The sequence below is a fragment of the Chelmon rostratus genome, chromosome 18, assembly GCF_017976325.1.
Source record: "Chelmon rostratus isolate fCheRos1 chromosome 18, fCheRos1.pri, whole genome shotgun sequence".
NCBI classification, from domain to species: Eukaryota; Metazoa; Chordata; class Actinopteri; order Chaetodontiformes; family Chaetodontidae; genus Chelmon; species Chelmon rostratus.
The window spans coordinates 9881372-10025550 of NC_055675.1; the positions used below are offsets into that span (position 1 = coordinate 9881372).

General features: G+C 42.9%; 4 protein-coding genes across 10 annotated transcripts in view; 1 reads left to right on the forward strand and 3 right to left on the reverse strand.

Annotated features, from left to right (window-relative positions):
- Positions 1-2610: 2610 nt before the first annotated feature.
- Positions 2611-70087, reverse strand: LOC121621825 (steroid hormone receptor ERR2-like). Of its 4 annotated transcripts, none has more exons than XM_041958483.1 (7): positions 69999-70087; positions 26102-26517; positions 21809-21925; positions 12234-12344; positions 11688-11849; positions 5647-5916; positions 2611-2855 (listed from the first exon to the last, which is right to left on the reverse strand). In XM_041958483.1, coding segments are annotated over exons 1-7 (1323 nt in total). In that variant the 5' UTR covers positions 70001-70087. The 4 variants fall into 4 exon arrangements, with proteins under 4 accessions (XP_041814417.1, XP_041814414.1, XP_041814418.1 ...); XM_041958480.1 differs by lacking the exon at positions 69999-70087 and adding an exon at positions 36095-36144; XM_041958484.1 differs by lacking the exon at positions 69999-70087 and having other exon boundaries at positions 12213-12344; positions 26102-26513.
- A 4703-nt stretch (positions 70088-74790) lies between these two features.
- Positions 74791-86200, forward strand: LOC121621866 (transforming growth factor beta-3 proprotein-like). 3 transcript variants are annotated; one of them, XM_041958554.1, is made up of 8 exons: positions 74791-75564; positions 80895-81058; positions 82963-83092; positions 83180-83287; positions 83674-83839; positions 84136-84289; positions 85243-85442; positions 86025-86200. In XM_041958554.1, exons 1-7 carry the CDS (start codon positions 75219-75221, stop codon positions 85399-85401), a joined length of 1227 nt encoding a protein of 408 aa, XP_041814488.1. In that variant the 5' UTR covers positions 74791-75218; the 3' UTR covers positions 85402-85442; positions 86025-86200. The 3 variants fall into 3 exon arrangements, with proteins under 3 accessions (XP_041814488.1, XP_041814489.1, XP_041814487.1); XM_041958555.1 differs by having other exon boundaries at positions 85243-85419; XM_041958553.1 differs by having other exon boundaries at positions 85243-86200.
- Positions 86201-122216: 36016 nt separating this feature from the next.
- On the reverse strand, positions 122217-140037 carry flvcr2b (FLVCR heme transporter 2b). Of its 2 annotated transcripts, none has more exons than XM_041958422.1 (11): positions 139039-140037; positions 135649-135790; positions 132212-132352; positions 131221-131288; positions 130788-130891; positions 129700-129810; positions 127884-127989; positions 127040-127151; positions 125586-125638; positions 124069-124222; positions 122217-122820 (listed from the first exon to the last, which is right to left on the reverse strand). In XM_041958422.1, the coding sequence occupies exons 1-10, from the start codon at positions 139624-139626 to the stop codon at positions 124142-124144; spliced, it is 1506 nt and encodes a 501-aa protein (XP_041814356.1). In that variant the 5' UTR covers positions 139627-140037; the 3' UTR covers positions 122217-122820; positions 124069-124141. The 2 variants fall into 2 exon arrangements, with proteins under 2 accessions (XP_041814356.1, XP_041814355.1); XM_041958421.1 differs by lacking the exon at positions 139039-140037 and adding an exon at positions 136177-136821.
- Positions 140038-140601: 564 nt separating this feature from the next.
- batf (basic leucine zipper transcription factor, ATF-like) overlaps positions 140602-144179 on the reverse strand; it is a 5305-nt gene continuing 1727 nt past the window's right edge. Inside the window, exon 3 of the mRNA XM_041958865.1 lies at positions 140602-141512. Within this exon, the coding sequence (XP_041814799.1) occupies positions 141306-141512 (207 nt within the window). The 3' untranslated portion in view covers positions 140602-141305. The remainder of the gene's footprint in view (positions 141513-144179) is intronic.

Here is a 144179-nt window from a genome sequence, read left to right on the forward strand (position 1 = left end):
GGGTGGTTTCGTCTGTTAGTCAGGCTCCAGAGTGAGACTTCACACGCTGTCTCATATGGGCAAAGAGGCTAGTGTTTAATCAATGCTGGTATTGACCGAACAAAAAAAGATAAAAGCTTGTCATCTCGCTCAGCTGTTATCGCCGCCATCGTGGGTTTAGAGGATTGCCCAAAATGAATAGCAGGAAGAAGGCGTAATGGTCAATGACAAACTGTGACTTCACGTGGAATCAGCAGCACGGTCAGAATGCAGCTCGATCACTTGTGTTTCATTTGAAAGTATCTGAGGGCTCTACGGTTCGCTTTTCTACTGCACAGAACTGATACATCCCTTGCCTCAGTTGGGGGTGGACTAGCTGGTTACACATTTAGGGAAGTGCATCATGGGAGTTGTATTCTCTACTGTATTGGGTTATAAGTATCTATGCATTACATTACAGTGAATCGATAGCGTGTTTTCCCGTTGGGGATCTGTTCAAGTGTAGGAACAGGCCTCCGTCCGTAGCTCGCGGTTGCCCCGGCTTCATGTTTTCTCCTCGTTCGGGCAGAAGCTAATGACACTCGACACTTCAAAGACACGACCGCTTTAAAGTGTTCATAAGGGACAACACGTGTCTCGCTTAAGTCCTAAGAGCAGCTGATTAACCTACTGCATTACTGTGATCTTATGATAACATGTTGATAACTGCATCACATTATTCTGATTGTTTTTCTCTGAATAATTTGGCAACTGGTTTACAATTGATAGATATCACTCTATGAAAGTCTACTATCACTTCTGGAATATACAGATTTATTAACGTAGAGTCTGTAGAAATGTACACACAGTGCCAGTGTGAATGAGCAGCACCTTCGAGAAAGAAAAATGGTCAAAGATACAAAAGGTCATTATTATGGTTGAGTTTCAGTTCAGAGGGTAACTCAAGTTCTTCTCACAAACACAAGTGTCAGTATATTGTTGCACATCTCCAGTGATCAGATGGTTTCAAAGAGCTGCCGTCTTTAACTTGGAACGGCTGAGGAGGCGACGTTAAAGACGTTCCACCCGGGACAAAACAGGTTATCTGTCAGGCCTCAGTATGTACGCTCAGTGGCCACTTTATTAGGTACAGCAGAGATCTGGACTTGCTGATGTAGTTTGGAAAAGTTGTTTCCAAAGTGACAGTCGCAATAAAAGTTCATTGCCATTGAGGCAGACATATTTTCTCACTTGTTGAGTTCTTTGGGAACAGAATGCTAACTGCTAATAATGCCCAGTGACAGAAGCATTTACCACGTAGTCCACACAGAGAACAAGACGCACGATCGTGTGTTTAACGTCGGAAGTTTAGACGCGTGAGGCCTGCGTTCAGACTTTGGTATCACGTATGAGCAAAAACCCTCCAATATAGTGACACTTGTTCGAGAACACAACCTAAACAAAATGGGATTAAACACAAGGAAAAGCAAAACCTATACAACGTAATGCAATCTAATACAGCACCAAACAAACGGCAGACTCAAACGTTACCAGAGAGCTGAATCGGCACATCCTGAACATCACAACCGTCACAAAGGTAGTAGTTATTCCGGCGCTATCGGGTTGCATTAAAGAGCAGATTTGATTGCATTAAATTGCATAGATGCTGCTGTTATTGTGTCCTTTACCTGTATTTAAATCAAACACACCCTTTCTTTTTTTAAACAGGCCATACGGTTCAGGTTAAGATTTCTCAGCACTCGCTGTAGCTTATCATGTGTATTTTTCACAGTATGCTTAGTTGCCAATATTTGTGTCTGACACTGAACACAGAGCGCTGTAAGACTGAGACTCAGACGCTACCAGACAGAGCTCGCTAGCACAATACCCATTATTGCCGCGTTATTCATAGATGCTTAGTGCAAACTCTTAGTGAACTGTGATCACTGGCCAGCCATTGTCCTTCTGTGAGCACCGAGTCGACTAAAACCGCTGAGTCGATGAAGCTACTAGGAGGTAAATATATTATGAGGAAATCGAGAATCTTACATACCCGTGGCGGGGTTAGCGCTTCCTTTGATGACGAATATAAGAATATGTCTAACAGTTCTCCCCGCCCCCCACCCCCCGCCCAGTGCAATTTCACACAATATACAGTACACGTATTATATGTAGACCAGTTAGAGACTATTGCTTTAACAACTGAGATAAGAAAATATGAAAGGAAGAACAAAAACACATAATGTGGCTGCGCGGCCGTACAGTTCTTCAGGACATTTATATTAACACACCTCCATTTTCGGATGAAAATAAGATAAGAAACAAATTCACAGAAGCTTCAGGTGATATACAGCGACGGGTCTCTGGTTATGACAAGACCTCGGTCGCCTGATTTCTGTACACAGCATCTTTATATACATCATCATGATCCCATGTCAATCAGGTTGATATTCACCCTTTTCAAAACCATCTCGAGTCCCTTTTTCTTTTACGTTTGTTACCATTTAAAAGTGTTAAAATGACTCGGCTGTCCAAGCTTCCTCCTTTCACTGTCCGTTGGCACACCACCTTGTTTTTTTTTTTTTTTTTAACGGGCTGTCCCTCGCCTCCCATTGGGTGATGCAGCTGTCTGTCAAACGTCTGGCCCCGGTGTCAAGCCTTGGCCTCCAACATCTCGAGGAATAGTTTGTGCATAGGGACTTTGCCCTGCATTTTGATGCTGTAGAAGTGCTGAACAGCCTTGGTGGCGGTCTGACGGAGCAGCGGCAGGGTCATTAGCAGCTTGCCCGCCCGCCGAGGGTCCTCTGGATGCTGGGAGCCCTCAAAGTCCTGCAGGGCCTCGTGGAGAGAATCCTGGAGCCTTTGGACGGCCTCGATATTCTCTATGTGCATGGAGTCTGGAGCGAGAGGGGTGGTGGGGGCGGATTGAAGAAAGACACATTATTCACATTTAACAGCATTAAATGGAATGCAAACGTTTCCTATTGATCTGCAGTGTGAAAAATCTGCAGCTGCAACAACAACTTGGTGTTTTGCAGCTTTGAGCTCTGCAGCCAGTCTTTGCAGACACGCAGTTTTGGAGCGAGTTTTTCTCTTGTTAGTGGTTAATGACGTTCCTTAAATAAATGCCTACGCGTGGCCAGGGCTCCAGAGAGGGAGAGATGTACTGTAGGTCTATATAAATATATGGAGGGACAGGAAAAAGATTCATTTCTTTTGGTATCATGCGACCACATACATCCCCCCTGCTAATGAATTCAGATGGCTGCATTACTAGGATATCGTTCAGCTGAATGATGGCGGCAGATGGCCTTCATTTCCATAAGAAAGAGCAGTTGGCCCCCTTATGTATAGGCTCTAAAATAAAACCAGTTGAGACTTATTAAAAACTGCTCTCTATGTGTAAGTCTACAAGTCAGAAAGAAAAAAAAAAACCACAAAGGCTTGTCCTCCGAAGGACACGCTGACAGAGAGCGTTTTAATGGACAAGCAGCTTTCAGCCAATTTCACTGCACAGACTTACAGTGTCAGGTCTCATCTGCGGATGCATCGCATCCACAATTCATTAACATGGGCAAAACTGTGCACAACGAAATGTGGATTCAATTCAGCATTCTAATTGAATGGAAGCCATTCATCTGACGGACGGCGGCGGGCTCGCCTCGTCCTAAACACGCTGTATTACTACAGCTAAAGCAAACTGGCTGCTGATTGAAGCGTGTGAGTGAATTAGATCGGCTCCGCTATGTGTCGCGAAAGTTGTGGAGTGAAGTAAGACCGTGTACAAACATGTAAATGAGGCAGAAAAAAGGAAAGTACAAGGCTAATTATGTTCCTAACTGACTGATTAAGTCTCTTTTACCAGTCGCCTTCTGTGTAAATTGCGTTTCTATCTTGGGAAATTAACTAGGCTATGTGGACCGCACATGTGTTCCAGCACTCTTCATTTGAAACCTTCATGTTAATACTGATCTGATCCTCGTTTGGCTGTGTGTGTGTGTGTGTGTGTGTGTGTGTGTGTGTGCGTGCGTGCATGCGTGTGCATGAAGCGGAGAGAGGAGGGGAGAGGGAAAGAAGGAATGTTTTCAAATGTGTGTCACTGTGTGTAAACGCACAGTGAGCGTTTTCATACGTGTGTGTGTGTGTGTGTGTGTTGAAGGAGGTTAGGGGCGGAATGCAAAACTAACTTTGAAGAAACAATTTCCATGTAATCCGTCAGCAGCCTGGCGTCAATCCCGTCGATACTCCGCTAATTACAAAATCAATGGCCATGAATTTCCACAGCTGTCACACCCACAGGACCCCTGGAGCCCGAAGCTCTCCGAGACTGTGTTCAAACGAGCCGAAGCTGCCCTCTCGCCCTCCCTGAGCCTCCCTCCCGACCCCTGTCTTCCTCTCTCACACTTCTCCCTTACCTTATACATCCCTGTCTTTCCACCACCCCTCCCCGTTCATCCTCCCGCCTCTCCCTCCACTCTCCCGTGGAGAGTTTGTCATCAGAAGACTAAAGCTCTGGGCTCAGCATTTTTCATTTTTCGGGCAGGCAGGAGAAAAGACTCCTAACAGACATTGATTAGTGGGGGACAGGCCCGGCCTCATGAAAAGCAAACTGTCGATATGGGCGCAGCATCTTCACATTGGAACAAACGAGGCCCGTCGCTCCCCAACGCTCATTCCACTCCACTTAACACATTTTATTGACAGCCCCTGTTTTCCTAATGAAATGCTAAATATATCTCCCTCGGCTGTGGCGCGCTGGCAGCTACTGTTATGGAGATGGAGAGAATGAGAGCGCAATGTGACAGTCTCTCTCACACACACACACATGCACACGTGCACACAAATTAAAATATAGAAGCGCACACACACTCACACCTAGGGAGTGTTTAAATTAAACAACCATGCCTCTGACCTTTTTGTCCCCTCTTATCAGTTATCCTTCATTGTGGAAGTGATCGGCTCAGCAGATATAGACAATCACTTGACATTTTTTTGTTTGCTTTAATTAAATGCCAACTCTCGATCTATTTAAGATTTAACATATAGATGTAGCTTCCTGTCAAGCTCGTGGTACCTTCGCGTTTGTGGTGCAAAACAAAGAATGTTTGGCCAAATCACTGCAATTTACCATAAAAATACAAGTTCTTGATGATATATTTAAACACATCATTTTGTTAAGTCAAGTGCTTGAACCAAAAGTAACCTATTATTGCATAAACTCGTACTGAAGGTTTAAAGTCGAGACACATTGTGCGCCTACTTAACAATACTGCATATGCAATAAATACACAAATTTAAAAAATAAACAAAAAATGTACATTTAAAGCAAATTTTAAAAATGCATTTGTATATCAAAATCCAATCATATTTTCTCCCTGTGAAGCAAAATATGACATGTGTTTATGTAAGCTTGCACCAGCCGGATCCAACCAATAATATCATGACATCCACCCATCGATCAATGCTCAACTTTTAGCAGCACAGAGCTAAGATTCATTAGTTAGCTTCCTAGCCTAGCAACAGCAACAACACAGTACGTCGGTGTGTCTGCGGGTGTTCGCCACCTCAAACCTTGCTCCTTGTTTGTATCTGTGACAGCTCCAGATTATGCACAAGGCATTTCACTGTCTCTCGTTTTCACTGGCTGCACTGCATGGCGTCATGCTAACAGTGGGATTGAGGAGGTACCTGAGTTGGCGAGGGCGATGGCTTTGAGCGTGACGAACTCCTCCTTCTCCATGCGCAGCTTCTTGTAGCGTCGCACCAGCGGCAGGATGGCGACGTGCAGGTCCAGCAGGCCCGAGATCCTTGCCTGCTCCTCGTCCACCACGTAGTCTTCCGCGTACACGATCTCGTCCTCACAGGGCAGCGAGCGAAACACGATGCTCAGCACCAGGATCTCCATCCAGGCGCTCTGCAGTAGACTCATCTGGTCTGCCAGCGAGAGAGTGGAAAAACCTGCAGAATTACAAAGGAAATGTGTTATCTTTGCATCCACATGACAAAACAAGAGACCAACCCATTAACCTCACTGCGCTGTAATTGGCCATCTCAAGTCTTCCATATGTTTTATGGGCTGTGTACTCTCATATAACGCTGCATAATCCCCGTAGAAGTCGGACATGAAACAGAGGTCGATTACTGTACGTGGTGGCTTAAGGGACGAACATAAATCAGTCAAGTGTAGAGGCCTTTGAAACGTGAGCCAGGGCTGCTTCAACCGCCAACCGTCGACACTCAGTCCTTCTGCAGCCCCGTATATAAGCACGCGAGACACCGATTAGTGAGGACAAATCCACCCGTAAAACCTAACCATCTCTTGTTCTTGTCATGGCGAAGAAGAGAGAATGCACAGAATTTCAAAGCTGACCGAATGAACTGAAGTAGCCTCGGTCACTTGCTCATTACTTCTGATTTGTGTCACCATCTGTCATGGTATGAAGTTATCCATCAAACTTGGATAACTCTTCTCCAATACAGCCGAACTCACTCCTCAAACCGCCTCCATTCATTCAAGAGGCATTTTGGGTTAATAATTACGCACTTTTGGCCTGAAAGCGGGATATTTCATGGCGATGGTGATACTTCACATCATTGTGTGTGCGATCTAAATATTAGACCTGGCAATAACATGAAGTTACGTCATAAACAAATACATAATGGTAATATGATAGGAAAGATGTTCAATCCAAGACAAAACACAAACACATTCCAGCTGATAGACACCCCCCTGATCCTTTTGTCTCTTGTGTTCAACCTTCTGAACTCGGGTTAACAATTCATCCAAGATCTGGAGGTCGACCCATCAACACTCCTCTCTAACATTCGCACGCACACCACATCAAACAGATGGACGTCTAAAAGGACCTCAAGCACCACAATACCTTTCACCACTCTATAGTGAATAGGAAGGTGATTGGGGGTATTGACCAGGGCCTTGAACCCACCACTCTGCCTACTTAAATCTGAGGTTGTATGGACGGGGAACGGGGCAGGTAGACTTAAAAGAGGTCCACCCGACGGTTCTTATCAAGCAAATAGAGAAACGACGGGAGAGAGAGAGAGAGAGAATGAGGGAGGGAGGGAGGGAGAAAAGAGTGCTGGGGGTGTCATTGATTAGTAGATTGTAATCAGTGCACCAAATGCGAAAGGGGGATCGATCCAAGCCTCAGATCTGACAAACAGACAGCTGATGGAGGACATCCGGTACACATTCAGTGGGGGGGTGGAGGGGCCGGGGAATCACTGGATGTAGATACTGTAGGCTGCATTAGGAACTCACAAAGTTGCTCTCCATCTCCAAAAGACTCTTTTGTAAGAAAGTGAACGTCTTTAATTTTGTATTTTGAATAACAAAGGAGGATTGATGACTATATAAAATGTTACATGTCTGGGAAAAGTGAGTGAGTTAGAAAAAGCCTAATAAAGATGCTTATTACAAGTCCTCAAACCTCTCGCACTGTTGATAAATTGGTTTCATACCACCTTTTTCGCTTGGGGCACCATTTCTTTTGTTATGTGCTCAGCTTTAATTTTTTTTACAGTACTCCTTTTCTCCACACAGTTTGCAGAACAGTCACCCTCTTCAGCTGCCTCCTCCTTTTCTTCATCATCCTTTTCTTTTCCCTCGCCTCTGTTTTTTTTTTCTTCCTCTTTCCACTCAATTTACTGAAGCGCTGGAGTGACTTCCTGGCTCCCCAGGGGTCACCCCGCAGCTTCAGGTGCGTCGCCCTGAGGTGGCTGAGTTAAGTGTCGCTGCGGAGGGTGATTCCCCCTGATGAAATATCAATATGTCACCCTACTGATTTACTGCCGTTTGACCAAACATGACACAATATCGAGCAAACGGGGGAACGTCTACGCCTTTGTCTGCAGTTTTCTCCCCTGGTGACGACAGAAAGCATGAAGAGAGACGAGGGATACCGCAGGTTTCCACTGCGCCATAAGAAAACTGATAATTGTCTATTCTGGTCTGCAAAGGCACAAAGCAGGAAAGGAGAAATTAAGGAAAAAGAGTTTAAAGTTTACAGAGAGAAAGGCTTCAATGCCTTTCATTTTACACCCTTTAAGACTGGTTATAAAGTAATAACTGTAGACTGTTTAGGATAGCAAAAAGATGCAGATACAGCAATCTGTCTCTTTAGTGAAGAAGGGGACAGGGATCCTTCTTTCTGCTAAACTTGTCATTTTGAGCTGGTTTTAACTATATTTTACAGTCTATATTTCACAATATCTATAATGAAATCTAAATAAAAATCAATCAGTAGTTTCATACATTGAAATAAGAGATTTACAGGCAACCTTAATGCCAAATTGTGTGATTTCACCAGAGTTAGAAGCTAACATGGCAGTTACAGACTGCTAAGCTAAGCTAGGCTAGGCCATTTTCAATTAAAAAGAAAGTGGCGTAAAAGAAAATACATGCATCTTTAGCTACAGCTAGCTGTTGCTGACCCATATAGTTAGCATGTGTTAGCTGTCACATTGACTGTCACTGTGTCAGAGCGCACTGAGTCAGCTCAGTTTAGCTCAGTTTGGCTCAGTTTTGTAGCTGCTGTATCATTTACATGCTGTTTGTATGGAAATGATGCGTTTCAATGGGCTTCAATCGTTTCTCTTAGAAATCACATTCACATACAACTAATTTGTATCAGAAAATAGTTTTAGAAAGAATGAAGCCTGGATTACATTTTCCATCAATCTTAGCAAGCGCTGTTGTTTCACATATTTCCCACGCTGTAAAAAGTTGATTTTGAAGGTGTCAGCAGATTATTCACTGAGTATCGACTTGCAGCAACTAAAGCAGGGTCAAAACCTGTTTAAAGAACTTGTAGTTAATTATTATCATTATTTTGAGGCACTTATAGCACTTGGGTACGGCAAAGGAAAGCAAATGGTCTTGGTTAATTGCTGAAAGTCAAAATTGACACGAAGCATAAGGCATGCTTTATCAACATTTATGTGACAACATGAGGGTTGAGGGGTGGTGAATTTGAAGTTAAATTCTACTTACTCGGACCATAAATCCTTATAAACAACTGATGATGCTACCAGTCATACTACATAACAACATTGTACCACGTGTCTATTTCTATAAGGTACTTAATCCTCCACATAGCATGGGCTGTTAGTGATTGTTTGCAGAGAAGGACAGCCATCTGGCCGTGCAACAGTACAGTACAGGTACAGATCAGATAAGTAATTGAAACCCTGTTCAGTACAATGAAGAGACTGAGTGGCTGGCAGTGAAGCTTGAAGCTGTCATTGAGAGCTAGGTCTAAAACAGACAGCAGTTCACTCTCTATTCATTTAGTATCATTACAGGCCTCCTAAGAGCCCTAATGGGCCTAATAAAAAGACAGAGGTAATAATGAGACTAGAGGGCCCTATATGAGCAGGAGGCGTAGGAGGGGGGAGAGCCAGGGGAACAAGAGAACAAGGAAGCCAGGGAGAGTGTGTGAAAGATATGATGTAGAGAGAGTCTGTGTGAGGGAAAAAGAGAGGAAAGAGGAAGAAAGCGCTGAACTGAGTGAACATTAAACACCAGAGGCTGCTGAATGCTGCTGCCTGGAATATAAACCCACACATGTTGTGAGCACTTACATGTCTGAAAGGGTGCGTGTGTGTTAACAGCTGCGCAAATGAGTGGCCACCTCTGACCCCCTGACAACCGCGCTACACTTCTGTTTCCATTTTCACGACAACGTGCGCAACATCCAATCAACTGCCGCGGCGCGATGAGTTGCGGTTACACGTTCGACTTCTGCTGCAAACGTCTCCGTGAAGGCAAAACGTTTTATTTATTTTTAAATCCTTAAAAAGTTAAAGTTGTCCTGAGTGCAGCTATTCACCATAAATGTTTGAGCCTATTCAGCGTCGCATGTTTCCTCCCAGGTCTCCACATCTGGATGTTGAAGGACTTTTACATTAATGGAGCGATCTGCAGTAATGACTCTTATTACCTCATCGTTAAGGCCATTTGCTCAGTGGGCTATGAGTGTAATGGTGGGAGTGGACTGTTAAACTGTAGGGACCCCTTTTGTCTTAATCGTTACTTGGTGACACCCTGACCCGGTGGCCCCGGGTAAAGTGTCCCCAGAGTGTCACATGCCCCTTTAATAACTCTGTCAGGCCTGGATTTAGATCTTCGCAGTATAAAGATCAATAGTTTTACATAGAAAATGGAGCAGAGATTCAGGTCCAAAAATATGACGATATGTACATTTCTTGAATTCATTTCTGCAGCTCTGTAGCTATGAGTAAACGGAAGAATTTGATTGCAGGTACCCTATTTTGCCTCTTTTTCACTGGCCAGCGATGCTCCTTTTGTTGCTGTTAAAGCATCTTCCAATTGCAGCAGCCTCGCCTCGTACTCCAGCGTCCCTGCAAGCCGAATCTCCGAATCACACAGCTCCCCTGTGTCTTCTTAAAGTCAATCCTCTGAGGTTCCCAGGGCAGGTCTGGGATCAGACCACCTCCAACCATCCCAAACTGCATTAATTAAGGTGTCAAACGTAAATCTGATGATGAATCAGTGATAAGAGTCAACCCCTGACAGAGCAGAGAGCTAACGAGAGAATAAATCCACAGGTAGGACAGAAACCTCCATTTGCTTTGTTTGGTTGTCTAGTTGTGATGGAGAAACGACGTCACTGCATGACACTGCATTGTAGCTGACTGTATTATTTTGATAACTGATTCATCGTTTCAGTAGTTTCTTTTAAATGAAAACATGGAGCGCACATTCTGAGATGTGAGGTTTCGATGCTTTCCTTTTTTATATCACTGTAAATGAATAATCTTTGGGTTTGCACTGCTAGTGGGGCAAAACGAGGCAATTTAAAGACATACCATTGTGCTCTGAGAAACTGCAATGGGCAATTGATTGATTAACTGAGAAAATAACTGGCAGTTAATTGATTTTTGCAGCACTATTTTGCATTCAAAAATGTTCAACTGAGCTGAACTGCACATCATGTGAATCTCCTGTGAGTCCAACCTGTGCATCCTTTACACATGCAGTCTGTTTCAACTGATAGAGACGAAAAGAAAAGAAGATCTCAGAGCATTTGCATAACAAGTCTTATTTAGGAATTCGTCAACAAGGACCAAGGAAATCCATCAGTATTTCCTTAAATAAATCAATTTTACAATAGGCCCTGCATAGTCTCCTTAAGTAAGTAAGAGGATTGCTTTCTTTAAGTCTGGGATTGAAATGGAATACATTGACATAGGGGCGGATCCCTCCCCCCCTCCCCCTGACTCTCCCACCCTACCCAGTCAAATCAAAGGTTTCAGCTGCTCTTTATTGATTAGATTTTAGAATATGGGACTAGCTTCTCCCTTAGGTGCAGATGAGTAGCAGATGTTAATTACCCTGTGTGTGTGCATGAGTGTGTGTGTCTGTGTGTGTGTCTGTGGGGGGTGTTTATGTGTGTGCAACAGTCAGTGAGCTACTTCAGTAATCTCACTCTGTATTCGTTTCAGCAAATGAAAGCAAATGTGTGTTTACTTCCCTGTTTTACCAACCGCATTAAGATCTGTGAATCTTCCTGAATCCAGTTATTGAAACTCAGGCCAGATAAACCCTCTGTTTCTTACGTCATGCAGTCATTTGTAAATTGAAAATTATTAAGAAATTGCTGAAATGGCAAATTACAAAGCGAACAGGTTCCGAAAACCCCACCCCCAGACAGCACAGTCATTAACTAGCAGCCCCGTCTCTCTACCTGGGATATGTTTTGCCCAGCCGATGATGACCACCAGTTCGCGGTCGGCCAAGTCGCACAGCGTGGTCAGGGCCTTGATGTCTCCGTCGGGCATGGTGGGGTCGGGCATGGCATAGATCTTCTCTGGCTCCACCACCAACAGATGGGAGACGGTCTTCGTCACTGAAAGGAGAGAAGGGCGGGCGCAGGGACGGAGGGAGAAATGTGTTGTGAGACAATTTCAGGTGACGGCATGAAGACATTTTTATGAAAGGAAATAAGCAGAACGTAGGCTGGATAATACTGGGACACAAAAAATACAACAAATACAATAATAAATAATATAGCTGAAAAGTGTTAATTGAAGACAGGACTTAATAAATGCTGCAAAGTCTACAAAAGCTGGCAGGTTGTCCCGACGATGAATCTGATTATAGCTGAACATAGATTTTAGAAAACAGAAAATCCATCTATGTATCTACAAAGTGCAAAGTGCACATATTCCTCAGTGAGATACTAAAAATGAAAAGGCTTCTAATTGCAAACAAACCAAAGTGTGTGACTCACATGGCTTTTTGGCTGGAGGGGGGATGGTGAGGCCGAGGTAGGCGCTGTTCTCCGAGTCCAGCCTCCGTTTGTACTTCTGTCTGCCCCCTCTCACCCGGTCCAGACGTACACCTGCAAAAAGTATCCCGCATGCTTCAATGGCAGCAAAGCAAAGGCACTTTGAAGTCTGTTTAGCAGAATAGAATAAAATCGAACTGATCTGAGCAAATAACTGCATGTTTTGTTTTCAGGCTCTTTTTATGGTTTTATGGTATTATATCTAATACTGTGGCTACAACTTCCTTGAATGCTAATAGCCTCTTTGCATGTATTTTGCTGAGTCATAAACCTCTCTCAGGGATTTCATTGTTTTATTATTTTTAATTCAGACCCCATAAAACCAAAACTGAGGATTTTTTCCTCAGTATCATATAAAGCTTTGCCTAAAAAACTTTTTCCTGGAAACATTTTATTACTAACTAGCAAATTAAAGTCTTTGGAATAATGTCGTAATTTATTCCTGTATAACTAACTGGACATGCTTATATCATAGCTGGGACTCCTGATTTCTTTCCTTTATTTTTGACTGTTTAATAAAATTGGGACTGTTCAGCACAGCCGTGTTACAGATGGACGAGTGTAAGTATCTAGTTAGTATACAAACGGACATATCTGGGATTATCTTGAAAGCCGTCTCAGAGGACACAGGCTGCATCTGATGCACCTTATGTGCTGGATTTCCACTCCTGTATTAAAAGTTGTTTGAGCACTGAGGGAGAGCAAACAGATTTTACATGGTCAAGTGGAATTGAGTCGTGTGAGATTTCCCAGTGACTCATATAAATTCCTTTGATTCCCCTGGAAACAAAAGAATCCGATTAGGATGGTCTTTCAATTTCCTGACACCGACTATCCACTAACCTAATTACCCACCGTGCCCAGAGGGAGCTCATTCTTCCCAGCAAACACAGTGAGATCATTTTATGCCTGGCAGATTGAAGCTAAATCGAGAGCCCCTCTCCGAACACAGCTTTCCATTTGTACGCCTTAAAGTAATCAATAAGGCTTGCAAATAGACTTCTTGTTCTTTGAACACATGTGGATGCAGTTTTAATTAGTCAGTTAGTCAGCTAGGAGCTGGGTTTGCGATAGATAGAGCTATCGCAGTTGTTCTTACCATTACTCTCGGTTAAGGGAGGTTTCAAATTATAAATTGTGCTTCGGGAAACTGTGTGCATATACGCCACGTATTAAATCAACTCAGCAGCTTCTCTATCTAATGACACACACAGGCCTAATGAAGGGATATGCAGGTAGTAAAGGCTTTCACAACAATGAGCTTGTGCAATGCAAAAACGTATTAAGCAGGTGTTTACACTAAATTCATAGACTTGTCAGACTAAGTGGCAGTGAAATGTTGCTGCTTTTGTCCCTGACATCTGCCACCATCCTCACATGCACACACACACACACACACACACACACACACACACACACACAGAGTTTTCCCTGCTGCAGGCTGCAGGGTCATGTGGCTGCAACAAGCGACAAGTGACCAAACAGCCGGAGTCAGAATTCCAAGATCCGCGGGGGCTGTTTGAACTGGAACATCCAACTGGCCCATAATTAATAGACGCTGACAAGAATTAAGAGCTCAGCGCTAACCAGTTTCAGTTTACAGCTTAGCGGCGCTGCAAACGGCATTGACCAGAAGCAGGAGGGCAGAGAGAAAGACAGAGGGGGCGAAAAAGAAAGGGCTGGATGACGTTGAAGAATGAGAGGGAATATGACAACAATAAATGTTTCAGCTTTCTGCAAGATCTGTTTTTCTGCCTCTCTCCTCTCCTCCTCTCTTTTTCTCACCCTTTCAGCATCGGGTGTACATCTCCTCCCTGACAGCCCTGCCTGTCCCAGCCAGCGCCTGATCCGACCAGCGCGGGATTATCTCCTCCCCATGTGAAACGGCACAGTACTGAGAATCTGACCACAACAAGACAGCTGGATGAGGCCCCTTGTAGAGGGCCGGGGATGGATGGGAAGGGGGGGGGGGGGGGGGGGGGGGGGGGGGTGGGTGGTTTGTGTCATCGTCAGCACCGCATTCCACACCTCAGGCCCAAAACCACAGCAGCCTCGGCGCGTCAAGACAATCGGGGTTCAACTTCAGCTCTGCGTCGAGAGAGGCTGCGACATGGGGGCCGGGCGGGCGAGCAGATCATCTTAAAAGCATCCAGATCCATTTTTTACAGTTGCTGGCCCTTCATAAAGTGTGGCAGCCAAAATATGGACGCAGGGGGTGAGGGGAATGGGAGGTGGGAGAAATGTGTGTGCTGAATGTTATGAGCTCGGTAAGATCATACAGTACAGGACAGTATGTTCATAACTGAGTGCGGACTATGAGAGAGGCGGCCTGAGACACAAAGATACCGGCTGACAGTTCATCCTTGCTCAGCCTGTGTGAGTGTGTGTGTGTGCGTGCATGTGTGTGGAAAGACGATGAGGCATGTTTGCATAGGAGCAATCTTTACGGCCACCTGACCCCGGCTTCCCTTTCACATTCAATATCTTTATTGACTTGTGCAACCTTAAAGCACATTCCTGATTGAAGCGGCGGTGGTTTCCTTTATGTGGCGGCTGCATGTGTGTGTGTGTTTGTGTGTGTGTGTGTGTGTCGCGTGGATTTATTTCATTCTTTCATGCGTTTATTATTTATTCTACATTTGGATCCCGATTCACTTCAACTAAGTAGTTGCCAATCCTCCTTTTATGTCCGCATAAAAATCATCATAATTTAAAAATCATACAGTCGGGTTCACAGCCGGGAATTTCCGTATAATGAAGTCCAACTAACACAAACACCAGTGTTGTAATTACTCGCATTTGTCAGATTTTATTTATTCTGTTAACTGTAATTACATTTTCAGTTTATGATTTAAACATAATCTAAATATGTCTTCTGCATGCTGCCAGGAACAGAACGCTGCTGGGGAAAGAATGAATCCTTTATTTATTTTCCTTTTGGTCGGCCTGAGAGGGGTAAACATAATAAATACGGATTCTGAAGATACTGGAATCATCCTATGAAATACCCATATCGTGTTAGTTTTTGTTTAAACTGTAGAGTTAAGTCCTCACTGTTGTTAAAACCTTCAAACTCAAAGTGCAGATGTTATAAATGAAATGAAGAAAACGCAGGACACGTCAAACAGTAATAGAGAGGAAAAAAGGGTATTCGCTAAAAAATGCACCAAAAGCAAAAACTGTCCAGAATAAATTGAAGCTAAGGATGAAATAGGGCTGAGAGATTCATGGAATCTCATTTTCAATTACAGCTTTGGCTTCCGTCGATTATGAAAACAGGATAATCAAGGTGAAATGATTTTTGTGCCACACTCAAAAAAGCAAAAAAAGCCCAAACTCACTCTTGGCCAGACTGTGTCGAGCGAGCCGTCGTCTGCGAAAACTCAGAAGCCAACTGCTGCTTGGGTTTGATGTGTGTCTATCTGTGCTGCTACAGTACCGGTGCTGGTGCTGGCCAAAAAGGACGAGAGTCGCTTTTCAGCAATCCTTTTTCAGATTTTTACACGAAATAAAAACTCATATTAAAATAAACATCAGAAATTCCATACGCTTTTATATATTATATCATGTTTTTAATACATATTATTAGTATTGTAAGACTTTTTTTCAGTTGAAACACAGAAAAAATTATCCACTGTTAAAAAAAATTTTTTTTTTTAAAGTTCAGGAAATGCAGGATGTTTCCAGTCAATGAGTAATTGTTTTAAATAATTGGGATTTCAATATTGACCAAAATAACCGTGATCAGGATTTTTGCCGCAATCGAGTCGCCCTAGAATAAAATAATAAAAGAAAAAACGATCACAAAGCACATACTGTGGGATTTATTCAGTCTGTGCAGAAGACTCTCTGTCGGGAACAGATTTCATCACATAAACGTGTGTGTGGTTCATAAAGTGTGTCAAGCTTGTGTGTCACTATATGAACATGTGCATGTGTGTGCATGTATCTCAGGCAACTATTTTCAGCCCCTCACCTGTCAGAGGCGCTTCTTTCTCGAGAATGTGTCAGAATTGGCTGGCTGGCTAACGCTGCCAAAGGGAGATTAGGAGCTCCCTATTTTAGCTGGGAAAAATCAGAGGGATGCAGCGCGAGCCCCCTCCGACACGGTCGCCCACCCTTTACAAGGCGCAGGGACCTTGCCCTTCCAGAGCTACTTCTGAGGGCCGAGTCTGCAAGCCTGCGAAGAGCTAAAGGCACCGGACAGCTTTTGTTTGATTGTGCAGAGTCTGGGTGGGCTGCGGGGAGAGAGGGAGGGCAGAGGAAAATGGGTACGGGACAGCGAGAGGAGGGGGGTTGCATCAGGATGGCGTCCCACCTGCTCTAACCCCCGATGGGCTGACAAGACAAAACTGGACTTGTTCTCCCATAACACTGGCATCGCTCTCTTTATCATGTTTTACACTTTTCATAAATCTGAGCTGGCGTGTCCGCGAGGGGTATTACTGTGAATTACTGAGCCACGCTGACCACAAATGTGCCTGTAATCGAAAACATCTGCACGGCTGGAGACGGCCGGGTCGATTCAGGATCCCCGGTGCATTGGCGCAGCAGCCGTTCGGTTTGTGGTGTTCGCACAAGCTGCTGCGGTGAAAGAGACGGTGACATAGAGACGGGTGCCAGCAGGGGACGCGTACCTCAAGGTCCGATTCCACGCCACTTTTTAGGGGCGATGCACATTTGGCATGCACGTACATGAATGTGTGCGTCCTGAGTCAAGTGTGCATGTCAGAGGGTTGTAAAGAGGTCAGCCCTTCGCTAAATCCCCTTCTTCAGAGGAACACGTGTTAGCCTCCGTGTCTGATGTATCACCTGCCAGACAGTGAGGACAGGCCAGCGCAGAGCCTCTGGGTGGGCGCTGACTCTCAGCTGCAGTCTGCCAGCTATATCTGACACCCTAAAAGCAAACAAGGCCCCATACATGTGCTGGTGCATAGACAAGCTTTCGCTACAAGTGGAAATCAAGACGCAAGGAGTCAGAGGGCAGCCAGTCTTACAGTCTATGCACAGCTGTAGAGCAATACAAGCAAACTGAATCTGGCTTCGTATGCTGTTCAAATGCATCGGCTAAGACTTTAACAGCACATATACAGTATAGACTTTTGCTATATCTTTATTTTGATGATGCAATCTTAGTGTATAGATTAGTTTCTGATCTAAGCCTGAGTGGAAAGGGACCTGACAGTCTGTGATATTGGATATGGCTTTACTAATCTTTTGTGTATGTGGCCGGAGGAAAATAAGGCTGTAACGTTACCCCGGTAGCCACGTTCGCTCAGGAAAGACTGCTGATCCCTATCTGTGGTCGGGCGAGGGCGAGACAGCGGTGTAGGTTGCCAAAATAGTCTGGCAGCTTGTATTCATCCACCACATTACAGCAGTGTCAGAAAATCCCCACAAGCAAAGAACACACCACAAGAAACGCCGAGCTAACGCTAAAACCAGCCAGCGTCGGGCCGGAGCGTCTTTCGTTGAAATGGTTAAAAATGGCAGAAATTCAGCATGCCAGAAGAGGCCGCACGCCGCGGTTTCAACAGGAAACACTTTTCAAACACGCTAATTTGCTAACATGACGACGTGATTACTTGATCAAAGATCTATGCAGGTTTTCTCATGGCACTAAAACCACAAAAAGCTCAAAACAAAGGTTTCATCTTGAGCAGGAAATGACAAGAGTGACTCGAAATCACAAAGTCGAAACATGCCGCTTCAGTCCAGAAAAATTCTTGCATCATTTAACACCGTACAGTAATGCTATGGGGACATTAGCGCCGCTATTAGCCGCGGGCACCGACTCCTGGCAGTAGCGACTGACACCATACCTTCCGCGAGTTGTAATTACGTGAGAGTTTTTCCATTGGACCTGTGACCTTTTATAAGCCTCAGCCGGACATTTAAGGGGTCACTGAGCGAGGCTGGTTTGCTCAAACGGCCGCCTGCCGCTACCTTCCACCCAGCTCACCCAGCCGTGGCACAGCAGCAAAGCCCAATCTGGAAAGAAGCCCGTCATCAACAACAGTTTTTTTTGTGTGCTGAGCTGCTACTTCAGAACACTTGAGTTATTTGGACCTCCGCCGGAGCCCAAACACACCTGAAGCCACCAAGCCGGGCTTGAGAAGTGAAGTCAGCTGATTAGCGGCAGGTGTTGCGGGGAGGAGGGGTTTCCCCTGCCCGCCAATGGTGCCGGTCTGTAACTGTAGCAGCTGGCACTTTATAATTCAGGATGGCATGCTTAGAGCGGAGCTTAGAGGGCCCTCGTGGAAATATTAAGACAATTTTAGAACAACTGATCGCAGAAGATCTCTCGACATCTTCCGCATTGCGAGGCATTCCTTATGATACTGCCGCACTGTAACAGGTGAAAACATCATTTTGGGATGTTGAGCGAGCGTAAAAGGAATTCATGAGGAAATAACTATAAAATGTTAATTTTTGGAGCTGTGGAATAGAAGGCATCTGCATTCATATTACACTATGTGATGATTCCTTTTCCATGACCAGCCCTTGGCCACTTGTTATGCGGTGATCTCATTATGTGAAGTAGGGCAAGCCGCCGTCCCCCACTGATTCCATGATCAAAGCCCCCCCAAGTCTGTAAGAGGCCACGCCATGGCACTATGCCACGATTAAATGTCCTTTTTCCTTTTAATTGAATGCCATTACTTTCAGAGAATCACCTACTGTGCCACATGTCGCGGCGGCTGTGATGCTGCATCTCAGGAGCGGCAGGCGGTGCAGGCTCCGGCGTCAAATTCCCCCTCACACACACACGCCGACGGTCCACATCAACAGCTTAGCTCGGCCCGCCACAGTCAATACCCCGCCATTTCTCCTCTAAGCATGCGCTAATAGTTTCAGCTTTATTTCTGAGGCATAGTTGTTTTTTTCTGGCTCAGAGTCAAAGCCTCGGCGTGAGATATTTGGGCCGGGATGAAGACATCAAGAGTGGGCGCATGTATAAATAGTGTTGCAATGGCAATACAATGGATGACCCCGCTTTCTGAGATGAACAAACACAGCTACGTCAGTACATAGTGGCGCTGTATCAGTGGAAGCGAACCAAAAGCCTGACACACAATCTTGTGTTACCAGCGCAGTTAACTGCTGCTGGCTTCCAACATGAGACGTGTTTGGTTCTGGCAGAACGCAACAAAACTGTACGACCATGTTTTTATTTTGGGAAATTTATGACTGTTGGGTCTTTAAGTGGAGCCTATAAACAAATTCTTTAAACGCTCCTTTTTATGTGAGGATATATATCATGCAATCAGTGACGATGGCAGTGGGCTGAACTCCAGAACTTAACCTGCTGTAACTCATCTCCAAACTGGGATACAACGTTGTGTTTAGCGGACTCTCATGCTTGTCCTGACTTTGTTAATGCCATCAGAGCTCAAGCAATGCCCGGCTGAATACGCACTAAAATGTAGGCACTACTACTATGAGGCCACTATTTGTGAACTAAACTCTAGTTCCAGTGTTGGCATGGTGGATCTGCCTCTGTGGGCCCCCCTCAGACAAGACTGAGACAACCGTCCCCAGTAAAAAGTTGTTTTATAAGCAGATTTATGGACATTTGCAACGAACTCTAGAATTTCTCAGTGTTCAGATTTGACTGAGTTATGACTCCAAGAAGGAGGACAGATTTTTGATGGTAACTGTGGCGCTAAAGCTTTAAAAGCACCTTAAATGCCTCCGTGAGCCACCGTACGTGCCACAGCTACCGCTGCAGCTCCAACCGCTGACAAGTGGAGGCAAATGAACTTCCAAACTCCACTAACCACCCTCCTGTTGTTCTCTGAATGCCGAGCTTCCACCTGTCCCTCTCACCTCAGGCAGTATCTTCACCTCACGTGCTGCATCTCCCTCCGCGGCTCATAATTCAAAAACCCCTGATCTAAAACTCATGGAAAAAAAACGTGAGCCAGTGAAATACACAGCATTAAATTTGACAAATAAATGACACATGATACTTTGCACTCAGCACCACCACCACCAGCGTTTCAGCGTTATACTGCCTCAATAATAAAGTGTGCATCATTTATGCGGAAAAACTACTTTTTGTACATAAAATATGAGCGCAGACTTCTACATATTAATGTTGCCTCATTGTGTTACTATACTCGCCACCTTTAATCAAATTATCCTCACCTGCAGAACGACTGCAGTTTCAGTCAGTTTCTTAGTTTGTTTTGTTTAAAATGTTTTAAAAAATTGGTGATACTTTCATTAAGCATTTTCATGTCTGGTTCCATTAAAGTCCATCCAAAAAGGGAGCCCAGTGTCTAGCATACAGTGAAGTCCCAGTTCAGCAGTAGGTATTATAATGCTCTCTACAGAAGCATAGCTCACAGCTAGACTCTCTGCAGATCTTCTAGCTAAACACACAAATGCAAAATAACAAACAAAAAAACCCCCTCTTTCCTTGGCACAAAAGAGAAAGAAAAATCTATCGGCTATATTTTCCCTCTGTACTCCCAAAGGTCTCGCTGCAGGAGAAACAACACATGCAGGAAGTGAGGTGGGATGTTCGGAAAGCATTTAGCGGATCAATACGGCAGGAAAGAGAGGGGAAGGGAGACAGACAGACAGAAAGAGAGGGTGAGGGAGAGACACCCAGAGCCCAGGGGAGAGGGGAGTCTTAGGGGAACATCCTGTGCTTTTCAAGAGTACTGTTTCACATCTCAGTCACTCCGGGTAGGAACATCCAGCTCAGCAGCTTTTTCTACCCTGAGTCTGAGTTAAACGCTGAGCGGCGCGGCGGCGTGAGGAGAGGTACGTAAGGCTTGTGGATGATGTCACGGGTGTCTCCCCGAGACCACAGCTGGTTTTAATATCTGATTACTGACCGGTCTTAGAGCCCCGAGTAAGAGTGTTCACTGGCACGAGACGACCGTCTGAGTTCAAAGTTTTGATATTTACTCCTGAACTCAAGACAGAGATAAATCCTTTTTTTTTTCTTCATTCTAATATACAGTGTAACCCTATAAATAAAAGGCTTTTATTTGGTATCTTTTAGGTTACAACTTGTATTAATCAACGCTTCATTAGCTGGAAAACACACAAATTTATTTTAATTCTTTTCAATTATAATACAAATCTGAAAAATGGGCACAGGATTTTCTCTTGGCAACAGCATTTTTTTTTTTTTTGGGCCTTTCAAAGTTATTAATTCATTATTTTCTCAAAGTGTTGAGACCAATAAGCGCTGTTTAAAATCTCACCAGGGCTGCAGCCAACAGTTTATCGCTAAAAATATCACTAAAATTATCGCTAGAAGGCTACAAAACAGTGAAAAGTGCCTCCCAGTTTTCCAGGGTGCTCGAGGTGAAGATCATTTTGGCATTTCACTTTGATATTTGATCTAAACAATATGCACTTTGCCCAAATATTTGCCACATCACATTTCTGTTGATCAATAAATCAGTTATTTGACTAACTTCTGCACTAAGTCTGTTGAAGGATATCTGCAGCTGGAATAAGTAATGAGAAAAACAGACACAAAAATCAGTTCTCACCTTCTTTCAACATGCCAACTTTAAGACATTTCATGAAGCGGCAGGCCTGGCACGACTTGCGTCTCCTCTTGGTGATCTCACACTCGTTGGTGGCCGGACAGCTGTACTCAATATTCCCTACAGGTCAGAAAAAACATGTTGTCATTAATTCTGTGAGCACAAAAGGTGAACATCAGCAATTAGGAGGAATCAGTTTTGGAATTATCGCCCAGAGAAGGAGAACAAACGGTAAACAATAGGCGCAGAACGGAAAGACGCAGCACATGTGTGTGCGTACACACACGCACACACACACCTGTCCCAAGGTGACCCCGTGTGACACTCCTGAAGGAGAGGACGCTTTAGTGGCATTTTGATGGGACATGTAAAAAGCACCTCCCCGCCCAGGAGTCCCACTCTCATTTTGATTCACAGATAAATTAGCTTCATTAATGCAGAGCGTCCTCTCTGCAAATGCTCACCACGACCCCTTCCAGCCCATCCTTCTTCACCTAGAGGATGATGGGAAACCTGCCCTCCCTCAACAACACAAGGGCTAAGAGATGGATGCACGGCCGAGCGCTCTGCATAATGTTCTCCAGCAGAGACCAAGAGCTGCTGTTAGACTCGCCGATCTAAGGCTCCCGTATCATGTAGCAAAGCTCGATGTATTATTCAAGTCCGTCTCGATGGTTGTTGGCTCACTATGGAAATATTTCCTATGGAATTTAATCACTCGGGTCCAAAAAAAGCCAGAAACGCAGACATATTGAATCTGCTGCCGTGCAACCGCTGCCCGGTTTTCTGACCAGTTTCCTGGTTAACAGTTTTTTTTTTGTGGATCATTACGCGGCCACTTCAAAAGTTGACGTGACCCCAAGAATCCAATGACAAATCCTCTTTCCCAAGTATCCAAATCCCTTGATTGAATGTTTAAACAATGTGCTGTAAGTCCAGAGATGTATTAATGGTACCTAAAAACAGCAAACCAGGTGTTGTCTGTTGCAGATCTGCCAGAGCTACCCCCACCCCCCAAACACACACACACACACATACACAATCCCCTGTTGGTCAAGGAGAAGGTGCCAACATTTGTCAGGATCCTTGGCATCGACGGTGCCAGCAGGGTCACATGCACAGTGAGGGGCCCGGGGCACCATGCCAGGATGTTGGCAGAGGCTGCTGCTGGTTTCAGGGGGGGTAGAGTCGTTTAAACTGAGAGCCGTTAGCGGGAAAATACAGAGCAGTGCAGTGCAGGGCCCATGTGTGGAAACACATGCTGCGTACCAGTTCTGTACTACACACCAGCTGTATACAGCATGGTAATATGGTCATACTATGCTGTTTGTTCAGTTCAAATACAGCCATTCAATCACTTTGTCACAATTTCATCCTGAATCTAAACAGGTGCTGAATCTGTACTGTGGAGTCAAAAGTGTTCATACTAAAATTATGTGTTTTTTTCAGGCTATCGTTGAAGTATGCACAATGCAATGCACAACAAAAATTCACACATGAGCAGCGGAAAACAAAATGTGTATTAATTCTCTTTCATTTTCTTTCTTTTTGTAAAGTGCACTGCATCACATCCTGTCTTATATATTGCAAGACATTAATGCTCTTTGTCACAGTATACTTCAAAAAAGGACTGTAACAATTGTATACAATACTGTATTGTATATAATGTCTAGAATTTTTTGGTGTCATCTGCTGTTTGCAGCTGTGAGCACATTGTAGGGACATCAGCGTTAAGGCTGAGTCCTAAACCACTCCCTGTTTACTATATAGTGCACTTCACTGAATTCTGAGCGTGAAGTTTATCCACTGTCCATGGCACGTACACTACATTGTCGCAAACAATCCCACAATGCAATGCAGTGCATTTTAGTGTTGAGCAACGCTCCTGCACAGCTGTCAGCGATGACGCAAAATGATGATGATCAATAAGTGGCCGAAACCTCAATTTGCTGCTCACTACAGAGAAAAGCGCGGGTGTCTGAGGAAATGGTGTTTTTCAGTGTGCACGCTGACACTTTTACACAAACATATTTTTTTCTTGCTTTCCTTTTCTTGATCATATCTCTGTGATTGTGAGAAAATTAAAAAAATAGAGTACAGGGGATTTTCATCAGTTTAGAAAAGGTCACATTCATCCAGTGGTTTTGTGATTATTAGACGTAACATTGTATACCTTGATGGATCACAAATAACCTGTGTGTGTGTGTATGTGTTCATGATTATGTGTGTATGTGGGGGAGGGGGTTGCATTAGGGGTCCACAATAGTCTTAAATTGCCTACCTCTAAAAGCTCACTGTCGGCATACCCTCTTAGTTAATCAGGTCTTGTGTCCACCTTTATTTCTTAAAGGACATTTCAACCACTCTAATATCCTTCCTTAACCTCTCTTATTTTCCCTCTAAATTTTGATATATTGTTATGCCATGCTATTATCCACGCGCTCATCTCCACTCATGCTGGACCTCTCCTTGTCCTCCTCCTTTACCGAGGCCGGGACCCCCCTCCCTGATTACCATTCCATTAAAGTGGCTTCTCCTTTCAGAGAATGACCACGTCCGCTGTCCCTTGTCCCTCTGCCTTTTATTTGGAGGACTCCTCAGCGTCTGTCTCTCCCCTTCCTCTGTTATTGCCCCTGATAACACGTGCCTGAGCTTCTAATTGGCCCCCATCTCCTCCCCTTGGGTGGGGGCTGGAGGGGCCCGGGGGCAAAGAACAGATCCACGCCTCCCACCCTCCTTTCGACTTTCTCCCAATGAAATGCCTGGTTCTTAATTACAGTCACCCAACACTGATTGTTATTGACTGAAACTCCCGCAGCTCAGGACGAATGACGGACAGATTAGGTTCATTATGGGCCTGTCCTCCACGAAGGAGAGTGCGAGGAAGAGGAAGGAGAAGAAAAGGAAGGTGGAGGACAACGTAAAGCCACACATGAACACTATTTACAGTCCTCCATTGTGTCGCTGGTCAGATTGGGACACGTGCGACCTTTAAATCACCAATAATTAAACATGAACTGGTGTTCAGGTTGTAGCTAAAATGCCAAACAATTATTTGCTTTTCAGCATCACCTAAAAAATATTCTCACGTTAATATTTGTTGAAAATATGTTGAATGAATCCCTCAACACACTGACTTCAGCCAGTAATCAGCATCTTATATCAGCCAGACAGACAACACATTTAGAAACGTTCTCCGAGGAAGTTTTGCATCTAAACTTCACTTTCCAAAGCCAACAAACGACCTTTTCAAAAATCCTCTTCCAAGTGGATAAAGAAAGGAGACTTTTATAAAATGTTGACGTTTTATGCTGCCAACCTTTCGTAAGTGTCCACTTCTGAGCAATTTTTAATCGCTTATAAAAATGTACTCTATTTTTCTTTGCCGACTTTGAATGTCAATACAGCTGGTCACAATATTGGAGGTGTTATCACTGACATTTATTACCAACTACCCAGTTAATCAAGAGCATCTGTGCAGCAGTCCAGGAAATACTGAAAGACTTGGTTAACAGGAAGCATGATCGCTGTCACTTCACTACTTTCTATTTCTGACACGACAACGTCTAACAGCAGAAACAGGAAGATATAACATCTGTGAAGTGTGCTGGGCTACAATGAAGCACAAAAAGGGATTACAGAGAGCGCCAGAGAGCTTTAACCTGACAACCAAGTGAAGTTACTATGATTTTTGCAAATTCCCTATAAAATTAAAAAAGGACAGAAAACGTTTGCAAATTTACCTGCCTTAATGTGGCTAAGGCCTCACTAACCTGCTGTCTCGCTCCATGTCCCCAGACACAAATCCTGCAGATAAAAATCAGAATTCTGCATCTCGGCTTGCAGCATATTATCTCTGTCCAAGTGATCATTCTGGAGCAGCTCCCACACATGGCAGAGTCGATGCCAGACGTGCGATTCGCATGCAAACAGCATCCAAAAAAAAAAAAAAAAAAAAAAAAAAGCAGATTTACAGTCTGGGCCTAATGCCTGCTGTAGACTCTCGTAATCACTACCTCGTATTAGTCCCATAAGAGCAGAGGGTTGGACACCAGCGCTGAGGCACATGTGGGACACATGACAATGGATTCCTCATCAGGTCAATACGCTTTCCTGGCAAGGCTAACGGCAAAGCTAATAATAAATATTTGTAATATGACAAGTTACAGTACACCTGGATTAAAGGGGTTACACTTTCTTTGCAGAATATTCAACAGGTTTAACTGGGAGCGTGCAGACTGATTGGAGATCAGCTCAGGTGAGCCAGTGAAATTTGTAAGTGGATGCGGGAAATACCTTGTATCGTCCTTTTGAAAAAGGCTTTGCAGGCCTCACAGGAGGCCACCCCATAGTGGTACCCTGAGGCGATGTCGCCACACACCAGGCACAGCCTCTTGGGCATGGCGTTGAGCATGTACTCGCACTTGATTGGCGAGTCGTCCGCCACGCCGCCGGCGCACTCCTCGTAGCGGCGTAGGCAGGCGGCGCCGCCTCCGAGCATGCCCGGGTTGAACATTGGCGGGGAGTCGAGGGCGTGCGAGTGTCTGCTGCCGCCGTTAATGTAGCCGCCGCTGGCGTCCGAGTTGCCGCTGGGACTGTGGTGGCTGCCGGTGTCTACTAGCGAGGAGGAGGGACTGGAAGGCTCGGTTTTGACGTAAGAACCACAGCTCGAGGACAGGTGTCGGTCCTCAGAGGGCATTCTGGTTAGCAACCTGGATAAAGACACACAGGGCGAGAGCGGCGGTCAGTTCTGATGCTGAATCGAGCTGCAACTGAGACACTGAAAGATTTAAAAGTGACAAACATTGTGACAAAACCTGGTGATCAAACAGAAATCTGCCCAAGCAGTCAGGGTCATTCCCATATACATGAAAGCAAATAAACATCAGAAAACTGCACTATCGAGGAAATGATCACCACCAAAAACTCTCACAAGATGTACTGAGCGTTGATCATTCTGCGAGAGATTCATCAGCCATGATGGAGCGTGCCAGCTCATCTGAGTTTGATAGATTATGTTTCAGACGCGACCATTTATGTGCCGGAATGCCAGGTGATATACTACAGTCGCTTATTCCTCTCAGGCGAAATGGTAACTAACGACCATGTCAACAGATGCCCCATACATCTTGCAAACAATGCCCACAATTGGTCGGCTGCCAGAAGTAAATGAATGAATGAAACTTCAGAAGGCCGTTAATGGACAGAGAGAGGTGTTACACTCAGCATATGGAGGATCATGGGTAATACATGACCCAATCAATAGTCCCGGCTAGTTTGCCAAAGGACGGTGCCGGGTTACGGTGGACTTCAGTGAGAGGCTGAGGAAGAGGCGCTGACATGGGATTAAGTTCTGCTTTACCAAATTCCATTAGAAAATTTGGGAAAAGGTCTGTTTCATGTCCTGAAGAAGGATCCCTACTCTGTCTCTTCCCTTTTCACCCCATTAAAAAGGCTATTTAGGAGTTTTTCCTCATCCGAATCGATGGTCTAAGGGTAGACGGTGCCATATGTCGTACAGGCTGTAAAGGCCTTTGAGGCAAATAAATGATAAATAAAAGTGGCTCGACTGGAACTGACTTGACTTGTAGACAAAAAGCAACTGTTTGTGACCAGAACCAGAAGGTTTCTGGGGGGCTTTCTGGCACTGCTGCATGTGCGGCTGAGAAACTCGGGCTGCATTTTAGAAAGGGAATAAGGACGACTCCTGCAGCTATTGTTGGACAATAGTTTCTCGTCAAGGCAGTATAGCCTGTGTGTTGTTGCGCTTGCAGTGGTTTCAGTAACATCCTCTCAAACAAAGCATGAAATGAGGTCTGGGTCTGTGTTGGAACTGCTGCCTCTGTCTGTCAGAGCCGCTGCTGATCTTACAACTTCGGCCCTACATGCTTGTGAGCTTTAAATATGGGGTGAGAACAGTGGAAAACCATGTTAAGAATGTCTGAGACTAACAGGAAGTTAATGCCGACCAGATCCTCTGAACCTCTTGCCTTTTTTGCTGCCAGGGGCTGCCCCTGTTGTCAAATTTGGCGCTGTGGTTAGGAATGTATTTTCCCTCCGCTGCCGCTTCGCACAAGTGCTTATATAAAGCCATGAAGTCATCAGGCCCCGACAACATGAAACCTCCCTTTTAACTGCTAACAGGTAGCGGGCGGAGGGAAGAGGAGGAGATGGCCTCTACCCCTGGGCCCAGATCAGATCTATTGATCCTCTGCTTCCTTCCTGTTCCAGATGAGGCATGAAAAAATAAACCCTCCTCTTACGGGTCCCAGACATTCCTTATGCATTTTTAATCAGTCAGGACTGTTAACATAGTGCAAGATGGAGTGATACAACATTATGTTAGTCTTCATTCTGAGGCTATTGTGGTTTCTAAAAGATTCACAGGGCTCATGTTAAATCTTGTTAGCAATCAGCATGCACCTACAGTCAATTGGAAGGTATATTTTCTCCCATTTGAGGGAATTGGAGAGAGCGGCGTGCTAACAGTTAATACATCATTGCAGCCAGATAGGGGGATTCCCTATGGAATAGTACATTGTGGCATATGTAAAAAGTAGTTCATTCCACACTTAGCACACAGTAACGCAGGGGAGATGTTTTTTTGTTAGGTTTAATGGAAATTTCTAATGGGTCCCTTCAAATCTGTCGAAATGAAATAATGGCACGAGCCGCCAATTCGCGCAGACAGAAATAGCTTCATAGTTTCATAATTTGGTTTCCCCCTCTTATTATAAAGACACTGAGTTTTCTAAGCGCAGCCTGACTCTCCTCAAGCTGCCCCGTTTCCCTCGGCAACACACACACACACACACACACACACTCGAACACGCACAAACGCATTGCACCTAATATCTAATGGGGTAGTGTTTGCTCCACCGCGCAGAAAAATGGTACAAACTGAGCAGACAAGCAAGACTCATCAGACAGACGTGAAGGTCACCTGCCTTCTCTGCTCTGCTGCTGTTAGAGGCCCAGACGGTCCCACAGTGGACGCCCGGGAGCAGCAGACACACAGGTTTCACTCTGTCCGCCACGGCGAGGGAAAGACAGCGTCCGGACACGACTGTCCATGCTGTTTAATATGGCTGACCTGACCTGCTGGGCTCCTCCTGGCTGGCTCAGATCACTCACCACTGGTTTTTTTTTTTTTTTTTTTCTATTTCGGAGCCGAAGTGTGATGGGTGTGAAAACGTCCCACCAGAGCAGCTTAAAATCTCAAATGTTTGTGTGTGTACGTGTGTGTGTGTATGTGTGTGTGTGTATTTTGGCATGCCTCCTAATGCTGGCAGTGTTGCAGATCCCCTGCTTCCCTACATAAATCCTGAATCCGTCCACCTCTTCTCTAAACCATGAAATATGTTTTCCAGCCTCCAAAATTCTGCACAATAAATTTTTACCCCAGCAGTCATAAAAAAAAAAAAAAAAAAATCTAAAATGCATATTCAAAGCAGTTTTCCACAATGACCTCATGCTATCATCCATGAGTGGAGGGTTAAAAATCTGGTTCTCCATGTTTTACTATGTATTTTCCCACTGAGGGGAAATATTATTGTTAAGCTTGGGGTTAAGCTTGTAGCAGGCGACACAGCGTAAATCACGGTGCTGAACACACAGTCGAACATGGAAGCGCAGAAGGACAGAGGCAAGGAGCCATGCATGAAATTAGTTCATTAATCTTTCTATGATAGGCTGTCCTTGTTTGGGGCAAACTCTATCAGCTTTAAACTGAGTGCCCCTTCCTGCCTGACACATAGATTACACTGTTAGTCCGCCGCCGAGGTGTCTGGGAAATGAATGGTCACGCGAGCGGGAAAATGGGGTAGCGAGTGTCGTCCGAGTGTTAAGTAGTAACAACAACACGCGCGTGACACAGCGCTTGGCACAAATGAAGGTCATCAAAAAAATGCGCGCGTCCTAAAATTTAAATGCATGATTCATTCGCTGCCGTGAATAATGTGTGTGAATAATTCGAGAGAAGAGGCATCAGTCAAACTACATTTCGCAGCACGTTTTAAGGCGATTTGTTGATTTTACCGCAGAAACCAGTCATGTTTATTAAAATTTGCAAGCAGTGCTGCAGCTTCAGTTGAGTGCAAACACATCTACTACACCACAGTCCCTGAGCCATAAACCTGAATATTCAATACAAAATTCTACTTCCCACCTATCAAGTCTTATCCTTTCTCTATTGTTGTGTCCATTTTGCACCTTTACTTCTCTTAGTTCTGCGAATCAGAGTCCACTGGATGCATTTGCTGTCTTTGCCTCCAAACTGTGGAACAGCTTTTCTGCAATCGACCTTTAAAAAATAATAAAAATCTTAAACCTCTTTTTAACCGGCTACTTTTGCCAATATTGCTCTATTTAAAAATGCTATTCCTGGTCTAATTAAGATTTTGTTGTATTCTTTTGAGCATGTGTTAATGTATTTTATTAGGTATGAGTACGTGTACATACTGTACTTTACCTGGCTGTGCGACAAATCTTTGCACTGCTAGTAAAGGACGGCAACTGAAGAATATTTTCATTATCAGCTAATCTGCCAATTAATGCTGAATTGATTAATCAGTTGTTAAAAGAAACAGTGAAAAAGGTCCAGAGGAAGTTCCCAGAGACAAGCGCGTCTTCTTCTTTTTCTCAACAAAGCTCAAAGATGGGAAATTTTCTATCACAGACGAATAAGAAAACAACCGAATATTGAAAACTGAGGCGCTGGAACCATTTTTTTTTTTTTTTTTTTTTGCTTTAGAAAATTTGCAGACAAAAAGCAGTTGCCAGTTAATTTTGCCAGTTAATTTAACTGACAAATTGTTTCAGCTCTAATAGATTTAAAGCTCAAGTTTGTGTTTTGCACTTTAATTGTCATTTTACCGCAGTAATTATTCAAAACGCAGAATCCGCTCACTGAGCTACCTGATTCAAGGCTTCAGACGGCCTTGGAGCCAAGTGGACTTTGAAAGTTTAGCACAGATTTGTGTCCCCAACGCTCCTTTGTTTTAAAAACTGCGGTAAAAATACATTTTCCTTTCTTACAAAATCTTTAAAGTTACCACTCTTGACCAAGTAAGTCCCAGTGCTCTTTTAAATATACTTGTCTGTCTCTAGCACACACACACACACACACTACACACACCCTCGTACACAGAACTTCCAGCATATGGCCTCTTCAATGTCACTGCCACGAGGAGAGATTGCATAGATTTCCCACATGGATGATGTCTCCTTACCTGGAGTATCAACCCCCATCTACATACACGTCCGCCACCTCCAGGAAATTGCTCTCCCTGCAAAGTCAAACACACCCCTAACTGCCTTTTAAAAGGAGACAGAAGAAGGAGGTTATGGGGGAGAAAGAATAAACGAGCAGAGACTTAAGCCGTCATTGGGAATCAGAGGGGGACTCATGAGGGACAGTTACGATATTGATTTCATAAATAAACAGAGATGGCCATCGATCCTAATGTTATTTTGCATTTCAATTACTGCCCAGAAACATAACCTTCAAACGTCTGCTTCTCCACAGTAATAACATCCACTGATAATCACAAGCGAGTCTTGTCCGGCGCAAATTGGCTTTTCTCTCTCTCTCTCCCTCTCCCCTTCTTCTTCTTTTTTTTTCCCTCCAAATGTGTAAATGACACAACTTTGCATTTGCCTAATGGTATTAGGGCATGGGCTGAATTTCAAGTGAGACTCAGGCTGATACAGTAAGCGCTCCGGTCAATTGACACAATGCAAATTAACGTGGTGAAGAGGAATTAAGTTCACAATGTGAGACCTCGTGAAGCTACGATGGGGCCCATTAAATTAAACATGCCGGCTGACCCACGCTCCATGATTAGACGCACTGCTTCTCCTCTCCGCGTATGTGTGCGCGCGCGTTAATTTCATTTGATCAATAAAACTAACTCATTCTAAGAAGTCTGCCTGCATTCGGCCCGAGCACTCGAAAGCCACATTCATGTCCTGATTGAACAGCGGCTGCAGAGGAGCATCCATCTACATCCTGATGAATTCAGAGTCCTTGACTGGCTGCCTAAAGGATGCATCTGTATCAAGAGGGGGTCATGACATGTAATGAAGTTATTTCTCCTTTCATGCCGCCACGCTGCACCGGTCTACCGTCGAGCTGGGCTCTACCCTCTTATGCAGCAGCAGCCATCTTCGTTAATAAACACGTCAGTCTGAACGCTTAGAAAGCTGTCACGAGGACATACAGCAGCGTTTTGAATTGTTTTTATCTCTGATCATTTTTTCTGAACTTCTTTCTGAACACTCAAAGCTGCTGCTAAAAGGAAAGTTGGAGGGAAGCAGCTTTTTTTTATTTTTTCCCCCCACCAAGTGAGCACAACGAAGCCCCTGTCCCACCAGCTGCTCCCTCCATCCGTCAGTGGACTTGTAGGTTCGGTTGGCTTCCCGTCAACCAACTATCAAACCGAAAAAGATGGGCTACATCACACCCCGCTGCCACGTTTGAACAATTTCTATCCAAAACAAGCTGTTCCTTAAAGTGCAGCGGTAGCTGTTTCCATGCAGTGCAGAGGGCTCTGCTGGGAGAAGCCAACTTTGTCCACTCACTGGAGTGATGGAGCAGATTGTAAGACGCCGGCCTTCCAGCTAACAATACATTCCCACCAAATTCAATTCACTATTTCTGACATACATAAAAAGCTTGTTAAGAGCACCGAGCACCTGTCTGCAACATATCAAATATCATCTCATAAATCTCACGGTGGTGGACATTTACACCATCAGGACATTTCAGTGTGCTCTATTTTTTTAAAGAAACTTTTATATCATGACAGTTTCCAGCTAAAAAAAGCTCAACTTTACACTGCCTGTCTCCAGGAAACAGGTTTATAATCAGGGCTTAAATATTCTGCTGGAGTTGTTATCTCCTTATTTAGATAGAAGACTCTCGGATACATTAGAGACACAATGTGACCACGTGCACAACTAGTGTGATAAATGAAGATACAACGCATGATGTTTCTCCTAACAGACACAGTCAGGTGTTTCCATGATATGGCACCGCTAAAATTAGACCCCAGGTCAGTGTGTGATTCTTTGGTCTCATCCGTATGTGCGCCCACACGTGTGTGTGTGTGTGTCTATGACTGTGTCTGTTCAAGTGTATGTGTGTGTGTGTGGATACATTTGTGCGCTTGTGCTTACGCCCTCCTCACAGGGACACCTATGAGGACAGCAGGTAAAGGAAAACGGATCTGATTCATGAGAGTGAACCGAACATAAACATTTGAACTTAAAGTGTAAATGATGCAGCTGTCAGCGCTGCCAAGGCTGATCACACTGAAACCACAGAGACATGAGGGTTGACCGTTAATTACTTGTCAAACATTTAAAGCAGAGGAATTAAAATTATGTGTGATTTTCAAATGATGTCAACTGATGTGAGTTCCTGAGGAGGCTCGTTTTAACAGTAGATTACACAGTTTCATGGACTCTGGTTCAGTTTTTCTTCTTCAACCCTGCAGATGATTTGGATTTTGGTTACATGGCAAAACTAAAAAAAAAAAAAAAAAAAAACTCAAACTAAAACTAAAACTGTCCTTGTGGATTTTTTATAAAGGTTAAATCATAAATTCTTATGGTATTTACATGTATGTAGAGTAATTTTTAAAATTTATTTTGCACAGAGGAAACACTGTGGCACAAAACATCTCTGACCTACATATGTCCATACATATTAGCAATTATTTCCTGCAATAACGTGCAATGCCTGATCAGCTAATATCAGTTTGTGGGTAGAAGAACAGATTTGCCTCTTCAGCAGAGATGTGGCATTAGGGTTGGATACCACAGCCGTGGGATCTCTCACCTCAGGTCAATAGGTTGCTCGCCGGGCCAAAAGACCCGAAGGGCTTATTAATAGCATTCCCCGAAGATAAACCAAACTAAGCACAGCTTTATGTGACACTAAAACCACAGATTTACAGTATGCAAGTACCTGAGCAGCTGCAATTACTTCCAGGTGGGAAACTATGAGGAAGGGTCATCAGATATTGTAGCTTCTGTCATGATGCTCTTTTGTTAAAGAGTGCAAGTTTCCTGCACTGTAAAATGACCAATGACTGTTTTATTCAAAAGCTTTACCGTGATTTGCTCTATAATCAAACTCCCTCAGAAAATGCAGCATCAGTCCCAGGAAGACATCAGTTACAACCAGGACTAATATGTTGAGTGGTGGGTTTTTGAGTTTGAGGGGTTTTTAAGGGCCGTCAAATCAATGCAAATGCGACCCGAATGTCCTGCAGTTAGCAGAGGAGGCAATCTGAAAAAACGTTTACACATTCATGCAGTCTGCATGCATTCACATGTATACATGTATGTGTACCTGCATGCATGTTCAGCTCCTGAGTCGCCAAAATGCACATGGATGTTTCTGTGTGCACCCACATATGCGGAGTATACATGCAGATGTACACAAGCATCCAGTCCAACAAACACAGCAGCACACACACACACACACACACACACACACACACACAGTGTACACAGTAAGACCTGGCTCGGGGTCACATAGGTTAATAGCATCGTATTGTCGCCTTTGTCATTTTAATAAATTCAATTCGGCCTAAAATGTTTTTAATGTGTCATAAAAAATAATAACTTCAACCCGCAGTTTGAATTTAATGGACGTGGACTAAATGCAGTTTTACAGTTTCTGCAAATTTCTGCGAAAAAGAAGAGCTCAGGATTGTGTTTTTTTTTGTTTTTTTTTCAACAACACTGCAACCTGCACAGGAACTGCAATATGAAAAGACAATACATGAGACGGGTGTATTTAAACACATGAATAAGGAAGGAAAGAAACTTTTCTGTGCGATATCAGAACAGCTGAAAAATTCTCTAAACTCCAGAAACTATTTCTGTGAAGTCACTGAGAAATTAATGTGATTCATTTGTCTGCAGTAATTAAATTCAATTCATGTTCATCCTCACATTATGTGTACTTGACATTTCGCTGCACTATTGCAACAGTTTGAACTGTCAGTGTTGTCAGTCTTTACACTCCATTTATTGCTTGGGAGCAATTTCGTATGCCAGGAAAATCAAATGTAAAACACAGCATAAAAACGACTGTAAAAATCAACAAGATGTACAGTTTTAATGCAGCATGAGCTTTATAAAAACTATAAGTATAAAACTGCCTTTAAATAATTGCTACTAATCCCTTCTTATACAAGCAGCTACTTCTGAATGTAAAAATGTTTGAGCATTTGTCTTGCTAAACAAATACAGGCTGACGTGATTTCACTGTATCTGGAGGCTTGATGCAGTTACACACTGCACTAAATTACAACACGCTTGTTTAATGTTCCAGAGGATGTTTCTTTTTGCTTTGTAGAGAGCGCTGTTGGACTTTAAAATACCCGATCACAGTGTTGTCAAAGGGGCTAAGCAGGTTAAACCTTTCCAAGACCATCTACAGCTTAACATAAAGAGGATCCCAGGAAAGGGTTTCCCTGTCCAGTCATATTTGGAAGTAAGGTGTGAAGTAAAGAAATACTGAGGACTTGTGCTTCATTTGAGATTTTAGAGTTCCTTTAACTTCTCATTTCCTGAGGTAAAAAAAAAAAAAAATTGGTTGATCCCTTCTCTTAGATCTTCAACCACAGAATTAACTGTGTTTTCTTTACTTATAGAGCCACAATGCAGAGGATCTAATCCCTCCCTGTCAATATAATTTCAGCGTTTAATCATAAGTATTGTGTAAATACACAAACCAGAAAAAAAAAGCAATTAAAGCTTTAACTCTTTTTAATCTGCCACTCAAGAACACACTCTCTCACACAGACTGGGCAGCAGTACAGTCACAGTTTTCTTTCCCTGGGACACCGCCGGACACCGGCTGCTGCCAGAGGATAGTCGTCTGGATATCGTCCGCATTAATCTGCCTCTGGCTCTTCCCTGTGGCTGAGGTTAAACCCTGGATCCTGATGCAGAGCTAGACAGCTGTAAGGCAACCGTCCGACCTGGACTCCCCGCGGGCTACGCTACTGCAGCCTCACTGACACTACTGAGCTCCGCTGTCCCGTACATGGGGAGGTGGAGCCGAGGAACTCCACGGTCTTTTGAAACAGTTTATGCACGATTATTTTTTTCACGAATGATTTAAGGTTTTCCCTGTGATTTTTCTCTCTTTTTTTTATGAAAACACAGGAAAAGATGTACATTCACATTCTGTCACCTAAATGGGAACAACAGCAGAGATGAAAAATGAACAAAGAAGGGGAAAAGATGTGGGAAAAAAGATGCACCTACTGGTTGTGGTAGCAGAGAGGGTCAGGGATGCACAGTTCAGAAACATCCATCAGTCCACGTTAAGCATTCCAGGTGTTGCAATAAAAAAAAAAACAGATAAACAGCTGGGGAAAAGCTGGAGGAGGAGATCAGTTCCTAAGTCTCCACATATCTTGATGAAATGTTGGTCAGGTGTTCCTGGGTGTTGTCTCCCCTCCCTCTCCTTTTCAACACACACACACGCACACACACACACACACACACACACACACAAAATAAACCCTCTGCCTCGGCCCGACAAACTCCAGTCTGCACAGGTGCTGCACACTCAGGCTCAGGAGTACGTGTGGAGAGAGGAAGAGTAGTGGTGATACAGACAGAGGGGAGAGGAGGAAGAACCTGAGGTAGAGATGAAGAGAGCAAACAGGAAGTAAGTGTGGAGGGGAGGAGAAAGGATGAAGATCAGGAGAGTGATGGATGGAGAAAGAGAGAATAAAAGATAGAGACGGATGGATGGAGAGCAGCAGTGGTGAGAGCGCACTCAGGCTGAGTAAGTCAGTGAGGGGATTGAGTCTCCATTGAAGACATGGGGGCTCTTTAAGAGCAGGGGGGAGTGGTTTGGTGCATATGGGGCGGCTGCCATTGGTCAGTTTCAGGAGGGCTGTCCTGGGAGCAGCCAATGGGGATGAAAGCTTACTGACATGGGACAGGCTAATGGACAGCCAGCCGGTGTCCAGTCATTCACAAGGGAGCGCTGCAAAACACAGAGACACAGGCAGACCCCCCGGAAAGACAGACAGACAGACAATAGACAGACAGACAGACAGGCAGACAGACAGATAGATGGATGAGGAGGTTCTTTGGTGTCACAGTTGGTGTTTATAACTGCAGAAGAAAGCTGCAGTAATTGACAAGCAACAGAAGTAGCAGCACGTTCACTGAAGGCGATTTAAACAGGTCTGTTTACTGTGCTTTAAAGGGCTCAGTGCCAGATTATGGAGCTAAACTGCTCCCTTTACTCTTTCATCCTCTCCACCATGGATCTGACTTTCCACAGCATGCCCTCCGTTAAAGGACTGGCAGCTGCTTCCCACAATGTTTCGCCAATCACACTGCGAAGAGAGGGAATCTGCCAATCCCGAAAGAGGCAGGACGCAGGAAACTGAGGGCGATAATCACCTCGGCAGGAATGATAATAATGGCGACGACGACAGACGAGTTTGAGTGGATCTTTACCACGTCCGTGTAATGTGGCAGCCATCAGAGGAAACCCAAAGCCCCCCCACCCACCCCCACACGCCCCTCCAACCCACTTCATCAACCCACATTTTCCTGATCGATGCAAAACCCATCACACGCTCTTATTGATCACAGCGTTGCTGTGTCGCCAGAAGCCTCGGGACAGACTCTGTTTCCCAACAGTCTTTTAAATAAAAAGGAATTATAAATTTGAACGTTTTCTTTTCATGTCAGTCCATATCAAAGTCACAGGAGCAAAGGGCGATTGGCTTTAATAAAGGAGCTGAGCATTCTCAATTAAATTTTTGATCAATATTTTGGCATTTAATGCACTTTCCTGCGGAGGAAAACCAGGATATTCCCGCTGATCTGATTAAGACATCCAGACATAATCAATAGAGGAGATATGTTTGTTTTTAATGAGGTGGAGGGAGACGACAGAAGAAAGGCAGACTAATGTTCAGATGACAGGTATGACTTCACGTCAGGGCTGAATCCTGGAGAGGTTTTTTCAATTACAAAAAATAAAATACATGCAGAAATCTTTAAAGATATGCTAAATTTAAAATGCAAGTGAAAATCTGTCAGCTTTGGGATGTTTTAACACGTTTTAACCTGGAGAAACATCATCAGAGACACTGTCATCTATCTGGGTGCTTTTATGTCACTCGATCCACTTCAGCTCCACTCTTGCGTTTGTGTCGCCACTTTTCTGAGGTTGGCCATATTGTAAGTCCAAGGCTCATCTGCCTCCCTCCCTCTCAGCCAGCCAGCTTACGCAGCGAGGGGACACCTGGCTTCATGGCATCTGACAGGAAATCTATTGAGCGCACAGTCTGTAATCCCACGATCACGCTATTGCCAAACGAAGAAACAGTAATCCAATCATTTAGTCTGTATTTAAGCAAAACAGATTTTAAGCTCTACAACAGAGAGTGTGTCTCTTTAAGCAGATCACAGCCGGTCCGGGATCTGAACGCTGTGCATTCTGAGGCAGCAGTTTATGTTTTCATCATAGCTCTGCTCTCATTTGCTGTTTTTGTTTCTCACTGATGTATTCCCCCATCTCCATGTCTCTGAATGCTAGAATAAGGCCTTAATTTAACAGAGAACAGATGGAGAGAAAAGGGAAATGGGTTTGTTTTTGGAGAGGGCGCACAGCTGAGAGGTCTGCACCCATGAAACAAACGCAAAAAACCTGGAATTGTAATTGACTGAAACGTTTCTGAAAGCAGATCAGAAACTCAGATTTAACTGCCTGTGCAAATCAGCGGCTTGTTTCTGAAAAGTGAAAAAAAGAAGTAATCGTTATCTGTCAATAAATAGTAATTACATGTTGTGTTGAGGGCCTCAGTCTCCCTGTCGCACTGGCTGCATGCAATTAAACTCCTGATTCATGAGCAAACTGGTCTTTTATGTGCGACCTTCTGACCTCTCCAAACAGACACTGCACCACTCGCTGGCCGATGGCTCAGCAGGAAGCCCACTGAGTCCTGCTTCCTGACTGTGTGCAGCGCAGTGTGTGAGAAATGTTGCAGAGTAGAACAGTTGAAAAGGAACCGGATGTAAAGTTATTTAACTCATTTCACACCAACCAAACAACACTCAGATAGCTGCCACCTCAGAGACCTCACACAACTTTCATCAAACTACTGTTAGCTGAGGTAAAAATCTGTGAAATGGAAAAACACAGAAAGTATATTAGAGAACAAATGAAGCGAAAAGTCATTTACTTTAAAACATATTTGGCCAGGGATTGTTTCCTCCTAAAATTATGTTATGATATAAATTTGGGTTTTTATTTGAACAGTAAAAATTATGACTGATCTATATGAGCGAACTGGAAGTGCAACAATGCTTTTTCTTTGGGTTTTAGGACTCATATAACATATATGTGTGTGTGTGTATGTATATGTATATATTTGTTTTATATATGTGTGTGTATGTGTATGTATATATTTGTTTTATATAAATGTCTGTGTGTGTGTATACGTATATACATACATACATATATATGAGAGAGAGAGAGAGAGAGAGAGAAAGAAGAAGTTGGAGCAGTTTAAGGTGCACAACTCCAGCTCTATTGAAGATAATGACATATATTAGAACCATGGTTTAAATTAAGATATTAAAAGTCTGGTAATGTTTCTGTGCTCACCTTCACATTTGTTAAGTCATTTCAAATCGATATTATTTACTGTAAAAAACTGCATGAAGAAAAAAGGTGGAACTTTCAGTAGTCAAACTGACAGATTAGACATGACATTTTACTTGTGCTGTTAATCTGTTTTGCTAAATTTAGGAGTAAGTTTTTTTTATTTTTTTTGGTTTACTTTGCACTAATGTAGTTTTGCTTTTAAGACACTGTTGTTTACGTTACATGTTTTATGCCAGTCTTTTAACATCTTGGGAAACAAGTGTTGTCACTTTAACATTGATGTCGATCTGTAAATAAATGAAATGTAATATAATATTTAATCTATATTAATATAAATTGAATATATATATATATATATGCGTGTATATATATATGTTATATTTTCATCATCTTAAACTCACATGGAGTTAGAACCCTCACTGCAAAGCATCGCACACAGCTGCTGTACACCAGGCCAAAATACTGCAGACTTCTGAACTGCAAGTGTAAAAGCTTCAACTCCACCTCCACAGTCAACCAAATCAACAAAAATGTGTCTTTATCCAACAACTAACACGAAGCACTAAACAGAGCCCGAGTCCCACAGATCTGTCATGTGCACATTCCCCTCTCGCCGCCACACACTTGTTTGGCTCGTCTGCTGGAGGAGTGTGGAGAGGGATAATTACTATAGCCACAGGGCTGCATTAATCAGCTGGGTGCATTTGTTGGTTTTTATTATGTTCCACTCCCCTCTCTGGGCCTCGCTGGCTGAGCCACCGGGACTAAACAGGGCTGGTGGAGGACCGCGGTCGCCCCGCTGCCCGTTCACGCTGGGTTAATAAATGCTATTAGCCTCTATCTCGTGCCTCTTAATTTCTCATTTAACTGAGGACAGTTAAAACAAAACTACACGAGCGGCGGTGTTAATCAGGGACTCTTAGCAGGACTCGGATATCTTGATTGAGAGAGCTGGACTCATACAATGAGGGAAAGAACTGTATGCTGGGATCTCTAGCATGGACACTGCTTCATCATATGAAACATCCACGTGGGCAATTCACCCCTGATCTTTCATTAGTATGGTGGCAGTGGCAGTATGGTTTGATATCACTAATAGTAAGCAACAGGGCAGATCTCCAAAAATATTATGTGATATTGAATATTTTGATATATGAATATTTTGCATCATCTAATGTTCACTGTAGTCGTTTATATTGTGGGTTCATATATTATGATTATATGAAGATGAGGAGTTATATCAGAGACTGCATTTTTTTTATTTTAATCATCATTTTAAAGAAATTCTGTTAATAAACTTAAATTATTGTCTACTTGCTTTGGTGCCGTCATGTTTTGTGGTACCAACACTATCGCAGTTGTTGCACTGTTCATTATTAAAATGTGTTCAATCATGTTAAGACACTTCGGTTAAAAGCAATTGCCAAATTATCTTGAGGACATTATATTAACCTGCCTTGCATCTGTGCTCTGCTGAAAGCCACAATTGTGATTCCGGCGACAGCAAATGGTCTCCACTGTGTCTAATCACGTCAAATATGAACAGAATCAATGGAAAACCGCTCCTTGACACCAGTCGACTCCTCGGCCACTCGTCTACATCACCTGCATAACGCAGGAGGGTCTGGACGGAGTCACCTCTAAAGCGAAGCCGGGTTGTGTCATTGCCGTCCAGAAAGAGGATCAATACATTCCTCTCAAGTTCATTCCAATAAGGCAGCTGGCAAAAACGGCCCTCGTGGTGTCAGCTTTTTGCTGCTTTATGACGCTCGTGCGTACGTAGCGAGCCTGCTGTGTTCAGGCCCTGCAGATGAAACAGCTAGCGCCAAGAGAGGAGGGTAGCTTTACACGTCTGCTGGACGAACAGACTGATTAAACAAAAGGCTTCTCATCTAAAACAATAATGCATTTCCATTTTTTTTAAATATTAAAGCTTGTTTTTGACACAGAAAAAAAACACAAAATGCATGCAGACAATGCACTGAGGGATATGCACGCAGCTTTATATGTGTCGGTGCACTGATCTGTATGATAAACAAACAGTAAGTGTTCCCAAATATGTCTGAGAGACGGAAAAAAATGGTGTGTTCATTGAATTCATGTCACGAAGCCATCAGTTGGGCTCATACCGACTTCAACGTCTCAGAACACCCACAGGGCACTAGTAACTCTTCAATTACCAGCTTCACTCTGAGGAACGCTTAACTTAGTACAAAACTTTCTGTTTCAAATGACTTAAAGTGTGTTTGATAAGGAAATTATCCTCTTTGCTCGTCCCAATCCCACGATAAAAGAGGCTGGCTCCGTATAAATTACCTCCACGGACGAGAGGATCGTCGAAATACCTCGAGAGTCGGCGCAGCTCGTCTGAGCATGACCGCCGCTGCCGAGAAACCATCTGATTATTTCAGCGCGCGGCTTAAACGGCCGTTGACCGCACGCGCTGCAAAAGCGTCGGGCGTGTGTGAAAAGCGAGGGAGGATTGTACACTGCAGGGGCTGCTGCCTGTTTACACACCGCCGATGAATATAATACTGGAAACAAACATTTATGTAAAGCAGCGTCCGTTGGCTGTAAATCTCATTTTGAAGAGAGGTTTGGTATTCCAGACCTGGCTCCCCTAAGATCCAGGGATGACTTTCATTTAGTCTCACCTCTCCATCCAACTGGGGTCACCCCTGTTGGTATAGCAAGCACAGCAGTCACATTGCTCCGCCATGCGCGCAGATTGCTTACTAGAACCGCCTGGAACCTTTCATATTTCCCAGTCAGCATTTTTACAGGATAATTTTGGCAGCCTTTAAGGATATCGCTGCCTTAATAGAGGATAAAAATAAACGGGTGGTGGAAGGGCTATATCAGGCCGGTATAATCTTGTATTCTATACTGTGGAGCTAAACGTCTGGCTTTGGCTCCATTCAATGAGATTAAACTCCTCCCCAGTTGATTCCAAAAGACCATTTGTCCTATTTTTAAAACTAGAAAGAGCATTTTGAGCCAAGTATATCTAAAAAGGCCAGTTAAATTGATTAAAATACTATGGTGTAAATGGCATTAAAGAGCAGCTTCTAAGAATGTCTTTGCTCTATATCCCATTGAGCGATTCTGGTCAGCAGATTCTCTGCAGATAGTTTGTCAGATTCGGTTTGTGTTTGTGCACGTGTGCAGGCCTTGATGTGTGCAGTATGTGTGGACCGGGCGTGCGCATACATATACAAGCGCCGGCGTGCGAGTGCTGCATGAGCACATTCGCACGAGCCTGTGTAGTTCTAGCGGTGACTGACTTCTGTATAAGAAAGCTTGTCAAAATGTCTCAAAGACGGAAACAGCTTAATTCAATCAGCGCTACTGCTTTCAAGACCACGAGGGAGCCAGCTAATGGTGTTAGAAACTTGAAAAGTTGGAAAAATAAGCTTGAGGAAGTTCTCACTACCTGGGAAAGAAGTCTGTTCCTTGAGGCTTTCCTATACTGTATGATAGTAAAAGCTCCACTCTTCTGGGCCTTGTTGCTTCTCTGTGAGCTCAAATGCTGGATTTTAGTTTGTGCTCCTCCCATGAGGGGCAAAGCTTTGCAGAAGTTAGAGGAGGGTTATATGAAGTTCAGTGGAAATGTTTTTCGAGTACTCAGCCAACTTTTTCATAAAAGACGGGAATATGGATCGAGATGTTCTGCAGAAGCATGTTTGGAAGTGAGTGGATGGGGAGTTGGAGAATATACAGGTTTAGTTAAATGTTAAAAAAGAAACCTCTCTTCTAAATAGGCGTCCTGTGGGCATTCGCTTTCAGAATTATGAGAAAGAGACAAATGTTATGCCAGAATCTCGAGAAAACATGGCAGTCTGAGTGTGGGACTGTGCCGTGCAGTGAAAAACCGCGGGTCTACTGTATAAGCCGTGCACCTCGTTTGTTTTATGCGCCCTTCCCCCCTCTCCGACATTCACCCCCATTAATTCCATGATTGTGTCTTCCTCTCATTTTCTCCCTCGTTATGCATTTAATGTTTCCAATTTGCCGTCATCACAGAAAAACGCCACAAGAAGCTATAAATTCTTTTCTAATTCCAAATAATTAGGATTACACGGACCAGTGGTTTTCAATCAGCGAGATCATCTCAGTGATAGATGGTAGGATAACTGGTCATTGCCGAGACATAAATATTGTGTCGTTCAATTAATCTGGTCTAATGAGGTGTCAAAGCTGCCACTCATCCATCAAATACAATTAGGAATAAACACATATGCATGGAGATGGGTAATTAATAATTAGCAAAGCAAAGAAAACAGTATTGGTTTCAGCGGCCGCATTCGCAGAGCAATTTACCACAGCTCTTTCTTCATTCGATGTTTCAAGTGAGTGAGACAAAGCCACATCGGAGGAATTTCAATCAATTTTTTACCCAATTTCGTGTCTGATGTTTGCCACGCTCGCTGATTCTGCCAAGACGTGTGCCACTTTAGAAAGCCGCTCCGAACCTTAAAGAGGAATCACATCAAAATGAGTTTAACTTGAGTCAAACTAATCTAGGTGCCTTTCATCCAAATGAACTACAGCTAGACCTGGAAACAAAAGCACACTTTTTTTTTTTGCAGGAGTGCTGCTAAAAACTTGATGGATAGAGTTCTCCCCTGGACAGAAAAAGAGCAAAACATTTATTCTAGATCTTGGGAATTGGGGACTGTCATCAACAGTTTGTCTTCATCTCTCTCTAAAGCCCACAAGGCTCATTGTCCTAAAAAAGACATTTCATACAGACTGTTCATTGTCTTCCATTTTCAGAAGGCAGTCGAGCATCCTGACGGAATTAAAGTGCAGTGCCGGGATGAGACCTCCGCTAGGAAAATAATAATTTATTCTGCCGAGTTCAAAACATAATGTTCCGGCTGTCAAAAGCATCCATCAGAAGCCGTCACACAAAAGGTATATTTGTGACCCACTCGTGTCATCTCTCAGCCAAAGGTCCTGCTCATTAAAGCCCTCTGTGGCACCGCAGGTGACACCTGTCAGGCTGAGGCTGCCGGTTAGTTTGCCTTTGGCGCGGCACAATTACCACACTTCCACACTTTCGTCATGTTTGTTGAAACCATGGAACAATCATGTTTCACAGAAATTACATCTACATACAGTTAACATTTTGTAAGGAAATGTAACAATTAGGTTTTCTATTAACATAATGTTAGTTTCAAAACGGGTTCTTCTGAATGTATTCAGTAAAACGTATTTCATTTGGTTTCTGCAAAAATTTCCATGATGGAACTTCCAACTATCTCGTGACCCTTTAGAGAGGCCCAACTGGGTTGGGAACTACTGGACAAAACTACCAAACTGTATATAAAGTAGTTTAAACTAACAATAACAAGAGTAAAATGCAGGTTACACATTCATTCTATTCTATTCATGTCATATATTTTATTATATCACTCACATGGGGACATTTTACTGTTGAAAGAGCACTTTTACTTTTGACACTTAAAAGCTGTGGTCGGCAGCTTATTTTGATATTATTGGGCAAAAATTCTATAATAATTTTTCACAACTTTGTCATGAAAGAGGTCTGAGAAGAAAACTAGAATTCCTGCCTTGCAGTCGTACGTCTCCACCAGCGGGGGTCACAGTGACCTTGTGCTTTGACATTTGACCAATCTGATGATCTGATCAGTTCGTCCTTGAGTTCAATGTTGCTAGGTATGACTAGACTTCCGCACCTCTTCTTGGTTTTTAAAATCCTGAGACGATCACAGGTCATTTCCGAGAGAGGGCACGCCCATTGGCTGCTCGACACATACAGGGGGTGGTGGAAGCCTTATTAATGAACCATTTACAGAGCAATATTTATGAATGTGTCTTTAAATGTAAGAATTTATTAATGTGGCGCGCAGCCCTGCAGCGTGCCATGATGGTGGAGACGCGTGATGCAACAGAAGTCCGCGGTGTTGTCTTCCTGATCTAAGAGTCCATAACGTACAGGCCAGAGACACCCTGACGGTTCAGTTCAGCAGCAGCAGCAGCAGCAGCAAAGAGGCAATTACCCAGAGGCATCGGGGCGAAAGACAGGAGGAAAATCAATACATAATTTCAGCATTTCAGAGGGTGTTTCCTTCAACTGAGTCAATGTCTCAATTCACCAGTGTGAGTTAGTTGTTTTTTGAGTTAGTCTCCTTTTGCATTACATTCAATGTACAAAGAAAATCTTAATAATGATTTACCTATCATTCCTTTACCTGTTGCGGGTTACAGAAGGCAGTTTCAAGTGGATGCAGGAATCTACTGAGTGAGGTCGAGCATTAATAAGAAGGCTGCACCGAATTTTTAGTCTGAAAAAGCTGATTCTAAATTCACAAAAATATATATATATATATAAAAAAAAGGTTACCAGACGCCTCTGTGCATCCTGTGAGTGGCACATTTGAGAGAAATTCACTTCACCTGACCTCGGGTTAAGTGTCTGAGAAGAATTTCTTCTAGTCCTACTGGCAGAGGAATGTGGTGTAAGTTCACACAAAGTTTACAGCGACCACACAATGCCGTTTCATAGCCTGTCACACTCCGTTATGGAGGCGGGCAGATGGGCAACCCCTGCCTGGCCAGCACCAAGATGCCATGGTTAAGTGACAGCAGCCAGACAGAAAAATGAAACAAATCAATAGTGGCGTCTCTTATGGAGAGGACTGAACCACAGCACAACACGATAATGACCACAAACCCACTCATGCGTTGAGGCTACCCCCAGAGAGGCGCTTCTTTAAATGAACGTAGGCTCGTGCGTTTGACTAATCGCCTGCTAAATTAGAAAAGACAATATCATATCGCTTTGTGCTGCTTCTAAGAGCTTTGTCTGCTCCGACTCATAGGGGCACCTATGGCCCATGATGATTGTTAAACATAATGGTACACCTTCTTCCATAACCTGGCAATTATACCGCCTGCAAAAACTTCAGGCATTATCTCCTTACAAAATAGTAAAAGACCCATTTTTAGGATTAGATATGGCTAACTTTTATGTCGTGGATTTGAATATGAAAAGGAGACTGGTGGGGAGTGCAGGGAGCCCAAGGGACCCAAACACAGACTTCCTCTAAAATGTTAATCGTTTGGCTAATTGAAGGTATGTTCTTTGTCGGCTCTGCGTTTTGGAGGGTCCCTTCTATGGGCCGAGCGAGCACAAGGTAGCAGGGCTTTCAGATGTTATTGTATTTGACTGCTGCTGCACCGGGGCGCCAGTGGATTTAGGTGCTTTTAAGATAAGTTACGAGGACACAAACGCACACCCACAGACGTGCATGGAGACACGCGCAAAAACCAGCCTGTATACCCGCCCGCCCGCCTGCCTGCGCGACACATGCACACACGCACACACACATACGAACACATGTACATGCCAAGCATTTGCATTTCAAACGAGCATAATTGCCCAGGGCGGTGGCAGGGGGAGCGTGGCCTCAGGATTCCCCGAGAGCGCCTGTGAAGTTAACCAATCACGAGTCTAGACTCAGTCGAAGCTCCTCTTTCATACGAGCATATTCACACCAACAGCCTCCTGAGTAATAGGCAGGTAGAGTAGTCACACACCTTTACACAGACAACCCCATTTACTGCCTGTCGCAGTTCAGGTGAAAACCCCAAAAATGAGCCACACTTTCCTTCTCCCCTCGTTCAAGGATCATTTCTAATGGTTTAAAATGACCCATTTTACATTCACGCTGACCAGCACTATGATTGCATACACACACATACACACACACACAATTAGGGATAAATCAGTTTGAGGCGTTTACATGCACTGTGATAACCTGCTGTGGAGCCCTCATTTACATGCAGCTGGTCAGATATCAAATTTCTCCTTGCAATGTTTTTAAAACATTTTAATGGTGGCTCTGGAAATGACTTATTTAGACTTTATATTTGTGTTTCAGTTTCAGTCAGAGCTTTTCTGTAATTGTTCTGGACACAGCTGTGAGTAATGGTCTTTCCTGTCACAGCGATACTTTCCCTGCGCCGTGTCTTTGTCAAGGACGTTTTAAAAACCCTCTTGTTAGGTGTTATGGCCAAGAAATCTGTTTGCGGCATCAAAACTTTATCTGTGTTAATCAGGTTTCTCTAAATCGTCTCGCACTACGTCGCTGCTGTCACCAGTCAGAAGATAAACCATAAAAAGGGAAGTCTAAGTTGAAACCTCATTGAGCACAAAAACACCCTGATGCGATTTACAGGATATTCCTTTTAGCAGGACTTAAAAGTCTGGAAAGGTATCATCTGTCTTGACACAGGATCAGGACATCGCTTCAGGACAATGCTGCTGCACAAGGAAGTAGAATCCACAAATCTTATTAATATTACAAACTGCTGTTGGGTTGAAAATATTGAGGATACAGTCGGCTATGATAAGAAATTGTAGTACAGAAATGCAAAAGATATGTTTTAAGTAATTGGAAAACTGCCGTCATTGCACAGTTTGTCCACCAGACAGAAAAGTTGATTTTTTGATTGTAAAATGTCTCGTTCAGTACATATCCTGGTCACATTTCATTAACAACCAATTGTACATGGATGCAGGAACAGTTATATTATCCCAAAGAAAGAGCAGAGCAGGGACTCATTCAGATGCTGGATTCACTGTCTTGTGCACTAAAATGATGTTACTGTTGGTTGTCTGGGTTTATCTAATGTCAGCATGCTGCTTGCATGTTTGCTGTTTTTTGTCATTTGTCCATTCATGAGTCTTTTACTTTATCTAGTTTGTATTCACTGATGAAAAATGTAATACATTTTGTCATAGTTCTCGTTACCTTTTATGCTGTTTTTGTCTCATTTTTGTCATGAAAAACAGGTCACCAACAAATATTTTTCATCATAGTTTTTGATGATTAAAAAAAAAAACGGTGCAACAAAGCAACAGACTAAGGAAGCACATCAGTGCAGGAGAACAATTATCTCTGGACTTCAGTGGATGTAAACACACTGTAGATAGAAGAAACCAGAAACAGACAACATGCACAGCTTTTACTCTATGCACAGAGACATTTCTAACACATCAGATGGCCTCGCACATTCTCGCCAGACTCATGGCGGCCTGCCGGGGACGGTAAGGGAACGACAGAGGAAGCTGAGGTGATGCTGACTCTGTTGCTACATGGACTACAGTCGACTGAAACGTAAGCTGCCTCGTTGCTGGAAAGACTGATGGCCTGGCAGAAGTGTTATTTGTCTTGTATTGCTGGGTGAGCCCTCACGTCCACTCAGGAAGAGATGAAAGAGGGACGGACGGACGGTCTGTCTGGGAGAAGTGCTAGCAACGTGGTGGAGAACAATCTGTCACCGGCAGTCATCACTTAACTGAGCCCAGAGCTGCACCACTCGCTCAATGAGAACCTCACCAGACTTAAATGGGAGCGCTGGGCAGAGCCAGGAAGAGACATGATTAAAAATATGCATGAAATGAAATGAAATGCAAATCCTTCACTCTTTTGCTTTCATACCGAGCTCAAAAATGCAGGACAACAGACACAATTTGACAAAAAAAAAGGAATCACCAGTGTACAAAATTAGATCAACAATAAGGAATATTTAAGACAACATTATTCGACCTTATTCACAAACAGTCATATCCCATGTTATCACCCGCGTGTCGCACTAAGCAACACACAAACACACTTTAGTATCTAATAGGAGCTGGCACTGCACGTGGAGGTGAAGGACGTGCAGAGGGGCCGCCCTGTCTCATGACACAATAAATGACTGTGATCCAGGTTCCAGCAAAAACAAGGACTGCTTTTCAATTCCACCTCTTTTACCCAGATGAGTGATGAACCCGAGGTAAGAGGTGCAGTGTTGTGGTATTAATATACATCAGGGGCCAGAGCGGCACACTAAATCAGGAGCCACAGTGCATTTGTTATTCTAATGACAAGCAATAGCCACGTTTGGGGCTGCGTGGAGTGGAGAGATCCGAAACTGTGAGAGGACTAAAGTTAAACAAAGAAAAAAAAGACTTGAAGTAAAAACGAGGAAAGGTCTTAAAGAGGAATGACTTGGGGACTGAGGCTGTATGGTTTGTGATGTGTTTAAGAGGAGCCTTTTTACTTGAAGCAGTAGCAGTCAGCTAAACCTGGAGAGGATGACAGATAAGGGTTAATCTATACAAATAATAGACAAAAGCAATCTAACTGAGTGCTAAAACTACAAATGTATTTCAGCTAAAGCCACATTTCAATCAAGGCGAGCCAGTTTTTAAAATCACATTAAAGGCCCTTTACTTCAAATCACTTTTATTCATCTCCGAGGTGTTTTAACCACCAGCTGCTCATCTGACCCGATAGATCATAAATCAGCTTTCAGGAGAAGATCGAGTGAAAAGGAGAAGAGAAGACAGACGATTCTGGTGAACTCTCCGGATTGAATAATCAATACTGACAAAAATAAATGGCTGGACTATTTATCAGAGCCTGTGGTCAGCGCTACAGCAGAACTCCTGTAATGTATATTTCATACACTTTTATACTCATTGATTACCTGCCCTGTAGTTTGTAAATTACGTGTTTATTGATCTGCTCATCATACAGTTGTGGCTTTTACTGTTGGCCATTTGTGCCGCTGATAAAGAGATCAGGATTGAACTCTATAATGTAAATCTTGAGCCATTTTCGACCAATTTTATAAGGTATTTTCAGGTAAAATAGATATTTATACACGATAAAGTAACATTTTTATCTTCTTGCATTCTCCTATATTCTTGTGTAGATTATTATCAACATCACCTTATTATTAGATTACTTAAGAAAAGAAGCATTTAAAAGGCTGATGTAAGGAAAGGCTAATAGAAAGTCAAGATTGCTGCACATATTGAGTATTGGTTGTCTCTAAATTGTTCCTGATTTAAAGGGACAGTTCACCCTTAAATCAAAAATACATTTTCTGCTCTTACCTGTCGTGCTATTTATCCAGCTAGAGTGTCTTGGTTCTGGATATATCTGCTGCAGAGATGCCTGCGTTCTCTTGAATACAATGGAACTAGGTGGGACTCGGCATGTGTTGCTCAAGGGGCCAAAAAAAATACATATGAAGTCAACAGCAATGTCTCTCACTGTCTTCAGACAGTGCGTGATGTAAACACTAATGGCTTCCTCCTCGGCCGAGCTGTAATGTTAGCCAGCAGTATCGCTTAGCTATAAACTAATCTCCACAAGATGACAATGTCAGACTGGAGTTTGGGGATTAGATGCACAGTTCCTTCTGTGCAGTGATCCCTGGTCATGTTGTGCATCGATTTAACAATACTTGCCAAAAAAAAAAAAATACAAAAAAACAAGTAAAATCAATCTCTTGGTATCTCTAAATAAAAATCCAATCATGTTTTCTTCCTGTTAAACGGTACATGCTACGTAGTCTTGAACTAACCGATTTCAACCATTAATATCATGACATCAAAACACTGTGATCACAGGTCTGGTATCTGTGACAGCACCAGATTATGCATTTTAGGCATTTTAGGCATTTTACAGTAGACTGCTTCAGTGGGGGGGGGTGGTGAAGGTGATGGAAGAGGCGAGCAGTCCTGACTCCAGTCAATGATTGAATGGACGCTAGCGTACAACTGAATCACTGTAATTCGCCATGTTTGTCATGACGCTCCCACTTTATGGAAGCTAGATACTCTCTGTGCGCCGTTTCATCTGGACTTCAAAAATCACACTCTGAGGGCAACTTCTGCAGGATCACAAGGTGATTCCTGCACCTCGAGTCAAAAATATTGATTAAAGGTGATAGATGGAACATGAAGAAAGACCAGTCAGAAGTGCCATTTATTCTCATTATCTGAGCTTATGTTCCACAGGGAGACTGAAGTCAAAAGATGAACAGACGCGTCCCCGTGAATCCGAACAGATTCCACTCCTACAGCCTAAGACTGAGAGAGAGATAGTTAGGGAGGGAGGGACGGAGGCACGGTTTGGATCGATGGCGCCAGATCAATGATCAATAGGCCGCTCTCACCAATACACTTCCTGCTGACGCTCGGAGCTCTGATTACACAGATGAAATGGGTGGGCAGGGCCACAGTGTGATGATGATTTATGTTAGCAGGGCAGATGTTTCATTTTGGAGAGAGACGGTCTGATAAACGTGGCTGAATGTCACCGCCCGGACAGTGAGTGAGTACGTTAACATTCACACCAACGGACTGGTCTGATAGTAAGACCTACATGTAAGAATCATGACTTCCAGGAAGTAGTCAACACTTCAGAACAAGGGGAAAAAAGAGGCTTCGGTGCTCCTGCAGACGTCAAAGTGCTCATCGCTTTAGTGCACAGTTGGACACCAGAGAGGTTGAATATCTGACAAAGGGGAGGAAGAAGAAGTACTTAAAGGCTCAATCACACAGGTAATGCCAAGTAATTCTTAATATTCAAGCCAAACTGTGCTCTTGCAGGCCAAAATCTCTTCTCCACAGACACCACACTCAGCGAGGAGGACGCAGTAACTGAAGGGGGAAGATAGCAAGAAAGATCAAAATCAATATCAAACTGGCCGAGCAACCAAGAACAAGCCAATAGATCATTTCCCTGCAGTAACATGGATGATACTTTATCATTATAGATTACTAATATACTAGATTATCACACACAGTTTATGTTATAGAATTTCTTCACTGTAGATGTTTTGTTTTTCTTCTTGGAAGAAGTGAAAATATGCCACAAGATTTCAGATGAAATATTTTGTCTGCAAGATGACTAAGACATTTTTACCCTCACTGACACTAATCTCAGTTTGAGTCTGAACTTTTGCAAACCTGACTGAGCGCCAATCTCAACATAATGCAAAAATAGATGATTCATAGTACAGAAAAATAAGCTGCCTTTTAATTCGATTCTATCTGGTTGGACATTTCAGTGTCATCAGTGGCTTAAAGAGAATATTTCTATACTGTATACATATATATCATTTGATAGGTAACACCATTACTTTTCTGCTCTGCAATAAAGGTCACTGTGTTTTGCTGCAGTGATTTTATTTGTATTAGAAACTGTGTAACACTGCATGTGTGAATCGGTGTCTTGCACGTGCTGTAAAGTGCAGCTTATGTCACCAAATGTCTCTTAGAACAAAACACTCTGTTTCCTTGTTTACAAGCTTACACAAACAGACTGACAGAAGCCACCGGGACAAAAATTCACAACAACCCTTCCCATACTCTTTTCACATCGGTGCAACCAACACACATCCCTGCGCGCGCACACAGGGGTGAACACGAATCACATGCATGCACACACCCAGACACACACACACACACGAGGGCCTCGTTGCGACCTGTCAGTCACCCATGCCTCTCACAGCCAAGGCCAAGTGACAACTGTTAAATCGGAGCATGCCTTCATCCCTGCCATGGCTAATGCTGTTAACTGCAGAGCAGCATCTCGGCTAACACATTCTGGGCAACTCTAATTACCCCCGATAGGGTACCGCTGCTCCCTCTGCCCACATGGTGCCCATCTCCATACCACGGTGGAGAGCGTGGCCAAACGAGAGCATAAAGGACCACCAATTTTCTATTTCTTATCAATTTCATCGTAAAGAGCTAAACTCTGTCTCTAACATCTGTGCTTCTGTAATCGGGGTGTAGCTCAATAAATATGTGGACGCCCCCCCACCCCTCTTCCAGATCCCACCTTGAGTTACCCCCTTGCAACTGTTTCCACCCGGCTCTTAGCCGTGGTAAATTGGGTTAACGCTCACTAAGTGTCCCATCGTTAGCGTTGTTAATTGACTAGTGCGTGTGATAATTAACAGGGAGCGGACTGCCTACCTCGCTAATCTTATTTAGGTCATTTGCATTTAAAATGGTTTTGGCCTCTCTGGCAAGTTGGAAAAAAAAAAAAACACGCTCTTGGAAATCAGGCTTGATGGGCGAGTCGGACTGAACAGCCACTTAACATAAAAGCCTGTGAAATTGGGGTTGATGCATTTTGTGTGAAACGCCGTAGTTCAAAACTGTACTTTTTGAACTCCTTTCTGCGCAGAATAGACACCTGTGGTTTGAATATAAAAAAGGAGAAATTAGCATCATTAGAGCATCAAAGAAACACGAAGTTCTGCACGCTGGACCTGCATGGCTGTGTTTACCAAAGGCACGCTGTCCCATAAAAGTTCCCCGCATCCCATTTCTCTTACTAACTAGTGTTGTGAACTCTTAATGTATGAAGGTTGATTTTGTTGTCGTGCTGTGATACCTCCAGATGAATGTTTCCTTTGTTGAAGCACCTTCTGTCCTATTTTGGCAATGACACGAGCGCTCGGTAGCTACAGGGGAGACACACGACTGAGCACTCCTCCTGATTCACACAAGCATTAACACAGCACATTAGCTCGGCGGAGTAGTGGGAATGAAAGATGGGCTAACACCGCTGCCCCAGGCAAAGTGAAGACGTACACTAAAGCCAGCTGCCATCTATTATGGATAGCCAGCGCCGACCCCCACTGTTGGTGTTACGGGGGTGACAGTGCTGTCCTTGCCGAGGCGGTGACCTTCCTTGGTGGGGAGAGGGCGCTGGGCAGATTAAAAGTGGACTGGCTCACCGTGCAGTCCAGGCGTGCCCCTGATGTTCAGCCCAGATGGTGACCACACACACTCTTGAGCACACACAAGTAAATACATACACACACGTTCTGCTGCATCCCGGACGGCAGATGTGGGGTACGAACGCAGCCGCTCCTCAGGGCGCTCAGCCTTCAGAGTCTATACACTCTACGTCTACATTCCCCACCACACACGCACGCACACACGCAGAGCAACACGTGCACACACGCACACACACATACACACACCACAGGCAGTCCTCAGAGGTCTAACCAACCCTCACCTCCTCCACTCTCCTTCTGAGTGTTTCTCCATCACTTAATTCTGGCTGTATGTATGTGAATCATCCATCACTCACTCAATCAGTCCATTGAATTTCATTTAGTGCGGTGTTACACAGGGCATGTGATTGATTCACTGGTACCTTTTCACTGAAGCTTGAATGACACACAATGCTGGTTTGTAGACGCTCTCGCTCACACACACACACGTATATCGCTTGCTTATACCCTGCTGCAGTGGGTCTCCATTGCCAGGGGGGAGAGTTGGGTGCCCACGCTGCCAAAGAAGACCCCTTTGAGATTTACTCAAGGTCGCCATGTCCAGCTGGCTGTGCCAACATCTGTTCAGAATGGCCTCAAGACTGGCATGAGAGAGGCCTGTCTGCGCTGCTTGACCTTGGATCAACGGCCACATTTGGAAAAATAACTGTTACCACAGAAACCGCTAGCTGACGTTTCATAAAGTCCATACATGGCAACCATTTTTGCCACTTTTTATAATTTGTGTGTAATTTACTTTTACTAATAAATAAAACCTGTCACTAATATATCAGCTAATATTAGTTCATTGCAGACGTATCTGTATCGGTGTGAATGTTGGGTCATAGTTAAGAAATGTCCGTATGGACAAGGTTTAAGGTTATTTAAAAACAGGAAAAGACTGGTTGAGTTTTACACTTTATTATGTTCCACTCAGTACACAACTTGATCACAATTTGTAAGAAAAAAAAAAACAAATCCAAGGAATCTAACATGTTTTTGTGTATATATAAAAAAATGTACTGATATATTGTAATTGCATTTGGATCAGTACCAGCACATTTCTAAAACATTGTAAAATGCAGGCTAGATTAAACTGTACAAGACAAAATGAGAGTTGTGCAACTGACGGCTGAGTAAAAGGACTGATTGCAGTTCAAACTAGAAAAACTTAAGGCATGGATATCATTTTCCAAATCTATAAAACGTCTTTTTCATTTTCATCATTGATGTATTTCTGTTGTTCTCTAATCTTGATATATTTGATTGTAAATGCCTTTAAGAAGAGATATCCAAGCTTCTTCTGACTTTAGGAGTCAGAAATTATGCTTGCAACATCCAGTGTTATTGTCAGAGTACAGGTCAGTATCATCTGCATAACGAGAGAAACATCATAATTGTAAGATGTAAGAATATGGCATTTTAAATTATATACAACCCCAATTCCAAAAAGTTGGCACACAACATGACAACGCATAAGTCAAAGTATTAGTTTCTCTACATTCAGCATAGTTTACATGGTTTGATAAAGACAATTCATGGGGTCAAATAGAAGATCAGGGGTTTTATAATAAAGCCATAATGATGAAATACATGTGTTTTTTTTTTAAATTAACGGCTCAACGCGTTGAAAAAAACAACATACACCATAACCAAAATGTGTTTCCTCTACTGCCCAAGGTCTTTTGTGTAAATGCGATTATTGTGCAGTGAATCTCTGGAATGAACCAAACATTATAATATTTATATTTGAGTTTCATCTTTCGTCCCGCTTCACGATGACAGCAAGTTTCAAAAAAAGGCAAATGACATCTATTCATCACCACATCGGTAAGTGTGGCATTCGTGGACAGAAAAATGATTGACCGCTACCAACACTTTCCTTGTTTTAATTCTTCATCGAGGTTGTTCTCTGCCAGCAAGGCCATCGATTTTTCTATCAAATACGAAAACAGGCATTGTGGAGAGGCCGCAGAGGTCAGTGTGAATTAGAGCAGAGGTGTGTGTGTGTGTGTGTGCGTGTGTGTGTGTGTGAGGGCGTCCCCTCCCCTACATCCTCATTGTCACTCCCCAAAGGCCTCTCTGTTAAATTGGCTGACAGATAATAAGATCATACAGGAGAGTACAGACACAGAGACCTTTGTCCCACAATCCAACAGTCTTACTTCTGATAAATCTCCTGGCCTGCATCTCAAAACACAGAGAAGCGAGTACAGCATGGACACACGTGACAGGAAGAAAATCTAACTGAGCTTTGATGTAAATATTTAATATCCAGGCCTCAACACTAACAGCTAACCAACCAGGCGTCAGCTTTCGGTTGCTGAAACTGGAAATATGGCTGCCAGTTTCAGTCACCTTATAATTAAGATACTATGCAGCTATATGTCATCTTAATAATGAAAATGTGAATGTTTGAAAGCTTTATTACAGAAACCAAACAAAATTCTTTATCAGTTGCATTTCATCTGACACTGAAATTGAATCTTAAGTGTTATCAGTTAATGTGTCCATCCTCAAGTCCTGTACAGAATATACCAGCAGTGCATCTGTTGCCATGTTCTTCACAGATGCCTCAAAAATGAATCCAGCTAAGCTCTTGCAGCCTCAGCTTCATCAGGTACTTGTCTAGCCCCGTGGTTCTGTGGGATCTGCTACCTTCAGCTAGTGAACTGGATGTGTCTCTTATCGAGGTGTTTGTTGTACACGATCTGCAGTGTGATTTTCAGCCCAGCTCAAAAATGCCGGGACACTTCCCCTCCAGCACTTTACAAATGTCTTTTTCTTTTCCACTCAGGTTTATCTGGTTCTTTGTCAGTTGGATCAATGCGCACAGACCTTAGTGATGTTGAAGCGTTGGTGGAACTCTTCACCCCACAGTTAAAACTGAATTTGCTTCATCATTACCTTTAAAACAAATACCTGAGCGCACACGCGTAAACACACCAAGGCACACGCAGCGCTGTCTGCTTCCAGTTCCAAATGTGAAACCAATATTTAAATATTAACAAGGGACAAATGTTAAAAAACTATTTATTTCGGGGTGCATTTTTCAGTGTTTGCTGTCCTAATTTCATATTATTAAAAAGGCAAAAGGCAAAGAATCGGTTGCCAATTTCTGGACAAGACTGCTATTGGTAACCTAGCAACCCAAAATGTTGGGCCCTAATATGTCATGATTTATAAATCAAACTTTCCTTTTTTCTTTTGAACTGGCTAAAAAAAATAAGAACTGGAATAGAGTAGATTTTACAAATGGATTATTGTTATTAGTAGGAGCAGCAGTATCAGTAGTAGTAATAGTAGAAGTATTAAGGTTCAATTTCTTTGGTGTCTTCACACCATTTGACCTTGTGCATATTCATGTGATCATAACTGTATTTTATCAATCATTGTACAAAGCAACTGACTGATGTCAATATATGGCACACACACACGGTAAATAACATACGGTATTAGTGCAGGACACAATGTAAACTTGATTTCTTGATTTTAGTGGTCAATAAAGCTTTAAAGCAACAAAATCATCTGAGGTTTCATCATTTCTAATATGTGCAAAACTGCTCACCACATGGAGAGTGTGATACATATCAAAAATGAAAGGTGTGAAACAGTCTATTCATCTCCACTCATTTACAGATCATGGTGGCAGTAGTGTGGTTTGCCAAGCACCATTAAATTAAAAGGATGATGAAGCAGAGATTAAACATCATCCATTGTTTTGGGACTGTTCTCAGTTGTCGACATCAGTCAAACTCTTGTAGCTCTTCTGTTTGTGGTCCCAGTATTGACACTAGCTGCTCCCACTTTTTCCTCATTAGCTCTAAATCTCTTTGCTAAAATCCCAAACGGGCCAATTCAACCACTATCTTCTTTACATTTATCTATAGTATTCAAATTGCGATGCGCAGCTCTCCTTTCCCCCCTCAATACATCCCCACAGCGTGTCCTCGGGCCTTCTGCCCCAAGGGCTCATGGGATACGAATACTCCCTGGGGCTGCTGTTTTCACAGCCTGTGAGAGAAGCACTCGAGAGAGAAGGGGAGAGAACAGCAGAGAGGCGGCAGCAGCATTTCTCTGTTTGCTTGATGTCACTATAATGGAAATATGCATAAGTGAGAAAAGGCATAGTGGGCCTTTGGGGCCCACGAAGTACAAATATTTTAATAACAAACACTTTCAGTGTTTGCCTCCTGTAACGGCACCTGGGTATTATTTCACACTGAATGCAGTCAGTCGGTGCTGTATTCTGTATGCATAAAGATATAGATGTTTTCTTCTTTTACTGGAAGTGATTTTCATGCTGTGGAAAGTTTTGCTGGTGATATGTCCTTTGGAGAACTGTCATTAATCAAAAGTCAAAGTCACCTCAGATCTCACATTAGAATAGACCAGTTTAGCTACGGCTGAAATTGCAGCTGACCCCTCTTGCCCTGAGCACTTATTCAAAATCAGCAACACGGCCATAGGGGGCTAAAACAACTAAATTGAGTGAGGTTGCAAGAAGCTAGTAAGAGTACTGAGGGAAAATACCCAATAAAGCAATGCCAACTGGAGATCTCAAGGGTTTCCTTGAGCTTTCTAATGTCCTGATGGGTGACTTATAGCTTTATATACGCTATAAATGTAAATGACAAAGGGGTTATACTGTAGAGAATAGAAGAAAAATGAACAAAATTGTCGTGTCATGCCAAAATAGTAACCTATGTCCCGTGCAAAGGTGCCTGCGGTCAAAAACAGACCTAAAAAGCATCTGACACGACAGCTGAAACCTCCTGCTTCACAAGGTAAAGTTGCTGTATCGAAACCAAACTACAACGACTTTACATGAAATTATAAAACTGTGCCACCAACAATAATCGTTTGCAGAGAACTTGCTGCGACTAAAACTAGAGGAGAATTGTATGTAAGTGTCGTCTGATATCCATGAACAATTTAAAAAGATTATATTTCATTATTTGTAAAAACTTCTTTACACCAGCCGCAGTGTTTTGATGATTTATAGAATAATGTGCTGTTGGTTTTATAATTAGCAACCAGACAACATACAGTAGATAAACAGGGAGAGCAGGTTCGACGAGCCCTCTGCTTCCAGTATATGTGAGTTTTTGCAGCCTATTTAAATGGATTTGCTTTTCAGTTTCTGTTATTGTCTTGAAATTTCTTCAATTTTTGTTATTCTCACATTAGAGCTTCACTCTGAGCAGCTGAAAATAACTCACAGACAATCACGGGCCTCGATATTAGTGGACATTTGCGTCAGTGTGTTTGAGACTGGTGAAAAGAAAATATGGAAAGCGGGTTCTGCTGAACAAGTTCGACTCCGCTCTCGGATTTTCATAATGAGCTGTCAGTCATTTCTCAGTGCCCAGCAACTTTCATCTGCCCTGATTCCTCCCAACCTCCCCCATTCATCACTCCTTTCTCTCTTCCGCGACACACTCCTCCGACGCCCCGTGTCGTTTATCACGTCCGGTGGAATAGAGTTTCTCCAGCTGTCAATTTAGGAAATGGAGTGACGAGCGAGACCCCTGGGACCCCTGCACTAATCTCGGACTGCAATGTTACGGAAAATGATGTACATCTCCAGCAGCCGGTTGCACTCGCATCCGCGGGAGCGCTTGTGTACATCACTTACCCGTCCTCACCCAAAATTCATCCTGTCAGTAAACAAACAACTAATCAAACGCTGCAGCAGGGCAAACTCAACGTATTTATCTCTCCTGCTGTTGTGCCGATGACATCACACATTTACCACCTGTATAGAACTCTTAAATGTATCCTAAAATTATACCCAAAGGCAGGAAAAATCTACTCACCTCTGCTCTACTTTACACAACTGCTCTTTCACCTCAGTGGCGTTCGATACACTACTACGTGCCCCGGGGTTGTGATGGTCAGCGCTGCCGTTGCTGTCAGAGCCTGCGGTGAAAAATGCCAGTGTCACACAGTTATGCGTCCCACGGGGAACAGATATCATAGTCGGTTACATGACAGGTGTGGCGGATGAGCAGGGAGTCTGCTCATCGTTCTGCTGACCGGTTAAGGCAGCAGCAGACAGAATGTGATGCGTGCTACTCTACACACACCTCATGTCCACTAATAACACAAATCATGTCTTATTATGTGGGAAAATTTGAGGCCTGCAGGTAATGAGCAAGTTTGTCTTTTCAATGTCTGCAAAAGTGGATTTAATTTATGCAACATGATGCACGAGTTTGTCTCCTGCTTCAGAAAACAAATAGTATAATACTATACAGCACCATAAGAAGCAGTTACTGGCTCCACCGCACTGTGAGGTCGTGTGAAACAGTATTCTAATGCAGCCGTTATTCCATTTGCCGGCCACTTGTAATCACCCTTGTGGTTTAAAAGGTCGAGGGGTCAGGGGTTATGGGAGATAAGGACTCTTGGGACCGTCATAAAACACTTGCGACACTTCAGCCCTCGTTTGTCATGCCAGAGCTCGATATCACTCATTCATCTTGGTTAGGAAAGTCTTTTCCTTTAATAGACACCTTACGTCATAATCCTGCATCGTGGCCACAGTCTGCACGCTGAGACCAGCTTTCTGGTTTTATTTTTGCAGCTATGTTTAGAGCATGATGTATTTTTGCACTGCGAAAAAAGAAAAATCTGCCGTGGTTTCAGATGAATGTGTGCGTTTGTACGGATCCTGTATAAATTTACAGCAGCTTTATTTAAAATCATTTTTCCTCCCCCGTGCCCTCGCAGTAGCAGGAGTTTGAGGTTTTCAAAGTCAAAAAAACACTTCCTCAGATGGGGTGGCAACAGTGACTGCTCGCCCTCATCCACATCCGCTTTGTATTTTTTCCTGAATTTGCCAGCGCAGAGAGGAACAATCAAACGGCCGACAAAACAAATGAGATTCTCTTACATTAGGCAACCGTGTAATCACATTTCCCATGTTGTCTCTTTCCCTATATGCTATATGTCCTGTTGAAATCAGAGCCAGAGAGTAGGAGCTGCACCAGGAGGGTCACAGTGCAGCCTGGTGCAGGCCTCCCTCCGTTACCTCCCTGCACGGAGACGTTCGCTCCCGCTGAGACATCTCATTTAGTGCATCTGCAAACAACATTACAGGTGGAAACGCTTTAGGAGATGTCTTGCAAGCATTAATCCCATTTGTGTCCTAACCCATTTCAAATGTGCATGCGGCTGCACTCATGAAATGAGAGAGACGCTGCGGCGATCGGATGGATGCAAACATTTCCAAGGACTTCAGTGGACGCACAAAGGAAATGTCATCGCTAAGAGGATCTGCATTCAAAGAAGAGAAAAGAGAGTAGGTGGCTTTAAAATGTTGAGCAGTGAGAGGTTGATTTCATAAACCGCATGTATGGAAATCAAATGTTAAATTAAATTCAAAAGGCTCTTGTGTAATTTAGGTGTAAGAAAACAGAAATAATGTCTATTAAATCATAAAGTGTGCATTATTTTGTTCAAAATACCAACACAGAAAGAAACAGGGAGCCTATAGGAGAAGGTACATTTCTAAGAGTGTGACCACAAATCTTAAAATGAAGCAGTTAACAGCAGCAGGTGGTGACACAAATATTTGTATCATACGTTTGTGAATACTTAAGTAAAATGCATCTCCTAATTAAATAAATCCTTCCAAAATAATTCATTTTAAAATGTCAGTAATCTACTTAAATTCAATATCACATTTTTTTTTCAATTTTGCAAGTTTAAGTGAGGAAGTTGACAAAAAAAAAACAAAAACGTGACTTCATGTGATGTAATTCTCAACAGGACCATGAGAAGAGATCGGGCACATCACTCAGCAGGCGACGGCTCGAGGAACACAATAAATAAACAAGAAACCCGGAACGGTCTCTGCTTCGCTCACGTTCACTGGACATCACGTTGAGCTTTGACTCGACGAGGAGCCGCTGCGCTCCAAACCTTAGAGACGAGTGACGAGAGTAAAGTTAAGGTTCCTCTGCTTGTCAAATCATTTAGACTAAACTCTGTGAGCTTTAAAATCCAGGTGTGAGTTAAACTTCACTACATCGTGAAGGCAGACATGCAGGCAGTGGATCCAGCATGCATAGTACCAAGTGTGAATCTATATTAAATGCTGCCTGTAGTTAAATACTACCCTCTAGTGGGCGTAACAATGTTGCTGGATGTGTAGTCATGACCCAGCTAGAGGAGGCAGAGGCTGAATTTTAGTATCGGAAAGGAGGTTATTTACAGGTTTTCTTCCCGTCCTTGTTTGCTTAGACTCAAACACAATTCAGAACAACACAGCAATCAGACATGTGATCTTTGCTGAGGTTCGTGAGTCGGCCTGTAATCTGAATATCTGAATTCACTCAATCCTGACGCACGCAAACGGCGCCGAGAATTTTGAAATGATCGCACAAATAGCTGAGGTGAATAGAATGAGATAAGAGCCAAAACCCGCTGATGGAAGAACAGTCACATATCAAATATGTGCGGTGCTGGAAATGATAATTAACTTCATTACGCTCCTGTGATACTGATTTGACAATTCTGTTCTGACTGACGAGGAACAAAGTAGAAATTCAGCTGTTTATTCAAACTGTCATATAATATACAAAGGACAGTGTGCTGGAGCGGGGCCAAACGTGGCGGCAAGTCACGAGGGTTGTCTGTTGATGTGTGACAACACAACTCTAACAATTAATAATAATCGATTGGCTGATCAACAGAAAATCATTTGTCATTCATTCATTCATTTTAGGGGCATAAACGCTGAGCTTTCCCAGATTCCACCTCCTCAGATGTGATGATTTGCTATTTTTCTTCATTGTATGAGACAGAAACTTGAATAGCTCTAAGTTTTATTCTGTCAGTCAGACCAGACAAGCCGAGCGAAGACATCATCGTGGCCTCTGAGAAGTTGTGAATGTCATTTTTTTCCAGCTGTTTTTCAATATTTCATAGACGGATTAGTGGAGAAAACAATCAGCTGATTAACTGATCAGCAGCCCTACGCACCTGTACTCATTTTGCAGTTTAACTTCAACGCTCTGAGCTAAACTACTGTCAGCTGAATGACATACTCCACCCAATCCCCATCTCCGCCTGCTCTTAGCATTCTCCTCCTTGGTCACGTCCAATTAGCTATCCCCTAAACACTCTTTCTCATTAGGCTAGCCATAATCCACTCATCGTGCCTTGATTTGGCAAATAAATCACACTCTTGAGTTTTTTCAGACTCTTTTCCCTCCCTGCCTCCGCCACCGCCGCTGTCTTTTTAAACTCCGTCTCTCCCTCAGCCTCGTTAACCCTGTCCAGAGTTTCTACGGTGACAATCTCCACCAGGCCTCCTCATTGGACATGGCAGCCGGCAATTTGCATGCCAGACTATTTCTCTTCATCATTGGGCCTCTTTCTCGCTCTCTCTCATTCTCTCTCCCTCTCTTTCCCTATGCTAGAAGAATAGAGAATAACTCAGCAACTGACGGCAGACGGCATGCACGTCCTTGTCCTACAAGGTTACGAATCCATTTCATCTGTGCAAGAGGGGAGTGAATTAAAATAAATGATGGCTGGACATTTATTGCATTCTGGGGGTGAAGGAGGGATTGGGGAGGAGAGGCACAAGTTGCAGAGTGAGACTTGTGTCTCATACTGAAGCAGACTGGCAGACAGTTTGATATTGACTGGCATACGGCGTTGGCACAAAGAATGAAGACAATAGGAAGACAATAGAATTACCCGCCATAGGGCTGAGTTTGGATGGGTTAGTCTCCGAGGCCGTCGTGCTTCAGTCTGAGCTGTTGCTCCGCGATCATTTAACTCTTCACGTGTCAGCGATCGCAGCTCTGCACACTGTGTTTCAGAGGTCAGCGGACAGTAACAAGTCCGAGCTGATCTGTGCCACTCACTCCAACACACAGCTGAATATTATTCATGTGTTGACACTTTCATGTTTTATATTTAACACTGGTTTATTCAAGTTTACAGCATTTCACAAGCACTTTTAGTTGTTTGCAGGTACAGAGTGGGCTGCGCAGTTTTCTGACCCTCTGTGGAATATGATGGAATGGAATTTAAAGATTTCTACGGCATTTTCTACTGAATATTTTTTCTTTTTAGCGCGTTCATTTTCGTAACAAGGGAGAGTGGATTAACAAAGCCTGTTTCGCTTTCATCTACAAGAAGAGTCGACGTGAACGCAGTCCATGTCAACTTTTGGTTTACACTCACTATCAAGCTTCAGAGCTTATGAAATATGTTAATGTAACAATTCTGAAGAAGGGTCATTCACTAGAGCCAGTGTTTGGTTTGTCCGTGTTCTGGGCTACTGTAGAAACATGGCGGTGCAACATGTCTCTGTGGAAGTGACAAAACCCACAACGCTTCTTATTTTCAGGTGATTATACACTAGTGAAAACTTAGTTATGAGTATTATATTCCATTCCAGCCATATTCAGCCAAAAATCCCCCTAAATCTTGCACACTGGACCTTTAAGCCGCTGTTGTTCACCTGCTAGGAATGTCTTGAGCCTATTTTGTCCACACTTGGACCGTTACACGGTCTATGATATTTCTAACCTTGGAGTCACTGCTTTCATTTAAAATTCAGGACTTTGATGTTGTAAAAAGGACGGGGATAGTGTTTATGGATGTCACTGGAGAACCGCTGCGCATCACTCCAAAACGCTCCTCGTTTCCGTCTGCGTGTTCCAGAAATACATCCTTGGACCCAAAGGATCCCCGGCTAAGTGACTTTTTTCCTGTTGACCACAAAGCTATCAATATGTCTGCCTCTTGACACCGCCCTATCTCTCTCTGGACACGGGGGCCGGACTCTGAATGCTGACTACTGCTCGCTGCACAACTCTCCTGGACCTCTTCCAGAACACTCTATTGTAATACAGTTATTTTTAGACAAGCCGACGCAAATAAATATTTATAGTTGTTTGCGGGTCAGGGGTCTCGATGAACCGCGGGGAGGATGGCAGTGAATAAACTACAGTATGTAACTGTGTAGGCATGAATAAGGGTTCAATAAAGCAGAGCAGGAATAAACTGATGGGATCCGAACGGAAATATTTAAAGCTTGGCAACTGCTCATGCTTAAAAACATAAAAATATACCTGAGAATTATGATCTTTTAAGCAAATCAAGGTTGAGATCATATCTATCAATACTAATCCCAGTTCGGCTTCAAAATAGCTTAAGTGGAGAGCTGCCTGGTGTCTTACGGGGTTATTCATTGCAATGTGGTGTTACATTTTTACTCACACTTTCCCTGAATGCAGCTTTCTCATTTTCCCTGACATCTGGATGCCTGTGATAATAGCCCTGGCGCTGATCACTTTTGCATTAAACTTCGGTCTGAATGGAGATGTGTGTCACTGGAAATTATTACACTTGTCACTTCACTCCACTTCCTATCAAATTTATACTTTAGAGAGGATATTTCTATGCAAAGAGACTGGAATGACCTAGACAAAGCCTTGGCTCGGGTGATGAAGGAGCAGCACAAGAAGGGAAAATTCAAGGTTCAAGGAAATGAAGAAATGCTGAAGAAGCCAAAATGGTGATTGAATGGAAACGTTTTTCCCTGCCCCCCCCCCCCCCCCCCCCCCGACCAGAATTTGGACAGAATACGAGGGAATATTGTGTTTCTGTCATTGTTCATCTAGCATAACTTTGAGTCTAAATATAGGTTATGTAAGAAAGGCTCGGGACACAAGCGCAAGCGCACACGCACAAAAACAAGACAGTAAGTGAGTCACTGTGCTTTTACTTTGTAATCATGTTTCTATTTTTATTTCTTTCTACCTTTCAAAATAAGATCAGATAGCTTGAATAATGTCACTATATGAAATTAGCAGAAGTAATGACACAATGCATGTCAGTTCAGTGTTGGTATAATTACAAGGTATATAAAGTATAGATGATTCTGATTTTAACAAATATTTACATTCCATATGAATCATCTTTCAAAGCCGAACATTAACAGATGAATTTGTTGACGCAAAATTTTTAGTCTATTTTGTTTCTTTCCCAGTTATTCATCATACAAGAGATTGTTGTCAGAGCGTCCAAGCGGTCAGACAATACAGAGAATACAAAGAAGTCGATTTTAATTTCTGAAAGTGATGGTGTACACCTCCGTCTCTGGGACCATGTGTACCCATAATGGATCAGATTTCACCAGAACATTTTGCCCTGTGCCTTCCTCAATTTTCTGGCTGTCTGAATGAAGAAAAAAAAGAATAAAATGGTGGACTGTGCTATCTGCTTTTCAAAACTGCATCGCTATTTGCCATTGAAGTAAAATGCCTCACAACGATTCGTGATCTCTGGTTTCAACATCCTTTCAGTCCAAACAGAGGCACATTTTGACCTTCCTGGCGACCACAGGACCAGGCATCTATCAGTCAAGGCTGCACAAATAACCGAGCTTGTCATCATCCCTCATCAGCATCTTGATTGTTGAGGAGGACAGATTAGAGGGAATGTCCAAATACATCCGGCGGCCTCTGAAGTGACAGCGAGGGTTTATGGGATAGCAATGCGAGAGCCCCGCCCGCTTCACCTTGACCCTGGCGCCCCTCTTCTTCCGCCACCACTCCTCCTCTCGTCTCAGGCTCGCCGGTCTGACCTCGTCATCCCGGGGCCTCTGGCCTCGCCTCTGACGGCTGAGTTATTACCATAATTACCCAGGAGGCATTGCAGAGAGCGGCCACATGGCAGAGGCCGCCCATGTTTAACAGAATATTTGGGTGTTTTATCGACTTTAACTCAGCACCTGGGGCAGGCGAGAGGGGGCCTGGATGATAAGAAAACCACTCATGTGGGAAATGAAGAGGACCATTTCGCAGACTGAACCAAGAAGGGGATGAAATATACTGTTAATGCAGCAGTGGCCAGTGCACATATGTCATATATTCTCTAAGACAAGGTGTAAATATGCTCATATATTCAGGCGGTGTCGAACAGAAGGACTTGGGTGGAGATAAGCACCATCTAAAAATAGCATGTTAAACCTAATATAATGAAAAACGCATTTTGATTACTTTGTATCAACATCAAATATTGCATGTCCTAAGGTGTAATGCAGGCAGATTATATATACATGTAAATCTTACAGCCGGGACCTTCTGAATCGACAGATTAAAGCAGTTCAGTTTGGGGAAAATTTACAGTTGATTTCACTGTTTTGTTTCTTACTTATTTGGTGTCAGACCAACTTCTAAAGACCTTTTTCATGTAAATTTGCTCATTTGAATTCAGAGACGTCTACGGGATCTAACAGCAGCTCCTCTAACAAACAGTAGTTTAACATACATTCAAACTGAGCACAGGGTCATAAAAAGGTATCCTGAAAAACAGTCAAATTCACCCCAAACCGAACCACTGCTTAAAGAAAAACAATTGTTTTTCTCCTTTCACAATGGCAAATTTAAATACTTTTGGAGGCCAGGAGTACAGTTTGAGCTATATGTAACATTTTTAAGAAAGCTCTTCATAATCCATGTCTATAGTGCCATGTCGAACAGGCCAGGAGGCCATGCATATTCATACAGCTAGAGTGAAGAGTACAGCCCAGCCTGCCATACACAGGGCACAGGGGCCATTGGCCTCAGGCCAACAACGCACAGAGAGACAAAGATTGTGTACAGTAGGCACACACTTCTATTAGCATCTGTATTTACACTTAAAAGCTCAGTCAAACTCACACAGAGAAATATAGAAACACACACATTCACACACGCCCTCGCCTGCTCAGAAAGGTCAGTGCATTAGCATTCCAATACATACAGTATTCAGACTTTCCGAGTCCTATATAGCTACCCATCAAACATGTCCAAGATGGCACTAAGCCGTGTGTGCCCGTGTCTTATTATGCAGACCCATCTGTGTGGGTTCAAAGGTCATGGCCGGGCCTGGCAGGGGCTACAGGTGAGCAGATGAGAACAGTAGGGGCTCGGTTTAATTTAGCTAAGCACTACAGGATGCAGTGCGCCCCTGTACCTGGGAAGGACAAGTTGAACTTTTCACACTGTGCCACCGACTCATCATTTCAACGGGTGGAAAGTCGAGGAAAAATGAGTAATAGAGTCAAAAAAAAAAAAGCTTTTGACGCAGAATCTGTTTCATTGTGGCTGCATTGTTTTTTTTATTTTGTGTGAGCCTTGTTCAAACAAAGGCGGAGAAGCACATAAACACACAAGCCTACGTATACACAGGGCTCTGTCACCAAGTCTCTGTTTTTACCTCCTTTTCTTTCTCTTTTTTTCCCCTTTGTCTGACACACATCCAAGCACACAATACACACAGACATATTGAAAGAAGATGACTGTCAGCACTGTAACTGTGTGTTTGTGTGTGTGTGTGTGTGTGTGTGTGTGTGTGTGTGTAATGGTGTGAGGATGTGAGGGAGAAAATCCCTAATCTGGCATGGACCAGCTTCCTGTCTAGACTCTGCATGAGGAGGCCAGCACTAACCTGGCCAGTGCTGTGAGTGAGTGAGTGAGTGAGTGAGTGTGTGTGTGTGTGTGTGTGTGTATGCATACATGCACACTACCATTGTGTTTGTGCGCAGGCCACAAATGTAAGTGTGAGCAAAAACCCACACTGTGTCTGTGTCTTAGAGAGAGCAGTTGCACACCATCACTGTACTCGTCCAAACCAGAAAACAGACATTAACCTCTGGCCTTCCATATCTACTGTCCAACGTCTGTCTTTAATTGGACAATTTCCAGTAAAGCTCCTTTTTGTTTTCTCTGTTATTTTGACACTTTCTCTGCCACGTGTGCCAATGCTGCCGCGATTCCAAAAGCCAATTTCCTCATTATCCAACTTGCAGCACTTACGGGAATACAGAGGTGGGGGCGTGGAGGGTTAAAGTTGGAGGGAAGTGGAAAAAGGCCTGATGTGGTTTTCTCTGAAATTCCATATGTAGATCAAGGATGAGCTAGAGACTGACTGAAAGAAGGTTTTCCTTCCGTATTCTTTGCCCTTCCTAAATATAGCTGATCGGCTTAACGACAGTATGTCTGGTAGTGAAAGTTGTAATACTGTAGTCTTAAACAGCATAAAACACTTGGATGGAAGAAAGTCAAGTCGCTGAAAATGAATCCCCTCATGGTTTGGTAACATGATTAAACTGAGCTGAATCATAACTGGATTCGCTGACAGGCTCTTACCATCAATCATTCGCACAAACCCTGCCATTAGTAATCACAACAAACAACACTGAGCACAGCAACTTTCTGCCGCCGTCTTACTCACGCTGAGTGCTAATCAAAAAATGCTAAGTGTGTTTAGCCTTAGCTTTGACAGGATTCGTCTGGAGTGTGAATCAACATTGTGGACGCCGCTATTTCATATTCATGCAGGGGCCCAATGACACCTTGTCCTCTGCTTTCCAGAAAGGCCTGAACTCAGCAGATCAACACCCCTTCAGGCCCAGATGTAAAGTGAACAGGCTTCACCTCTGTGACATCAGACCGCCACAGTATGCCGTCTTATGGGAGCGAGCCATCACGGGAGCCTGCCAAAGACCTCCACTATGACCGCGGCGACCAAAAACCAGGAAGAACAAATAACAACGGTGATGGCACACAGAAAGAAAAAGGCAGTTCGATGAAAATATTTGGGGCAAAGTGTTTTTCAGCACTTTTTTGAGAAACTCAAGTAGTTAATATTGTTATATTTAGATTCTTTTAGCTCATTATTTTTGTTCAACAGCTGACAAATTTCCTCTATTGTGTGGTATTTTCCCTCGCATCAACTCTGTTTTTAGCAAACCACCTCCGATAAGCGCAGCACCAAATAGCAGACATGGTTAGCGACTAGCTAGTGAAGAAAATGAAACAACTAGCGTGCCAAGACTTATATATTTTCCCACGGAGGTGGTGGAAACCAAAAGAGATACAAATGAAAAGTGAATATTGGACTTACATTCATGAGGTAGCAAGAAAAACGACTCTAATGGGATGTTGATGTTCATCCATGTCTCCTGTAAGCGAGTGCCTGTTTGCTAACACGTTAGCTATGTCAGGGATGTGCAGATGTGCATCTCTCAGCTGGTTTGAAGGTAATGTGTAAAATACAAACATTGTGCATTATGTACATTCAGCAGATGTTTTAGTCAAGAGTGACTTCTGTGCTGCAGGACAATTACTTATAGCAAGGCTATGTAACTTTAGTTGAACACTATCACATTAACCACAAGAGACAAGGAGAGTCATGAAGTTAAGAAACTTGCTTAGTAATGTCCGTTAGAGAGTAACATCTTGCTAGTTTGCTAACATTAGCTAACAACTAGCCACCGTGAGCGGGAGTGTACCTCTGTTCCCAAGGTCCAAAGTTTCAAAGTGTCTATGTTCCAAAGTTCAATTATCTGTTAACACACATTAACCCTAGAGAACATGGGAACCTAGGAGAGCACATATGGAGATCTTGGGAACATAGTTATGTTCCCATTAAATCCGGCCATATAAATCTGAGGAACGACACTGGGAACATAGGAATGGCCGTATCATGAGCTACTGGTGATAAGAGATCAAGTAAGGCTGGAACAGCACCACCTCTGAGAGGGCTGAACTTAGCAGTGGTGCGTTTAATTGCTTATCAATTAACCTTTTATTGATCAGAGGAAGAATGCATTTCTTCTTTCAAAAGTTACATTGTCTTGCTTTAGTGTTTGTTTTTTTCATCATGCCGCAGTAGATGGGCAGCAACTCTGCTCTCAGACTTCAGAGTTCAGAAAAGTCAGAAAAGAGCAGAGCCTTGACCGAGAGTAGCAACAACAGAGACTGTGAGCATGCCAGCATTCAAAACTTCTCAAACGTTAATCATCTGAAGCCGATTGGAGCTGCCTACAAGCAAAGCTGCCTCGAATGTAGACACAACACAGAAACAAGCCTTTAACTCAGCAGTTATTTAAACATTGTACTTACTCAGTGGGCGACTAGAGCGAGATAAAAATACAAAACCTCAGACATAACAATGACAGCGAGACAAGCTTTTGCCGGATCCACGTGATCTCACCTTAAGTCATCGTCTAGCCGGCGCGGTATTCCTTTCCTATGTACATGTATTGAGACAACTGATGACTAACACAGATGGTGGACGAATCAAATGAGTCATTTGAGTTGTATGGCTATGACATATACACATCATTGTCTCCGCTGGTGCGGGTTTTTAGGGGTCTCCTGTTAGCATTCCTGTCCAACTGACTCCCAAGTATGACTCATAGGCTTGTTACCCCGAGACGAAGCAGACTTTACTGCGCTGGCTTGTCACTGTGCTGTAGTAGGGAAATCTGGCACGACTCTGCTTAGTATTTGGGGTTTGTCTGACTCTGTCTAGCCAGTCTTCAGCAGCACGACTGTGCGGATGTGGTCAAATGGCGAGGTCTGCCTGCTCTACGGAACCATGACAAAATCTTAACAAAAAACAAAGCAAACACAACAGCAGCCCAATCACCGCGCTGCTGGAAGAGCTTAAGCGCTACAGTTGCAGCGACAACTCTGACGAGTACACTCAGCAGGAATGTAACCTACTTTACAGGGAAAAAACAGGACATATTCCTCCGTATGACTACCAGCATGTGTTTTTTTTTTTTTTTTTGTCATCCTCCGGTCTGTAGCTGCATTCCTTTTCCGTGCGTTGTGCGAGACGGAGAGATTGCCGGAGAATGACTCACTAAAACCTGACCCAGCAGTGAGGTAATCAGCGGAGGACGCTTGGAGTAAAAGTGAACTTCGATGGTGATGTCTGGGATCGTGTCTAGGAATCCCCAGACAGTTCAGCACAACGTGTGCATGTGTATGTGTACGGGATGACATAATTTCTGTGCACCAGACAAAGTCCATGCAGCAGTGTGTGTGAGTGTGTGTGTGTGTGTGTGTGTGTGTGTGTGTGTATACGGCCTCCTGATGAAGACCCACAACCCATTACAGAATCTCTCCACACAGACTTGATAGGACAAATGGAAATAGATGGTCAATCCCGAAGTAAAAAATCTGGTACATGGTCATTTATACGACATGACCAGAGAGGAGAACGAAAGAGACTGAGTACTGTGGTGTTAATGATGAGTTCAGTACTTTTCTAATTTCAGCTGATGCAGATTCACACATAACTGAATCTGAAGTGATTCATTCAATTCTTTTTGACAGTGTCTATCAAAACGGAGCATTATTATCTTTGTAAAGGTATAATATATGGCTGAGCTGTTATATTAGGTTGCATTAGATTTTACAAAGTGGCCATGGAGTGCACATTTTTTAAAAACATGATCCTGAAAGTGTTCAATATGTCGAGTTTCTCTGCTCTTTCAGACGCAGACACCAAACATTGTTTGTTAAGCAGCATCACCTGCTGGCTTAATGGAGAACTGCCAACATTACAGTAAATGCCAAAGGATGAGACAGAAACGGCTGCAACAGAGATAGAGAACAAGGAACCTCTTTAATGCCACCAAAACAACTAAATGCTCAGTTGACAGTGAGATGTAAACTGCCAGACTCTGTCAATAGAAAGCACATTTAAATAAGCCACATTAGGTAAGAGCATATTCAAACCGGAACATGATTTACTAGAGATTATCTACAAGAATAAAGATCATATCAGAAATGTGTCACAATTGTCATTAACTCTTTCCTAAAATCATTTTCAAACTTTTGAGATCAGCCACAATGCAGTGCACCGAAGTGCATGAAGCTTGCATGTAAGACTGAGGGGCAGTAGCTAATAGACACCAGGGACCTGGGTGCCTGTCCTAAAATAGTTCAACAACGGCCATGACGACATCTCATTCATTTTTGGACCCTGCAAAAAGCCCGAACACCCGGTCTGGGTTTGGATCGCTGGCACATCACTGAGCCAAAGTTATGAATGAAGACATTTCAGCCAGAGCTTGCAGTGACGTTACTGGAAACCAATTCCCGAACAATAAACAGGAAAGCAACGCTGTTCCCATGACCAACACATAAAGACAACAGATACTGATGAGCCTGATTATTAACAAACAGGGCTTTTATTGTTCGCCTGTGTAAACAGCACAATGGAGCTTTATTTCAACTGATATTTACAGTACATGGGACAAGAAATTGCTGATTCAAGCCCATTTTTATGCAACTGCAAAAGAAACAGAAGAGAAAGGCAACTTGACATTCTCTATGGAGAATCAGAAGAAGTCAAAAATGACTCTACATCAGGCACTGTTCACACATATAATGATGTTGAAATAAATCACATCACACTTTCCGAGGGGACATCTGATAAAGCAGTCAGTAAGTAGGCTAACTGCACTGCTGACAGACTGATTTTCACTCACATACTAAGTACCGTGGCAGACAGAGGAAGAAATGACCCTGTTCTCACAACATTTGTAAATATATACCTCATATTCATCTCCAACTTCAGCAAACCAGCAAAATAAATCAAGTGTGTTTGTATACAGGACAAAAAGGCACCTGGACATATGATCTATGACTCAAAGCCAAATATTTACCAAGTTTGGACATTCTACGAAATCATTCTTGCTATGCAAACTGGTGGGCAAGAGAAACATAGTGAAATGCCAGACCCCATGTTTGGGTACGGGGCCTCCGGTGGTTGAGTGAGCTTCGACCTAAAATAGGTCTGAGAATGTGGATATGCTCTATGAATAGAGATAAAACAGACTGTGCAAGGGGAGAAAAAAATCAAAAAGATAAAATAACTTCAGGGCAGTGCAGAAAAATGGATTTTGTGCGTATGGTGGTTTGCAGAGGGCATGGGAAAATCTGCAACCAACGAAGAGACTTTGGTTCCTTTGAACAGTCATGTAACCATGTTGCCAGAATGTGAGGTCTGAAAGGATTTCTGTAATTTGAGAGCAGCTTCTGACAACAGGATAAGCATTGTGTGGGTCTTTGTAAGAAGGCTCTGGCAAAAGAAGAGCAGACAAAGGACCCCAATGTGAATGATCAGAAATTCTTTATGGGTTTGGTGTACATGTCAAATCCCACTTATTGTTATTTTTATGGTTTCTACCACAGAAATATTGGGTTTTAAAATTCCGTTTTATCCAAGGCAATATCAAGACACTGTATATGTTTGTACATATTGAGTCTTACACTTAGATTTGACTATTATATTGGTCTTGATTCAATCAGCTGTCCCTGAACCAGCCTGAGAAGCAGATGTTAAGCGTTTACGTTTCAGGACAGAAAAAACATCTTAAAAACACATGTCGTTTAAAACAATATGTGCTATAATATAGTTTAAAGATGGATTGAATCAATAAAGGACGAATAAGGAGACACTCTGTTGTCAGAAAAAGTCGGCACATGCGAGTACCACAACTTGCCACTAGAGGGCGCGCGACCCAGGCCATGAACATACCTACAGTAGAGAACCAAGAGAAAGTACTGAGACCTCTGTTAGATCTCCATTGATGCTGCCACTATTAAAAACATTTAAAAAATAAGGGACCACTTCACTTCATAAAAAACAGCAGGTTTATTCAAACTAAAACTTCCAAACTTCACATGACTGACCTGGTCAGGAACTCAAACATCAGGCTGTATTTTACGCACTTCTTGTGCCACAACTTGACGTCTGGCGCGTCGCAGCGAGCGCTGTTATGATTCGGGCTCTCCCGGGTGCCTGCGGTCCCTCCTCCATCAAACGTCAGAAACTAGCGGTATAAAAAACATGTGGGGCCATACCGACCGCTCAAAGTCGCGCATACCTCGTTAACCTGACAGCCTGCGGTCTGCCTCCTCAGAGACAACAAAGCGCCACAAGACTTTAATGAGACAGAAAAGAGGAGGAATATGCCAAAGCGGCGGGACGACTTAAATCTACTAGACTGAGCACAAGAATGCAAAAGAGAAGTGTGTCTGTTCCCACAGATATATGTGCGCCGGAGAAGTTTTATACATGCGGGACAGTTTCCGTTGTTCGGGACTTTGAGTTGAGTAATGTCTAATGGGCAAACTTGGATATCTGCTGATAACAAAAGGGACTGCGGCAAGAAAACGCACTAAGCGAGGAGTTTTTCCTCATTAGCTCCAGAGAAAGCAGCGGGGCTTCATCTGAAGGCTACCTGACAGTGATCTTTGGCAGGCTGACCTGTGAATCTGCACACTACGACTCCCGGGCGAACCAGATGCAGAGAGAAAGATGCATCTGGGTAAGGCTTTGCTGTTCGTCCTCCTCCTCAACTGCGCGACCTTGAGCTCGTCCCTGTCAACTTGTGCCACCGTGGACATCGACCACGTGAAAAGGAAGAGGGTCGAGGCGATACGCGGTCAGATTCTCAGCAAACTCCGACTGACGAGTCCTCCGCACTCCCTCGGACCGAGCAAAATCCCGTATCAGATCCAAGCATTGTATAACAGCACCAAGGAGCTACTGGAGGAGCTCAGGAGGGATCGGCAGCAGAGTTGCGGTCAGGACAACACGGAGACAGAGTACTATGCCAAAGAGATATACAAATTCAACATGGTCTACGGACCGCCAGAAAGCAGTAAGTATTACACTTTAGGCAGCCAAGCTTCTCTTCCTTTCTCGTTTTAATGGCAGCAATCAACAGGTATGTAGTGCGTAATTACGCACCAGATGAAGTGCCAGACGCACCAATCTCAAACCTACAGTTCCTATGGCTCTGATAACAATCGGGTACTTATAACTTAAAGTTCAGTCTTTTGCACATGAAGTATCACCCTCACACATGTTTGAAGGCATATAAACATATTCTGCTTTGAAGAAGCCTGTGTCTCATAACCACAAAACGTTGAGTAATTTGGTTAAGAAATAGTAAAATGACATCCACGCCTTCTCTCTCATTGAAAAACAATCTATGAACACGCAAATATTTTCCATTCATTAAGTGTAATTAGCTGGACGCGAGATGTCTCCTGCTTTCATGTTGAGTCCATCCTTGCTGTTTCAGGTTTCCACATCACTCTTGTTTATGTTGCTGGCTGGACCAGGACTGACCTCCAGACCAGTTGTGATGTCATGTAATCATCATGTATGTAAGCGTGTTACACTTAGACTTGAACGTCAGCAGATGAAAGTGAAAACTGTCTTCTAGTCTGCACCGTGGAGCTCAACATCAAGCAAAACCCATTTTAGAGCAGAGGGGGGCTTAAATACAGAAATATCTGTGAACCAACAGTTGATTATCTTTTTAAAAAGGCTGACTTGCCAGAGCTCTTGCAGGTTTTTGTAAACCTGAGAGGTGAACTTGCTGTGCACTTGGAGGATGTGCTTTGTTACTGTGGTGCTCACCAACCTGTTTTAACCCTGCACCAGTGTTCCAGGAAAGTCACTCTCCTCCTACTCTTGACTCCACTCTTCCTCCTCTTGTTTTTTTCCTCCATGGATCCTGTCCTTCTCCCCAGATGTTCCCACTTCCTTTCCAGTCAGGCCCAAATGAGAGGGACATCTGCCCAGGCGGATGGGGATGCCTTTAGGAGAAGGAGTAGGAAAAGTTAACAGAGGTGGACAGGAAAGTTAGACGATAGAGGGACCTCCCCATTAGTCTGGACACAGGGATCCCTCTCTCCCCCTGGAGTCTGTCAGGAGGAGGAGGAGGAGTGGGGTCCCACGAAGCTCTTCCATACACTGAAACATCACCACCACCCACCTCTACATTGAGATGGAGCTTAACGTGGACCCCACTGCCCGTGCTGGCCAGTGAATCACCCACACGGGTGGCCCATGAGCATGAGATCACTGACTGCACTGCTCAGGTTTAACTTTGCTAATTGAGTGTGAAACTGAGCCTGCATTCATCCCCTTAAACCTGAATGATTCCCCTGTGCCGTCATTTTATTGCCACTAGGTAATATTTCACTGCTTGGTTAATAACAAGCTTTATTTTGTTTGTGAGCCATTTGTTAAGATTATCTGCAAAGCCCTGCGAGGCTCACATTGTTTTTACTTCAAGTGATTTGTGCTAAACCTCTGTTTGGCTCAACCGTTTCCCTCTATAGAATTAAAAGCTGGAAGTGGAAAACCTGCGCTGAGAGGGACATGTGTCAGCACTTGAGGGAGATTCGTACAGCATGTGGTTCGACTGAGTCTGGATTACCGAGAAAGTAGAATAGGATAAATACTGTGCGTGTGGAGGAGCCAAAGAGGGCCTCACGGTCTAAAGCAAAGCCAAGACCATTGCATCACAGTCCCTTTGAAATCAACAGGTGTTTCTCAAAAGACCTATTTTCCCTCAGCAATGTTCTGTTTTGAATCTCACAAAATGGTTTTGACAAAAACGCCAGGCAGTAGGTGCCTCGAGTTGGTGCGGTGGCTTCAGAGCCACAGATGGGCTTCAGATACAAAGATGTAAGACACATTTACATATGTGTACTTTTCTTACAGTTGAGTGAGGACCACCGTTTCTTTATGCCCAGTTCTGATGTGATTAGTTGAAAAACAAAGGGAAAATCGCAGAAAGGCAGTGTAAGAGCATAAATGCTGAACTGACACATGCTGTAAGTACCTGTGCGTGTGTGTGCCCCAGTCAACATCTCTACTTCTCAGATAGTTAAAATGTCGACAAGCTCATAACATTCTCCGATTTGTACTTTCTCAATCCTAAAACTGTGGTATTGGCATGGCATTGAGTGCTTTTTATGTGTCCAAGATGATCTCATACTTGGAAATATGCATTTTGTCAATACCCTGTATATCCACATGCATACACTGAGCCTGCTCACAGAGACTGGTTAATGCGATTTTCATATGCTGGTGCAGGCAAGATGAACAATTTTTATAGATTCGTTGTGCTGAACCCTCATTCTACTCTGGCGGGGCCGATTTTATTCAGCTAAATGGTGATAAAGAGAAATAACCTAGCAGCAGACTAACACAGTATATTATGTGTATAATACTGCAATTATTATTAACTTCCTAAATATTCAGTATCTTTATCATGTTTAGAGTGTCATCTGCGAAGTAAATACGGTTCTAAAGTTTCTTAACCTGTCCGATCAAAACTCTCACCTGATGACAGGTGTATTTCTGCGTCCACATTTTGTCCAGTGCTGCCTTTCAGTCCTCTTATCATCGATTCAAGCGACAAAACAAGTGTCTGAAAAGGACAACATGACAACAAAACACAAAGTTAGTCCCCGCCCTCTGGAACGTCACATAGATGCCTTTTCTGATCGGATGTCCCGTCCCCTTCACCAGGACATCATTTGTCTCCAAAACAATGTTATGATTAAGGTTCGGTGTCGGCACAAAATAAAATAATGACTTTGTTAAGGTTGGGAAACATCATGATTTGGGTTCAAGTGGCTACTCCGTTAAGATAAGGGAAGTTTTGTTGTCATGGTGACAATAATAAACACTTAGGGGATGATCCAGGTCATGCTTTAAACAGTGATGACCATATGTTGAAATTGGAAATGAACAGCTGTCTCAAGTGTCCGATGATTTGTTGACCCATCCAGCCATCCCCCGACCTCCCTACTACACCGACTTGGTCGCTCTACAGTACAATCACATTACGTCCTCCTTGGCTCCCATCATAATTGCTAAGGGCGGAGCTTGTCACTTGAAAGCAAGCATGTCATTTTGGGGCACGTGAAGAAATGACTTAATGCTGCTGATGTGCTCTAATTAGCAGTGTGCCTATTCAGCATCCCAATGGATGTTTTGGTAAGAGTCACTACTTGACATTAGAGACGATGATTCCACTTTAGGAATTATTTTCTTTCTTTCATTAAAGATGGAGTCTTTTTTGCTACTAAATGTTTCAACAAACACTTAAAGGCATTTGTCCCTACTATGTACCTGTAGGTTGAATTTGTGACCTTTGGACAAAGCCAGGCTAGCTGTTCCCCCTGTGTCCAGTCTTTGTGCTAAGCTAAGCTAACTGGCTGCTGTCTGTAGCTGCATACTTCTCAGACAGGCATAAGAGTGATATCAGTTCATCTAACTGTTGGCGTGTGTAAGAAGTCTGGCTTTGGGGAATATTTTTGAGTCCGAGCCAGGGACATCACTGTCCCTTGGTTAATGTGGGCAAACCCACACTCGCTTTTGGATGGTTTGTGAAGGTAAACTGTTGACCTTTGGTGGATCAGAAGCAGCAGTGTGAACCAACAAAAATCTGTGGCAGGTGCAAATGAAGCTGAAAGCTGCTGGAAGACTGGCAAATTACTGCATTGAGAGGCTGGACTGCAAACATCGGAAAGTTTTCCTTTTATAGCATGGTACGCATACAGAATCTGGCATATGTCAATGACTGAAGTTGGGTTGTGGAGAAGTCATCATAGTCAGAGAGGGGTTTGGGTCCAAAAAGTTGTCAGTGGGACCGAGGATAGCAGGCTTTTTGATACGCAGATACCAGGGAGGTGAAGTCATACTAAGCCCAATAATATTGCTATTACAATTACAGCATTTTCATTTCCACCAAATATAGACAAAAATGTGTTAGAGGAATTCTGATAAGGCAGGAAACCACACTAATCATTCACTGTGGCCTGATAAACCTCGTGCCAGCCATTAAGGAGTCAGTAAACACAAGATCATATTTTAGGTGTGAATGGGTTTATAAGCCCTCGGGTTTATTAAGAAAAACATTTGCTGCGATTCCATGCCATTACTTTTATATTAGTATCGCTTTATTTGAAAGCATCTGAAGCAGTATGATACATCAAAAAAGGAGAAAAGTACACATCGCATTGCCATCTAGAGTTGAAAAGATTTTTTTGAAAAGCCCTTTAAAGTACATTTTTTTCCAAACTCACAGAAACACATACATGTGTTTGAGAAAAGATGATGTCAACCCCTCAATTTACACACGTCCATTGTTATTTTTCGCCTTTTTTGGCAGGTGCTCCATCCCATTCATCCATCCCGTTCTCGTTCTTGTTTTATGGTTGGATGCCATTTGAGTGAATGACTCTACGTAGTGTTCTACGTAGCGCCCCCTGCTGTACTGGAGGGGAATTCAAGATTGCCTTTATTGTCATTGAGCATAACATGTTAATGAAATTTGCATTGCAACCCTGTGTTAGAAACAAGATAATAAAAAAGATAAGAAAGATAATAAAATAGAATAAAGATACTAGAATAAAATACACCAACATGCAGTAAAAATATGCGAAAATGCAATCAAAATATACCAGAAATGAAAATATACTAAGACAAAAAAATATATACTAAAACAATAAACAATAAAATATACCAACAGCAGCTGAAATTTACTCAAATGTATATACTGAGTGCAATGTAGCTAACACATCAAATAGGCAGTTAAGACTCCCGTCTACCTTACAGCCAACATCTTTATTTTGAATACAGGTGAAAATATCTAAATGGGAGGCGTAGGGAGAGAATGGTCAAATATGGGAGAATCTCTGGGAAAAATGTGAGGGTGAGGGAGGTGTTAAATAGCTACAAATAAATAATTAGCTACTACTGTTTGTGTTTTTAAGATACGACCGCCAATGGAAAACAACGATCACTACTCATCCTCAGAATGCTCTTCTCTTGTATTTGATGTATCACAGATGTAAATTTCATCACCACCCACACGCCCTGAATGCTTGTTTGATGGTGTGGTGATGATCGTTTTTGCGTTGCCGTGTGTACAAAGATGTTTTTTAAAACAGAGGTCATGTGGACTGCTGTGAAAAAGGTCTACCTGAGCACATTTCATTTCAGCTGCTACACTCATATGAAGAAGATCACAAAGCACGAGTGTGATTATTGTCAAGAGGTGGCGTAGCAGTTGAGGTCTTTGTTCAGACACGCACTGCTTGTATTACATCAGGTCCCGATGAAGAATCTCTAAGCATGTTCTCTCACCAAACCTTATTTTACTCTCTCTCTCTGTTCCAGATGACCTGCTCTACTGCCCAAAAGGCATCACCTCCAAGGTTTTCCGCTTCAACGTGTCCGCCATGGAAAGGAACTCGACCAACCTTTTCAGAGCAGAGTTTCGTGCTCTGAGGATGCCAAACTCAAGTGCCAAGAGGAATGAACAGCGGATTGAGCTCTACCAGGTGCGTAAAGGTACCGTTTCCTTGTCCTTCTATCAAGATCAAAGGCAAAGCTCACAGTCAAGGCGACAAGGAGCTTCAGTCTTTTTCTTTAATGCAATCTTTGTTACTAGATAGTTCAATTCTAGCCTGTCGAGAACGTATCTTACATAAGCTGGTTAGTTGTTCACCACATGATTTCAAGCTCTAATTGACAGCGAGAGCCAACAATAATCAGATTGTGGTTGCAGGCGTGGGCACCTGCCAGACCAAAAGCCAAACAAGCTCCACAGGCCTGCAGAATGTTTGCAGAACCGGGACAGGGGTCCTGTTAGTGCAGCGCTGGCAGCCCGGATCTAATATGGTCCTCATTTTGGTTATGTGGAGGTCTTTAACATTCTGTCCTCAGCACAGTGTGCAGAGTTTATTAAAGACGGGGTGATTCATTCTGGAGAAATACTGTTCTTATTTGCTGAATTGCAAATATCTAAACACTTATAAACGCTTTTGTAAGTTGAAGTCAATGTCATCAGGTCCTTGTTATTCATGCTTGGCATTAAGGATCCAATATAAAGATAATTATTAAAGTAAAAATAAGAAATGGTACCAGCATACAAACATACTGTGGTCAGGGGTGACACCATGACAAATTTAAATTTCATTCTACCAAAGCAAACCCTTCTTGCTGCCGATTTCAAACACAGAGGGGAATATGGGACAGAGTTGAAATAAACGATGCTCTTGTTTTTCGTTCATATTTGTTTTACATTTGTATCCAAACACACGGCAAGCATTAATGTGCACTGCTGTACTGTTTCTTGTGACTTGCCGTTGATGCTAGTTGTATGTGCGAGGTGCTCCCACTGAACAACCACCGTGTTTCTTTTTAACAAAAAGCTATGAACTGGACACTGCACAATTATTAGTATACCAACATTTTAATGTGGTGAAAGAACAAAAAGACTCGGGGTAATGTGAAATGTGTTGCTTGCAGTTACAAACTTCCAATCCATCCAATTCTGCAGATGTGCACAGCTTTTTTTAGCCTTTAGTTTATTGTTTTGGTCTTAGAGCGCACATATTTACTGCATGGTTGAACATGGCTACACTTAACAACCTTGTTTCCATCAAAAGCAGGCAGCTGTTTTAGTAAATAAGGTTTGATAAACTTCGATATCACTTGCCCAAGAAATGACATACATCACTTACAAGGCTGGGAACTAAGCTATGTGGTGAGGAAGGGAACAGCTTACAAGCTAAAGAGCCAGATATTTCTCTCCAGAGATACAAAAAGCGTTAAAAGAAGAGTGAATAGTGGACTTACATTACTCAGGTGGATACAAGCATGACTCCAATTGAATGCTAATGTTGCTCAATACCAATATTCTAGAAAAGGAGGAGCAAAAACCATATTTTTAGCCACGCTCACACATGATTCATGTCTGACAGATACTGCAACACTTTTGGTCCACACTATTATCTCAACAACTATTGAATCGATTGACATTGACTTTGCACAGACCTTCATATTCCCCAGAGGAGACGTCTTCCTCTAGCATCACCAGCATGTTGACATTTTTGGCTTTTACTGAAAGATCTCAACATCTCTTACGTTACAAAATTTGGTACACACATTCAAGCTTCCCAGTAAATAAATCTAGTGTCACCATTTGGTCACAATTCGTGCAATATTTTCGTTTGTGACCAAATATCCAAAATACTAATAACATTCTCATCAGCTGCATCAGTGCCCTTTGTGCTACTTGGCAGATGTTAGCATGCTAACATGCTAAACATGGTAAACAGGCTCTTCTCACACCGAAATCCTGTCCGGTGTCTGCTCTGCTCTGCATGCTATTTTGTTGAAGCTGTTTCAGTATTGAGACAAAACCCTTCAGAGTGACCGTTAAACTGTTATTTCTTCACAGATTGTGAGGCCAAATGAACACATTAGGAAACAACGCTACATTGGGGCCAAGAATGTGCTGACCAAAGGTACTCGAGAGTGGGTCTCCTTCGATGTGACTGAAACAGTGCGAGAATGGCTGTTGAACAGAGGTGAGACTGAGGTCACTCTCATTTCTAGGGTCTAAAATCTTTAATCCTGACGGTCATCATCTTTTTTTCGTAATTGTTTGCCATCAGGAACTAATCTGGGTTTGGAAATCAGTGTGCACTGTCCCTGCCACACCTTTAACCCAAATGGTGACATCATTGACAATGAGAACGAGGTGCTGGAGGTGAAGTTTAAAGGTGGGCTCCAACAACACTTTGTCATATATCTTTTTATGCTTTTTGCTGTTACTTTATGCTGAAATGGTCCTTAGTCCTTACAGTTACAAGATCATTGATGACAGTCTTTATATTGAAAGTGAACTGCTGCTTGCTTCAGACCACTAAGATTAAACGTGTGTTGTATGTGTGCTTTTAGAAACAATATATCATACACAAAAAGGCATTTTTTTGTAATTTCCTCCCCTTCTTGATTTCACTGCTGGATTTTGTGAAAGAATTACAGGCATGGCAGTTTCATAGTCAATAATTTTGCAAATTGTATGCTCAGGCTGAGGGCAATCACGATAGAAAAAAGTCCACTAAGCGGCTGCTTTAAGTTTACGTCAATCATGTCTATAATTAAGGTGTGGACGGAGATGAGGAGCACAAACGCTTGGACCTGGATCACCTGAACAAGAAAAAGGAGCAGTACCTGCCTCACCTTATCCTCATGATGATCCCACCCCACCGCCTGGACACTCAATCCACACGCCGACGCAAGAGAGCGCTTGACACAAACTACTGTTTCTCGTAAGGGATGCATACATCATAAGTATTTGTACATGTAGTCTTTGGGTCAGTTCATCAAATTCTTCAAATTTCCTAATTGCAAAATTGTGCTAAGATTTTTGATCTTATTAATGTCACACGTATGTATATATCATATATATATATATATATATATAATCATATATATCAGCTTATATACATACAAACATAGTATATGCTGCCCCACACTGTATCTGGTATACCCCACATGTGACCAAGAAGGAATTAAATATAAATCTGGGGACTGATTGCGCTACTGTTTGTCATCCTCATCACAGAAACACGGAGGAGAGCTGCTGTGTTCGACGGCTTCACATCGATTTCCGGCGTGACTTGGACTGGAAGTGGATCCATGAGCCCAGTGGTTACGATGCTAACTACTGCTCCGGGCCCTGCCCGTACCTGAGGAGCTCAGATACAACACACAGCTCGGTAAGAAGGACATAAAACGAGAGAGTTTGTGAGCGATTGTTGTCAGTTTCTGACTTGTAGCCTCTCTTAGCTTAATGTTTTGGCCACACATGCTCTATATGGTTGAGTCCATGACGCCCCTCCCACCAAACCCACAAGTCTGAATGGCAGCAGAAAGAGTTGGCGTCTCTCTTCGGCGTGACCATCGCCAAGAACCGGTTCTCTCTCACCACGACTCACCTTCTCAAAGACGCCCCTCCCTGTATAACAGAGAGGCTAGTACGCTACACACACACCATCCGTGCCCCCTCAGAACTTACTCCCCACTGTTTGTCATCATGCTTCTTGGCGTCAAACATGCTGGGTCTGACGTTCTGTGTGGAGCTGCGACGTGCTCACACACACGTCTGTATTACACACTTTTGTAGGCAAAAGAGGTGTTAGAAAATTATAAGTTGCAGATATGTCACCATTGAATCAGAGTTCCAGTTTCTCTAGCACTGGCACAGCGCTAAAATAAAGATGAGGAGAAAGCTCTGACTTTCTGACTTTCTGGCTTTCGCCATCTGAAGGGATAGATGGATGCTTGTGCATCTGCATTTGTTGAACAGCCGATATGAACGATCTCTCTGAAATGACCTGAGATCAGCCAAAGTCTCCTGTCACGAGCTAGATTTTTTTTAAAAGCCAAAAGGGGGTGCAGAAGTCTAGTTTTCTCTCAGACTGCTTGAATTACAATATGCTGAAAAGCTATGGTGGTGTCCAAAAGAAACTGCCTACCACAGCTTTAATCTTCCAGAAAATGTAAGAAAACATGATATTTGTTCATTTGGTCGCTGATAAATCGCCATGATGGATTCTCAAACATGTGCCCTCACAGATATATCAGTCAGAGAGTCTAGTTATTACACTGATTTAAACGGTAAATACCATTTGAAAGTGAGGTTTTATGTGTCCTGTGTGCTTTCTAATAGCTGCTGAGCCTGTACAACACTCTGAATCCAGAGGCATCGGCCTCCCCCTGCTGTGTCCCTCAAGACCTGGAACCCCTCACTATACTCTACTACTCTGGACGAACCCCCAAAGTGGAGCAGCTCTCCAACATGATTGTCAAGTCTTGCAAGTGTAGCTGAGAAGGCATGAAAGGCGAGGTAGTATGGCAGGATCTTACTAGGTACTGACGAAACCCATGCACGTTGACTCTTGGACTCTTAGCTGTGACAAATACTTAAACTGACCCTGTGGCCTCGAGGCTTAGATCTGAACACCACTCTGGAGGTCACACACTTTTAAGGATGCACATTTTAAAAACTTGAGGTCATCTTTTTTTCCCCCTTGTTTTGTTTTTTTTTTATTTTTTTTCCCTCTCACTCAGTCAGTTCTGGATGACAAGTAGTTATTTTCATGTTAAAAAGGTCCAACCCCAAGCCAAACTTCATCTTACAATCAAAGTCTGACCTTGAAATATTTCCTTCTAGATTTGTGAAGTTGGACAACACATTCCTACAGCTAATCGCAGAGAGCACTGTACAAATCTATCTGTGACAAAAAGAAATAATAACTGGGAGCCGCCTCATAGACAATGAATGAAAGAGACTTACTTTTTGGTATATTTCCTACAAATATTCCACAAAGTTACAGTCTCTACATTGTCAGTGGAGTAGCTTTTCTGTTACCCTTGGGATGATATTGTTAATGGTCACTATTATAGACTGTGCTCTCCTGAGTGAACTTTAATTCCCTTCCCTTCAAACAGTGGACATTATCTTCAGACACAAAAGGAGAAAGGACAGACTTGCTGCTGTATCCAAAGCCATAGCTGTGGTCAGGGAAAAGGAGAGCTGAGAGAATGCCTGTTGGATTTGCAATGGAAAGTGAATGAACAAAGCCGTTGAGCCAAGCTTTTCTTTTTTTGGCCAGCCAGCAGCAATGGCCTTTTTTTTTTTTTTTTTTTTGTGCGGTGCATCTATTAGAATGGATAGAAGAAGAAGAAGAAGAAGAAGAAGAGGGGACCTGTATGGAAGGGAAGAACTGTGATGGAAACTAGCCATGAGCACACTGCCATTCACTGGAAGTCCTCATCCCTAACAGGTTCAAATTATTTCTGGGACATCAAAGAATATACTGGAAAAGAACACATGTTATGCAACAGGTTTTTATGAGATTTCTTTTACATTAATAGCAGATTTGGTCTGTTATGCAACTTGTGATATAGTGATTGTTTCACTAACTGGGATAAAAATTGACGTGTATCTCCAATATCCATGGTGGAAAGACTTTTCTGTTAAACTGTGGGGTACTGTTACATTTTCTTGTGATTTAGAAAGATTCTGCAACTTCTGTGTCCAGACACAATTGAGTTTGACCTGTTGTATGTGATCCAGCATGTGTCTTATTGTATTAAAAGGTGATCATCCCCAGACAGTTCAATCAGAGCACTTCTCTCTAGCAATAACAGGAAATGTCATGTCATTTCAAATGCAGCTGTTTACTGTTATCCTACTCTCCTATCAACTCACCTGTCGCCCTTCACTCCAGCCAGCTGACAAGGAACCGCATGTGTAGTCAGGACTCCGGTGTTCCCAAAACACTGCAGTCTTTCATTCCCTCTGCTCCGTCTCTGTTTGTTTTGGTGCTCTTTTACAGTGTGAAGCCCTAATGGAACAAAAAAAAAAAAAAAATGAAGAGGGAGGGGAAAAAAGTCATAGTGGCTGGATGTACAGTTAGACCTCATTTTTCTCCGAACCAGGAGAACGATTCTGAATCCCTGTACTGTTTGACATTCACCCAGTCGGAGTCGTCTTGCCATGAGATGACATTTAGGTGACGTTTTTGGCAGTAATATTGTTTGGTTGACTTGTTGATTGTGATTATTATTAAAAACACAACATGCAAAACCTGTATGATCCCTTTTTAAAATCTTACCAACCACTCCAGCAGTTGCGATGCATTTATTAACTAATCAAACGTAATAGATCTGTGAAAACAGTTAACTTCAAATTAGGAAATGATGAATTTACCCACCGGTCTTGTCTGCCATGTTGAAATGCTATTTAAAATGCTACTTTCTCATAATGTTTTGGTTCCATTCAAACATAATTTTTCTTACTTGAATCTCACCAGTCCCACCTGTTTCCTGCAGGCACATGCAGAGGCTTTTTTTCTAGCAAAGCAATAAATTCAACTTCTCTTTCTCAGGGATTGCTGCTTAACAGCTTTCCCAGGCGAAAAGCAATTACTCTTATTTTCAGTATACTTCTTAATGTGCAGACATCTCTTTATTCTCGTATTTTTCATAAAACGCTTAGCATAAATCACACATAAAACCTGAGAAATACATTTGGTGCTACCTTCTGCATATTTATGCTCCTCCAGCACGACACACGCTTTGTCACTTTAGCTCTTTAGCTCATTAGAGAGACCACTCCCATGGAACCTCTGACCCTCTGCAGAGCACCTGCAAAATCAATGCATTCATTTCTAACTTATTAACATTTAAAGCTAAACTGCTGGTTATTAAAAAGTTAAACCCATTGCACTTGATTCATTAATTGCTAATGTAAAAACTGCAAAAATGTTGACCCATTTTGAAAGTGACAAACTCATGAAGCCTAATGATTTTATTAGCATCGTTAATAATTAATTAGTATTGTAACTGCAGGACTGATGGCTTATATTAGATACATTAACCCAAACAGCCTGGTCCTGCTAACTCGAACCCAAAGGTTGTTCTTAATAATGGCTTGTTACTGATGTTTTTTAAATAAAGCCATTATTGACACATTAAAAAGCCTTTATTGAGGGTGGCTTTTTAGAAACTGGTAGCATTCATTTTTATGTCATCTTCTGCTCCTGGACTGGCAATCAGTCGCAGAGATTCAGGGGTTGGCTGGGTTGAGCTAATGTGGACTGACAAGTAGCCAGAGAGAATTCCCTTTCTCTGTGTGCCCGTTATTGTTCCCTGTCACAATCAATCAGAGATGGACCATGATGGAAACACAAAGACCAGAGGGCATGACGAGGTCTAAAAACAGGGGTTGGCGCTTTAATGGCTTTGCAGACAGCCCTGTACTAACAAACACACATTGCCAGTAAAGAGCAGCCGTGCCCCATGCATGATTGACTTTTAACCTTCAGAGAGAAGCAAGGAGAGGTCATGTCACTTCGTTACATTTAAGTCCACCAATTGTCTGCGCTAGAAACATTCAGTAACACAACCCAGCAAGGCTCTCACACGTTTAGCATCACATACACCAACTGCCCTGAAACTCTATCACTGTTTACTTCTTCAAGTCATTAAATGCAACCGAAACTGGACTCCCAGGCAGAGTAAAATAATATAGCTGATTCTTCCAGAGTATCCTTTCCCATGTCGTTGATGGAAGCAGGCTGAGGGGTTAGCGATGGCGAGGCCTCTCCGAACACAGACAGTAGCTTGGCTTGGGTCTTTCTATTCATGCAACGAGTCATTTTGGCTCACGGAGCGGTTCGGCAAAACACCACACAGACAGTGAAACGCTCACAGTGTGAGACATACACAGTGAAGCTCGTGATGCAGTGATGGGACAAGGGGGGGTGATGATATTCAGTATTTGGTTCAATCAAAGTGTACAAGTTTGCACCACCGAAATGGAACAAAAAAGAACGTCAGCAGGTAGGTTTATCTCCTCTTGCCTTTCGTATGATTGAATATCTTTGAAGAAAAGGGAGTAAAAGTGATCTGGAATCTGCTGAGCCAGGACTTTTCATTTTATGGCAGGAGGAGGCTCAAGGATGACTTGAGGACGCAGATAAGAACATTGTTTGCTCCTTTTGGGGACAAACTGACCACCTGAACCCCAAACCTCCAATAAACCTATTTCCAGCTCCCGGCTACTGGATGAGCCATAATCTGATTCAAGTTCAGGGTCCATTTCTGGGTTGGAGTCAGACTTTCTCAGAACTTGTGCTCTTCCAAGACTTACCAATGATGAATTGCATGACACGTAAATGCACAGAGGTTTGGAAAAGTCTGTCTGCTGCTATTCCCTGAGCAGATTAACAGATGTGGAGGGAGAAAAAAAATTTAGAGGGGGAAGTGAGAGACAGAGACAGAGAGGGAAAGTAAGTGTTTGTGTGTGTGTGTGTGTGTGTGTGTGTGTGCAAGTGAGAGTGAGAGAAAGAGAGAGAGAGAGAGTGAGAGAGAGAGTCCTCAAAAGGACTGTTGCTGCAATAAAATCATCAGGTCACATCAGACCAGTTCTCAGGACCCAGGGTGGAAAGAGTTGTGTAATTCAGCAATGGGAAGAGGACACACACACACGCACACACGCACACACACGCACACACACACACACAAGTCAAGCCAGCGGCCATAGTTACTGGAAAAAAGTGAAGGGGTGAACAAATATGTAAACACATATCAACTTCATAGACCTTTATAGCTAAACAAATGAATGGGAGGTCTGGATCAAACTACAGCATTATATTACAACAGAGTGTGTGTTTCCGTGACAGTATTCCAATAGTAGAGGGATGGTGTGTGTGTGTGGAGAGAGGGGGAGGGGAAGCAGAGTCTGTGTGAGGGACAGAGACAGTGTGAGATTATAATTTGCACACCCTTTAAATCAGGATACAACATTATGCAAAATTTATAACTCTGGGGAGAAAAGAGCCAAGATGGGGAGATGCAAAAACCAAAAAAGATAGGTTGATGTGAGAAAGGCGAAACCGTGGCCCTCAGTGTGTGTGCATTGAAAGAATAGAAATGCATTCTACAGTCTTACATATGGTAATTCAGTGTAGCTTTGCTCAACTGACCACAGCGAGGCCACGTTCAGACTGACTTGAGACCTGCATGGAAAAACCACGACCCTTTCTTTTGTTTGAATTCAGCCAGTGTGTCGACGCAGGGGGCTCTGACGCAAAAACGCAGGATCGCCTAGCGAATAAAGGTGAATCTAGTTCAACTTTGCTGCACCGCAATGTGATGTCAAGGCGCTGTGGTGGTAAATGGACTGTAAATGCACTGTGTTTGTATAACGCTTTTCCACTCTGACGACCACTCAAAGCGCTTTTCCAACACAAGCCTGCATTCACCCATTGACACTTAAGTACAGCGTCGGGAGCAATTTGGGGTTCAGTATCTTGTCCAAGATACTCTTGGACAAACCTCTGATCAGCTCTACCTCCTGCGCCACAGTCTCCCTTGCATGTGTTTGATGGCCAATCAAATACATGCAAGTGCACATTTCTGATGCATTAACTCTGCAACAGGAACAGTGTAGTTATAACGCTCACGCTGCCGCCATTATAACATTCAAACATAGCTATAACAGCCTTCAAACACGTTAATCTTGCATCCAGACTCAACACAGCCCCACTGATCTAATGCAGGGCTGTTTTCAGTCTGAATGCCCACTGAGTGGCTCTGCTTCTACAGCCTTACATGCTCTGGTATGACCAGCAGCTTATGGCGGCTAATGCTAGCTAATGTTAGCAAACTTATTTTGCTATATTACAAACACTGTTGAATTAGACTATATGACTTTTCTCCACTTTAACGCCACTTCCACCAAGGGTCCACTTAACCCTTTCTCCCAGAAATTATTTTATTGTAGAGTTTATATATTAATGTGCAACAGCAAATACAATTTGAGTACATTTTATGAACGTATCTAGTTGCAAAATGTTGACACCAAATATATCCAGAAAACAGCATATTCATTTGTTTTCCCTACGATATTAAATTAGCAATAAAATGCCTGTTTGCATTGTTTTTATGGTTATATTAAGGCACTCAGCACTTAAATTTAAGGTAAGAGAAAGATTGTGATCTAAGATAAATAACAAAAATGAGCCAAGATGCGTTTACTTATTATAAATATTTACATCATTTAAATAATCCTCAAGAATGTCAGCACTCACATCATGAGACACACAAGAAGACACAGTCGCATACACAAACAGTTAAACTGTACGTCCTGACAATAAAACGCTAAAAAGGACTCCTTTGTTTAAGGAATCTGTGTAGCAGTGCCAGGAGGGAGGTTTAGGTTCCCTCTCGCTCATTTATTTTGTCTCTCTGTAGCTGTAAACACCTTCTCCATTTCCATCACCTTATAGGTCCTGATGCTACTACTATATACTCTCTCAGAAAAACATGCGGACTGAGCATTAAGCAGGACGTCTGTGTGGCATTTAAAGCGTCCGGTATGCTCGGTATATGCGTTCAGCATGCATGTATATGGGTTGTGAGAAAAAGAGAATCTTAAATCATTTAGACATCTGAGCGGTAACTCCAGTTAGATTACCCTCCAGGTAATGGTAACACCGGCTTTCTCCCGCCTAGTCATCCCAGAAGTGCAAACCAGATTGATGAGGGAGGTCATATCCTTAACAGCCTCTTGTACAGCTGCCGCCACTCAAACAGGTAATGGAGACGGTGTCAGCAGGGCGCTTTTTCCTCTGCAATGAGGACTTAAGTGGTTTTTGCTAAGTTTATCATCTTTCTGCCTGTCTGGGCATAGTGTATGTTCTCACAGTTCGTGGGGCTCAAACTGGTGCAAACAGCTATGCAGCGGTTTCTCCACAAAGGACAAGAGATTTATGCCACTTGGATAAAAGCTAAGGAACACAAAGCTTAAAGTCACCGAGTCAATGAGCTGCGAGAGGCCCCAGCAGATGTAAGCAATGCTGAAAATAAAGGCTTTCATCATCCAGTCTTGCCTTAAAAAATACTGGAAATAGCACCAGTCCAAACACAGATACAGCATAGTGCTGCACTGTGTGTAGTTATGGGTCATTAAAATGGATTGCACTTAATGTGGGTCCATAGAAAGGAAAGTCTGCAGGTGTTTCATATGCTCTAGAGTTTGGAGTATAACTGAACAAATGAAAACTATTTCTTAAAAAATCTTTAAACAGGTGCCTACAGCAGCACTCAGTGGTTTTTACCACTTTATGTGCTATGCCTTTGTTCGAAAACCCAATATAATATGCATAATATTCTCCAGCTGCAGTTGAAGTTGGTGTAAAGTGCCTTTTCCAGCACAGCTCTCATGGTTTACATTTAAATTTGGAGCACGTACAGTACATCCAACTACATGGGCTGGACCATAGATGCTTCAGTTGGAGTTTAACAGAAGCTGTTACACCAATCAAGGATTTGGCCTTTAGACAAGGACGGGTGAACAATAATGGATTGTTCAGACATCAGGTTACCAGTGATGATGAACCACTGAAACGCAGTCAGAAAGTATCTTTGGTCTGGTGCAGTTTGACAAAAGCAACAAACTTAAATGTGCACTGCAGTTTCCCAAGTGAAGTGTTTCAGTTTTAACAATAACTTAACTGTTCAAATGTTCGGCCGCTTCAAACATGATATAAACCATCAGTTACTCGTGGATACAGGAAACTGCACTGTTGGACGTTTGTCCATTAACATACGCGACTCAGTGCCAGCATTACTCAACGAAAGTGGAAAAAGTAAAATTTGTACATCGCTAATAGCGCTGTAATTACTCTTCTGTTAGTAACAAGATATTTCAGCCTCGCTGTTGCCAAGTAACCAGCAGAAGCAAAGACACGCTGTTCGTCCACAAAGTCAATGAGAAACATGTTTGGTTTGTGCCTCCCCATTAATCTGCACGAGACCTCATGACTCCTTCGGCTGGCAGCGCTCCATAGGCGACTGGCTGCTCTATGTCTCACACAATGTGTTTGAGTGTGTGTGTGTTTTAACATACAGAAGGCCTAAAATACTAGAATGGAGGTTTGTACTTGTACATGTGTACATACGTGTATAGGCTTTATTAGCGTTCAGTTTCTTTTATAGGGAGTCCACATCCCGAACCGAAGCAGACCACTTTGCTATAATCACAACAATATTCTCGATGTCAAAAGCTACTTGCATTGGTATATTCCAGTTTCCTGAACAGATGAATCTGCAGGCTGATTTGCGTTACTGAAAACTAAACACATTTAATTTCCATAGACAGTGGAAGAAGAGATGAATGTGGAAGTTATTCAGTCTCTAAATGCTAGTCTGAAATTAATTATGACAGAGGCTTTTGGGAAACTAACATTTAACGTACCGCTTCTGTCCGACCTCTACACTCCGATGTGAACTGCTGTGTGGAGAAGCCAATTAAACAGTAGCAGGAGTTACTTGCTTGCTTGTTATTTATGCTTAACGTCAAAATCCACGAACCCTTGCTTTGCAATCAGGAGAGAAGCCTCATTTAACAGAAACGTAATACGAAGCTAGCAGCAGAGCAGCGTGGAGGCAGCTCACCATCGGCCCGGTGAAGGCATGTCGCCCGTCGCTGGCAAACGGCCAAGAATACGACGCAAACATGAGGATTTAAAGGAGATTTAAGAGAGCAAAATGTATTTCATGGAGCAGACTTTTTTTTGTTGGGGCAGCTGATAACAGCACAGCCCCGCCACCAGAAAAGACGTCGAGCCGTTTTTTAGATTACAGCCTTTTTTAATGACTATATGCTCAACATATAAGTGGTTCTACAGGACATGCTGGACTGATTTCTTGGCAAAAGCCATAAAAAGTTCAATCCTTTATGCACACTACAGTGTAATACGTGGGTTTACAAGTGAGGTGCAACTGCAGTAATGGCAGCGTGTCTTCTTCTGCCGACAGAACAGATTCGTCTTTATAAATTCCAGCCCGATACAAAAACAGTGGGTCCACTGGAGTCGTGTTGCAGCATAATTAGATCAAATTGCCAGGAGGAGAGTGATCCTTTGGCTCACGCATGTAGGATTTATAATCTGTAAGTCACTATGATATTTAAACAAACATTGCATAGTTTTCGAGCCACATCCTGTCGTCACTGTAAACAAAAACTAATATGGGCAGTCCCCTCTCACATTCCCACTACGTGCTGCAGCACACCACAGTAAGTTCTGGACTTGGCAAACTGCCCTCTTAAATACAGTCACTGATGTCCTGATGGAAATGGCCTCACAAGGAGCCAAACTGCAAGTGTTCTTTGCCTCGTGGAGGTGTTTCCAGTGAAATTAAATGCCTCTAAACAAACTGTCGCTGGTTCGGTTCCTCTGTTCTCGAACGCTCCAGATAATCTAATATGTCCAGATGGCCAAATCGGATCTGTAAACATACAGAATGAGATGTCTTCTTCCTCTGTCACCGTTTTTCACCCCTCCATCTCTAGACCCCAATCCGGTTTCCCTTTGTACTCCCTTCCAAATGAAATAGTGGCTTCACTGTGGCTGTAAACCGAGCCGATCAGCTGTGTTTAGTTATGTTTGCGAAAGGCAAATAACAAACATCCTCGTAGTCAAGCTGCGGGCCGTCCAACGGTCCACTTCTCCAGCCCAGTGACTAACATGTTTCTTTTATTACACGGATTAGAATTTAAATTCAGTTTTATCTTTTCAGCACCACAAACATAATCAGTGTAATAAGAAACAGAAACCCACCCTGCGTTAAAAACAATCGCTTTACTATTAAAATTTCCAAAGATGGAATAACAAGTAACATTTCCACTTGAGAAGCTTTATTGAGTAATACAGCTATTTTAATTAATTTCTCAAGTCAGTAATTTTATTTTAACGGCATTATGTTTTCACTTACTCTTTGGCACGTTTACACAGGATCCATTAACATCAAGAACACAGATTTGCCAAGTGTACACTGAAAACCTGCTGAGCAAGTTGATGCGGTAGTATTTCTTCTAGCAGTAACACCAAATTGAGCCATGATGCTAGCAACGCAACAGGGGCCAAACTCCTATGTGTCCAGCAGCAAGGCATGCTTGTATCTTTCCAGCTTGTTAGCATTGCTAGCTAGAGCTGAATAACCATTTTGGAAGGATAGACATCCTCACTTTGACCATGCAAAGTGATCCATGCTATTGGATATTATTTTTTAAGAAACTAGCCAATTATCACTGAGCTACTAGTTGCTGCAACAAAGACGCTGTTTAAACACACTTAGTTGTGTAGAGATCTTGTGCCTCCACACATAGATCTTAAATCCATTTTTCAGTGCGAGACATCAGGTCAGAACAACCTCCAAATACATAACAGTTTAGATTTTTCCAGGTTTTCTTGTCTTGTCTTGTTAGATTTCAAGCTAACTCGTCCATGTGGCTATGCTAATTAACCCTCTATTTAAATACTGTGCATCTTTCAGGCATGATGACAAGCAGGACACACTAATAACTGGGTCAGCACTAAAAGAAAAGATAATTTTATGGGTTTTTTTTAGGTTTTTTTAACAGTATGTGTCATTAATTGAAATTGTCACAAATCCACCCACAGTTAAGTATTTCATGAATGCTGACTTGTGGACAAAAAAAATGCTAACAAAAGAATTGCTCAATAAATAGAAAAAAATATTCAAAACTTGTGACTAATATCTGCAACAGTGTACCTTGCCAAACCACGCAGGCACAGTATTAGCAGGCTGTCCTGGGATTAGCATTTAGTTGGATTATTCTAATTTCCAATACCTGAATGAAGCGCTTAACTGGTTTAAAAATTCCCAGACGACTTCCAGTTTACACACCAGCAGCCTGCCTGCTCCTCCACCCTCCTGCAGTAGATTTATTGTCTCGGAACAGCTCATTTGAGTTTATACGTGAGGCGTCAAAGAGAAAAAATATGGCGCCAAATACACAGCTAAAGATAGGTAACACTTTGCCACAGTGAGTCAAAGAGCAGAGGGAGTTTGTAAAGAAACCATGTGCCTCAGATAGCTCTGAATACTGGAAGCTTGCACACTTCAAAACAACTGCCTGTGCATCGTCTATGAAGCATTTGCAAAATCTAACTGTGCGCTGTGAAGAGTCAGTCATGATTCAAGTTTATGGTGGTTCAGGATGAGACTAAAACCTCTGTAATCTCCATAACACAGCACATAACCTGCCATTACCCACCACAGTCTCACATGGCCTCTGCTTTTCTTCATTTACTTTCCACCATTATACACAGTTTACTGTACACTTGCAATTAACTTTGCCCAAAGCTTCCTCTTTTAGGTGTTTTTTCTGACAGTTTGGATAATTACGACTGCCACCAGGAAACGTTTCCATGAACGCATTTTAAAGCTCTACCGTTCATTCTCCAGCTACATTTGACAAAAGAAACATTATTTATACTCAAGCAGGATTTTCTTTTCAGCCCTGACAATTACACCTTGTCTCCCTTGATTACATCAGATCGGTCATACAGGCTCGGTTCCTTCATCAGTGCTGCAAACGTAGGCAGGAACCCCAGAGTCTGACAATTTTAAAGTCCCATGACGGCCGTAATCTCTGTTTCTGGCTTAGATTTCACTCCATCCATTACAATCTGATAAGAAGTCGGGGCTACTAAACAAAAGATGGAGATCTAAGAGCAATCCTCCCTCTTTTCAGGAAATAAAACTGTCCAGAGACACTTAAAAATGAGTTTATGGTGAAACGTATCAGGGAATTTCCAGAGCAGAATCCCCCTACCCCTGAAGTTTATCCTAAAATCGTTTGTCCTTTGCCAAGAAATGCTTTAAGATAAGATGCTCACATCTTATTATTTTGCAAAACATTAATCAAGCATATAAACTCAAAAGCACCTTGCCACTGAAGCCACTGAAGCCTGCTGCTCCTTAGAATAAGTGTTTTGACTTTATACCAAAATCGTGGTCTGTTTTTGAACTGCTTCACCAGCCTGAATTACTGTAAGAGCTGCAGCGCTCCGTGCCCGTGCTCTCGGAGGAGGGTTCGAGAACATCTGTTATCATTTTTTACATTTAATGACATAATGTTATAATGTGGGGCTCAGGCTTCATCCATATCTCCACTCAGGGGAAACCAAGACACACTGCCCTGATCGACCAGCCTCAAAACTATCGAGCCAGCAGGTCAACCATCAAACGCAGAGAAAATTACAAACTTGCTATACGGTAAAAGAGACTGGTACCTTATTTTGAAATTGATTCTTAAATCACTCTGCAATTTCATGAATGATAAAGCAAAGCCCCAGTAAAGACTTATTTTAACTCTTTAATCCATAGATGTAGAGGCAACGAGGAGAGCCGCAAAATCCAGCCCACACACTGTAACCCCCCGAAAGTAAACAATGTCTGTCATGAATTTCCCAGCAGTGGTAGGTGTCCCATACATGCTGGGTGGCTGTGACACTCAGGCGTCTGCTGGTTCGCTGATAGTTTGCTTACTGTTGCTATCAAACAACATTTATCAGATGAATTTGAGCAATTAATCCCGCGACGTGACTTCTCTTCCAAGTGCTCGGCCTCACACAGAGAGCGCTGTGCTTGGAGGCGATCAAACGCAAACATGTTGTGGTTTTACTAATACGCTGGAGTCAAAAATGTGTCATCTCGCTAATACGAGCTTAAATATCAAAGAAAATAAAACCACTGCCTTACATAATCGCGGGCCCTCAGCGTTGATCACTCACAGCTATTCAAGTGCAACTGGGAGTGGATCCCACATAAAGATTGCAACTTCAGACTGAGACGCTGACAATTACAGAGTACAGTGCCAGAGCTGCTGGGAGCAGAATGTGGTGAAGCTGTTGCCCAGCCTGAGAAACAGTGAGCGTGGAGGTGCAGGTTTGTCTCTGCCCAGAATAATGGCCCCTGCAGGCTGACACTGGGCTCTCATTATGCAGCTGCTCGCCAGTGGTGGAAAGTAATTAAGTATATTTACTCAAGTGCTGCACTTAAGTTCAGATTTGAGGTACTTTAATTGAGTATTTTCTTTCCATGCCACTTCTACTTCTGCTCCACTGAATTCAGGGGAATTTTGGGGCAAAAGACATATGGAAATATCCAAGTACAGATAATAATTTTAATTTATTTGTGATAATTTTGCAGTTTGGACTAATGCTTGGTCAAAACAAAGCACTGTGAAGTTGTCACTTTGGGCTGTTGTGACTTCATTTATTGCCATCTTCTGAATTTTTTCACAAACCAAATGATCAGTTGATTATTGGACAAAATAATGAAGAAAATACCTATTAGTTGCATTCCTATACAAAATTGTTAAAAATTATCCTGCTTTTACATTAAAGGTCCAGGTGTGGAGTATTTACGAGGATCTATTGGCAGAAACTAACAATCATACTGTTGCCATCAGTTGGGAATAAGCCCTTTATGGCTGCAGAGTGAGCAGGTCCTTTTCCACGTGGCTACCATGCATTGCCGTGTTTCTACAGTAGCCCAGAAAGGACAAATCAAACAGCAGCTCTTTAAAGCACCTTTCACGTATTTGAAGTTGAAGTGAAGGCCATTGCAGGCTCTACTACACACTTGGAGAGAGAGCGGTGAGGCACTAGATAATCCTACACACTGGTCCTTTAATGCACAAGTAATAATAGTCCAATGATGTAATATATAATAGTATAACAGGAAGCACAAGTATATTTTCCTTATTATAGTTACATACTTTCACTTCAGTAACATTTTCAGTGCAGGGCTTTCAGTCGAAATGGAGTATTTTCAGTGTACTTAGCATTTTTTTCTTAAGTAAAGGATCTGAATACTTCCTCCACTCCAGCTAAGGGTGAGTTGTCTCCCCTCAGGGGACGAGGGGTGCCTCGCTCCTCATCTGACTCTGATTTACCAGAATGAAGGTGGGAAAGATTTTCTATTTTTTTTCCAGTCTTTCCCCTTTCAGCTTCTCAATTAGTTTTCTTGGACCGTCAGCGTTTTGGATGCTTTAACTTAAAGGAGGTTACATGAACTCAACCATGCAATCGCCAATTTAATCGCCGCTCACTGCCAAGAATTTGCAACAAAGAAAAGGAAAAAGAATTGAATTTCATGTCCAGCTTTCTTCTTTAGAAAAAGATCTATGACTGCACATAAAAGTCAACTGTACAGGATTATGTGACAGGACACATGATTAATGCATTGCTTTGAGGAACTAAGAATAACCTTATGAGAAATTACCCATTTTTCTCCCGTTTCTTATTTTCATCACAATTTGAGCCCCTCACTCAGTATCTTAATTCTTAATAGGCTGTTTTTATTCCCCATCCAAACCTTTGATGGACAAACAAAAGTTTTGCTCAGAGAAGTTCTTGAATCTGAAACAACAGAAACAAGCACTTTATGCTAACTACAGCCAAATTTCCTGTTTGCACTCCCATTTTAAAACTGATCCTATGATCCCAATTCTAAATTGTACCATATGTTCCAAAAATTACTCTTTTTTTTTTCAAAAGCACATACTGCAAGAACTAGAGTTAAAAATAGACACCAGGGAAATTTGGAGGTTGTTCAGGTATGTTGTTGGTTAGCTCCACATGGCAGATCCATTGAAGCCTCTCCATTATGATCAAGTATATCTACAGATGTGGTTGGAGAACAGATTTATAACAGACTTGTGTTAGGATTCTTTGTCTGAAATCAGATTAGATGTTAATCTTAAACTCAGCCATTACCCTGAAAAATGTTGTGCGCTTTTGAAAAAAAAAATATTGCGAAAAAAAAAGAAAGAAAACGGATTAGACTCATGAATCAAAGCCTGAAAATATGGGAGGACTGAGTCCAAGTGGTTGTGTAAAGCTTTATGTGCACATGTACAAGACATTACAGACTTCACCAAAATGCACCAAACCATAATCTCACTCTTAGGGGCGGACATTTTTGGAAATGCTTCTTCACTTATTTGCTCATGTCTGTGCATTAAGTATGAAACTAGAGCCAAGAGTTTTAGCTTAGCATAAAGACAGGGCGCAGGGGGAAGTTGCTAGTTTGCCTCAATCCAGAGGCTAATAAATTTACCTGTAAACATATTAAATCTCACTAATTAACACCCTATACCTCATTTGCTTCATCTGTTTGAAAACGAAAATGTAAAAGCGACAACTTAAAGCCTCATTCACATCGAGCAAAAAGCCCACAAACATCTGGCTTTTGTCTTCAGCGGGGAAGATTTGCAATGGGTATAAGAACTTTGTGGATCCAACCTGGACACAGTTGGAGTCATACGTTTTCCTGCTACTGTGAAACAGTGAAATTAAAGGTTATAAATTAAACAATGCCTGAAACAAAACTGCTTTGAAAGGTAAAAGTCAAAGTGAATTCCCTGTGAGTTCTGACATGCGACAGGTACTGAGAAGAAAAACCTGATACTGGACATATTCATGGATTTATCATTTCATTGGATGAATTCTACTGGATCCATTCCTTGGACTTGCTTTATCTGATATCTTCTATTGGATTTACTGCATTATTGGATCTATTATAATCCAAAGGAACTGAAATTGTCATGCTGACACAGTCCTTATATTACCACAAATACCTACCAAGGTCACGTCTCACATTTTTGCTTTTTTTACTCCCTTCTCTTGCACCAAGTATGTTTTACATCTCTTATGGCCACTGTGACTTCAAGCATTACACTGCATGCTATTTATTACATGTAATATTCGACAATCTATAATTTTAAGCTTATTTTGCTCATTACAACTTGTGGTAGATAAAATGACCAGATAAATACCTAAAATAGAAACGTAAATATAGGTTCAGAGTCCAGATAGAGAAAAAACAAGAATTTGAGGGGAAAACTCATGAAAAAGCAAAGGAAAACCAAGAAGCTGTGCAACGTTTAAAAACTTTCCATTTCCAAAGATTGGATCAGTTTTTTCCCCTCACTAAAGACCCCTCAGAGACTATTACACTTACCTTTAAGTTTTACTAACTGTGACCCAATACCCCAAAGTAAGTGACCATAAAAATGCCACAGAAATTAATTACAAGGAAAGTTGATCTTCCCATTGTTAATTTGCCAGTTAAATGTTGCGCCCCTGTGGGAGTATATAGATCTCAGAAAAAGCTCACTGGGAGAGGTCATTATTGTGGCTAGCTCTGTAAAGATACAGTTTCAGTCAGGGAAGCTACAGGGTTATAGCCACAACCACAAACACACCGAGAAACACACCAGTTCAACTTTATTCCACATGGACAAGATACAAGCAAGAGGGGCTTTTCGCTTTGATGCTCCTTCTGTCTTTTCTCAAGAATGAATGCCGTTATAGAAGGTCATTAAAATGCCTGCCTAGCAACCCGCTGGCATTAGACTACGTTATACTGGCTGCAAGCCTGAATAGCAAAGAAAACATTGGCCCAAGTGATGATCCGGGCTTGGCTGAAGGGGCCGAGAAGATAGATTTTCAGTAACATGACATCAATGAGCGCAGTGTGCCCGTGTGTTGAATCAAATCTTATCGCTGATGTCGGGCCAGAGGACTTTTTCATTTCACAGCATCAGACCAGAGGGGTGTTTTGCCTTTACCACCGCTGCTGATACAATCAGCATCAGACACAGAAATACATTATAATACTTCGACCTCACAGTTCTGCTGTCTGCATTTCACATAGCTGGCTTTTAGACTTAGAACATATCTTTATAGCTCATGAGCTAATCCAAACAGGATATATAGCGCTCTGGGAACGGCTGGTTATTGTAGACTGGGGGTATGAGATTAGGAGACATGGTTCTTAAAATGTCTTACGACAGGCAATCTTCTGACCGGCTGTAAAAGTTGTCTTTGTATCTCTCTCTCTCTCTCTCTAACCCTCTCTTCCCTGTTGGCTTCCGCATCAAGTTTCCGTGAGATCGCAATACCTTCCTCGATCTCAAGAGCCTCTAAGATACCACATAGTAAATGTAAAGCGATAATTCACCGGAGGAAAAAATGACTGCATGGCGAACTGGTAAAGACACGGTTGGACTGGAGGACAATGAGAGGTGGATGACAGATTGATAACGGAAGAGATGGAGCATGTACTTCTGTTCTCTCCATTATCGTTTTACAGCAAATGCATGCTGCGGTATGTCTGAAGCCATACAATACTTTGATAGAGCACATTCAAACCGCCGACTTTTACAGAAGCTGTAGGAGTTTAGTGTCTCACTGGTTTGGATTCATTGTGCATCTGAGAATGAATGGCTCCAATTAAAGGCTATTCACTGCTCCCGTAGCCAATATTTATATTTTTATAGAGCCAACAGTGCAGGTGGAACATACTGCGAAGGCATAATCTGCACAGGTATTATCGTGGAAATGGAAAATAATTGTATTTGTATCATGACACGTGACAGCACTTAAAACAGCTAAGAAATCTCCCTCGAACATGGCTGAGAAGCCAAGGCCTGGATAGCAGGCCCTTCCAAGAATCAGTAAGCACAAGCTGCACTTAAAGGGCCAATATTAGAGAAAATATCACTGCTGTATCCACCACATCTGTCAGCAGTGAGCATAAAACACTAGTAGCATGACAATTACTCCCGGGGCCTATTTGCTGGCAAATTGGCGGGCGTCTCACAGGTGCAAGCAGTCATCTGGGAGGTATCTGAGAGCAGGAATGCTGGGGAGGGAGCCAACATGGCTTTCTAAGGTCAAGAGGTTAATGCTGGATAAAGAAATGTTGGTCTCTCCTGTTTTCACACCAAGATGTGAGGTATTGTACTTTGTAAAGCCATGATATCCAGAGAATCCTGGAGTTTTGCAGCTGCCTCGTAGCATTTCGTGATGTCATATCTGCTGATTAATGTGAAAATGTTATAAAATTACCCTCATAGATCATAGAACCTGTCTGAAATCACCCCTTCATTCAGTCATTCTCTGCTCTCTACATAACAAACGCTGCTATAATGCTTAATTTCCCTCCTTGGATTGACTAAGTTTTAATTTATCTTAGTTATAGCTATAGTTAAGAGTGCTGTGGACACAACTGCATTTTTCCTTGCATTGTGCATAAATACATACATTAAACACACATACATCAAACACTTGGGCACTCAAATGCAACAGTGGAAAATTAATACAGCGCATTAGGCGGCAAAAAGCTGTCAGGTGCTGCTGTGACGTTTAGGACAAGTATAAACCCCAACAATACAGAAAAACAGAGCAGCAAATCATCCATACAGTGTCCACAGACGCTGTGTTGGAAACATCCATACAGGCTGGAACTGATTAGGTTGTCACAGTCTGGGAAAATCCAATGAGCATGATTTAAAAGGTGGTTAAAATGAACTGTACATTAAACCACATTCGAGAGGGGCACATAAATCAGCAGTACAATGCAATACATACAGTCAGACAATACAACGTACCTACAACAATACATTACAATTTATAGCATGAATCAGATGAGGAGGGCCTAATAATAATGTGCCAAATAAAGACAGGAGGCCATATAATTGAGGCTCTTAAACTGAGGAGAGAAAGACTTCCATTCTCTCTAAAATGACCCTTTTAGCTATAATCATACTAAACATTAACCTGACGTGCCAGATGGTTTGTCACACAGAAGCAAGTGGGAAGTCGTCCTTGGAAGTCGTTTGGAAAACGGTTGACATTTTCACAAAAAAAAAAACAAAAAAAACTTGGCAGGTGATTGGATGAACCGTCTGTCTATCACTATCTATCAGATCAACGAATGGTATGAGGTAACAGAACAGCGAAACTCTCGCCAAGCCAGTCAGGAGAAGACCGAAAACATCTTTTCCATCTAGAAAAAAGCCTTCGGTGCTTTTCTTTGCCCTTCTTTCAATGAAGAAATGCTCTGCAGTTCTCATACAACTGATGCTATAGCAGCATTTACGCTAGCCTCTCCAGGAGCCGTTGTTGCTTTTGAGCAAACAGTCGCACTGTAGTCTCACCTAAACCACAGCCTTCCACGGCTGCCAGTAGTTCCTCAAGGATTGGTCCGAACGACCGTGGTTTCACTGAAAGTGCACAACTCGAAGCCTGGAAAGATGGACTCTTGCGTCGCGTGATCCTGTGTGACATCATCACCAGCTGCCTCGCAAGGTAATCAGATCATTGAACCCAGCTGGGTCTCGTGTGGCACTTTTTTTCTGTTTTATAATGTGCATACATCTGTATTTTTGTCATCACGATCTGTAAAAACTGATTTTTTTGTGGGTCTATTTTGTATACATCGATCGCATGTCTGTGCGTTCTGGGAGAGGGGTCCGTCCTTTTCCTCGGGTTTTTCCATTTATTCCCAGTTAAAGGTTTTTGGGGCAGTTCAAGGGTCTGAGGATAGACGGTGTCGTATGCAGAGTGCAAAACCCCTTCAGATGAACTGTGATGTGTGATAATGGGCTAAACAAAACTGACTTGACTTTTGGGGAGCTTTCAGAAAAAACCCATAACAGCAACTTAACGAGTATAAAATGTTTAAGCTGTGATGTAAGAATATCACCTAATAAACTCATAGCTCATGAGAATGAGCGGTACTTCTTGTGTTAATCTAAAGGCCTCACTATGCTTCAACTGAAATCCTTACAATAAAATGTCAAACACCATCTCAAACTGAAGCTGTTTCAAATTTCTGTTTCAGATGGCACATGTTCTTAGTCTTTCAAGCATACTAAACCCTAAAGTAGAATTCTGATCATCAGCTAAATACATTGTTTAATTATCTAAGAATGAATGACCTTACGAGCTTTCATTACAGATGTTTTTTAAAGGTTTGACACATCGTTACATTGTCTGTTGCAGACGTATCTGTTCAGTGACCGTCTGAGCCACAGATTGTCTTCAGTGTTTTGCCGTACTGACGCTCTTGTCTTTCTGATGAGGTATTAAACACTGGGGACGACTGCCATCGCAATCTGCTGTATTTCTAACCTCATCCATGCACCATGAATTTCCCACCGTCTTATCTGCAACTGAAACTGAACAAACACAAAATGCATGCCCCTCTGGACTGTGAGAGCCTGCGGTTGTGTTATTTGGCATCACTAACGCTACCTTGGGAGCTATTATTGGGCTGAAATTTTGTGGTGAGGGGACAATTATCTGGCCTCTTTAGCCCGCGAGGATGATGTAACTGATTGCAGTTTTATCCTCGTGTCCGGTGCTGCAGGACATTGTCAAGCAGCAGCATTTGCACTGTGGGCCATGGACGCATACTGCATGAATGGGTGATAAAGACAGTTGGGAAGGGAGCTCGGAAATAAAAAGGTAATAGCTGGTTTTTCACAGATTAGATGACCTGGAGGACCACTAATTTCAGGGTTGCAGCGTTCAGAAGAATGAGAAGAATGTGGAAAAATACATCCTCCCTCATGGTTATGGCAACCATTGTTCGTTTATGCACCTGTTTGTAGGGTAAGAACATAAAAATCTTGGTCGGACGCCATGGTGGAGAGAAGATTAGGATTTAGGATAGCTGCTCTCAGTAAGTCACTGCTTTATGTTTTGAGAGGAAATACCTTCATGGATACATGGAAATACTTGCAGTATGAATTATATTGTAGCGTACTGAATTTCACATGATGTACTTTGTCGTTTCTTAAACAAAATTTTGTATTATATTCTTGTATTTTTTGATGCCTTTTTTGGCATTTGAAGCTAAGATTTTAATCTGGACTTTGCTGAAATGAGTAAAAACTCCAAAACCTCAAGCTGATAATGATGCATCAAATTTTTTTCAAGGTTCATTCTACATTTTACACAAGTGATTTACGGCAGTACTACTTTAGGCAATTACATGACTTGCATGGGGAAGCAATTATTCAACTTGAGAAGAAAATGATAGTACTTTTTTCATCTCTGCCAGCATTAATCAAACCAAATCTTTAAAAGAAACTGTCAAACGTCTTGTGAGTCGCAGTGTAAGTTTTACAATGAGAAACGAGCGACTTGCTAAGCTGAAGTCCGCCCAGTAACAGATTTTATTTTGCTTGTGTGTGAGACTCATCGCCGTTCATCCCAGTTCAGCTGTCATCTCTGATATGTACGAAGATGAATTGTGCTTTGCGAACGTGAACATCTGACAATGCGGGATAAAATAAAACACCCTGCGCTGCAGCCATCCAGCTGTTCACTGTCCCGAGGCTGGAATGTGAAAGCCCAGAAGAAGACATTCATTAAAGGATTAGGACCCACACTTTGTACTGACACAAGAATGAGGGCAGCTGAAAGGAGAAGAATGAAATGATCAAAATGATATTCAAGCACCATTTTGCGCATGAGAGGAGATGCTGGCGGTGTAAGTAGCGGCAATCAAAACAAAGTGCAAAGATCCTCCCTTTTCTGAGGCAGCGCCATGCTGGCAAAGATAACAGCTGACGAGGAATCCTGCCGTGGCTAAGCCCCTTCGGTGCACTTTTTCATGTCGTGTTTTAAGGTGTCAAAGAGGCTGAGATCAAAGAAGCCATGGCCACTTTAGCGTTTCTTTAAATGGAGCAGTGATCAACAAATTCTCAATAGGCTGAGAAGACAGTTTGTCTCTGGAGGCGCAGCAGCAGCAGCAAGGAATTCAAAAGATGAATTCAGAAAATAATTCAGTTAGGGAGCATTTCATGGGAATGCTACTCATCTTCCAGGGCCTTCCAGTAAAAGCTCATACTTTCAATCTGAGATGTCTGCACTCTCCTCAAATAGTTCATTCTTTGGTGTCCTAAAAACTGGTCTTAAAGTGTTTCAACTGCAGTTCCAAACCAAACAAAGGCATTACATTTCTTTGCTTGTTTATTGAAAGTTTCAATAATAGGCAATTTGGCAGCGACAGTAGGAATCCTCAGCCGAAAACCATAAAAGTGGCAGTATGTGTGGTCTGGTGCTGCCATTGCAGTGAACTCCAAAGAAGCAGGAGGACCAGGGCCAGCATATTTCCCGTAGCATAACACATGCCGACAGCAGGCAGACATGGCAAACTGGACTCTCCTTGTTCTCACACTCTGTGCCAAATTGGGGGAAATTCTTCCAGTGGCAAGTATCAATTACTCACTTTAAACAAACAGCCAAGGCTTTTGAATATCAACATGGTGCGTGCATGTCTCCCTATAGGGCATCTGATACGGGGAGACCACACACATGGAGTCACCTTTCAGCATCACCTTTCTCCTCATGCCGACTATTTCCTCCTTCGAAGACTCCACACATCCTCCTCTGCTCTCTTTGAGAAAAATTAGACCAAGTTGTTACCAGACATTAATCGAGGTGAGAGTTGACAACATCGGCCTACAAACAGAAGGGAAGGCTACATCCAGAGTCACATGTGGTAAAATATCATGTTTACCAGAGAAATGTTGTGATCCCGCCTGACGCTGTAGGGCTGTGCTCAGTAGGTTTTTTTTAACAGTTGTGTCACATTAAGCATCAGCAGGGAAAACACATCCATCATTCTCACTCTGACACGTCTCAGTTGCAAATTGCGTGTAAGTGAAGTCGACAGCCATGGAGTCTGCCTCGCCTGGCTCGGCCCCATCTGGTACAGATATACAGGCAACTTCAAATGGTCAGCTGCAGGCTTAACACATATCACACAGCAACCACGCTTCACAGGGACCATGTGGTCCTTGTGGAGCTGTGCGGATTAGATATTAAAGCGTGCAGTAGATGTGGGTAGATTGCACCGTTCATGACAAGAAAATTCAAGTCAGTACTGGACACATCATGGCAAAATCTGCCAAGGAGGGAGCAACTTGCAGCTAATAAGTGTTTGCATGAGGCAAAACCACACGATGAAGATGTTTTATTGGCTCTTCATGTGTGCGTGTGTACAAAAGAGCGCAAAATAAATAAAATAAATAAGAATGCCACCATCAGGAAGCTTGTTTATGATAACAGTTATTACTGGAAAAATACAGATGACACTCCCAGAGTAAACTCAGTGGAACTTGAGGGTAGACAGATTTTCCCCATTCTAAACATCAGTATGTCAGAGTTATTACAAAAGAATGAGCAAAGTTGTTTTTCTAGATTTACCTGTTTGCACCAGGTGACAACCTCCAGGGCTAAAAAATGAAGCTAATGCAGAAGTGCCAATAACTGCAGTTCCTCAAGCAAGCACTTGAAGCTGGCCTCAAAAGCGAACCCATCCACATAAACCCCCATATTAACATGGCCAACTTTACAGCAGGAAAATATGCTTTAGGCCTGGTACAAAAAATTTGGATTTCTGTAGCGAATTTCGTGACAACTGTACGTTGTTAAAAGTCAGATGTAGGTTAAACCAAAGTGGATTCACAAACTGAAAACTAACCAACCAACTGCGCTGAACAAAGCAACCACTCTGTTTAGCTACTGCACAATAACTATGTACATACAATAAAAACATTTTTGCTGTCCTCAATGATTTCATGTTTTGAACCAAACATCAGCCTGTAATTACCGGCAGATAACACGCCACAGAGAAGTTCACCACAGTGGTCTTTCACTCCTGCTGCTAAGTAATCACCAGTGATGGCGGGATGACGTTAGCTGTGAAAGCTAAAGCTGGTGCACATGTCAGCAGCTCCGCGGGCTTTAACATACCGCATGAGACTCCTACGTTAGGGGTTTTTTGAGAGTGAAAAGAGTCAAAAGTCCACCACTTGCTGGGAAATTGAAAACATGAGGGCGTTTTCACACAGGATGGGACAGGGAGGCTTTGATTTCTTAAAGTGTTGACAGTGCAAGGACACCTTATCCAGAAACCTCCCTCCCAATAGCTCCTTAAGCAGCTCCCAATACAACAAAGACTTCAAAAGAACTGCAGGTCATTCAGTTTAATCGAAGTACTATCAGGAACATTCATTGAAAGCACACTGTAACGTTAGTGGAATTCTGACCTAGAAGGAAAGGGCAGTGGCTGAATGTAAATGACCTCCAAAATCTCAATTTACTGTTACGATTACAGACAAAGATCAGATCCAGGTTTCACACTATAACTATCAAACAGGCTTTATTTGAACATCAGGATTGTGCAAAACCACTCTACTGTACATCCAAAACAAATAAGGCTTTTTGTGGCCGGTTGGTCAGGGACTGATTTGAGGCAGCGAAGACTGCAGATGGGAGGTTGAAAATCACACACAGTGAGAATGGCTCTCGACCATGAGAATAAAGATGAAGCCGGGTTTTCATATCAGACTAATAAGAGTCATATGGAGAGTAAAAGGCATCAGCAGTCCACACTGGGGATTGATGTGGAGAGTAGAGTGAGAGATCATGGCAGCGCAGTGTTTTTCTTGTGCTGTTGCGAAAACAGATACCAGGACTCGGTGCAAGTAGCAGCCACTCCATAATGCGTGGTTTCAGAATGAAATGAGCAATATAACCACTAGTGACTTTGAACGTTGACACCATGCATCAACATAAAACTACAACAATCTGCACTGTGTGATTTGCATCTATTTTGCCAATGTACACAGCAAAGCAATTCCATTTTAAAATGAATCAAGAGCTGACTGCAATGCACAATAACATTTTTACTTAAGAGAGACATTTTTATATGTATTTTTATAAACTAGCAATCTCCTCTTCATGGAAAACAAACTAGAGTTCATTATAAAGGGCATAAAGATGATTGGAGCCTCCATCAGATCACTTTTCACTGGGAACAGCTTGCCGAAGGGTCATGTAGGCTTCGAGCAAAACCCTAATTTCCTTGCAAATCCCATACAACAATATTAGCTTTAAACCAGAAAAGCATTTTACGTCATCTCAAGAGAGCAATGGTGGCCAAGACTGTAGGAAACAGAGTCACAGGAAGGATTAAACACTTGTGCCAAAAGACTGAGAGGACTGTAGGAATTTAAATTTGTACTTATTGAGTGGTAAGTGCTTACTATGAAAGAGTGTGCTTTAAATTGTGTTGTGCCACTATTTTCCACATCTGAACATCCAGCATCATAAATGACATGCTATTGTTTACATCCTATTTCTTTTCAGCTGTAATTTTTGCAGTTGGAAGGGGGAATAAATGACTTAAACTTGGTGTAACTCCAATCAGAAGCTTGATAAAGGCTGCAATTATAATAGTAACAGTGTATTATATTGTGTATTCAGTGAGCACTTTGCCTACCTGTTTTTCCTTACTTATAGATTCATTAAAGTGAGCACACGTGGCTCTACGTAGCGGAAAATTGTATCTGCCTTCTTCCCTTATTCATCTTTTTTGGGTATATTTCAAGAGTATCACATTGTTTCACATAGTTAATATTTTATATTTTACATTCAGCAATTTAGCAGTAAGTTGTGCTGTAAGTAGCTGTAGAAGTGCATTTATTAGCTTTTTTTTCTTTGTACATGTTACATAATTTTCAGCTGTAGCTCAGGAGGCAGAGCTGGTCGTCTATTAATTGCATGGCTTGTGGTTGATCCCCGGCTTCTCCTGGCCTCATGTCAAAGTCTCCATCAGCAAGACTGTGTCTGAATGGCTGAATGAGAAGCATTGTGAAGGCTTTGCCCTGCTCGAAAAGTGCTATATAAGTGCAGACCGTCCACTTCGACTTCTTTCTCTATTATGTCCTTTCGCTATTTGCTGATAGAGCAACCAAAGTTCCCCTCATGGATCATTAAAACTTCATTTTAGCTTGTGATTAACCAGCAAGCTCAGCAGTGAGTGGAGGGAAAACCCCAACAACAAACTATATGTGACGCATCGTCAGCCTGTATTTCTCTAAGAAGGATATCTGTTGCATCACTCACACATTTTTGTGTGATGACTGGTGTTTTGAAAGGAATACAAACAGGCCAAGACAAAAGCTGGGGCTAATTGCTGTGTGGGATTAAAATAATAACTTTTGTATCTTTCCTTACACTGAGGCAAAGGGTAAACTGGGATAAAGTGGGCTTATAGACTCACAAAATGGGCTTTAACAGCTGCCAGGAACCTTTTGAGCCTATAAGCTCTTATAGTGGCAGACTTAAAAATACAAGCATGCGTGCAGATACGCATGTATTCTCACCCACGTGAAAAAAATCCTCATTGACTGACGTATAATGCTGTTAAGTGAAACACAGATTCCACAACGCATTCTAGCTAGCTCGAGAAACACTGGGTGTGTTAGAAAGATGTCTTTTTTGATAAATTCTCCAAGTAAATCCAAGCCTGCAGACGGTGAGTTCGGTAGTTGACGAAACCAAGCCAAAGCCAGCCCTTGCCATTGCTACACATTCACTGGGCTTTGTGGAAGTCTCAGACTATGATTGATCATAACTCACTAACCTGGCTTATTGGAGGGCTGATGTAACTTCCCTTTTCACTCTCAGTGATCACATTCACAGTTGACCTTTTCCTGCCAAGGGATCATTTCCAGAGGAATGGCGTTTTCTTACCTCACTAAAATCCAAACATGAAGAGTTTACATGATATTCAGCCAGAAGGGCAAAAAGGCAAACAGACGGACGGCTGATGCAGCAAATCAGAGATCTGTGCGGTGAGTCATACACCTGCTCTGTCCAATAGTGAGACGAACAAATGAGAGCCGGCCAGAGGATCCTGGATCAGGTTTAGCCTGAGGGGGCCAGACGATGACTCAACAGCAGGTTTTTGAAGCAGAGTAAATCAGAGAGGACAAAGATTGTGCACCATAAACCACAATAACAGGTGCTTTAAAGATTGATTTCAGTGAGCCGTCTTTGTTCTTCTTGATTTACATACTTTATGCTAACCAAAAACAAAATAAATTCACAGCTGATTCCAGCAGTCCCATATGTATACATTATAGTACATGCTGTAAAGTGATTATTAAAGTAGTATTTTTATTTACATTATATTAGTTTACAGGAATATTTTTCAGAAATTTCACTTTCACTATCATCCTACACACTGGCCCTTACGTGAAAAAGGCTTATTCAGATTGTATTAACAGTTTTTAGGCCACTTGGGTGCAGCGTTGTAAGATGTTGCAAACTATTGTAAAGTTAGCAAACTATTGCCTATTCACACATCCAGCAGCCATGGAGCAACATTAGCATTCACTGACACAGATAATTGGGCAGCACCTGGGAAGCTTATTATACGTATGTGATGGAGGGGTGGGGGGGCAGCAATTGTACCAGGGTGGCCTTGGTTAGGTGGCCTGACGAAGAAATAAATCACACTAACCTCTGTGTTGACTGGAAGCGCTCCTCTTGAGACATCTGATGTCAGATGGTAGAGATGATGATGATGATGATGGTGATTGTTTTCCAAGTTTGGGTCAGTCAGTCTTGAGCAGAACCGAGTCTTTGTCGAGTCTGCTGTGAGAAGAGCTGCTCAGTTGCTGGTCTTCGCTTTGCACCTCAATGATTTCATGTTGTAGGTTGTCAGAAACATCAGATGGTTCCATGTTAATCGGCAAACATGTTCAGGTCCTTTTGTTTACGTTTCATGTCCTGAATCCCCTCACTGAACGCCTGAAAGAGTTTTTACACTCAAGTATTCAGATGTCATAGCAGCTTTAGTTCTTGCAGAGTAGGAAAATGCTCAGTGTTTCCTCTTTCAAGTTGCCACAGCTTTAATTTCACTTCAGATGATTTCACATTAGAAAGCGGAGAGCTGAGAAGCTGCTGGAGCTTGAGATTCAGCTCTTGTAATGTCCACCATGAGGGCCAAATCACACACAGACACTTGCTATCACTGAGTTTCCAAGTCGTGTTTTCATTCATGGCTATGAATTATTCCAGAAAAACTGACACTGGAACAGTTTTACTTTGTCCAGTGTTAGCAGCAACAAGGCTCTCCTTCACAAATTCTCCTCCTGAATGAGGTTTTAGCTTCTTAGCTATTAGCTCACTCGGCACAAAACATGTCTGTAACACTGTCTCTGTCAGGTTGTGGTCTTGTGAAAGCTGCTTGTTGCCACGCAAACTCCACCAAAGAGCGTTAACTTTATCCAAACGCTTCTGTCCTCGCAGTTCATCCAGGTTAGCATGTCTGTAGCTGTAATGACTCTTGAGATTAGCCTTTTTCATCACTGCAAAGAAGTCCCCAGAAACTAACACAGCTAAACAAAAAATAAATAAACACATCGTTTGTCAGTTTCTCTTGAAAAGCGCGACACTTCTCACCTACTTCCATGTTGTTGAGCGGCGCACATGACGCACTGACGTGATATCAACCGAAACGCAAGTGTTGCATTCAATGACCGCTCGGAAAAACGGCAAATAACATAATTTCCCCTGTCACTTAAAAAAACAGGTCTAACAGGTTTTTTAACTCTAAGGTAATGATTTTAGGTAACTTATTGTTTCTGCATTGCTTTTTTGATGCTGTGAGAGTTACTGATGCAAACATTAACAAATACATGTAAAGACAGTCTAAATACAGGAGAAAAAGAGGTTGATTTCAAGCACGAAACCTTTGAGAAACATTTAATGTAAAATGCCTAATTGCGATTTCGAAATTGCCTATTAATATACTTGTAAATTTGGGCCTTAAGGTTACATGGGAAGAGATTAGAGAAGAAAATAAATGAGTGTGTGTTTTCAGTGGTGTACTTACTGTACTTTGCAACAGTCTTGAGGCTGGATTGCTGCCTGGATGCTATCGGCCAGCAGCAGCTGTGTTGGCTTGGTGAATCACAAACAGGGTGTGTTGTGAATATTACTCCTTCTGCCTTAACTTTCTAACATCTTCATCCAGATGATGATTGTCAGCCGAAGAATGCAGCTTTCTTGTGATCACAGAACCTGTTTCAGGATCAAAGTGGAAGTTGAGGTGATGTGGCTAAATTTTCCCTTTTTATGGCAGGTGATTGATCTCGGGAGAATTTGTCTCCGAAGAGATTCTCTTTGAACACATGTTGGTGGGCGTTGCTGTCCAGCAGTGCTTTGGAACGGTGCAGCATGATGTAGTTATACTGAGAATAAAAAGATTATTATGGCTCGTAGACTTTCTGAGGCTAACGTGGAAGAGAGAGCAATGTTTTTTGCAATGTGTTGCGATTACACAATCAAACCTGCGCAGCAATACAGAGAAAAGGTGACATCTCTTGGCAGGAGATCTTGGTCTCAATAAACAAGCATCATCTCTAGAACAGGCAACTAGATGTGCAGTGTCAGAGACAATGTTCTGGTTTATTAATGCCTTGAACTTATTGTCATATTCATATTTTAATAGTTTGAATGTTTCCATGAATGGAAGGCTTCATTGATTGAGAAACACTAATGTAAACATACAAATCTTTCTTCGCTCTTTGCCTGCAACCATGTTGGCATTCAACATTTTGAAACACAGCATCATTAAACAGGAGGTGCTGTTGGACACTGCAGTTGTATGTACAGATGTGGAAAGAAATTTAGTGGAATGGGGTTGAGGTGGAAGAGGCTTTATTTTCAACAACATGAATGTAACTGCAATTCTATTTTCTTCTGCGGCGGACGAGCATGTACTGTTTTTGCTATATCTATCACTTTGTTAATTACCATCCTAAGCTAAGAGTTTGCCTGCTCTATGCTACGATTGTTCCGGTGATTGATATGCTGTACAAAAGCCTTCTCACCAGAAAAACAACACCTGTAGGTCGACTTTGCAAATAGGTTATTACGACCTCTAGTGGCAGGACTATTTATGACGGGAGCAAAAAAGGAAGTCGGATGACGCAGTGTAAAAAGCAAGAAATTCAGTATTTAGACGAGGTGGGGTGGACGGATGTGTCAATCGAACGCAGGACTTTCACCCAGGAGACTGTTGTCCCATGAGAAAATGAGTCAGTATTGAACCATTTTAAGACACATATGTAGCAGTAACGTACTTATTTTAACCCATGATCTTTTCCTAATCCTAACCTAGCAGTTTTGGCGCCAAACATTAACGTTTAACAACGTCAACAATGTGAGGATGAAGATCTGGTAGAACGCCATTTTTGGAACTACAGCTGGATGTCTCGCTCTCGACCACAGCTGCTCTAACTTTTATGGCATTAGCTTCGCTTGAGTGTTGACAAGGTTAGTGGCATGGGTTATAGCTACTAAAGCTACTGAACATTAGCTGCTGTGTACACAACCTGCTCGAAAAGGTGAGAAGACAAAATGGGGACAACCGCTGAGAGTCAGTGTGACTTTAAGATATCAACATTCTGCTCACTATGAAAATCCAGGTGTTTAACCTCTGCTGTCCATGCATTTCACTGGGACTTTGAGTGATGAACACCGAACAACAACCATCATCCAAAGCAGGTGTTCCAGGTCCCAGGTGCACTTCCGATCATGTTGACTCTCATGCAGGCAAACTGAACAGAATCAAATAGTGATGGGTGTGGGACACATTTGGTGAAGGACAAAACCAGGCGCTTGCCGGTCTTCGTGAGGGCTGAGGTCATTGTCCCTGGCTTGCAGTCAGGGAGGCAGCAACCTTGTCTTTTTGGGCAGAAGAGTGTAGGTGGATGATTTGAAGCACATAGGACTTTGCCGGTGGACAGGGCGTGAGACAAGATGGTAGAAAACATTCGTCCCTGTCATTTTCTGCCAGGAAATGTACAGTGAGTGATGATATCATAAAGGATGGATGTCTGATACAGTGGTTGTCAACCCAGGTAGAGGTTACTGACCGAAACTGTATCAACTCTACACTTGGCACAATGATTTTTTGAAAGCTACCTGGGTTTTGAAATGGCTTTCACACAGGTCATATATCATTTTCCGTAATTTTTCATATGTATCGTTTCTGGTGTGTATGATTAAGAGGGGTGGGACACATTGTCAGCATGTCTGTCGGATGAAGGAACTGTCTGATGGTGTTGAAGTTTCACCATACAAACCCACAACCGCAACAAATGCAACAAATGCAACAGATATGGCTTCATGCCACTGATCCATCTGCTGACTCTTATTATTGTGCATCACCAGTTATATTGAACTCTGCAATATGGATGTCCAGGATCTCTCTGCTCTAATGAGTACTTTGGCTCTGAGTGGACACTCTCCTATTGGATTTGTCCAAAAGCAAATGGGAACAGTGACAGATTCATGTGTCTGAGGGCTGAGATCCATGCTGGCCATTTTCAACATTACACATCTTTCAGGTTCACTGGATTCAGACCCCAGTTAAAATCAAGGGAATGAATCTGTGGATGAATTTCCCATTTCTTAACTTGAAAGGACAAAAAATAAAACTTGTTAGGCAGAATCTAGCTGAGATAATGTATGAACTTTACAGCGAATGACTGATATCCTCTTTTGCAAACACAATCCGTCATATACAGCGCAGTAAATATTATGTCATTATGACGCACAGCGCGTATGTGTACATTATCAACTGACGTGAAGTTAAAGAGGTACATCTTTTTTTGCCAGAACAAGTAACAGTTTGACAGGTTATATTAACAGACATCAGTCATTTCTGAATTCGTGCCCAGAATTTAAATTGAGGGTTACTCACATAATAGAAAACGTGTCTTTTTAATGTGATTGCTGGTGGAGGGATTGAGAGTCACATTGATGTAGATTGATTGTAGCTTTCTTCCTTCAGACTGAGGACAAATGCCACAGTGGGTGATTAAATCCAGGCCCTTTGCTTGGACGCTTCTGGGGCGGATTTTCCGAGAGCAAGGGACTTGGCGCCGGGGATCCTGTGTATTTTCCACCCTGATCTCTGCTTGGCAGAGGCCTTAATAATAAAGCTCTTTTTACTGAGCAGCCCGGGGTTCCCTGTGTACAAACACGAGCCCTGCCCCCCCACCCTCTGCCTCTGCTGTTTTAACACGACCCGCCGCCGTGGGGGTTTACCTCACACCCCACTAAGCTCCCGTCCCGCAGTAGTCTGAAAGTCAGCCCCCACTCTGCCACACTCATACACTGGTGTCAGGCCAATTTGGTCTTGAGGTAATTTTACTAGGACCAAAGTGCACAATGCAAGGCTTGATCAGAACACGGTTCATCTAAACCAAATCTTAAGAAAAAAAAAATCATGGAAAAAGCTGCAAACGTGAAGGAGCGAAGCTCATTTAGGAGTTTTCACTGTCGCACACATTACACCCATACCTATACTTCTCTGCCATACCACATATGTTTTTGTGTTTCGACTGTTATTTTTAATTGCATCATGGAGTGCAGCAGGGTGTGAGTCCAGTATGATCACGGAAATGTGGCAAGCGGTGATGAAACGTCCATTCATGCGGCCACGCATGGATGTGTGTTTATTTAACTACTGTGCAGGTTAATCTGGGTCCTCAAAGCCTGCTGCTGTGTGTTAGTGCCAAGGCTCACAAACCTCCTGCACTCTGATCAGCCTGCCAGCTTTGAAACCTGAAGCGTGCAGAGAAACGTCCCCCGAAAGCCACGGCCCAGGCCTCTCCTGCTCCGGAGAAATATTTAAAGGTAAATCAAGGTAAATAAGGGTTATTGCTGCAAACAATTGCATGAAAACCTTGCTCGTCATCAAGCGTGCGCTGTGTCCTTCTGTATGTCCTGCAGCACTGTTGGTCATTACAATGTGTCACTGACACCTTTACCTCCACATGCCCATAAACCATTTAATGGAGATCCAGTCTCTGAGTGGCCGTGTAGGCGGAGGAGAGCGCTCTAAAAGCCAAAACAGTAGCTCGGCATTGGGGGAAAAATTAAGTGATTTTTCCATTTTTACCGGCTGAGCCATTTTTCCCATAAACAATAAAATGAAAACAACACATAAGCCTCAGGGGAACACTGGAAGAAATTAGTCCCCAACTGCAGTAGCTAATCAACACAGCCACAACACACACCGCGACGCCCTTTCTGTGTGACAGCAGAGAAGGCGAATGCAAGCGTGGCACCCAAAGTTTTTGTGTTGTCATCATGGTGAACCACATGAAGCTCGCGATGACATAAAGTTATTTAAAATGCTAGATAATTAAAGAGGGGGGATGTTTAACGAGACTGCGAAAAAAAAAACAGATTTAATGAGTGTCAAAGTAGTTTTGACGAGGGCGGCCTGCATGAAATCTAAATCATCCTTGTGAGTCTGAGACGCAATATGACAATCTTCACAGGTCTGCACACAAGAGGAAGAGATGTCGCTTCTTGCTGTTCATTTTTTTTTCACGTTTTCTGCCCCACCTGAAATCTTGTGCATGCTTCAATCATCAGCAAATACCCAGACCACCAAACAGACGTGCGTTTCTGTATGTTCAGAATCGAAAACCAAACATAAATTCTCTGTTTGGTATTTTAAGCATTCATTCTCTCACGGCTGGAGGAAACCACACACACGCACACGCACACACACATAAAAAAAAAAAAAGAAGTGTGACTGAACTAAGAAAATGAGAGAAGGCTTTATCTTGTGTGGAGTGAGGAAGAAGGAAACGCTGGTACCAAGCACAGCTCCTCTGGCGCCGCGCCAGCGTCGAATATCAAGATTCAGTTTACAGTTGGAGCTCAGAGCAGCACCTCCCTTCTCTGCACTCCATCTGTGAGTGAGTTATATTGCTCCAGAATGTGCATGGATGAGGTGCTCGCTCAGCAGCCTCTCCAAAATACACCGAGCGGCCATCTGCGTATGACAAAGTCTTCGCCGCACTTACTTGTGTTTCACCTTCAGCCCTAGTAATGCTTTCATCCCCCACTCTTTCAAGTATGTTGTTCCTTGCAGTTGTTTTGATATCCTCCTTGTCTTCTAGAACTTCTGTTTCTGTTTTTCTCATCTCTGTTTGAAAAAAAAAAAGGCTTTATCTTTTTCTCCGTCTCCCGCCCTTCTGTCCGTGCTCGGGCGTGCACGGCTCCCTCTTTTACTACTGTGTGCTGTACGTGGCCAGCACCATCAGTCTCTTTGCTGTTTGAACAGTCAACGCAAACAGGAGGTGCTGCGTCATGCTGCGTTCGCGTCAGCCTCCTCCCTCCACATGTCTCCCTCCAGTTCATGCCTCATGAGTCTGATGGCTATCTGCACGCCTGCAATAACCAGCAGTGTTATTGGCAAATTGATGGTTTACTTCTCGCTTCTAACCAGTCGCGAGAAGGCCTACAATCTAGTTTTCCTCCCACCCCTTGAGACAAACTAAATATAGTGTTCGTAATTTTAGCTGTGTATTTGAGGTTTCGGGTTCGTGGGCGCAGGACGGATCACGGTGTGGATAGTTGATAATATCTGTGGAGCGCCAGCGGGCAGATAGGATCAGCCACCCTCAGGGCGATGACGTGCGTGACCATCGTGCAGCAGCAGCAGCAGCATTGCGGGAAATATCATCACGCCGTGGATTCTCACAGAGGACCATTCAGTGTCTGTGCTCACGGGCTGCGCGCCATGGCAGCGAGGCACACCATGGCCCAGCCTGTGGTCATGCTGATTTTACTTGTAATCTGCCACATTACCATTCCTGCAAGGCAGCGTCCCTGTGTAGGAGAGGCCAATGATACAATACAAAATCAGCTATCCATTAAAAGAATAGTCTTAAAGTTTGGGAAATACTCCTTGTTGATTTCTCGCCAAGAGTTAAATTAGAGGATTGATACCACTCTCATGCCTGAGCTTTAACTATTGAACTTGAGCCAGGAGGCGATTAGCTTAGCTTAGCATAAGGACCGGAGGGGAAAATGTGTAGCCTTGCTCTGAGTACAGCTCAAAAATGAGCCTACCACTGCCTCTAAAGCTCACTGCTTAAGACGATTGCTTAATGTGTACACAAACAGAAGTGTCAAAACGACACTTCGTGGTTTTGACTTCCCAGAGAGCGGAGACGCTGCACAGAGCGCCACAGACGGATAAACTATTGTTCACCAAGAAAGAGTTACACTGCACAACTCCCTTCAAAACCACAAATTAGTGTTAATTAATGAGCTTTAGAGGTGTTGGTTGGTAGATTTTTTTCACCTTTGGACCGTTTCTCCTTTTCCAGCCTTTGTGCTTAGCTGAGTTAATCGTGTTCTGTGTTTAGAACGTTCTGAACGCACAAACCACAGATCGGAATCGACCTTCTCTCCAACTGTCGGCAAGCAAGTGAAACTCTTTCTTTAAAGTCCAACCGAGTTAATTTATATAGCCTAAAATCAAAAGTGGGATTTCAAGTGAATATGTCACAATATGCATCAATATCATGATATGAAATTACATAGACTGTGGAAAAACACTCCTACCTGTGTCACATACAAGAGCAAGAGACCCTTTGTGTTTTTGTCTGTGCAGTAACAAGCCCAGCATTGAGCAAATGAAGACTTGTTGCCTCTCTACGTGCCATCTGGGAAACTGTATTTAATCAAACGTTAGGAAGCAAGAAAAAAATGGTTTAATCCTCTTTCCAACCTCCTTCACACGCAGATCTGACTTTATCTGCATGAAGAGACACACTTGTTTCAAAGCAGAAAAATGAAGGAAGCAAAGAGCAAACAAGCAAAAGCTCTTAGAAAGAACCAAGTGACCTAACTTTTTTTTTTTTGCACGTACAGTAAGTTCTTCCATGCAGCTCTGAAATGTCATATGTATACAAGGGGCCTTATTCAAACATCCATCTCTACGTGTGGGTGGGCAGACCGTCAGCAAGCCTGAGGTCACACCCTGCTCGTCCTCGTACTTTTGTGACCTTCCTGTCTCCAGTTCATATATTCCACATTAATAAAGGTCATAAAAAGAAGGAAACTCTGCTGTGTGGCACGCAGTATAAATAGTGTTGACACAACAAATGACTAAGAGGGGCAGTGTTGCTGGGGCATGATGTCAGCCTTGTACCCTCTCGATAAAAGCAAGCAGAAATCTCCTCTTCACAAACTGCTCCTCAGAGCTGAAGTGTTGAAATAATAAAAGCAGCATTTGACGATGTTGTAAAACTAATGTGTAAGAATGAAGTGAGTTCGATAAGAGTGAAGAGAGCAATATTTTCATGCCATCCTCTCAGCTGGATTTTGCATTATTGGATAGCGTTTCCACGGATCTACGTGCTAATGAACCTGTAGTAGCAGGAAAAACCCATGACAGAAACTTTAACAACCAATCTACGCCAAGGATCAGTCATTAGAGAACAATGAGATCATCAGGGAATCAGTCAAATGGGAGCTGCTCTCTGCGTACTGGCCTGAAGTCAGGATGATCTCATAACAGAGCTGCTCGGAGGCAACTTTATCTCTATTTATGCCAGCGAGATGTTTAATGTGGTCATTTATTCAGACCGACACGTTAGATCAGCAGATCTCAGCTTTATTCATTCTACTCTGTAGCCTTAAGTTGATTAAATCACAGTGTAAACAATTAACAGGACACTAACACAAACTCGATCAACTATTTAATTTTGTTTTTTTTTCTCCTGTGCTCCTCTATTGAGTCCTTCTGGGCCTTCTGGTTCATCAGAAGAGTCATGCAGCAATGCTACCACCCTGTGGCCAACAGAGGTGCACGCAATCCTGTGTTTATTCATATATTACAATTTGTTGTCAAATTCAGTGAGGAGAAAAATAAGGGACAAAACACAGAGAGCTGCCCCCTAGTTTTATTCCAGGGGTTCAAACTTAGCGGTCTGGCCCCTCCAAAGGGTCACAATAAATCTGTGGGGCCATGAGATTTTTTGGAAAACTGTCTCTAATCTTTGCTTTTGTGAAAGACAGGATGCTCTTTCAGCCAAACAAAATTATTTAAATGAGATCATCTGAGAGAGTTACAGGGGAAACGAGCTGTTAAGAACGTCAAAACCCCTTGAGAAGGGGTCTGTCAAGTTTGTTTTTTTCTTCAAAATTGTTTTCGGGTTATTATGTATTTTTTGAATGTAACTTCTGTATATATACCTAGATTATCAGTATAATCTACAGATAAATGTAGTAGAATAAAAAGTACCCTGTGAAATTGTACTTAAATATAATCCTTGAGTAAATGTACTTTGCTACTTTTCATTTACACACTGATGAAGGTTCTTCATACTTTAGACTTTTTCTCACTTGGCCTTGAGAGAGTGTTGCTCCTTTCCTTTATTTTGTGTTGTTATTTTCCGTGATTCTGCTGCTACAGCGCCTGCATGCACCCTAATCTTGTGATCAGCATGTCATGTTGTGATTAGTGGAGAGAGATAACTGCAGCCTGTGCAAGGATTTGACCTGCTGAGAGACGACAACGCGCTTATCTCAAAACACGTCTGATATTGTAATCAGCGGCATCAGAGTCGTGGTAACAGAGGGACGGACGTCTGTGTCACGTTCAGTGGAGGATGTCTCTATCCCGACTTTGTCTTGGGTGTTTTGCAGCTTTCAGTCGAGCAGTTTCACCATCAGGTATCAGTAATGCAAAGCATGACACCAAAGGTAGAACGTGAACTTTAAAAACAACAGCTTTATTTCATGTTAAATAAGTAAACATGAATGATGTGTTATCAGAATTTTAGATTTGAAAGTATGTTTTACTGTGGAATGCCATGCATTAGAGACCATTAACCTGCTGCTGTATAAATGATTTCATAGTTTTCAGTTCAAGATCTTCTATCAAAATCACTCATAAAAATGTGGATAGTGTATTTACATGGTTAGATGAATGCAATGACAACATTAGTGTTAATTAATGGCATTTACACAATACATGATCAACTGTACACTTTTAACATACCGACTGCTAGAATTACTGACATTTCACAGATTTGTCTTGCGGATTTAGTGAGAGCTTTTAATTTACACTTACAGATAAAAAAATATTTCTCAACAATGAAGATTTAGGCTCAGAAGTGTGCATTAAATATCTGATTTAACTCAGCATTTTAGCTCTCTTTGTATATAAATAGTTAATTCAACACTGTACAGCTAACTCTTCTACAGACGTCCAGACTTCCTGTGTGGTTCTAGCTCAGTTCAGTGCAGTCACACAGTAACAGGACGGAGATGGCGGTCATTTTCGAGGCTCTTATGTTAGTGTGTGTCTAAAAGACGGCTTCTCTGACGATGGAAGGTGCAGCCAGGCTCTCACTGGGGCAGTCAGACGGCTCCTATCGATCAAAACAGGCACGTTAATTCGACAGTTTTGTGGACTGTGTTGTGTTTGGTCTCAGTGGATTTTGGGCTGATCGGTCTAGCTTCATTCTAAAGAGTATTTATCAGTGACCAAACACATATAAATGTGCAGCTAGACATCACAGTTCAGTATATCCTGTCCTGTCTTACGTACCTACTGCACACGTCTGCATTCTGTTGCTTTGGGTTAATGGTTGACTAGCAAAATACTTTTAATTTGAAGGACACCCTCTTTGCAAAGGACAGAAGAAAGGACCAAACTGACTGACTGGAACACTGAAGCCATTTCTTCAGCTTTAGTGAGTAACTATGACAGCTTCTGTGTGCTTATTTGATTCATATATTCGCTGACTTCTTCAAATTCATTCAGTTCTTGATGAAAAATGGCAAACCATATCCACAGTCCTCTTTCACAGCAGACATTTGGACTTGTCACAGGAGAAAGAGGACAGGTGACGGCAGTCAGTAGCAACAGTGTGACAGTGACCAGCATGCACAACTGGTCGGCTTCCGGTTTACAACCAAAGATTAGCTTACAGCGTGGCAGGTAGAAAACACCTTGTCACAATGTCATTAGAGCTTCATTATGGACATTTTCAGGATTTAGAAATAAAAAAGTGGTAAGGTAGTAAAATGACTTAACAGGTGAATGTCACCTCTAGTGAAAAATGGCGTCCAGCAGCATTGTCTGGTTATTTGTAACATATGTATGAAAATCCTGTTGTTTCCTCAAACTATAAGCCACAGGATACAAAGTCATCTTTCAAAAGCTACAATGATCAGTTTAACCATGTGATGCAAAGATGATGCTTTCACTCTTCATGTAACAGCCGTAAACACTGTGAACTGTCTTACCATTACAAAGGAATTCATGTATTATTCACTGCGTCAGTCAGCTATCCATACAATAAACAATTCTCTGGCAGATAGAAGTAATCCAGGCACACACAGTTTCTTTTCATCATTATGTGGTTACTTGTCAGATACATATCAGGTGCACATTCTGTGAGGGGATCAATTATTACCTGAGCTGACTTAAGTTATGTACAGAAGCTGAGTTCAAGTCAGCTGGAATTGAAACAGATGTAGTGGAAATCACAGTTTTTCATGATTGCGTGAATATCATTGAGAGTGATTGTGAGGAAGTGAGAAAGGGGTTCAACAGTGACAGGTGGAGGGTTGGTGGTGATCGACAGTGTGTGCTGATTGCTCTGTGCTCCTACCTTTGTGCATCTGCATGTTGAGCTAAGATTTGAGCAGATTTTTTTTTTTTGTGGCAGCAGAAAGGTTTATTGATCAGGCTTGAGAAGAAGGAGTCTGCGGCTCGGAGATTAGCGCCGTGGCTCCGTAGTCTTGTCCCGACATCCGCCCCTCCGCCTAAAACAACAGCTACTGATCACTTCTCATCCAGCATTTCAGCCTCCAGTCTGGGATGAAGTTGCTGCAGCAGGATCTGCTCTGACAGGCAGTTTTCTAACCCGCCCTATGAATTCTTGCTTAATTCCCTCTTTTTTTGTTTGCATGTCAGAGGTGATGAAAGTCACTTAAATTATTCTTAAGCTCAGAGAAAATCCAGCCAGGATACTATGCTTAAAGAAACAGTTTAACAATTAGGGAAATATGCTTATTCGCTTTGGTTCTGAAAATTACACAAGAATCAAGTGTTATGCTTTACCCAGATTTGGACCTCTAAATCATGCATTTGGAAAGTGAATTTTGGACTCCTCACTGCATGTTAGCAGTGCATGTGCGGCGTCTGACTGCTGATTACCTGTCAGCACCCATCAGCAACTTCACCACAGAGCTTGGAGACCCACCCAGGCATCAGCAAAGGAGATTTTGTCTGTGGTCCTGACAGCATTCCTTCGGTAGCTCACACTAAAACATTCTCCTCATTTTGCTAATTTGCCTCTTTGCGCCTTTGTGGTCTTTTTCCACTCATTGTTCTGCTTCACACAACCCATGAAAAGCAACCTGCTACCAAAGGTTGGCAAGGGACACAGTGGTTAAATGGAAGAAATGTGTTATGACAGAAAATAAGAGAGTGTGGGTTAAGAACAGGAGGAAAATCACGGTGGTAAAGCATCAACTGTTGGTACTATCTGCACAAATTCAACAAGCTCTTAAGATATTTGTATTAATAAATTTATTAACATGCAAGCAGATGCATGCTCTGTTCACAACATCTAAGATGAAAAGCACAACACGCAGCTGAGACAGTGAAGCAGTATCAGGTCAAATTCAACAATACATTATGGAAAATTAGTACAGACATGCAGGGCGACTCGAGACAACAGCAGAAATAGACACAAAAGAGAGCGGGGACAAAGTTATTTCTGGAGCAGCACAGGACACACATGTCTTTGACTGCATGCCTTCCATGCAAACTTCCATGCACACTTCCATGCAAACAAATAACACATGGGCGTTTCTCACAACAGACATTTTGACTTGTCATAGCAGGAAAAGCACATGTGCTGCTAATTTCATTAACAATGGCTCCGTTCTGTTCAAATGTCTGAGTAAGCTGGCGGTGAAAGAACGCCAGGACCCTGAAACTGAAGCAGCTTTATGGAGTTCAGCTGTCATTAATTTACTTAATTCCAAGTAAATAGTGCTTCTCCTGCTGTGACATGTCAACATATCCTCTGTGGAAAAGGCCCGTTCCACATTATACCAGCACCACTACAATGCACCCCTAACAAAGCATAACCTTGTTTTCTGAAGCTTTAACACTTACCTCTTTAGCCAACCGGTTTGCAGTCTGTCTCTTCAGATCGGACCTTATTAAGCCTGCAGGGACATGAAGACACAGAACTGGTAAAGCCTGCAGGCAATGATGACACATAACTTGTTTTTCAAGGCAACAAAAGAAAGAAATTTACTTTAGGTCCACCCTACTGCTGTACATACATCTGAAAGGCATACGCAAATTCATTTTACAAATAAAGGCGCAGCTGAATGACATGATGTAATAAAGGTGACCATCCAGCAGATGGCTCTTCTGTGCAGACACATAACAACCCTGACCATGGCTCTAATAACATATAGTACACTGAGTATTTCACAAGACTGTGTTGCAACAAATGCGGGAAAATACAGTAAGTCTAACTGCAGTCGTGCATCCGAACTGACCCTTAAACTCTGCACTGCGAAGTTCTGACGGCAACTTAATCATTAACCTCGATTCCCTCCAACGTTTCGCAAAAAGCTATGACCTTTCCCACAGAATATATTACAGAGACCTGATGCTGTACGTGCATTTTGACGGCAGCTTCACAAAACACTCACAATAAAAGGAGTGAGAGCTCAGTTTGCAAGCTGGCGTGATGCCCACAACAAGAAGTCCACTCATATGTCTAAATGCTGAGTAAGTTGGAGAAGACAGTGAGTCAGTCTGACCTTTATGAGCAGAAAAGTCTTACTTTTAATAGTCTTGCAGTGTTTTTCTAGTGTGCATAGAGTTTAGCGCTTCAGTGGCTAAAACACTCTTAAAAAGTTATTCATTGCTCATATTGCCCTCAATGGACCATGCAAATGGACATAAGTGGCATCGTTGCATCGACTGAGCGTCGAAGTCTGACCTTTAACACCTGAAAACAAACTGCTGCCGCATGTCAGAATGCAGGTGCAGCATTTCTGACGGTGTGCTGATTAAATTCTGAGTGTTGCAAAACTTTCCATTACTCAGTCAATGGACAACAAAATGTTTACCGCTCCACCCTCTGACTTGTTTTTCTAGAAACTTAGCACTTAATGAAAAACACTCACTTCTGAGCGAGGAGGACGGAACAAAGATGTGCCTGCGGTTACACGCTGTCTTCAGTTAAACAGCACAGTGTTCTGTTTTTACTGTATTTCACCCTCTTAAGAAAATGAAAGAACTTCCAAGAACTCTTAACCCCCGAGCCGGGAGCAAATAGCTTTTCTGTAAGGAGGCGACAAGATTCTTCGTTAAGCAAGTTGTGTTGGAAATATCTGCATCATAACGATCGACCCTGACGCAGTCGTTCACGTCACGCAGTAGCCACAGTGCATTCTTGGAAGTCAACATTTTCCCACAGGAACATTAGTAAACTCATAACAGAAATCAGAGTGACGGACAAAGACGATTCTTATACATTGCTGTGTGTGATATAAAATCAGTAGCTTGCTATGACTCTTTGCAGCATTTCACAGTCACAAAGGTCTTACCTGTCATTATTGTGCCAATGAGAAGAAACACAGAGAGGAAGATGTTTCCTGCCAGTGTGCCGAACCTGTCGATGATCTTCCCCTGGCAGATGGTGAATATAATGCCGAACACCTGTGCTTGCACAACACGCAGTTGTTAGGAATAAAGTTGGCATTTCCACGCACACACAGACCCACAAGCACCCTCAAAGCCACAACAACAACAACAAAAAAAAAAAGCAAATGTACTTATTCTCACTTTCATCTCAGGCCTGTAAGAAGCCTATCAGGAGTGGCGTCAGTTTCTCCTGCAGTTTCCTGCAGCCTAAAATGCTGCATTCAGGGGACTCCTGCAGTGTGGTGGTGCCACCACCTGCAATTTGCCATCCAGGGGCCTGTATGACAAAGCTCTTCTCTAACCGCTGCTTCCACAAAGATTGTAAACAGTAGCAGCGTCGCATTGTTGCTTGGAAATGCAAAAATCTGTGTGTCTTACTGGCTCATGCTGTAAATTGCAGCTTGCATATTGTAAAAATGGTGCCACAGGCCCCGGGTCTACAAGGAACAAACTAAAGCGGGTGAAGTCAAATCAGGAGTTTAGCACATCTGACTGGACAGATTGTGCATACTGTTTCTAGTAACTGTATTATTGTTCGAGCTATGTGCTGTTTTAATACATATGTGCGCAGGTCTTCTTGGAAGCCTGTATTAGCAATGAGTAAAAGGCAGTGAATGACTCACTTTTCTCAGTACGACCAATAAAAAGAAAAACATTTGTTGTTGCGTTATCTCCCTGTTGATACGCTGGGTGTTTCTGCCCTGTCACAGTATGTTGAGAGTGACCCTACAGGTCACTGAGCTATACCTGTGCTGAACAGTTGAGGAGTCCTGACGAAGTTCCCTCTGACTCTGGGTACGTCAGTTCGACCGCAAACTCGAAACCCAGCGGCAGGTAGCCTGTCATGAAGAACCTGGACACACATTAAACATAGTTAATTATATATGTGACAAGTTGATTTAATTGCAGCTCTTTTTTCCTGCTAAGCCACAAACTTTCTGGTACTAATTTGATCTACATTTGAATAATACAGCCTGGATTTTTGCAAGCGTGGGATTGAGAACACACCTCCTGCACAGGCTCCGTGCAGCGATGTGTTTTTCCCCTCCCTCTTCATAATACGTTGCAAGTGAACGGAAACTTTGAACCCACTAAATGGGAATATCCTCTCAGGGCTTTAAAACTGTTGCCCTTTTATGGCTTAATGACTGTGGTGATATTATAGGGGCACAACAGCTTTTCAATTAGAACAGTGACATCAGATGATATTCTCTCTCAATAGCACCAAGTCACAGAAGTGACAACAAGTGAAACTCAACTCTTACATTCCAGATGCGTTTCTTTCATTTATGCGTGCCTCTGCTGCCTATAAACGTGCTGCCATTACAAGAATACAGAACGCACAATGCTTCTGTGTTGTTGCTTTCTCTTTACATGTGATCCATAATGTGCATCAAGAGTTTAGGGATTAGCTAATGATACATGGAGAAATAGATATTGATATTAAAAAGGGGGATTTTTAAAAACTACAATGGGGGGAAACACTTGGGGCAAAGACAGATACAGACTAACATTATCAGCTGAATACCAGGAATTCCAGCATGAACGTGAAGCTCATTTAGTCCCCACTGACAAATGAAGCTTTCTGTGAGTTTTTTTGACAGTTCAGCCTGAGTCACATGAAAGATGTACCCTGTCTGGCATGCATGCGTGTGTGTATGGTATACCATGTAGGTGTGCCTTCACAGAACAGGGGAGCACAATCTGGAAGACCAATCTGTGCCACAGAAGAGGTGTAATACCTCCACAACGGCCGCATTAAGGTTCAAACTGGATTTAAAATTAGTGCTGGATCTGGTAAAAGATCTGGTTCCAAAGGAAGAGAGAAACCTAATATGTGTACCCCCCATTTTTACCTACATTCAGCTGGTCGGCATGTGACCTCGATTCATATGTTTTTCCTTTCCAGTAATCAGGATGTATGTGTGGGTCAGTGTGTACAAAGGCAAGTCTTTACCTCAGGTCCTGCAGTGTGTAGGGTTTATGAGTGAATGCTTATCAAGGCACTGATGAGAGCTGAATAAGCACAGCAGTAAATTATTGTTGCAAATGTCAACAGAAGCCTTACACTTGGAGAAATTACCATAACAGAATTCAATGGAGGAGACGCAGCCACTGTATAAGAAATGTGCAAATAGTTAACGCTTAAAATGTGAAATTTCTGAACTCACAACAGCAGGAAATACATTTCTATACACATATCTTTCCATTTCTGTCCCATCACTGAACCAATTACGTGTAATTTGAGCAAAGTTATTGAATTATTTTACTTGTAATTGTTTTACATGACTGTATTTATTGTTTTAATTGTGTTTTAATTATCTAAATTTATGTTCCCTATTTGGAAAGTTTTAAATTGCTTGCAGCTAACTGTAGCAGTGCTATTTGTTTGTCAGTGTATCTCTTAGTTGTGGTCTTTCCTTTTCTTTCTTTTTGTTTTGATCTCTTAAATATAAACAGAGTTTTGTATGAATGAATGAAAAAGGACTGAAAATAAATAAATCCTTAGCTCATATTACTTCTGTACCGCCCCCCAAAAAAGAATGAATGGATGAAAGTCTACCCAAGAGCTCCAGCGGTGATGAAGACCACCCAGAGGTGTCCCAGACTGAGTGTAGCAGCATAGACTATCATCCCCACCAGAGACATGAAGTAGACCGCCAGGGTGGTCTGCCTGGAGGAGGACAGAAAAACAAAGCACTGAACACGAAACCATTAGCATCATGATTATTGAACGCGACTGCTAGCTAGTAAACATGGCTGTAAACAGTGCAGGTTTCTAATTAAAAAGAAACAAAGCAACGGCCTTCGCAGATGTTTTATGAGGAAGGAAATACATTCAACATGTTTGTTAGATGTCAAGGAAACACACAAAGCGTTTCCATGAGTAACACTCAAACTAAACAAAACTCTCGTTTGTTTACATGAAAAGTCGACAGGGCGCCTTTAAAACTTCACATAATTACTGATACTTGCTGAAAGATTATTGTTTGGAGAGAATCCATAATAGCAGAATTTCAAGACAACGGAAACCGCAGTCTGACATTTTCAATAAGTGGCAGCACTTTGCCAATTTAAAGAAATATAAATAAATAAATCTGCAGTATAGTAACACATTTGAAAGGAAAATATATCCCATCGATTTAAATCTAACACGTCTTTTTAAAAAGCCTAGAATAAGATTTGTGATAATATTGAAATTTTAAAAATAACAGTTGAACGTCAAAGCATTGGAGAATGAGCAATCAGAGTGGAATTAAAATGCGTATGAGAGTAATTAAAATGTGTGGATTCAACAACGACGACAACAAAGCCAGGTGGGACTGCCACAAACACACCCGCATTCCCCCCATTTGCAAAACAATAAAACGGCGAGGGGGGTTGAGTGGAGTGAAGCCCCTCACAGGGTGGACGCTGCTGTCACTACACAGCCCGAGGACCCCTGAAGCAGGAGCTCACTGTTAGAGCAGCATGCTGCACCTGGATAAACAGACACAGACCCCCCAACAGCCGACACGGACGCACTAAACAAGATCTGCAGCCAGATGAGAGGCAGAGTGACAATAAACAGAAACGCAGATGAAACAAAGAGCGGGGTCTCGTCCACCAATCGGTCACGTGATTCCGTCTACGTGCGGCTTTCGCGCTTACTTGTAGGTTTTAGTTTTGTCCAGCCAGATGCCACAGATCAGGGAGCCGACCATCCCCGCAATGACAATGGTGAGGCCGATCCTCCCGGCATTCACCTCTTCTCCCTGAGGGGTCAAGTGAGACAGGACTTAGCTTGGTGACCATTTGGCCTTGCTTAGCACAAAAGGCAGGACATCATTTCAAGCGAGCGATTCGAGTGAGTTTCTACAATAATGAGGTGTCACACATTGAGCCTTAGACTTCAGCAGCAGAAAAGCATGCCGTCCCTGCACACTTTCAGTCTACTTGCACATGAAATCATGTTACAAAAAAACGAATCAATGAATGAAAATGTACTCGTGTTAAATCTATTACCACAGCGCAGTTTATCGATATGTTAAGTCCTGTCATGTCAAGCTACGGGAAGCGTAACAAGAACTTAGGCAGAACTTACAGGGTAATGCTCGATGATCATGCGGTTCAGCAAGGTGCCAACGGCGTAGAAGCAGCCCACGTTCAAACCTGTGAGTACAGAATATCATCAAATAAAGTCTGCACACCGCAAGCCAGTGGACAAAAATATCTTCCAGGAAACTTTTCACAATGTCAAGGAAGCGCTGAGCAAACTTCCTTTAGCAAAACATGAAATATTGCAATGTGAGCCGTCGAAGGGTTTTGGTTTTCAGCGTGTCAGATGAACCTAATCGGGCTGGTTTCCTAAACAGAGAGCTGTCCAAACCAAGGATTTCTATAAAAGGACAAAAGGTCTGCAGTGAGTGCTTTTTCTTGGACAAAGATTTCAGGTAAAGTCGTAGCTCAGATATAAACGAAAAGAGCACACATCTGCATAAAAAGCACACTCACACGACTGATTTTGACATTTTTGGACAATTGTTAAGAGGACTAATCTAACGAGGCTGCAAAATTTGAACCTGAAACCAAGTGAACTCTGCAAAGTTGTCAAACGCGAGAAGACAGAAGGACAGAAGGACACACGCTAATAATAGTTACATGAATTGTGCCACCTGATATGACTCGGTGAGGTCACGCAAGGTGAACGCGTTTCCTAAAACCGCTCACAGCTGTTTGACATAGTTGCCTCCATTGAAAAACTCAAGAGAAGCTAAGGAAACATATTTGATGTCGCAGAGTTCTTCGCTCTCTAAGCAATGACTTGTTAAACATTGTCAGAGCATAAACAAACTTTGAACCTCCCCAGGACAAACTGACTCACCTCTTTATGAGCTCTTGAATAACTGATGACTTGTGTGTATTCAATGATAAGATAAACTCTTAAAGTTCATCTTCAATCATTTAATTTCTGAGTGCTTTTTCCTGATAAGATAACAGTTATGATCCAGGAGGATCACAGGCCGATGATGTGCTGGGGAATATAAATATTCTGATTTTTAAAGCACTGCCTCTGGAGAGGAGTGATGACGAACCGTAAGTGACGATGAGGAGGATGAAGGGCCTGTTGCGGAGCAGCCTGAGGATGGAGGCGGTGTAGGAGTACTGCTCTGGCGGGATGCTACGAGCCGTGGCCTGGGCCTGGGTCGGAGGAAGTTCAGGACGCTCCTGGAAGACTAACATACGGGGAATCAGTTAAACACTGTAAACAGAAACAGCAACAATGTTTACTTTCTCACAAGGAGGTTAATAAAGTTTCAATTTGGAACAAACACAAACAAAACTACTTTCATGTTTATTCTTTCTTTGTTCCTTTTACTAAAGGGGAAATTTAAAGAGAATATTGGGTCTGTTTAAGGGGCTAAAACAACAGAAGCTGCCTATTGGACAATATGTTTCTCCTCTTTCCACAAGCAAACAGGGCGGCGCACTTTCTAAATGTCCACTGCATGCATGTCTGAGAAGAGCATCAAGTACTATTCTGAACATCTGCAAAAATTTGGTATGGAACGGGACACGGCCACACAGTCGGACGGGTCCACACACGGTGCAAGATGTCCTTAGATTCTCTGTTCTGGAGGACAGACGGCCAGACCCTGGCCAAGAGGACGGCCGGTCATCCTCTCGGTGGTAACTGTGATGTGACCTGCTTCAGCTGGTCTCATTCCTGGGTGAGAGCACGTGCCCTCGGGCCTCGTGGGGGAAACACAGATGTCTGTCTTTGTGGTTCTTGGAGCGGAGCCCGCCTTCGCTCCCCCCAAGCAAAGCTGACCTGAGGGTTTGTGTTCAGTAACCAGTTCTCGCTAATCCCGCGAAACGAGCCTGAGACGGCTGCTCCAACGGCGCATGAAGAAATCTCTCAGCTGCATTCATTGTTGTGTAAAAGAAACACAAAGCCGCATTCAGATCAGTCTCTGGAGTGCTCATACAGGTAACTTGCAAAACGATTCGTGAGCGCTAATTTTCCCTTAACACCCCCAGGGATTCCCCTCACTCAGTCAGTCAGATTCACTCACGCTGGGTCTTCATGCAGACTCTCTCTGTGGTTAACTTGGTTGTGGTTAACTGGCTGACAATTTGTTTAGAGGAAAGCAGCAGCCAAACTTCTTCCCTCATCGCTTTGCACACACACTTTATGCAAATCCTGGGACTTTGTCTGCCCTGCTGACTCACAGGCCTGTTGCAGGGCTACAGATGGCCCTGCCAGCAGGACAACCCTCACACATGGCATCTTGCATGTATGTGTGAGGGTGTGCTCTGTGTGTGAGTATATGTGTCATATCATGAAACTACTGCGGCCAGCTGGTGCGAGTTTTCTTGCTCGAGTAACCGGGAGCAGCTTAAGTCACATCCCTTTTCCCAGCACCATTCATCACGTGACCGAAAGCGGACGGGAGCCTGTACGCCCTGTACACAATCCGAGCCCTCGTCAAACCTTAAGGCTGCAAAAGCTTTGAGTGACATGACGTGGGCGAATTCACAGTCTTTATGCTTTATCACTAGCACATAAAGACATCGGATAAATTTTAAGGGTCACGAGATGATTCCTGGGGTAGGACGTGAGAAAAGTTCTGCTACAATACAATCAACTTCATTTCTCCAATCTTTTCATTTTTTCTTGTGAAATACTGTTTAGTTTTATTTTTCCATGCACCTAAAATGATTCAAATGAAATGGTCTGAGGGGGAAAACCCCTCTTTGATTAAGGCTACAGCTCATACTCATGCACATGGGGATGAGCTTTGAATGGTTTGACACTTTGAAAGTGTAATTATTATTCGTTTTCTAGCTAAAGTTAGATGAGAAGATACCATAAATACCTCTCTCATGTCTGTAACATAAAAATGTAGCTACAGCCTGTGAATAGTTAGCTTAGCTTACCATAAAGACTGGAAATGGGGGGAAATCAATTAACACATTATATCTGGTTTGTTTATATCTATCACATGATTCCTGCGTAAAACATTTTTTTTTACATTTTATTACAACACATTATAACAATTAGTGAGCTTGGAGGTGCGTTCTGTAACCATTGGACAGGGCAAGGCTAGCTGTTACCCCTTGTTTCCAGTCTTAATGCTAAGCTACGCTAACTATCTCCTGGCAGCAGCTTCATACCTATGGTATCAAACTTCTCATCTAACTCTATGCAAGAAATGTCAAAAAACCAAATGTCGTAAAAAAAAAAACGAGTCAAGCGAGCAGAGAAAGAGCTGAAGTCTGCATTTGAAGGTGCTTTATTGACAACAGGAGTGTACGGAGAAACGCTGACCGTTCAGCTGGTCTGAATGTTGTACTTGCTGCTACTATGGAATGCCTTCACAAGCATCCTTTTGTGTTTCTGAATGCGGAGCGCTGACGAGCGCCCCCGCCCTCCCCCTGGCCTGCAGGACAAGAGCTTTTTCATCCAGCTTGTTGGTCCTCTCTGACAGCTACCCAGCCCAGTGCTCTCCATAGAGGTACCACACTTACAACATTGCTTGCTATTGTATTCTGACTAACTGCTGAGAAAGGACGCAGCATATTTTTCTAGTTTCTCCACAATAAAAATAGAAAAATGAAGTGATTGCTACATGGGAGGGAGTGCTAAATGTGCTATTGATGATGTCAGCTTTCAGATCATGTGCAAGGGAAGAGTCGGAAAAAGACAGCAACGGTCGAAATGTGTGGGCAGCAGATACAAAGCAGCAACTAAGCATTTTTTCTTACAACTCATATCCTGTTTGTCATGTGAGGTAACGCCACTACCCTCTACACGACAATGTTCAGTCCGTCTGTGATCATAGCTCCTCTATTCCTAATGTATCTTGCGCTAACATATGCTTATGCTGAAGAACTTTTGTGTCCATTCCCGTGACCTTACTTGTCCCACAATCGTATCTTTTTGTCAATCTCCCTCCCAGGGAAGTTTTTGTGTTGGTGCGAACCTGCAGTTCAGCACTTTTCTTCTCCACTGAATGGTGCTTCTTGTCAGAGAGCAAGTCTGCTGTAAATTAAAACCACCGTCGCCTGAATAAGGAAATCCTACTGGCCTGAGTGTGCTTCTGAAGGAAAGAAGTTTTTCTGACTGAGGTGGTGACTTCGAAATCACTTCGAAATCATCCATTTCACTCACTTGACTGCACCATTGAACATTTCACCTCTTCATCCATTTACAAAAGAAAAAAAAATTGGTTGCAAGGTACAGTAAAATCCACATTTAAATCCAGTTAATCTACATTTTATGTAAATTCAAAAACTGCCGAAGCTGCAGAAAACATATTAGCCTTCATTGTGTCTAGCCATGCAGCAAGTTTCAGTTTTATATGCAGAGGTTTTCTCAAATTTATTTTGAGCTGCACAAAGCATCGAGATGTTACATAAAGAACCGCACAACGCCACCACATTACCCCAGAAACAATATCCGGGTTACTCTGAATAATCCCCAGACTAACTTCATTGGACATCATCAGCGCTGCATGACAAATCTTACCGAAGACAACAAGGATGAAGAGCAAAGTAGCCACCCCTGCCGTGATGTAGAACATGACACTGATGTGGTGAGCCAGCTCGTCCATGTCGTCCACATTGGGCACCAGGATAGGAGGCACGAGGAACCCGATGGCGATGCCCAGCTGTGGGACAGTGAACACAAGTTAAAGGAAAAAACTGCTCGGTGTGAATACACTGAGCGCCACGATACTGTTTTCCAAGTAATATAAAATCAAGGTGGTTTAGAAATAGAATAAGCCGATAGGAGCAGTGTTATCTACAGCACATGATATGAAGACACTTTTTTCCATTTAAACAGCTAAACAGACAAAGTGTGACGAGGAGGTTTTCAGCGAGCAGTTGCCAAGCTTTCTCAGGACTCTCGCACCAGGACACTAGAAGTCTTGTGTGCCTCTGGCATCCAGCACAGCCCAGCGTAATCTACAGACTGCTGTCAGACAGCCTGGCTGTGTGGACCCTGCTGCAGGACAAGAAATTCAGCAGTGATCAATTAGACATTCAGACAAACCTGGTTCCCCAGAACTCCTATGGAACAAGCCGTGGAAACCTCTTTATCTCCGAACCACACTGAGGCAAGGTAAGAAGGGATGCCCAGGACAAACACAGTGGCTACTGAGCACACAAACTGGCCAAAAAAGGTGACTGGGAACATATTGGGACTGGCACTACCAATTTTTATCCAAGCACCAATGCAGTTAAAGGCTGACCCGACGAGGACAACGTCCCGGATTCCCCTGTTGTCCAGGAGCCACAGGACGGGCAGGATAAGTGGGATGTAAGTGAGCAGGTAGATCATGGACAACCAGTCGATGGCCAGAGAGTCAATGTTGTAGAAGCGCATGAATATGTTGCTGATAATGCCGTACTGAAGCCACATGAAGGAATTGCTGGCTGAGACGGCGCTGAAGAGAAACAGCATGAGCCAGCGGCGGTGGTAAAGTCTGGTCTCAGCCTTGGGGACCAGCTCTGCCTGGTCCCCGCGCAAAGCCTCGGCGTCTAACCGTGAACCAATAGAGATGGCTCTGCCCAAAGGTCCTGGACTCCACTGAAGCGCAGCGAGGCCCGGAGCGCGATTCTTTGCAGCCTTGGCCCACTCCTCACCACCGAGTTCAGAATTTTCATGGTTGCCTTTCAAGGTATTGTTTCGCGGCATTTTAACCGTCCCACAGCGGGCCCCTGGAACGTGAGAGGTGAGAGGTCTTCAAATTTTCAGAGCCTGTGTCCTGATCAGCTCTGCAGTCCTGAGCGGAGAGAGGTGCTTTTCTCGGAGAAGCGAGAGAGCGAGCACAGCTGGAGCTACTGGAGTCCATTCACAACTCATTGCACATATCTTCAGACCTGTCATGTGATGCTAATATAGGAAATCCTCCAATTCCATGCAAACCACTCCTACCAGCTCAGACCTTGCATTACTTCTTTACTTAACCGTACGAATAGCAGTGAGAAATCCCAGAAAGCAAATAACAGACATATTTGTCTGTTGATCTTTAATTAAGCCTCTTGTGAAGGCTAACTCATTTGATTGTGGATGTGGATTTTGGGGTTGCTACAACAGGTTAATATTTCCAAGTCTTTGTTATTGATCACCTACAGATACCTGTACTGTTAAAGATAACACCTAGAATACTTCAATTGATTCTAAAACTTAGGTTTAAAATTTAGCTTTTGTCACAGATTTTTTTCTGCTAACTTCTGCTGTTGTTGACTTTTTGTGCTGACCGTGCTCGACATCAGCTGCTGTTCAAACCTTTGATGTTCAGAGGAAATAAGAAGACGCCGATGTGGCAGTAAAGTCTGTGATGTGGAGTGTTACAGATATGACTTGCATTGCAATAAAATGTGATATGATGAAACACGCTGATAAAACGGCAATTTGGATGCAATAAAATAAACGATTACAATCAAATTGAGGCCCAAATTGCACAGTCGCAGGATATCCAGCACAGTCAATTATCAAAAGACGGAAAAGGGCCGCTGACGTGAGGAAAATAAACACTGATACCGGAACTGGCTCCTGCTGTGAGCAGGAATAGTGCGATGGAAGGTCTGAAGGCCAAAGCATCAAATACACAAAGACTGCAAGTTGAAACCAGAAGATCTGTCAACCTCCTCATTAAAAGTCCATCTGACAGCTGAGAAATGTTTGTCTTTACTTACTGAAAATGCATCCAAAAACCCAGCTCGTGCTCTGGGTTATGCACAGCTAATTTTCCAGCACTAAGTGATGACTTTTCAGTGACATTTACTTGGAGTTGATGCACTGTAAGTTGACTCAAGCGTTGTTTGTTCAGAATATTCAAGTGTTAAATCTGATTATGTTAACACAGTGGCCCGATGCTGATCTGTGCACTCCTGTCTGCTTGTTTGGCTGCTTGTTGGACTTTAAAGTGCGCTGCTGCTCTTAATTTAGATAAATAGGATGCGATAGCAGCACATTAACATTGTTTTATTTATTATAATCCTATTTTGTGCAACTAGAACTTTTTTCTTCTTGCTGTGATATCTGAGTTTGTTTTCATGATATAAGGTGACATTGAGCGTCCATTATTATTATTATATCGAAAGAGGTATCAAGTATTATTTCTTTATACTAGTAATGTATAGGTATTTAAAATAGTGGTACCATGACATCATTAGTGTGGACATGTGACCATCACTAGTCACAGCCAGAGAGCCAGAAAACAGTTTCATGGGTTATGTCCTGCAGCACTGCATGTTTAACATGTAGTAAATGGTCTATCACATTCAAAGCAATGACTCTCTGTATGTGTCCAGCTTTGATTTGTTTTTTTGAGGAGCTGCAGCTGCCACAGGCCTAAACTACTTTTCCTTCAACACCTGAAGCTTCTGTAGTTCTCTCGACTAACCAAGAAAGTTTTGAATAAACTGCAGTGAGAACACAGTATGCTTCCAAGTGCAGCCACTGGCTATTGTTTAGTTGTTGGACAGTCTTTTAGGAACTCAGAGATTCATTCATGTGTTTCGTACTGATTAACAATAAGAAGCTTTGAGCTGGCAAAGTCTCAAACTGTTATAATTGGTCTGTTACAGTGAGCTATAACACCTCCGCTGTGGTTGTTTTTAGAGTTGTAAATGTATGTCTCTTCCTGCAAGCCGATTCATTCTATATTTGCTGCCATTCATTCTGTCACAGCCTCAGCAGGCAGTGCTGTGGCTTCAAAGCGCGGGAGGTGCACTGTGGTCGCCTGAATGTGCGTAATTACGCACACGCGCCAAAGAGATGTGAGGATGTCCAGATTGTTTTCTTTCTGTTAAACTATTTATTATAGTTTAAATAAGTAACCCAGTAGGTGAAGAGCCGCCGTGACCCAATTACTGACTAGAGGACAATCTGTGTGTCACAGCCTACCTGGTTCCCGAAGACTCCGATGGAGCAGGCGGTGGACACTTCCTCTGAACCGAACCACACCGACGCGATCCTCGACGGCATCCCGAGGATGAACACCTGCGCGCACGAGCAGGAGAACTGTCCCAGGAAGGTGACGGCGAACAGGTCGGGCTTGGCGCTGGCCACCTTGATCCACGTCCCGGCACAGTTTAGCGCGGTGGCCACCAGCGCGATGACCCGGAGCCCCTTCTTGTCCAGCAGCCAGGTCACCGGGAAGATGAAGGGGATGTATGTCAGCATGTAGATCATGGACATCCAGTCAATGGTGAAGGCGTCCACTTTGTAGAACTTCATGAAAATGTTGCTGATGATGCCGTACTGTATCCATTGGTACGAGTTGCACAGTGAATACGAGCTGAACAGGAGGACGATCATCCAGCGCCGCTTGTACAGACGGGTGGGTCGCAGCGCTCCCTGACCGTCCAGCTGACCCTGATCGTCGGCGCTCTGCGCCACGTCAGCCGCCTCCAGCTTCACATGGTTCTCCAAATCCGCCTTGGTCTGATCCTCGTTCAGTTTAGTGTCTCCTAGCGCTTGTTTCTCGTTCATATTTAACTAGTCTCTTCAGTATACTCATGGAGTTCAAAGTGTTCGCTCTACGGTGGGTTTAACTATTGCAAACTAAACTGGAAGTGGCTGAAATTCGTCCTGTTTCATGGGTGAACGATAAACACCCAGCGCGTCACGGTCACGACAGACAGGCCTATAACATCATGTTTTCAGCCAAAAGGAGAAGTTCAGTCTCAACACATGTTTCAGTCTCATTAGTTAAGAAGCAGCGGTGGCGGCTCTACAACTCTCGGGTCCATGAACTCATTTCCTTCCCAGGTTCAGCAGCCGAACTGACGCTCAAAGCTTGTTCGACTTCACTAAGTTACAGATAATTTCATGAATGAGTATGATCCTTTCTCTCAGCTCGAGCTTCCCGAGCGTGAACACGTGTGGGTGCGCCTGCTATGACCCTCTACCCGGACCTAAAACCCGCATCGGGATCGAGAAACAAGTCGGTCAGCACAGGACACAGGGCGGAGTTTCATGCGCTGCTCTTTGTGTCCTGTGAACACCCTGAACCGCTGAAATATCCCCAGGCGACAGTTTGATGCATTCATAAAATCCGCGATTTCTTATCTGATAAGTCTGATGTGGGATATGTAGAATATTTTCATTGTAAATACTTTACTACAACTTTACTTCTTAGTTTAAAAACCTCATATAAATATATAACAGATAATTTATTTTGTCCTAGCCTTATAATAAATAAAAGTTTACAAGAAGAGCGAATGGCATGAAAGTCTCAGTTGTGTTCAAGGACAAAAGTTAATCCGTATCCGCAAGGCGCAGGATAGGAATGATTATTTTTGTGCTTCACAGTGCAGGAACCGCATCTGTCACAGTGGTGAACAGCGCCATCTAGGGACTCTCTCATAGAAGAAATAAAACATGAGGGTAAAGGTTTGTCACGTGCCCTGCTTGCAGCACCAGGTCAGATTCACACTCTGCATGGAGACATGAATAAGAACCCTCTGGAGGTCAAAAACGATCACCTAAAAGGCATCACATTTAATAAATATCTTTGCTGGGTCTTCTCACACACCAGCATTATCACCAGTACACAAGTCAAGTCAAGACCCCTTTGAATGCCCACTCTTCACTGCCAGCCGTGTCTTTTTTGGTACGCCGAGGCCCTTTTTGAGGATCTCGACTTTACATTCTTGTTTGTCCACAATCAAATCTGTCAGAAGCTCCTGAGCATTATCGATCCACATTTACACACTGAAACACAACAAAACACACCGAAAAACACGAGAAACTCAAACATGGATGGATGACAGAGGTGCTCCACGTGACACTCAAAATAAGCAATTTACAAAAATACTGTATCATCTGAGTCACCTGAACATACAGTAGTTGTTTTTTTGTTTTTTGTTTTTTTGTTCTCCCAATGTAAACATAGACTGGTTGATAATTGTACTCATCGAGCCGTACATACAGGTCACTGATATTGATCAGGTAATAGCAAAGAGATGCAGCAGAAGCAAAATAAATAGTTTTGAACACTGCATGTTACAGTCTGGGTGTCGTTGCTTGGCAGACATGTCGGCCCGTCGTGTTACTCCTTGATCGGCCTTGAACAATGGTTTACATTTACAGACACATCTGCAGTCAGTCTTTCTCTCCAGTGAGGTCAGTCATCTGTTCACAGCACGTCTTCTCAGTAGTCGTACAGGTCAGTGCTGGTAGTGTGGTACAGTGATGTGCTGGTGGTGGTAGCTGCTGTGGTGGGGAGGGTAGAGGAGGTCGGGGGTCTGAGGAGTCAGGCCGGTGCACAGAGGCTCGTGGCTGCTCAGCACGGACGACAGGTACTTGGCCTCCTCGGTGAGCTGCTTCACCTCCTTCCTCAGGGCGGCGTTCTCCTTCTCCAGGTTCTCGCTCTCCTGGGAAGCACACAGGGACAGAAAGCGTGAGCACAAATGTCTTTTATTCCTAATGCGTGGATGACGTAAACATGATGTTTTCAGATGTTATCAATGAAAAGTCAGACCTGCAGCATTATATTCTGCTTCCATACAAGTAGGCCCCCTTTTTTTGTTACATGTTTTAGTACCACAAATCACAGTTTACAGTATTTTGACCCTGACTTTTTTCCACAGCATGACAGATTTTTAATCTGTTTTAATGCATTTGCGCAAAGGGTGGCAAAGTCTGTCTGCTGGTCCACCTGTTTGATCCGGGCAGATAAATCTTAACAACTATTGGATGTTTTGCTGTGTGGTGTTGTACACAGTCATGATCCTCAGAAGTTGAAATCTGCATAATGTGGCGGCCCCCCAAATTTTTGTCTTTCTTTTTTGATTGCTCACCCAAATGTATAGCTGCAACAGAATCCCTAGTTTCATTTATTTTGTCATGAAATCTGGTGCACACATCCCCTCTCGCATGGCTTGTATTAACTGTGGTGATCCTCTGACTTTTCCTCGAGCACCATCATCAGGTCAGCTCTCTCCAACACTGCAGTTTATGACCAAATACCTGCAAAACAGTCCCATCAGCCACAGATGGACTTTGTGTTTGGAGCTAATTAGCAATTTATGCTAAACAAAGATGGTGAATTGAATGATCTTACACCTGGTGAGCGTTAGCAAGTTAGCATTGCCACTGTGGGTGCGTTAGCATCAGTCTGGCTCAAAGCAGCACTCTCCTGTGCAGCCCCACAGAGCAGCTGGCACGGCTGCAGTCTCTCTGTCCTGTTTTTCTGAACTCATGGCAGCCAGTAGTTTCCATTCATTTCAGTAGGTGTGAGCGTCAACACGCAGACAGGTCGTTACTTGAGTCTTCCTTCAGATAGGTTGGTAGCATCACGTCACGTCTGCTTTCGACTGCATTTATCGCTCAACAAAAACTAAATGCGGCCTACACAATCTTCATGATGGACTGTCAATCCCCAGCAAATCCTTGCAAGTCAATTTCTATATTGTACACAAGCTTTACAAAGACCTTTTTTTAAAAAAAATTTAAGTATGGTATTCTGTGGAAAATTGTTGGAATAAATAAAAGTTAAAACAGCAGCATGCTACTTTTATTATAAACCCAACTGGTAATGCAGATGAAATCATTAATTGTTGTTCACCAGAGAACAAAATCATAACTAAAGTATTAAAACTAGATTATTGTGTTGTCTGATGTAACTTTTAAGTCAGGTCAACTTGTTTTTCATTCCATACTGAAATGAATGAAGACCAAAGGTTGTTTTGTCTTTAAGTTAAAACCTGAACAAAAGAAAACTATAAAAATCTTCATCACACCTTAGCTACTTTCATGTAATGTAAATTCAAAAAACAAATGTAGTAAAAGTAGTGCGTTGTCCTTTTACATCATCTCATTCACCACAGACAAACTTCACAATACAAACTGCCTGCAGCTCACTGAGAAGTTGTCATTTTGGTTGATTTCAGTACTTTTTTCCAAAACAAGCTCTTGTGTCGATCATCAACTCTCAGATAATCGAAGTAGAGCAAGCTTTACGTCATAATGTTTTTCTCTTTGCTGTGGTAATAGCAGGGGAGAAATCTTCCACTTCAACAAAAAGGTCATCACACCATGGCCGAAAGATCATAATACTGAGCTGTGGGTCCTTACTGTCACAGAACCTTTGGGCAAACCCCTTCACTTGCGTCACTTAGCCAAATACAGCCCACTGCTATCAGTGCCTTACAAGAAGTGACTGCCTTTTTCTCCCCTCCTGCCCACGATGTACAATTTCAAGCTCATTTACACAGAAGAAAAAAAAAAATACTACTGAAGAAACAGGAAATCGAGCACTGTGTCATAGAGAGGGAAAATTCGCCTTCCTGTTTATCTAGTGAGACGATGAAAGCCAAAACCACAGAACAAACTCTGTGGTCCCCTGTCGTCCTCTGTGACTGTGGCGGGGTTTAAAGAGCTTGATAATATACCATACTGCACGCCGTAATTCACGGGAAGGGTTCTCACGTATTCAGATGGATGGATGTACTGCTGCCTACAAGCTGCCTTTCTGAAGGTCAAAATCTTTTCAGTTCATCTGATAAAGTTCACAGAAGCAGCTGCTCTGAAAACATCATGGTGACAGAGCACAGCACAGTCGTCTCGAATGAGGAAGTCACACAGAGAGGGGGTACTGGGTCAGCATGCTGAAACGTGTGTTGGTGGAAGAGGTGACAGCACGCCGAGTCGTCCCTGCCGCATATACACGTCTGCTAAATGAAGATTTGGAAGGGGATTTAAAACGTGCAGCCTCTTGTTGACAAATCCCTGAACCTGCAAGTGCAGACGTTCAGAGGCAGGACTAGAAGAAAAGCTCCATGTGTCTGTTTCAGCGAATTCATGTGTAATTTTGCGCCAAGTCAAGCAAGTTCGAAGCTGTGACGGCAGAGTGGCACGATCACAGAGAAAGGAACGGGGCCTGCATTGTGTTCAGCGCTGCAGTCACTGGTGCTGGATCCGGCCGCAGAAAGGGAGCGATTGCCCACACGTGCTAATTTATTCCTGAAGCCTCTGCAAACACACAGAGCAGCGTCCAAGTGTGCGGGCCCGGCAGAAGCCATGACACATTCGCCACATGG

Coding starts and splice junctions, on each gene's coding strand:
- LOC121621825 (XM_041958480.1), bottom strand. CDS start 36,144: ATGGATGTTTCTGAACTGTGCATCCCTGACCCTCTCTGCTACCACAAC. Junction 11,850..12,233: donor CCCTCCAGCCAAAAAGCCAT/GTGAGTCACACA, acceptor CTCTCCTTTCAG/TGACGAAGACCGTCTCCCAT. Junction 2,856..5,646: donor CATCGCCCTCGCCAACTCAG/GTACCTCCTCAA, acceptor CTCTCGCTCCAG/ACTCCATGCACATAGAGAAT.
- LOC121621866 (XM_041958553.1), top strand. CDS start 75,219: ATGCATCTGGGTAAGGCTTTGCTGTTCGTCCTCCTCCTCAACTGCGCG. Junction 75,565..80,894: donor CTACGGACCGCCAGAAAGCA/GTAAGTATTACA, acceptor TCTCTGTTCCAG/ATGACCTGCTCTACTGCCCA. Junction 83,288..83,673: donor GCTGGAGGTGAAGTTTAAAG/GTGGGCTCCAAC, acceptor TCTATAATTAAG/GTGTGGACGGAGATGAGGAG.
- flvcr2b (XM_041958421.1), bottom strand. CDS start 136,821: ATGCCGCGAAACAATACCTTGAAAGGCAACCATGAAAATTCTGAACTC. Junction 129,811..130,787: donor GACAAAACTAAAACCTACAA/GTAAGCGCGAAA, acceptor GTCCTCCTCCAG/GCAGACCACCCTGGCGGTCT. Junction 124,223..125,585: donor CAAACCGGTTGGCTAAAGAG/GTAAGTGTTAAA, acceptor CTGTTGTTTTAG/GCGGAGGGGCGGATGTCGGG.